The sequence below is a fragment of the Oryctolagus cuniculus genome, chromosome 21 (genome assembly GCF_051225735.1).
Source record: "Oryctolagus cuniculus isolate XC-2025 breed Fujian yellow rabbit chromosome 21, ASM5122573v1, whole genome shotgun sequence".
NCBI lineage: Eukaryota > Metazoa > Chordata > Mammalia > Lagomorpha > Leporidae > Oryctolagus > Oryctolagus cuniculus.
In genome coordinates, this window is record NC_142887.1 from 3,281,992 (window position 1) to 3,404,551 (window position 122,560).

Genomic DNA, 122,560 nt, shown 5'->3' on the forward strand with positions numbered 1-122,560 from the left:
AAAATGAAACAACAAAATAGAAGCATCAGATAAATGGATCAAATTTTAAACAACAAAATTTTATTTTGTTTTTAGAAAACTTTTATTTAATAAATACAAATTTTGAAAATACAACTTTTGGATTATAGCAGTTTTTCTCCCCATCACCACCCTCCCACCTGCAAAACATCTCATCTCCTACTCCTTCTCCCATCCCATTCTTCATTAAGATTCATTTTTAATTATCTTTATATACAGAAGGTCAACTTAGTATATACTAAGGAAAGATTTCAACAGATTGCACCCACACAGACACACAAAGTGTAAAGTATTGTTTGAATACTAGTTTTACCATTAATTCACCTAGCACAAAACATCAAGGACACAGATCTTACATGGGAAGTAAGTGCAGGGTGACTCCTGTTGTTGATTTAACAATTGGCACTCTTATTTATGATGTCAGTTATCACCCGAGCCTCTTGTCATGAGCTGCCAAGGCTATGGAAGTCTCTTGAGTTCACAAACTCTGACCTTATTTAGACAAGGCCATAATCAAAGTGGAAGTTTCCTCCTCCCTTCAGAGAATGGTACCTCCTTTTTTGATGGTCCCCTCTTTCCACAGGCATCTCACTCACAGAGATTGTTCATTTAGGTCATTTTTTGCCACAGTGTCTTGGCTTTCCATGCCTGAGAAACTCTCATGGGCTTTTTAGCCAGATCTGAATGCCTTAAGGGCTGATTCTGAGGCCAGAGTCCTGTTTAGGGCATTTGTGATTCTGAGTCTGCTGTGTATCCTGCTTCCCATGTTGGATCATTCTCTCCTTTTTAATTTTTTCAATTATTTTTAGCAGGCACTTATCTTATTTATGTGATCCCTTTGACAATTAATCCCATCTTTATGATCAATTATGAGCTTAAACTGATCACTTTGACTAGTAAGATGGCATTGGTACATGCCAACTTAATGGGATTTGGAGCCCCATGGCATGTTTCTAGCTCTATCATTAGGGGTAAGTCCAAGTGAGCATCTGCCAAAATGTACCTCTCTTATTCCCACTCTTATTTTTGACAAGGATCAATTTTCAGTTGAATTTAAACACCTAAGAATAATTGTATGTTAATTAAAGAGTTCAATCAATGGTATTAAGTAGAAAAAGGAAATACTAAAAAGAATAAAATAGTAAGCTACTCCTTAACAGTCAGGACAAGGGCTGATCAAGTCATTGTTTCTCATCATGTCAGTTTCACTTCTACAAGCTTCCTTTCAGGTGCTCAGTTAGTTGTCACAGATCAGGGAGAACATATGATATTTGTCGCTTTGGGACTGGCTTATTTCACTCACCATGATGTTTTCCAGATTCCTCCATTTTGTTGCAAATGACCGGATTTTTAAAAAATTGCTGTGTAGTATTCTATAGAGTGCATATCCCATAATTTATTTATCCAGTCTTCTGCTGATGGGCATTTAGGTTGATTCCATGTCTTAGCTATTGTGAATTGAGCTGCAATAAACACTGAGGTACAGATAGCTCTTTTATTTACAAATTTAATTTCCCTTGGGTAAATTCCAAGGAGTGGGATGGCTGGGTCGTGTGGTAGGGCTATATTCAGATTTCTGAGGAATCTCCAAAGTGTCTTATGTAATGGCTTTAGCAGTTCACCTTCCCACCAACCATAGATTAGTGTGTTTTTTTTTTCCCACATCCTCACCAGCATCTGTTGTTCATTGATGTCTGTATGAAAGCCCTTCTAACTGGGGCAAGGTGAAACCTCATTGTGGTTTTGATTTGCATTTCCCTGATGGCTAGTGATCCTGAACATTTTTTCATGTGTTGGCCATTTGGATTTCCTCTTTTGAAAAATGTCTGCTTAGGTCCTTGGCCCATCTCTTAACTGGGTTGTTTGTTTTGTTGTTATGGAGTTTTTTGATCTCTTCATAGATTCTGGTTATTAATCCTTTATCAGTTGCATAATTTGCAAACATTTTTTCCCATTCTGTTGGTTGCCTCTTTAATTTTCTGACTGTTTCTTTTGCAGTACAGAAACTTCTCAATTTGCTGTAATCCCAATTGTTAATTTTAGCATTGACTGCCTGTGCCTCTAGGGTTTTCCCAAGAAGTCTGCCTGTGCCTATATCTTGTAGGGTTTCTCCCATGTTCTCTAATAATTTGATGGTGTCGGGTAGTAAGCTTAGATCTTTAATCTAAGTTGAGTGGATTTTTGTGTAAGGTGTAAGGTGTGGTTTTGCTTCATACTTCTGCATGCGGAAATCCAGTTTTCCTAGCACAATTTGTTGAACAAACTGTCCTTGCTCCAGGAATTGGTTTTAGCTCCTTGATCAAATATAAGTTGGCTGTACATGTTTGGACTGATTTCTGGTGTTTCTAATCTGTTCCACTGGTCTATCCATGTGTTTGCACCAGTACCATGCTGTTTTGATTACAACTGCCCTGTAGTATGTCATGATATCTGGTATTGTGATGCCTCCAGCTCTGTTTTTGTGTACAAGATTGCTTTAGCTATTTGAGGTCTCCTGTGCCTCCATATGAATTTCAGCATCATTTTTTTCCAGATCTGAGAACAATGTCTTTGGTATTTTGATTGGCATCATATTGAATGCATAAATCGCTTTTGGGAGAATGGACATTTTGAAGATATTGATTCTTCTAATCCATGAACATGGAAGATTTTTTTCATCTTTTGGTATCCTCTTCTATTTCTTTCTATAAAGTTTTGTAATTCTCATCATAGAGATCTTTGACATCCATGGTTAAGTTTATTTCAAGGTATTTGTTTTTGTGGCTATTGTGAGTAGTATTGATCTTAGAAGTTCTTTCACAGCCATGGCATTGCCTGTGTATACAAAGGCTGTTGATTTTTGTGCACTGATTTTATATCCTGCTACTTTGCCAAACTCTTCTATGAGTTCCAAATAGTCTCTTAGTGGAGTTCTTTGGATCCCCTAAATAAAGAATCATATTGTCTGCAAAGAAGGATAGTTTGAGTTCTTCCTTCCCAATTTGTATCCCTGTAATTTCTTTTTCTTGCCAAATGGCTCTGGCAAAAACTTCCAGTACTATATTGAATAGCAGTGATGAGAGTGGGCATTGCTGTCTGGTACCAGATCTCAGTGTGTTGTGTTCCAGATTGCCCAGATAGAAAGAACCAGTGAGACTCACCGTAATGCAAAGAACTAAGGGACTTTATTTGTAGGTCCAGCATGCTGGGGCCCCAGCCTCCCATGCAATGCAGTGCTGGGAGACCAAGACCCCCTCCTCTTTGTTCTCAGGGTTTTTATAGTTCCCAGGCAAACAAGTATTACATCTGCATTCCTTCCTTCCCCTGGGCCTGCAGGAGCAAGGGCGGCCCACCTTATTGGTTGCCTCCACCTGGTCCTGAGGACAGGACCAAGGACTGCCCGGTGTCAGGTTTCATCTTCTCATACCAGGGGCATCTTGGGCCTAGTCAGTTTTTTTGTCTTGTGAGAAGCCTGTCATGGCATGGCTCTGGTCTCTCACAAGTGGAAATGCTTCCAAACTTTCCCCATTCACTATGATGCTGCCTGTGGTTTTTTCATAGATTGCCTTGATTGTATTGAAGAATGTCCCTTATACACCCAATTAAACAACAAAATTTTCAATATATGTGGTTGACTCTACAATCTACAGAGGTAATCCAAAACAAACTATAAACTGACAAGATAATTAAGTGATATTAGTGAGTATAAGATCAATATATATCAAGTGGCTTTCCATGTAGCAGCAGGAAAAAATAGAAAGCCATTTTAAAGGACAAAATACAGACTAGAAAACTTCTATAGAGTATATTTAAATATTTTTCAAATCATTAAAAAAGCAAAATGACCTAAAACAAAATTAAGTCAAAAAAGTGAAGAAAATGAAAAGCTCAGAATTCATTAAATTTTGAGTAAATTTCATCTCTTGTAAAGGAGTTTATTGGAAGCTCCAAGTCATAAGATCCCAGCAGAATCACAGACATTGGAGGGTGGGAGAGATCCCCACTCTCATGTGGTTCAGTCGTCAGGAAGGTGACAGCAGTCCCTGCTCTTAGGAGAGCAAGGCCCCAGGAGGGTGAGCACCTGCAGACATGAGCCCAAGACTCAAACCTCACTACCCCTTCCAGCCACAGCCTGGATGAATGGCACCCCTTCTCCCCAACTGTCACAGAAATCTAGTAGGTGTGACTCTGATTGGCTGCTTCTTCTCTGACATGATGCCTGCTCACTGGCACCTAAAGGTCAACCAATGAGGATCAGAGGCACCTCAACCTTTAACCCCCATGCCCTGTATCTATAAAAGGAGCCCTCCCAACCACTGTTCAATTAAACACACTGGATCAACAATGAAGAGCAACATGAGGTCTTTTTATTCATGCTGCTAAATACAGCTTCTCCAGTCTGCTGCTTATAGTGGTTCCACGAGGCTCATTCTTTCTCATCTGTGAAGTTCTCTCACTACAAGAGCCATCAGAAGGATGCCTGGAATCTGGAATCTGGTGAGTTTGTGGCATTAGTTGCCTCCTGCTTGCAGGATGGTATCTGGCATGGGACACTGGCTATCTTCTCATTCCTGAATGTGGTGACTTTGGCTCAGCCCTGGAGCTCTGTATTTTTCCAAATTGTGTGGTTAGGATGCACAGGTTCTCAGGGAGAATCCAGATTTCATGCATGAAATTTGGGGGAGAACCCATGATTTGTGGGATCCCCTGGCCCTTCTTTTTCCTCCTGGATAGGAGGAAACAGTTTCCTCAGTTAAGAAACAGGTCACTAAATCCACAACCCAGTCCTCTTGGCACTGCTCTTCCTAAGGGAGTGAGGCTCTCATATTGTGGTTGTTGGATATGAGCTGACCCTGGGGCAGAGAGCTGGATTAGAAGTGGAGCAGCCAAGTCTCAAACCGGTGCTCATATGGGATGCCGGCGCTTCAGGCCAGGGCATTAACCTGCTGTGCCACAGCACCAGCCCCTGTACTGTTTGCTTTTTAAAAATTGTAAAAGACAGGGCCGGCGCCGTGGCTCAATAGGCTAATCCTCCACCTTGCGGCGCCGGCACACCGGGTTCTAGTCCCGGTCGGGGCGCCGGATTCTGTCCCGGTTGCCCCTCTTCCAGGCCAGCTCTCTGCTATGGCCAGGGAGTGCAGTGGAGGATGGCCCAAGTGCTTGGGCCCTGCACCCCATGGGAGACCAGGAAAAGCACCTGGATCCTGGCTCCTGCCATCGGATCAGCGCGGTGCGCCGGCTGCAGCGGCGGCCATTGGAGGGTGAACCAATGGCAAAGGAAGACCTTTCTCTCTGTCTCTCTCTCTCACTGTCCACTCTGCCTGTTAAAAAAAAAAAAAAAATTGTAAAAGACAATGGACTTTTTTGTTTACATAAATCATTGATATAAGACAAACCATTTTAGACTACTTAAAAATAATTTGAAATTCTACATGTTCTTTTATTAAAATACTTTGCTCTTATTTTACAGGATTTTTAGGATTATTTCAAAATGCAAATTAAGGGACCAATAGATAGGGAAGAGAAAAATGAGGATGAGAATGTGTCTTGGCACCCAAGATGTGTTCCAAATAATAAATTGGTAGCTTTGGGATCCACAAGAGAGAAGGCCCACACTTCCAGGAACAAAAAGTCCTTGCCAAGGTCCCGCCTGCACCTAAAGGTCAACCAATGAGGATCAGAGGCACCTCAACCTTTAACCCCCATGCCCTGTATCTATAAAAGGAGCCCTCCCAACCTCTGAAGCATGACTTCCCTGGCCCCCACTCTGTGGGAACTGGTGAACCTTGCCCAGGAGGGGAATCCCAATAAATACCTGTAAACTGATTCATTTGGCTGGGAAGATTTGTTACACACTGGACACCTTGCACAAAAAATGCAAGTGATCTTTGTCCTAACATGAAATAAAACTGGTGTTTGGCAAGGAGAGAGAGGAACAAAGCAGAACAAATAACTTAAGGAATATAAGGGAATATAAGAATGTTACAGATTTATAGCAGATAACTTTGTGTGAGGTTGCTTTGGCTGAGATTAGAAGGAAATTATTTCTATGAGTTTCTCATGTTATATAAGTGCCAAGACAGAACTATGGATTTGGGCAACATGCTAAAGCAATAAAGTTATTTAGTTACAGATATATATACATATATATATGTATATATGTGTATATATATGTATATCTGTAATAAGATACATATATGTGTATATGTATGTATATATATCTGTAATAAGTCATATATATACTTTATATATACATATATTGTCGCTCCCCCTCTTCGTGGAGGAACGACACAGGACCCTGCGCTGTTCTTTCGTCTGCTCGGCCCTCCCCGGGTTTGCTGCTGGTTCTTCCCGGGTTGGCTACTGTCCCTTCCACCTCCGTGGAAGGGCGGTTCCCCCTGCCACATTCCCCACTTCCGCAGGGGAGCGGCACACCGCCGGCCGGCTCTCTCGGGGGCTGCACAGGTGTTCCCCTTAGATGTTCCTGGTGCATGCCGTCTCTCTCCTCCTTTATAGTCCTCCTCTGCCAATCCCAACTCGGCTGCCCACACGCCGAGTACGCTGCTCTCCTCCAATCAGGAGCAAGTCCTACAGTTTATTGGCTGAACTGGAGGCAGCTGTGTAGAAGCTGTTTTCTCCTCTCCCAGCGCCATATTGTGGGAGAGCAGATGCATAGAATAAGTCTTAATTCCAGTAACTTAGTCTAGTCCGAGTTGCTCCCCACAATATATATGTATATATATACATATAAGTCTTAATGTTTCATTTTGAAATCTATTTTTAATGCAATTTCCTTTTTAGTAATTTCTACTTAATTGATAATTTTCTTTGTCAAATTTCTAGGCATCTCCTGTAAGTTATTTCTTCCTCCTTGGTTCTGACTGTTGTGACCTGACATTAAAACTGTTTTATTTAGAAACCTAAGGTTATGCCTACTTCACTAGGATAACTTGATTCTTCTGTCTTTTTGTTAGGTAAGAAGTCAGAAATTAACCTATGTGTGTGACAAGGGCCTAAGGAAAGGGACATCTACAGCAGTCCAGCATTCACATTTCAAAGTCACCCAGTAACATTGCAGGTGCTGTCCAGTATCTGCACTGCAAAGTCCTGCCCTCAGACCCTGATAACCTTCCAGGGGGCCCTGCCCCTTCTACCTGGCCTGATAAGCATCCTTCCTCTAAGGCAGGCACCCTAGAGAGAAACCCCTTGGCTAAGCTAGCCAGGCTTCCCCTGTCTGACTTCAGTGGGAAACTCAGAAAGGAATTTTTTGTATTTACACCCAAGAAGTCCCTTGTTCTGGAGAAGAAGGAGACAGCAAAAAGGTGGAAAGGCAAGACCCAGCCCCTTAAAAGCCCCAGCCTAAATGTGAACTAGGCACTCTCTCTGGTTTGTCTGGAGAGGTGCCCATCTGTTCTTACATACGTCCCAACCCTAATAAACTTTGCTACTGTGCTTTCCACTGTTCTCTGTCTCACACCTGAGTTCTTTCTTGCATAAATACAAGGACCCTTAGCTTCTTCTCCAGTGACATTTCCTTAATGTGTTTAATTTTTCCCATGTAATCAGACAATTCCTTTAGCTTTTGATTCTAAGGGTATTCTTCTATCGAAGGCTTTCATGTTCTTCAATGATGTTTTTAGATAGGAAGATAGAGGTTAGCCTATGTGTGTGAAAGCAGCCATGGGAAACAAAACACGTGCCCCACAGAAGTTATGCAGTAGTCTTAGAAGCACGTGCAGGCCAGCAGCACCAGTCAAACAGAATCTGAAGGGGGGAGTGGGAATGAAAAGAGGGACAAGGGTCAGAGAATGGAGCCTTGACAAGACACATTTATTCCAGTGTCTCAGCGATATTTATACATAACCAACTATAGGTCAAGGCAACACAGAGGATAACACCATACACAAGCAACTTATCAGGCTTCCTGCAACACAGTCATAACAATTAATTTTAGCAGAGTGTTCTTGTTTAATCATTCCCCTTCAACATGGGAGTATGTGACTTTTTTATCTCAGGAATTCCACAAGCTGAGATGGACCTTGACTTGTCTATGACTTCTTTATGGGCTGTCTACAGCCCAGTATTTTATGCTACAAAGTCCTGCCTTATCCCAATAACTTCATAGGTGGTTCTAGTCTTCCCCTCCAATAAACACACACCCAGAAAACACTGTTTGCTTGGTGCAAAGAAGGCTACTGAGTCTGATAACATTACCTAATTTTGTACCTGGGAAATCTTTTGTCCAGGAGAGGAGTGTGTGTGTGTGTGTGTGTAGAAACAGTGAGAAGTAGACACCCAGCTCTTAGAAATCCCACTAGGCTAATCCTCTGCCTGTGGCACCAGCACCCCGGGTTCTAGTCCCAGTCAGGGCACCGGATTCTGTCCCAGTTGCTCCTCTTCCAGTCCAGCTCTCTGCTGTGGCCTGGGAAGGCAGTGGAGAATGGCCCAAGTGTTTGGGTCCTGCACCCATGGGAGACTGTTAGGTAGAAAGTCAGTTATGAGCTTATGTGTGTGTGACATAAAGGCCTAAAGAGAAAACATCTATGTCCAGCATATGCATCTGCATCTCAGTCATCCTGACAATGTTTCACTGGCAGCCTGGCCTTTGTATCCTGCCCTGCCCCCTTCTACCTGATAACCTGCCAGGTGGGGGTCCCCGCCCCTTCTGCCTGACAAATCTTCCACAATCTCCCAGATGCAGCCCAGTATCTGCATTTCAAACACCCTGCTCCCTGATCCCCATTCTATTGGGGGTCTTGCTCACCCTCCATCTAAACTCAGGTTGGGGCCAGCTAGGCTTCCTCCAGTTTGATACCTTCAGGGGAAAACTCAGATAGAAATTTTTCCATTTACATCCAAAAAGCCCTTTGTTCCAAGAGGAGTAGAGGTGGGGAAGCAAGACCCATCTCCTTAAAAGCCCCCAGCCTCAACATGACTGCGCGCTCAGCCCTCTGCCTCTGCTGAGCCACCTGCCCGGTCTGGCCAGGTGTAATCTCTCCTCTCAACACGTAACCTCACTCCCTCCCACCCAAGTCTGAGTGACTGGGCACTCTCTCAGGTCCTGTCCAGAGAGGTGCCCATCTGTCCTTAAAGATGTCCCTTCCCTAATAAACCTTGCTATTTTACCTCCCACTACTCTGTCTCACACCTGAATTCTTTTCTTGCGCAAAGACAAGAACCCTGGAATTTCTCTGGTAACATTTTTGGCAACCATGAAGGGATTTTGAGAAGATATCGAAGGTCAGTATTCCTTCCCTCAAGTGGTACCAGATCTGTGGAAGTGACCGTTGAGTGTCTGGCACCCCAAAGCTCTCTGAGAATGTGGAGTCCCCCTGGCCACAGCTTAGCTATGGCCAAAACTCCAGAGGGATTGTAAGGAATGGGAGGGAAATTAGGAAGGGCAGTTGGCTGAGAGCCTGGAGACCCCCTGAGCTCACTTTGGCTTCCCCGTGGCTGGACTGCGACTGGAGGATCAGGTCTATCTCTTGGAGGGACGCCTGGTCACACTGCCTACGTGAGCAGGGCTTAGCTTCGGTCGAGGCTAATATTGGCCCTCCAGGTAAACTCAGACAACTAGGTAGTGGGTAACCTTGAGCGATAGATTTCGAACCCCACTCAGCCCCAGACATGAGTGCCTTTCCCTATGCTCTCCTCCAGCTGAGATTCATAGGGGAAGGTGAGGGCAGTCACTCACATCTTGCCCCTGTGGCTTTCTGCCTTCCTCCTCCTCCTGGGGGTCCCTCCCCGACTCTTTTGCTCTCCTCATCTCCATTCCTATACCACTGGCCAGGAGAAAGGAAGAGGGAAATTCCACAGGCCTCTCCACCTAGGGAAAAGCTGTTACCTGTTACCTGTTAACCCTTTCCAACTTGGTAGAAAGTTTTCCGTCTTTGAGCTTATGGTAGCTCTGGTGCATCTCTTAAAGTTTTTGTGAACTGTTACTGTTGCTAAGCTTTGACTGCTTGAGGACTGAATCTGGAAAGGAGCTAAAGTTAACTATCTGTTGTAATTGACTGAGTGTTTGCATCTGGCTTTGGTTGAATTATAGGAGGTTCCCAGCACTCTTGGTGAAACGGCACACCTACCCAACCCCACAGCTAGTCCTGCCAGGCCCCGGTGTGTGTGCAGTCTTCCCTGTAAATGGGGGACCACAGAGCCTTTCTCTGCACTCTATTCCAGTCCTTGTGGCCTGCCGCACCCAGGCAGGCATAGCTAGATATCTCTAGGGAGAGCGCCCCCACCCCAGGGCTGCTTTTTTTTCCTCTCCAGGAGGAATCTCCAATTCAATACTACTGCTGGCCTTACCTAAGGGAGCCAGAACCTTAAGCCATTAACCCTTAACAACCTGATGGGTTTTTCTCTTTGCAGTTAATGGAAACCTAAGCAATGGGTTCGTATGCTGATAATCAGCTCTTTTCTGTGCTGCTGTTCCTGACTTATGTGAGAGCGTTCACCTGTCTTGAAGGTTTCACCTTTTTCTATTGCCATTAGAGTCTTGATTGGGAAAATTGCAATGTGAAGTTGTTTACGTTGTTTATCTGTTTTTAATGTTTGAGTGATTACCCAACTGATCAGAAATGTACTAATTTTGGGTAAATGGTTTGACTCTGACAGCTTAAATTCTAAACTGAGTCTTCCAACTTTGGGCTTCCAGTCAGATCCCTGGAACTCTCAAAGGATGGGACTCTAAAATTTGTTAAAGCAACAGCTGTTTGAGTCAATTCAGATTATGTGACCTATGCTGTATTCATGTTTTGCTTTCCAGCTAGAGTGGTCTTATGAAAATGAAAGTAAATTCTGTGCATACAAGCCTTTATGTTGTTAACTAAAGTAAGCCAATACAGATTGGTTCAGAGAATTGAGTTAATGCAAACGCCCTTAGGTTTGCTCAGTGGCTCACTTGCTCAGTTTTACATGTCTTTGATATGCTTTAAACTTGTTTCTCTTAACAATGGAGATCTGTTCAAAGTTGTAAACATGAACTAGTGTTTGCTGTCCAGGAGGTGCTATCCTTATGTTACTTAAAAGCATGGGAATGTAATTTTGACTTCTAATTCAGATAATGGTGTGGTATTCATTAATAACTCAGTGTCTTAAGTCATCTAGGCATCAGTGCTAAGTAAAACTTGGGGAAAATGTATTATGTGTACTTTGCACATCTTAAATTCAATAAGAGAGACTGAGTTCGTTAGCATGTATTTTCATAGGTTGTCCATACATGACAATTCAAGACTATGTAAAAGTAACAATGGGTGTAAAGTTTCAGAAGGTGTGAGCAAGTCATGAAAAGTTTTAAAAGGTTTACAATTTTAAAATTGTTTACAGAGTTTTAAGTTGAGTGCTAATGTCAAAATTACACTGACCCAAAGTTGAAGTACAACAATGGGGATCCGGGAGCAGGGTGTTTGAAATGCAGATACTGGGCTGCATCTGGGAGATTGTGGAAGATTTGTCAGGCAGAAGGGGCGGGGACCCCCACCTGGCAGGTTATCAGGTAGAAGGGGGCAGGGCAGGATACAAAGGCCAGGCTGCCAGTGAAACATTGTCAGGATGACTGAGATGCAGATGCATATGCTGGACATAGATGTTTTCTCTTTAGGCCTTTATGTCACACACACATAAGCTCATAATTGACTTTCTACCCAACAAGACCAGGAGGAAGCATCTGGCTCCTGGCTTAGGATTGGCACAGCGCACTGGCCACAACATGCTAGCCGGAGCGGCCACTTGGAGGGTGAACCAACAGAAAAGGGAAGACTTTTCCCTCAGTCTCTCTCTCTCACTAACTCTGCCTGTCAAAAAAAAAAAATCCTATTGTTAACTTTTGCTCCTCACAACCAACTTCATAGGGGCATCTGTGGAAATTTACAGTAGGTTTTTAAGAGAGCAGGGAAGCCCCAGGTCTCTGTTCTACCATTAGGCTGAGGCAGAGCTGAAGGACTCAGGTGCTGACCACCAGGAGGAATCAGAGAACTTAAGCCTTGTCCTCGACCTAGCGACAAGCCATGACATCTGAAACCAGAGACCGTCAACTCTTTCATGACTTCACCACACCAAAGTAATGGGGGAAAGTGGTGATGAAGGAAGGTGCCTGGGGTGCATGTCTCACAAGGAATTTCCCTGTGGACACGCAGTGAGCAAAGCAAGATTTATTTACATGAGAAACCTCTTGCCACAGCAGCCACTAGGGGGTCTCCAAGAGAGGGAGACCTGAAAAATGGAGTGGAGTCTTTTAACTGCAATTTGAATGAGCAGAATAATCACAGCTAACAATTAAAGGCTGGGGACAAAACCCATCAATAATCCTGTCTAGCTTGTTCTTGATAAAACAAAAATCCAGACGAATAGTAGGATACATTGCTTCCTTGCTATTCTCATGATAAAGCTAGAAACTGGGGGAGTGGGATCACCACTTCTGTCTTGCTAATAGACAGGTTCTGGGGAGAAGCAAGCATCTTGTGCACTCTTACAAGGACTCCCCATTAGGTCATCTAGTCCTCACACCACCACCCCCTGCCTTAGAACCTCTTTATAAACCCCGATCACCCTCCTCCAACAGCATGGTAGTCCTAATGAAGGCATCCTACCTTCCCCTAATCTTGTGAGTAATATTTGCAGAAGAGTTTCGGAAGCCTACTGAAAAAAAGGAGATGATTTGGAAGGGCAGGCATAGCCCCTGCTGACAGAGAACCCTCCCCCAACTGAGGCAGAAAGCACCTCCCACCTGACACTCTGGACTCCCCTGACTGTCTGGTGGGACTTCCCTCAGAACAAAGCCTGAAAATCTGCATAATTATCAATTGAATAGACTCATTGTTTTATTTCAAGCCTGGTGCTCCAATTACTGCTGTCCCTTTAAACACACTCTGTGCTGCTCGGTTGGGTAGAAAAAGGCTTCTTTGGATTGGGAGGACTTTCTTTCCCAAGACTGCAGCTGCCTTCTGGAAATACACCCTTTCCTCTGGCCAGCACTCAGCTATGGTGAATTGAAGCAGTGAACATCAAGAGCCAGATTATGTGTCTGGAAACAACATTGGTGAGCTAGCCCAGAAGTCTGCGATGTATTTTTGTTGTTGTTTTTAAAAGATTTTATTTATTTATTGGAAAGTCAGAGTTACACAGGGAGGAGAGGCAGAGAGAGAGAGGGAGAGGCCTTCCATCCGATGATTCACTCCTCAATTGGCCATAATAGCTGGAGCTGCACCGATCTGAAGCCAGGAGCCAGGAGCTTCTTCCAGGTCTCCCACACAGGTTAGGGGCCCAAGGACTTGGGCCATCTTCTACTGCTTTCCCAGGCCATTGCACCGAGCTGGATGGGAAAAAGAGCTGCCAGGCCTAGAACCAGTCCCATATGGGATGGCAGCACTTCAGGCCAGGGCTTTAACCCACTGAGCCACAGCGCTGGCCCCTGTAATGTATTTTTCAAGTGGCTTAACCCTTTCACATTAGTAAGGATGGCAATGGTCACTTGTACCTCCACCCCAGAGCCACTTTTGAGCTAACATTTTGGCTGGGACTCTGGGGACATCCAGCAGATTCTGAGAGCACTTTCTCTCTGAGACTTTCCTTTCTCTTCCTGCTGGACATTAGCTACCTTGCGGGGAGTCAATGGCTCCCCTTTGTGTCCAGAGTCAACAGCTCTGAGACTGGGTAAGTTGAACCAGGGGCATACCTGAAATTTCTATCTCTGTTCTTTGGGCTTATGTCATTTAGACCTGGTTTAGGTCATTTTTTGTAGTACTGGTGTGTGGGAGACAGATTCTAAGATTTTTACTTCAGCCTCCCTGTGAGGAAATTTGGATATTTTTTGGAAGAGTACTCATTTGGTTGTTTGTATGAGGATTTCTTCTTCTTGGGTGAAATATGAGTGGTTCAATTTAATTTTCATCCAAAATCACCTTGAGTTGCATTGTGGCTGATTGGGCAGGATATAGTTAAGATCTTATGTCGAAGAAAAAAATGGTGTTCTATTGTAATATTGCATGGTCTGCATATGTGTTAAATTTAAGAGAAGGTGGTTGTTAAGTGGGATTTTTTAATGTTTATTTATTCGAAAAGCAGAGTTAGAGAGGCAGAGGTGGGGGGGGGTCCTGTTAGGAAAAGAGGCACAGAATAGAGAGGAGGTAGTGCATGAATTTATAGCCGGACCAAATTTATTCAGGGAAAATAAATCTGTAGAGATGGGTGACCAACAGCAACTGTCCACGTACCCATGATGGAACACCTGACTGAAGGCCCTGACCCCCAGGGAAGGCTGCGGATGGGGGTGAGGTAGGGGGCAGCAGGCAGAGGGGAATTCCTGGAACTGGTCTTTCAGGTGGCTGTAAGGGGTGGAGTATGAAGACAGCAGAGTGTGAGACCCAATTGAGGTGTTTTTTTTTTTTTTTTTAAGATTAATCAGAGAGAGAAGGAGAGGCAGAGAGGGAGAGAGAAGGCTTCCATCCTCTGGTTCACTCCCCAGAAGGCCACAATGGCCAGAGAGAGGTACATCGATCTGAAGCCCGGAGCCAGGAGCTTCTTCTGGGTCTCTCCCATGGGTGCAGGGCCCCAAGGACTTGGGCCATCTTCCACTGCTTTCCCAGGCATAGCAGAAAGCTGGATTAGAAATGGAGCAGCCAGGACTCAAACCGGCACCCATGAGAGATTCCTGCACTGCAGACAGCAGCTTTACCTGCTATGCCACAGGGCAGGCCCTCCAATTGTGTTTCTAGGGCAAAGAATACATTCCAATGTTTATCTCTTTTGTTCAATGCAGGAGAATGGCTGAGGCTTATGTCCTTGTTCCTTGTTCCATCAGGTCCTTCATCTACTGGTTTACTTCTCAGATGGCTGCAATGGCCAGAGCTGGGCTGATTCGAATCCAGGAGCCAGGAGGTTTCTCTGGGTTCCCCCCCAACACACACCCAATGCAAGGGCCCAAGGGCCTGAGCCATCCTCCACTGCTCCCCCAGGGCCACATCAGAGACCTGGATCACAATTGGAGCACCCAGGACCAGCCCCAATGGGCACCCACATGGGATGCTGGCACTCACTGCAGGTGGCTGCTTTACCCAATATGCCACAGCATCAGTGGATTTCTAACAGTAGAGGTTTTGTGAGAGTTCTGGTAAATGGGACAGAGTAAGCATTTAAATCCCTTAAACCTTCCAGCAACTGTGTCTGTGGCTGTTGATGCCCAAGGAGACAGGTTAGGAGTCCTTGTCAATTTAGAAAAAGCAGAAGCTTCAGCTCTGCCTCAGCCCAGTGGTAGAGCAGAGACCCTGGGGCTCCCTGGTCTCTTAAAAAATCTATTATAGGAGCCAGCACCATGGCTCACTTGGTTAATCCTCCACCTGCAGCACTGGCATCCCATATGGGTGTGAGTTCTAGTCCCAGTTGCTCCTCTTCCAGTCCAACTCTGCTGTGGCCCAGGAAGGCAGTGGAGGATGGCCCAAGTGCGTGGGCCCTGCACCCACATGGGAGACAAGAAGCACCTGGTTCCTGGCTTCAGATTGGCACAGTGCCGGCTGCAGTGGCCATTTGGGGGGTGAACCAATGGAAGGAAGACCTTTCTCTCTCTCTCACCGACTAGCTGTCAAATAAACGAAAAAAATTTTTTTTAAATCTATTGTAATTTTCCACAAATGCCTCTGATAAAATTGACTGAGGAACAAGAGTTAATAAAGCAATAAAACATGTTTTTCCAACAGAGTGCCTACTGAATCTGAAATGAGGATATAATTATCTTTATGTATGTTGGTGTCCAGTACCATCACTGGGACTGGAGTTGCTTTCCGAGTTAAATGCTCAAGTAAATTTTTCAGGTTTCCCCTGAGGAACAATAGGGTTAATTGAGGTTACTAACAGCAGGAAGCGATTATATTCAGTTGATTGGAGCTTTTAAAAAGGAGTTGTAGCCGTACTAAAGCCATCCTCCTTCCCTTTTCCTTTTCACATTTTATATAGCAAAAACCAATTACTGATATTGTATATTGCCTGAATTACTCTGGTGAATAGTAACATTTGTATAATGGTGGACTTTTGCCCCAGCTGACAAAGAAGCCTCCACCCAACTGATGCTGAGCCCCCTGGTTAAGAGGCCTCATCAGAAAAAAGCTTGGGCATTTACATATTGTCAATTAAGGTGACTCATTGTTTTATTTACCTCCCCCTGAAGCTACCCTTGTCCTTTTTTTTTAACAGGCAGAGTGGACAGTGACAGAGAGATAGAGAGAAAGGTCTTCCTTTTGCCATTGGTTCACCATCCAATGGCCGCCGCGGCCAGCGCACCACACTGATCTGATGGAAGGAGCCAGGTACTTATCCTGGTCTCCCATGGGGTGCAGGGCCCAAGCACTTGGGCCATCCTCCACTGCACTCCCTGGCCACAGCAAAGGGCTGGCCTGGAAGAGGGGCAACTGGGACAGAATCCGGTGCCCCGACCAGGACTAGAACCCGGTGTGCCGGTGCCGCAAGGCGGAGGATTAGCTTAGTAAGCCGTGGCTCTGGCCGCTGCCCTTGTCCTTTAAGAAACCTTTTAGCAGTTATGGTCTGTGATAGCAGTAGAAGATGGCCCAAGTCCTTGGGCTCCTGCACCCAAGTGGTAGACCCAGAATGATCTCAGACTCCTGGCCTCGGATTGACACAGTTCTGGCCGTCACAGCCAATTGGGGAGTGAACCTTTGGATGAAAGATCTCTCTCTCTCTCTACCTCTCTCTCTCTCTACCTCTCCTTCTCTCTCTGTGTAACTCTGACTTCCAAATAAATAAATAAATCTTTTAAATAATTAACCCTTTAACAGATATTACATTTTACATCAAGAGCTCTCTTTTGGGGCTGTACTGTGGCATATAGAGCTGGACCTCCACCTGTAATGCCGACATCCCATGTGGGCACTGTTTCATGTCCCTGTTGATCCTCTCCTGATCTGGCTCTCTGCTTTGTGGCCTGGGAATGCGCTGAGGGATGCCCAGGGGGTGTGGGACCCAGTACCCATGTGGGAGATATGGGGAAGGCCCTGGCTCCTGGCTTTGGATCAGCCCAGCCTCAGCCATTGTGGCCATTTTGGGGGTGGTCCAACTGGTGGAGGACCTTTCTCTCTGGCTCTCCCACTCTCTGTTGCTCTGTCTCTCAAATGAATAAATAAAATCTTAAAAAAAGAGAGAAATTTCTTTCCCCAAGATGCCAGCTTCTAGAAATAAGCTCTTTCTTCTTACCAACATTCATCCCTGTTCAATTGGCTACCCACATGGTGAGCCATAGGGCCTGATTAAAAGATTTAAAAAGAGTTGCAGAGATTTCTATATTTTTCTGTGTCATAATGTATGCTATGCATTATGTGTGTTTACTGTTGTATGTGTAAAAGTTGGTTGTGCTTATTTGTGTTATTTAAAATCACAACATAATTTTCACCTAAGCACAAACAATAGATGAAAAGATGATGCAGTGTTCATTGCTTCCTATGAAGTCCAATTTAAAGTTGTTCTGTGGCAAGATCATGACTTAAGAGAATAACCATACTTATCTAATATGTTAGTTTCTCAGGCAATGTAAGTATAATTGCTAAAAATTGAATTGGTGGTCTTTGCTGTGGCACCTTGTGCATCATCAGGTCCCTGCAACCTAAGGGATGTCTCCCTCTCCTCATCTTCCTGAGAAATGGACTCAAGTGTACACTGACTGGAGAGGGGGTAGAGAAGATAATGTAGCAGTGCTGGGTCAGAATCCATAGTGAGGTTCAAACTGATGCTGCAAGCCTTGCTGGATTCATGGATATGTGTGAGATGGAGCAAACATCAGCATCGAGCAGACAGGTGAGTATTTCTGCCTGATCTTTGACACCACAGGGCCGTCTTGCTGTTCACTACATCACAGCAGAAGCCACGTGGTGGCAGACATGAGCTGGAGGTGGTATACAAACTGAACACACACTGAAGAGAATGCCCAGTATAAGCTGTGCAAGGTGAGGAGGATGACTGTGGGTACAAAGGGAATCCCACCCCTGCTGGCTCATGATGCTTGTGCCATGCGCAACCCAGATCCTCTCCTCAAGGTGATCATGGGATGGATTACTGATTTGGGGCCCCTATGCAATGTGACATGAGGTAATAGACCTCAGGTTTTCCTGCCCAGGGATAAGAGCATCTCTGACTTACAGTGGCTGCAGAGAGATAAAGCAGTGTAGCAGCTAGAGAGACCAAGGGCTACTCTGCAGTAGGATGACTTTTTTTGAATTGCTAAATGTAAAAGATAGATTTTTCTAAATACATGTACTCTTGGCTTCTTAAAATATGTAGAAAGCATTGGGACTTTTGGTAAATGTTTTCATAACTTGTTAACATATAACCGTTCAAAATTACCTGCTAAGTTTTCACTAAACAGTAAGTTACCAAGGATAAGAAATAATTTTTTAAAGATTTATTTACTTAAATATTTGCAAAGCAGAATAACAGAGCGAGGGAGAGGAAGAAGGAGAGAGAGAGAGAGAGGTCCTCCATCCACTGGTTCACTCCCCAGAGGGCTGCAATGGCTGGATCTTGCAGATATCAAGCCAGAAGCCAGGAGCCTCCTCCCACTCTCCCACATGGGTGCAGGGGCTAAAGGACTTTGGGCCACCTTCCACTGCTTTCCTAGGTCATTGGCAGGGAGCTGGATTGGAGTGGAGCAACCAGGACTTGAACCAGTGTCCTTATGGGATGCCAGCACTCCAGCACTGTGGGTGGAGGCTTAACCTACTATGCCACAGCACCAGCCCCAATAAGAAATAATTCTAAGTCAATATCCCAAAGCCTAGAATTTTTGAAAGATTTATTTATGTATTTGAAATGCTGAGTGAGAGAGACAGAGACAGACTTCTTCCATTTACTGGTTCATCCCCACATGTCTGTAATAATCAAGCACTGGGCCAGACTGAAGGCAGGAGCCTGGAGCTCCATTCAGGTCTCCTACATCAGTAGCAGGGGCCTAAACACTTGTGCCATTTTCCTCTGCTTTTCCAGGCCATTAGCAGGGAGCTTGATCTGAGGTGGAGCAGCTGCGATATGAACCAGTGCCCATATGGGATGCCAGCATCACAGGTGGTGGCCTTACCCATACATCACAACACTGGCCCTGACATTAAAAATTTTCAGAGTGGGGGCAGCATCATAGGTTAAGTGCAGTCTATCATACCTGCATCCCATAAGAGTGCTTCTTTGAGTCCAAGCTGCTCCACTTCTAATCCAGCACCCTGCGAATGTGCCTGGGATAGCAGAAGGTGGCCCAAATGCTGTGACCCCTGCCACACATGTGGGAGAACCACATGGATTTTCCTGGCTCCCGGCTTCAATCTGTCCCAGCTCTTGCTGTTGTAGATGGATGGGGAGTGAACCAGATAGACAATCTCTTTCTCATTGGCTTTATTTTCTGTAACTCTGTCTTTCAAATAAATAAAACTAGGATTTAGTCCCCTATGTTAAATCAGTAAAATTTATTTTAGAAAATATCAATATTAATGATAAATATTTGCTAGAGGTTTTCAATATTTGATTTTAAAGTCTGCTAACTTTCTAAAAAAGATTTATTTATTTGAAAGGCAGAAATACAAAGTGAGAGGAAAAGAAAGAGATCTTCCATCCAATGACTCACAACCCAAATGGCCTCAATGGGTGGGGGTTGGGTCAGGAAGGAGCCAGTAAGCAGGAGCTAGGAGCGCCTGCTGAGTCTCCCACACAGCTGCAGGGACTCAAGTACTTAGGCCACCTTCCTCTGCTTTTCCCAGGTGCATTAGCAGAGAGCTGGATCAGAAGTAGAGCAGCTGGGACTCAACTGAGCCAGAGTCCACATGAGATGCTGGCACTGAGGAGGAGGCTTAACCTTCTATACCACAGTGCCTAAAATTTTGAGAGAGATAGAGAGAGGGAGAGGCAGAGTGAAAGGTCTTCCATCCATGGGTTCACTCCCCAAATGGCTGCAATGGCTGGAGCTGAGCCAATCCAAGAGGAGCCAGGGGCTTCTTGTAGGTCTCCCATTCTCAAGCACATCTTGCACTGCTTTCCTAGGATTAGCCTACGCTCCAGTGCCTGGCCCCTCTAATAACATTTTCAACCGTCTTCTCAACTGCAGCTTCTTACAATTTCCATTTGATTGACTCCTTTCCAACAACTAGCCATCTCTTACAAGCTATTTTCTCCTCCTTTATTGTTTAGTTATGGCCTGTCATGAGAAATGCTTGTCTTTACAGCTGATATTGTGGCACAGCAGGTTAAGATGTTAAGATGCTGCCTGTGATGGCAGCAACACATATGGGCACTGGTTTGATTCCTCATGGCCCACTTCTGATTCATTTCCTAGCTAATGCACCTGGAAAAGCAGGAAAGGATGGCCCAAGTCCTTGGGATCCTGCACCCATGTGGAGACCTGGATGAGTCTCCTGGCAGTGGCTTCTGCCTGGCTCAGTTCTGGTTGTAGTGGCCATTTGGCTAATGAACTAGCCAATGGAAGATCTCTCTCCCTGTAACTCTACCTTGGAAATAAATTAATCTTGAAAGAAATATTTATCTTAGGAGACTAGGGATAATAAGAGTACTTGATCTTTACACCTGATTTTTTAAAAAGCTTTATTTATTTATTTGAAAGTCAGAATTACACAGAGAGAGAAGAGGAAGAGAGAGAGAGAGACAGGTCTTCCATCTGCTGGTTCACTCCCCAGATGGCCACAACAGCCAGAGCTGTGCTGATGTGAAGCCAGGAGCCAGGAGCTTCTTCCAGGTCTCCCAAGTGAGTGCAGGAACCCAAGGACTTGGGCCATCTTCTGATGCTTTCCCAGGCCATAGCAGAGAGCTGGATAGGAAGTGGAGCAGCCAGGACTCAAACCAGTGCCCTTATGAGACTCTGGCACTGCAGGCAGTGGCTTGACCCACTACGCCACAGCACCAACCCCTACACCTAATATTTTTTAAGCTTTCTTTTTATTTGAAAGGCAGAGTTTACAGAGAGAGGGAGAGACAGAGATCTTTGGTCTACTGCTTCACACCCCAAATGGTCACAATGGCTGAACTTCAGCCACAACGGCCAGGAATCAGGAGCTTCTTCTGGTTCTCCCACCTCGCTGTCAGGGGCCCAAGGACTTTTTCATTTTTCATTGGTTTTCTAGGCACATTAACAGGGAACTGTATCAGAAATGGAATAGTCAGGACTAGAATCAGTGTGCATGTGGAATGCCTGTGTCACAGGTGGTGGCTTTTACACTCCACGCCACAACACTGGCCCCTACACCTGACTTTTCTAGATGTATTTAAATTGTTCTATGGTTTTTTTTCTGCTTTTATTTCTAAGGTGTATTATTTTCTTTAATTTTGATGTATTTATTTATTTGAAATGCAGAGTTACAGACAGGCAGAGAGAGAGAGAGAGAGAGAGAGGTCTTCCATGTGATAGTTCACTCCCCAGATGACGACAATGGCCAAAGCTGCACTGAGCTGCAGCCAGGAGCTTCTTTTGGGTCTCCCACAGGGATGCAGGGGCCTAAGGACTTGGGCCATCTTCTGCTGCTTTCCCAGGCCATAGCAGAGAGCTGGATCAGAAGTGGAGCAGCTAGGATGTGAACTGACACCCATATGGGATCGCAGCATTGCAGGCGGTGGCTTTACTAGCTAAGCCACAGTACTGGCAACAGGTGTAATCTTTTCTAAGTTTTTTCATTCTTTTATAATGTTGAATGTTCACAGCCTCCAGTGTCTAAGGTTGGGTACCTTTCCATTGGGTTTAACTTCTAAGTAATCTGGAGGAGCTTCCCATTAGAAGAAACACAGCACAAAAGAATTTTCTTTACCTTTTGGTTATTACAGAAGGGAAAGAAATTTTGTGTTTTGTCAAGATTATCTCATGTATTCTCTGACTTTGGGTTTAGAAAACTGAGTTTTAAGAATTGAGATTTTTAATATATTTTAAATGTCTATGTCTATTAATTAAATATTCAATATACTTAATATATTTATACATAATTTGACTTAATATTATGTAAGTGATTATTATAATGATCAGGGATCCTATGTGGTTTTCCATCCACTGGTTCACTCCCCAAATGACCGCAATGGCCAGATCTGAGCTGATCAGGAGCCAGGGGCCTCTTCTGGGTCTCCCACATGGGTTCAGGGGCCCAAAGACTTGGGCCATCTTCTACTGCTTTCCCAGGCCACAGAAGAGAGCTGGGTCAGAAAAGGAGCATCTCATATGGGATGCTGGTGCCACAGGCCGTGTCTTACCCTGCTGTGCCACAGCACCAGCCCAGAATAGCAGACTTTGACCCAGCTAACAAAGGAGCTTCAGCCCCATCAAAACATCTTCACCTGGTTGATGCCTTGGATATCCCCAGATGAGCACTTATTAGTGCAAAGCCTGAACAGCTGCCAAATTGTCAACTAGATAGAATCCCTTTGATTTCTAACCTCCATCTGAAGCTACCCATTTTTTAAAAAAAGATTTATTTATTTTATTTGAAAGGAAGAGGTACAGAGAGAGAGAGGAAGAGAAGGAGAGAGATTTTCCATCAGCTAGTTCATTCCCCACATGGCTGCAATCACCTGAGCTGGGCCAGACCAAATCCAGGAGTCAGAAGCATCTCCCAGGTCTCCCAAGGGGGTGGCAGGGGCCCAAGCACATGGGTGACCTTCCACTGATTTCCCAGCTGCATTCACAGTGAGTTGGATCAGAAGCAGAGCAGCTGGTGCCCATATGTGACAGTGGTACTGCTGGCTGTGCCTTTACCCCATATACCACAGTGTCTGCCCCTCGACCCATGTTCTTAGAAACAGCTCTTGCTGGCATGTTGGGTGGAAAGAGCATGTTTTAGATGAAGAGATCTCTTTCTCCCCAAGATGCCGGCTTCTTGAAATAAATGCTTTCCTCTCTGGTGAATCCAGTTGTCGAGAAGCAAGGGCCTGATTACTGTTCAGTAGCCTTATTTTCTGCTGACTTTACATAAAAATATAAACACCCACAGAATGCTTAACCAAGTGAATGAATGGGCATTTGTCAGTTCAGGTGTCTTCCTGATTTCTTCCCCCACTGCCCTCAGAAGTGACCAGGTCTAATTCTTTGTGGTTCTTTTTGTAGTTTACGATCTGCTTCTTCCAAAGAAGAATTTTGCTTGTGTTTGTCTCTTGGCTTTTCAACTTTTCAGAATGCTGATACTGACTATTGATATTTTACACTAAAAAGATGTTTTCCTTTTTTGCTTTGAGTGTTTTTTCCCCAGATTTTTTTTTCTTTTTTTTATTTTTGACAGGCACAGTGGATAGTGAGAGAGAGAGAGACAGAGAGAAAAGTCTTCTTTTGCCATTGGTTCACCCTCCAATGGCCGCCGCGGCTGGCGCACTGCAGCCGGCGCACTGCAGCCGGCGCACCGTGCTGATCTGAAGGCAGGAGCAGGTGCTTCTCCTGGTCTCCCATGCAGGTGCAGGGCCGAAGGACTTGGGCCATCCTCCACTGCACTCCCGGGACACAGCAGAGAGCTGGCCTGGAAGAGGGGCAACTGGAACAGAATCTGGTGCCCCGACTGGGACTAGAACCTGGTGTGCCAGCACCACAAGGTGGAGGATTAGCCTATTGAGCCACGGCACTGGCCTCCCCAGATGTTTCTATTCTAGGTTGTCAGTTCAGGCAGTTCATGTCAGTGATTCCAGGAGTTATGGAACGTTGCTTTCTTCTAGATTATTATTCGATGTCTGTGACTGTTACTTTTTTTAATTCCCCACCAGTGCTAATGCATGGCAAATATTTTAAATAACTGAGAAAAATATTGTTAGGCTGCAGGTTGTGGATAAATTCAAATTTAATATGAAGTATTCATAGAGTGGAGGGATTAACTAAATTTTCATTGATGTGTATTTTGTGATTTGTCAACACTGGGATGACCTTATTTCCTTATTCCATCTAGTAGTAACTGGCATCTCTGATTATTCATTACTAAATACCAGTTTCCAGTGACTTGGTATTTCCACTTACATTTATTTGTACTGATTACCACTGATGTATCTGTAATGCCCATTCAGTTGTATGGATTTTACTTTGCACAGATTGATGCTAAGGAAACAGTGTACTATCCTTTTGGAAAACTGCCTTCAGTTTCATTGTGTAACACTTAAAATTTTTCTGACCTAAATCCTAATCAGAACTGAAGCTATCTTTGTGTTTATCCTACTCTTAATGTACTTATACATTTTCACTTGAAAAAAAATGGAATAATTTAACACATTAGTGGTGATAAATATGTGTGTAGAAGTGAAATAAATCTCACCACCATATGCATTCTACCATGTAGTTGTTTTTGATGATGGTGGAGTCACCATGTTGTAATGCAGATCTTTCACATTTCATATGCAAGTGAAATTTATTCTTTCTTAAATATTTATTTATTTGAATGGGAGAGTGACAGAGAAAGAGATCTTCTGTCCTCTGGTTCACTCTGCAAATGGCTGCAATGGGCTGGATTGGGCTGGGCTGGGCCTAAGCCAGGATGCTAACTCTTCATCTGGAGGATACCTGAGTTCCACTTGGGTTTCCCACATGGGTGGCAGGAGCCAGGTACTAGGACAATCATCACTGCTTTCCTAGACATTAGAAGGGAGCTCAATTGAAAACAGAGCAGCTGATATTTGATACTCTGCTGGATGCCAGCATCATAAGTAGGAAGTTAATCTTGATACAGTGCTATAATGCTGGCATCCAATTTTTTCTTTGATTAACCCAGAATCAGATCATCTTTTTATGTCTTTATATATATAAACATATATATATATATATGTTTTCTTACAGATCACACATAGGTTGGTCTTGGTTTTATTTTGGCTGTTTCAATCTCTTTTAATTGGTATATTTAGATAATCCACATTGAACATGATAATTTATATAATAGAATTCATTAAAATAGGATATTTTAAGCCGGTGCCGTGGCTCACTAGGTTAATCCTCCGCCTTGCGGCACCAGGATACTGGGTTCTAGTCCTGGTTGGGGTGCCGGATTCTGTCCCGGTCGTCCCTCTTCCAGGCCAGCTCTCTGCTGTGGCCAGGGAGTGCAGTGGAGGATGGATGGCCCAAGTGCTTGGGCCCTGCATCCCATGGGAGACCAGGATAAATACATGGCTCCTGCCATCAGATCAGCACAGTGCACTGGCCACAGTGCGCTGGCCAAAGCAGCCATTGGAGGGTGAACCAACGGCAAAAGGAAGACCTTTCTCTCTGTCTCTCTCTCACTGTCCACTCTGCCTGTCAAAAAAAAAAAAAAAAGAATATTTTAATTGTTCTCTTTTGCTGTCATTTTTCTTAAATGTCTTATTTATTTTCATTTAATTGAAAGGCAGAGACAGAAAGACCTTCTCATCTTCTGGCTCACTGCCCAGGGGCCTGCAGCAGCTGTGGCTAGGACAGGCTAAATCCAGCATCCAAAAACTGCATTTGCAGCTACCATGTTTATGGGGCGGGGGGGGACTCAAGTACTTGAATCATCATCTCAGGATGAACATTAGCAGGAAGATGGATCAGGTAGGATAAGCAGGCTCCAACAAGGCACTCCAGTATGCAATGATGTTATCACAAGTGGCATTTCTTACCCTCAAACCTCCCTGCAATGTCCACAGTAAGCAAATGTATTTTAATGGAGCACATTTGCAGTTGCTTGTGTTGTAAAGTTTAGAAATAGGGAAAAGAGCAGAAGGCAGCCAATTTTTTTTTTTTACATTTTTAAGCTTTTATTTAGTGAAAGAAATGCATAGGAGAGTGAGAACCCTATCTACAGGAGAGAAGCAAATCTGAATTCATGCTGAGTACTAGGAACCAGCCACATGGAGGAACATCTAGGCCAGGAAGCATGGGGTGGGTGGCCCAAAGGCCACGAGCCCTGGAGGTGCAGCGCCGCAGCAAGCCCCATACTGGCAAAAGGCCAAGGAAAGGGGAGAGAAGGACACCATGTCCCAGACTTTTAATCCATTTCCAAAGGGGAGAGGTTAATTAACCTGAATGGCCAGTGGGTACACAGGTGTGGCCAGGTAGGGGTATGAGGTCACACAAGGGCATGGTGAAAGTGTGGTCCTTTAGCTCACACACCTAATCAATTTTATTCTATATGCCTGCCTACAACATTCTCCCCTCAGAGACCCCATTCTCTTAATCCTAAGGGACGTTGAGGGGCGTAGAGTCAACATCTCTTCTGTAGCTACATCCTGTTTATAAGGGGCATAGTATATTTCTTTAATTTATCCTTTTATTTCTTTTAGGCAGAGACACAGATACAGTGCTTTCATGTGCTGATTCCTCCAAGGCTCACAACTGAGTCTGGGCTAAATCAAACCAGGAGCTGTGGGGCAGGGATTGTGCTGCATCAGTTTAAGCTGCTGATTGGGAGGCTCACATCAAATACCAGGGTGTGTGTCTTGTCTACTATGATTTCTTTAAAAAAATTTATTGTTTTCCAATTAATGTGAAATGTAGTTCATCATATTTGATATCTAGAGCTATGGTGAAGTGCATTGACAAATATCAAATGATTTGTAGATGTCACAAACTCTGGTTTATTTATTTATGTTTGAGTAGGGTTATTTAATTTACCACATTTATTTTAAAAGTTGTATTTTGAGACCCATTTCAGAAACCACAGTTGATTTGGAACAAACACTGTTTTGGAAGACTTTTCCTTGTCCATGGTTACACTTTTTCCCTAATAATCTCTATGGATTGTGTATCCAAATGTGGGCATTATACAAGTTTTCCACACTTAGTATCAGCTACTTATATGCTACAAAATTTAGTGTGAATCTATTTTCCATTACTTAACATGTGAACAATTCATGCTTTTACTGCTTGCTGGTTTGTAAAATACAAATAAATCACAGTACAGTGCTCAAATAGATGTATAAGATTAAAACAGTTTTGCAGCCTGTGTTGAGGCATAACAGGTGAAGCCACTGCCTGTGACCCTGGCATCCTATATGGCACCAGTTAATGTCCTGGCTGCCCAAATTTTGATCCAGCCCCCTGCTAATATTCTGAGAAAAAACAGGAAGATGGTCCAAGATTCTGGGCTCTTGCGCTCAAAATGGAGAAGAATTGTGCAGGTATAAAATTCAACTATTTCATTTGTAATTGTTAGTAAGCATTTTGGGGTGGCCTCTGCTAGGCCATCCATATGCTGCTGGCACCTGGAATCACAAATCACCTGTTTTAGTTGTCTACTGCTTTAATTGAGGCTGCTGCTTCAGGATTGCTTAACTCACACCAATATATTTTTTTAAAATTTATTTATTTATTTGTTCATTTGAAAGGCAGATTCATAGAGAGACAGGGAGAGACAGATCTATCTTTCTATCTAATACCTTCTGCTGGTTCACTCTTCAAATGGCTTCAGTGGCTAGGACTGGACCAGGCCAAAGCCAGAAAACAGGAACTCGATCCAGGTTTCCCAGGTGGATAGAAATGGTCCAAGTAGTTGGACTGTCTTCAGATATTTTCCCAGGTGCATTAGTAGGGAACTGGATTGGAAGTGGAGCAACTCTGGCTTTAACCAGTGGTGGTAGAGACCCATTGTTCCATATCACATACCGATAATTTTTTACTGATTTGTTTATTTGAAAGGCAGAGAAAAAGGTCCTCCATCTGCTGGATCACTCTGCAAAAGCCCACAATAGCGAGCATTATATCTATGAAAGCCAGGAGGTAGGAACTCTATGTGGGTTTCCCATTCAGATGGCAGGAAACCAAGTTTTTGAGCCATGATCTGTTGACTCAAGAGAACACTTTTGAGCTGGTGCTGTGCTGTAATAGGAAAGTCACAACCTGCAGTGCCAGCATCCCATGGGCACTGGTTCCAGTCCTGGCTGCCCACTTCCAATCCAGCTCTCTGCTATGGCCTGAGAAAGCAGTAGAAGATAGCTCAAGTCCTTGGGCCCCTGCACCTTCATGGGAGACCTGGAAGAAGCTCCTGGCTCCTGATTTTGGATCTGTTTAGCTCTGGCCATTATGGCCATTTGGGGAGTGAACCAGCAGGTGGAAGACCTCTTGCTCTCTGCCTCTGCCTCTCTGTAGCTCTGCCTTTCAAACAAATAAATAAGTATTTTTTAAAACAAACAAACAAAAAAACCACTTGCAGGAGGTGTGGAATAATGAGGACACAAACCAGGCACTCTGTGATGTGGTATGTCCAGAGAAGTAGGTAAGCCTACTGCAACATAATGCCTACCCTTCCAATGTCTGACTTGCACAGCCTTGACCTAGGCCCCAGGTGTCCTTCAGGTAAGTCTCAGGATTCTCCACATGAATACTGTACAAGAAGGCACACCCCCAACTGTAAAATACTTTACAAACTATGTTGATATCATATTTATGGTCATCTCATGGGCTAGAACAAGTGAACAGGAAAATGTCAGGGGTCTGTGTGGTGGAGAATTACGTTAAGATTTGGATACAGGGAGGAGTGTCACATGGAAGTTACAGAAAGCTGTGCTAGTAGCTTCTGTCAATTTTTTCTATACATATAGTTGTGGCCAAAAACTAATTTTCAAGCTGGATACTTTTAAGGAATTTGAGATACATAAAAGCAAGAGATGTTTTAAGTACTGCCTGAGTAATTTTCTGTGTATATAGATTCTAGTGAAATCATCATTTTTCTGGTGTACTGCTACTTATTTGAACAATTGTGATGAACATTATAAATTATTTCTATACGATTTATTTATTTGAAAGGCTGAGTTACAGAGACAGAGGAAGAGAGAGAGAGGCCTTCCACCTGCTGGTTCACTCCCACATGTCCTCAATGGCTGGGGTGGGCTGATCTGAAGCCAGTAGCCTGGAGCTTCTTACAGGTCTGCCATGTGAGTGCACGAGGCCCAAGGACTTAGGTGTTCATCCACTGCTTTCCCAGTCCATAGCAGAGAGCTAGACCAGAAGTAGAGTAGCTGGGACTCAAATTGGTGCCCACATGGATGCCCACACTGTAGGAGATGGCTTTACCCACCACTCCATAGTGACAGGCCTGACAAGGATTTTTTTTTACAGAATTGGTAATAAATTAATATTTTGGTTATCTAACAATAGTTTATGTTTAATCAAAGTGATTGGTAGTCTTGTGTGTGCTCTTTTGGCATCTTTTCTGTTTTTCCCATGTGTAAAGATTATATTCCCCCACAGGGAGGCCACTTCATTTTTGTCACTGAGCCAATATTTCTCTTGCAGATAGATTCTAGAGACATCTACATGTGGCCAAGACCAACAAAAATAAATATATTGCTGGTAGGTTATTTATTCTTCAGCTTCTTTCACATTGTATGTTAAGAGTTTTATGAGATTTTTTATGAGATTTTTTAAATAAATTGGAAAAGCATAAAGAAATATTCAGAATCAGGATTCATATAAGATAAAGTAAGAATGGTTTCAAGATTTAAAGCCATCTGAGCTGAATTCACATTGGTCTCAATTTTTTTTTTATTGCCATAGCCACAAGACTTTTTACATGGTTTGAATTCAAACTTTGGCAAGAATTTGCTACATCAGAAAAAATTAAAAAGCTAATATTTTGAATTGTTAAAGTAGAGTGTCTAAAAGCTTTTGGAGGCTGAACTTGCTTCATGGATTAGATCAGAAAATGTGGAGCCGGCGCCGTGGCTCAATAGGCTAATCCTCCACCTTGCGGCGCCGGCACACCGGGTTCTAGTCCCGGTCGGGGCGCCGGATTCTGTCCCGGTTGCCCCTCTTCCAGGCCAGCTCTCTGCTATGGCCAGGGAGTGCAGTGGAGGATGGGCCCTGCACCCCATGGGAGACCAGGAAAAGCACCTGGATCCTGGCTCCTGCCATCGGATCAGCGCGGTGCGCCGGCTGCAGCGGCGGCCATTGGAGGGTGAACCAACGGCAAAGGAAGACCTTTCTCTCTGTCTCTCTCTCTCACTGTCCAATCTGCCTGTCAAAAAAAAAAAAAAAAAAAAAAAGAAAATGTGTAGAGGATAGAATCTATTGCAGGTCCTTAAATAACTCTCCATAGTTTTATCACAGTGAGTCTACAAATGCAGGATTACTTCAGACTCCACAAAGTTATGTTTCAGGCAAATTATTCCATTTATCAATGGCATAAACTATAGTCAGAGCCCAAGACAATTCTCTAGTTTTTGACTTGAATCTTTTGCCATCTTTTTTTTCTTCTTTGACAGGCAGAGTGGGCAGTGAGAGAGAGACAGAAAGGTCTTCCTTTACCATTGGTTCACCCTCCAATGGCTGCTGCGGCTGGTGTGCTACAGGCGGTGCACTGTGCTGATCTGAAAGCAGGAGCAGGTGCTTCTCCTGCTCTCCCATGCAGGTGCAGGGCCGAAGGACTTGGGCCATCCTCCACTGCACTCCTGGGCCACAGCAGAGAGCTGGCCTGGAAGAGGAGCAACCAGGACAGAATCTGGTGCTCTGACCAGGACTAGAACCCGGTGTGCCAGTGCCACAGGCAGAGGATTAGCCTAGTGAGCCATGGTGCTGGCCAATCTTTTGCCATCTTAAAGTATTTATATACTTGAGAGAGAATGAGAAGTAGATGGAAATATATAGAGACTTTTTTTTTAAAAAGATTTTATTTATTTATTTGGTGGGCATAGTTACAGGGAGAGGAGAGACATACAAATTTTTTATCCACTGGTTCAGTCTCCAAATGGCAAAAATAGTTGGAGATGGGCTGATCCAAAGCTAAGAGCCAGGAACTTCCTCTGGGTCTCCCAGGTGGGTTTAGGGGCCCAAGGACTTGGGCTATCTTCCACTGCTTTCCCAGGACAAAACTGGGGAGCTGGATCCAAAGAAGAGGATCTGGGGCCCTTGCTGTGGCATAGTTGGTTAAGCCTCTGCCTGTGGTGCTGGCATCCCATATAGGCACTGATTTGAGTCCCAGTTGGTCCACTTCCAATCCAGCCCTTTGCTATGGCTTGGGAAAGTAGTTGAGGATAGCCCAACTCCTTGGGCCCCTGCACCCAAGTGGGAGACCTGGAGGGTGCTCCTGACTTCTGGCTTTGTATCAGCCCAGCTCCAGCTATTGCAGCCATTTTGGGAGTGAACCAGCAGATGGAAGACCTTTCTCTCTGTCTCTGGCTCTCTCTCTGCAACTCTACTTTCAAATAAATATTTAAAAAAGAAGAAGAGCATCTGGAACACAAATTGGTGCCCATATGGGATGCTGGCACCATGGGTGGAGGCTTAGCCTACTCTGTGTTATGGAATGAGAGAGAAAGGGAGAGAGAGAGACAGAGACAGACACCAACACCTTCAATCCATTAATTAACACCCACAACAACCAGGACTGAGACAGGATCATAACAGAGAGCCAGGAATATAGTCCTAGCCTCTCACTTAAGTTGCAGAAGCTTAATTTCTTGAGTTGTCCACACTCACTTCTAGTGTCTAAATTTACAAAAATTGTGACATTGCAGTATATTGGGTTAAACAGCTGCCTGGGATTCGAGTAACCCTATGGGTTCTGGTTTGTTTCTTGGTTGCACCACTTCCAATCCAGCTCCCTGCTTAAGGCACCTGTGAAAGCAGCAGAAGATGGTCCAAGTGCTTGGGCACCTGCCACCCATGTGTGAGACCCACATGAAGCCTCTGGCTCCTGGTTTCAGTCTGGCCCAGCTCTGGCTGTTACAGCCACTTGGGGAGTAGAGCAACAGATGGAAGATCTTCCACTGCCTTCTGCTCTCTCTCCAAAACTGTCTTTTAAAACAAAAAAGTAAACAATTAAGAATAAATAAGATGAAAAATGCATCATTCATTCTTTGCTTTTAAATATTGCTACCAAGTAGCCTTGACCCAAATCATCAAAATGAAAATTTTTCTGGAATGTTCCTTTCATATCTTTTTTCCTTAGAAACCTTTTACTTAAGGAAGACAAACTTCATGCATTTCATAATTACAACTTTAAGAACATAGTGACTCTTCCCACCATAGCCACCCTCCCACCTACACTCTTCTTCCTTTCCTATTCTCATTCCTATTTTTTACTAAGATCTATTTTCAATTAACTTTATACACATATGAGTAACTCTATACTAAGTAAAGAGTTCAACAGATAATGTGAAAAAATTGTTCCTCAATAGTCAAGACAAGGGCTGTTCAAAGTCATTGCTTCTCAAAGTGTCAATTTCATTTCTATAGGTTACCTTTTGGTGCGCTATTAGTTATCACAGATCAGGGAGAATATATGGTTTTTGTCCTTTTTAGACTGGCTTATTCACTAAGTACGATGTTTTGAGGTATCTCCATACTGTCTTCCATGGTGTCTTTACCAGTTTACATTCCCACAAACAGTGGATCAGGGTTAAGTTTTCCACACATCTTTGCCAGCATTTGTTTGCCATTCTAACGGGGGTGAGGTAAAACTACCTTGTGGTTTTGATTTACATTTCTCTGTTGAATGGTGATCCTGAGCATTTTCTCATGTATCTGTTGGCTATTTGGATTTCTTTTTAAAAATATCTATTTAAGCCCTTTGCCCATTTCTGCACTGGGTTTTTCGTTTTGCTGTTGTGGAATTTCTTGAGCCTTTATGTATTCTGGTTATTAATTTTTTATCAGTTGCATAGTTTGCAAATAATTTCTCCCAGTTTGTCAGTTGGCTCTTCACTTTGTTAACTTTTTTTTTTTTTTTGCAGTACAGAAGCTTCTCAATTTGATGTGATCCCATTTGTCAATTTTGGCTTTGATTGCTTGTGCCTCTGCGGTCTTTTCCAAGTAGTCTTTTTCTATGCCAATGTCTTGCAGGGTTACCCCAACTTTCTCTAATAATTTGGTATCAGGTTGTTATTTAAATCTTTTATCCATTTTAATCCATTTTGAGTGTATTTTTGTAAGGTGTAAAGTAGGAGTATTGCTTCATACTTCTGCATGAGGAGATCCAGTTTTCCCAGCACTATGTGTTTAACAGATTATCCTTCTCCAGGATTGATTTCTGCATTTATATTCTGTTCCATTGGTGTATCCATCTGTTTTTGTACAAGTACTAGGCTATTTTGATTACTGCACTATAGTATATCTTGAAACCTGGGAGTGGTGCTGTGATACAGTGGGTGATTCTCCACCTGCAGTGCTGGAATCCCATGTGGGCACCAGTTGAAGTCCTGGCTGCTCCTCTTCTAATGCAGCTCTCTGCTATAGCCTGGGAGTGCAGTAGAGGATGGCCCAAGTGCTTGAGCTCCTTCCTGTGTTCACATAGGAGACTTAGAAGAACCTCCAGGATCCTGACTTTGGATTGGCCCAGCTCAGGCCATTGTGAACAATTGGGTAGTAAAGCTGTGGATGGAAGACCTCTCTCCCTCCCTCTCACTGTCTGCAACTCTACCTCTCAAATAAGCCTCCAGCTTTGTTTTTGTTGTATAAGATTGCTTTAGCTATTCAGGGACTCTTCTGTTTCCATATGAATTTCAGCATCCTTTTCTATATCTGAGAAGAATGTCCTTGGTATATTGAATCAGTATATTGAATCTTGGTGTATTCAATCTTTAAATTGTTTTCAGTAGTTTGGAGTTTGATATTGATTCTAACTCCATGAACATGAACAATTTTTCATTTTTTGTCTCATTTCTTTCTTTAATATTTTGTATTTCTCATCACAGAGATCTTTGACATTGCTTAAATTTACTCCAAGGTAGTTGTTCTTGTATCTATTGTGAATGGGATTAATGTTAGAAGTCCTATGTCAGCTGTGGTATTGTCTGTGTATACAGAGGCTATTGATGTCTGAGTGTTATCTTATATCCTGACCTAATCCAATCTGATATATAAAAGATTATTTATTTATTTATTTGAGAGGTAGAGTTATAGACAGTGAGAGGGAGAGACAGAGAAAGGTCTTCCTTCCATTGGTTCACTTCCCAAATGGCCACAATGGCTGAAGCTGTGCTGATCTGAAGCCAGGAACCAGGAGCTTTTTCCCAGCCTCCCATGTGGGTGCAGGAGCCCAAGCATTTTGGCCATCTTCTACTGCTTTTCCAGGCCATAGCAGAAAACTGGATTGGAAGAGGAGCACCTGGAACTGGAACCGGCATCCATATGGGATGCCAGCACCTCAGGCATGGAGGATTAACCTACTGTGCCACGGCGCTGGCCCTCCAATCTGATTTTGAAAGAGAGTCCCTAGAGATGGGAGGAGAAACAGACTAGATCCCAAAGGTTATGTTGGAAATTTGATGATCTTGAAACAAAAGAATGTCCTCAGAAGAAATCAAAACTTCAGGCAGCATAGTGTCAAACTATGAGAAACTAAATTTCTGTTATTTTATTCATCTAGTGTTTAGTACAATGTTACAGAATTTTCTCACTCAAAATTATAAATCATATACCTCATGTACTTGTCAAGTTTTGTACATTTGATGTGATCTTTGGATTCCATTTTAGCTTTTTTTTGTATTTTTTAAGATTTATTTATTTCTGTGTCTTGATCCAAAGCTTTATTTTTTTGATTTCTTTTTTTTAAAGATTTATTTTACTTATTTGAAAGACAGAATTACAGAGAGAAGAGAGGCAGAGAGAGAGGTCTTCCATCTGATGGTTCACTCCCCAGATGGCTGCAATGGCCAGAGCTGTACCATTCTGAAGCTGGGAGCCAGGAGCTTCTTCTGGGTATCCCACTTGGCTGCAGGGGCCCAAGGACTTGGGCCATCCTCTACTGCTTTCCCAGGCCATAATGGAGATCTGGATCAGAAGAGGAGAATTCAGGACTAGAAACTGCACCCATATGGGATGCAGGCACTTCAGGCCAAGACATTAACCTGCTGCGCCACACGCCGGTCCCTTTTCTCTGTATTTGTGTTAAGCACTATTTATTAAAAATTCCAGAGATATAACCCAGGGACTTGCAGTGCCATCTATTTATGAGTGCCATCTACTACAGCTAATGGTCTTTTAATGGCTTTCTCAGGTAACCAACGACCCAGTTAATTCAAGTCTTCCACATTTAAGCTGTGCATCAGCTGTCATTTTGACCTCAGGCTGATAGAATGGTGTCTACTGATGGTCATTGTGGCTGGATGATAAAGAACAGTGATTTTCTGTGATTTTCTCAAATGTGACAAAATTTTCTTCCACTGTATCTGGAAAGAGTCATGTGGCCTTGTCTGCATTTTTAAGTATGGGAATGGGGGTGTAAAATCCTCTCACAGGAAACAACACTGAAGATGAGTGGTCCCTGGTCATCACATGCTGGAATGTCTCTTCTCCCACAGGTATCTTTTTTTATAAAATTTATTTGACAGAGTTACATACAGTGAGAGGGAGAGTCACAGAGAAAGGTCTTCCTTCTGTTGGTTCATCTCCCAAAATGCTGGCATGGCTGCACTACACTGATCTGAAGCCAGGGGCCAGGTGCTTCCTCCTGGTCTCCCATGCAGGTGCAGGTGCCCAAGCACTTGCGCCATCCTCCACTGCCTTCCCAGGCCACAGCAGACAGCTGGACTGGAAGAGGAGTAACCAGGAGTAGAACCCGGTGCCCATATGGGATGCCAGCACTGCAGGCAGAGGATTAATCAAGTGAGCCGCAGTGCAGGCCATCCCACAGGTATCAACTTTTTCTCAACCAGAGACCACAATATCCCATGTTTCCATCATTTTACACTCAAATCCAGAATCTAGAATAATGCCAGGCACCCGTGTTATCTCCAGATGTAGCCTCCCTTGATACATAGACCTGTTAACAGAGGAAACAAGTTATGTGCCTTCTGTGTACCCCATGTAGAGGGTGAAAGCATGAGTAAGATAACCAGAGTAACTCTTCAGGTTTTCAGATTCCTTTATGGTCTGAAAAAAGCAGGGAGTCACGGTGGGGGGGGGGGGGTCATCATAGCAATTTATCTATCATGGAGGCAGAAATAGGGAGTGACCTAAGTGCACATGGCACACACTCTACTGAGGCCTTGATTATGCATCCTCACTGCACATGTCCCTGCCCTCTGCAGTATCCTTCCTCTGCAATCCACATTGCAGCCTTTGGCAAAGACTCTCAGGGTTAGATTGCTTAGGTGTTGTATTTCCTATCTATCACCCTTGGCCTCTATGGCTTAAACCCTCAGTACTTTTTGTCAGTTGGATTGCTTCTCACAATAAAAAGTGGTCTTAGATATGTTTTTATAGTTTTAGATGGAGTCAACCTTTTTTTTTTTTTTTTTTTTTTGACAGGCAGAGTGGACAGGGAGAGGGAGAGACAGAGAGAAAGGTCTCCCTTTTTCTGTTGGTTCACCTTCCAATAGCCACTGTGGCCAGTGTGCTGCGGCTGGTGCATCACACTGATCTGGAGCCAGGATCCAGGAGCCAGGTGCTTCTCTTGGTCTCCCATGTGGGTGAAGGGCCGAAGGACTTGGGCCATCCTCCACTGCACTCCCAGACCACAGCAGAGAGCTGGACTGGAAGAGGAGCAACTGGGACAGAATCCAGTGCTCTGACCGGGACTAGAGCCCCATGTGCCAGCGCCACAGGTGGAGGATTAGCCTACTGAGCCATGGTGCCAGCCTGGAGTCAACTTTTTGAGATGATGTTTTAATCTTTCATTTTATGAATTTTAAACATGTTTTATATATGCTTCATTCTCCTTTCCTTTGGCCAATTTTGAGCATTTGAAAGCATTTGAGGTCTATTTAACTGTTCACCTATTTAACAGTGTTGTCATGGCCATAACCTTCAGGTATCAGTTACTTTGGAGATGACAGATTGCTATCATTTCCCAAAGGATTGCTTGTACTTTTTAGAAGAACTGGAGGAGGCAACGTTAAACAATAATATATAAAATAAGAATACTCTCTGACTCCCACTATTGTCCAGCAGTGGTCATGTTTCATCTTTTTTTTTTTTTTAATGGTTTATTAATGTGAAAGGAAGAGTTACAGAAAGAGGAGAGAGGTTCTGTCTGCTGATTCGTTACACAAATGGCTGCATTGACTGCTGCTATGACAGTCTGAAGCCAGGATCCTGGAGCTTCTTCCATATCCTACATGGGTGGAAGAGACCACACCCTTGGGTTATCTTCTGCTTTCTGATACCTTAGCAGGGAGCTGGGTGGGAAGTGGTACATAGAGGTTTTGTATTGGTACCTATATGGGATTCCAGTATTACCAGCAGTGGATTAACCTGCTACACCACAATGTTGGTTCAATAAAAAAAGAATACTGGAGCCAACCAAATAGGTATTCTCAGGAGATTCTTTGAGTCTTGCAGGTATAAATTGTGTGCAAATAAAATTTTTTTCAAGACTTAAAAGTTAAGCTATAGCCTGTAGTGCCAGCATCCCATATGGGCACCAGTCTCACTTCTTTGCATCATATTCTTGTTGATTTTTTTCCCAATTTCAACTTCCTGTGCCAGTGTCCACACAGTCTTTCATGCACACATCATGGAATTGAACTCCACTTTCAACCCTCTGCGTAACCAATTAGTACCGAATTGTGTTCACGCTTCCTGTCTTTTTCTTCAGTATTCTGACTACTCTATGTCTAATGGTTGGTCATCATGCCTTCTCCAATTCTTCCTCTCTATTTCTTCATTCTCCTTCCAGACGTTGACTCTCAAATTCAAATCTTCTGGGGGCCGGTGATGTTGCACCAGCATCCAATATGGGTACCCGTTTGTGTCCCGACTGCTCATCTTCTGATCCAGCTCTCTGCTTGTGGCCTGGGAACATAGTGTAAGATGGCCCAAGTGCTTGGGCTCTGGCACCCACGTGGGAGACTTTGAAGGAGCTCCTGGCTCCTGGCTTCTGAGTGACTCAACTCTGGCCATTGAGGCCATTTGGGGAGTGAACCAGCAGATGGAAGAAATATTTTCTATCCCTCCCTCTCTGTGTCTGTAGTTGTACCTCTCAAATAAATCAATAAAATCTTGTTTAAAATCTTGTCCCTTTGATCTGTTATTTTTAAATATTTATTTTTATTTATTTGAAAGATAGAGTTACAGATAGAGGTAGAGCTAGAGAGAGAGAAGTCTTCCTTCCACTGGTTCACTCCCCAAATGTCTGCAACAGCCAGAGTTGAGCTGAACCAAAGCCAGGAGCCAAGAGTTTCTTTTGGGTCTCCTACATGGGTACAGGGGCCCGTGTACTTGGGCCATCTTCCACTGTTTTTCTAGGCCACAGCAGAAGCTGGGTTGGCAATAAAGCAGCCAGGACTCGAACTGTTGCCTGTATGGGATGATGGCACTGCAGGCTGGGGCTTTAACCCACTGTACCACAGTGCCAGCTCCAATAAAATCTTTTAAAAAAATGCAAATCTTCTAAGATAACTTTCCAAGTTTATGTGCCCTGTTTGAGGACATAGCCAATATCTTTCATGTAAACAATAGCAATTACATTGATTTTTGGAAGAGATGTGAAAAAGCTTATAAGTATGCTTTTGTTTATAAATAAATTTCAAAAACAGTGATTCATTCAGTTAACACTTCTTTGAACATGTTTACTGTTTTTTTCTCCTCACAGTCCAGGACCACTCACCTAGATATGGTGCATTTGTAGTTCCCATCACTTGGTCTAGTTTTTTCTTTGCCTTTTTGCCAGTGTGTTTTGCAATTTTATATTCTTGAGGACACATTGATGAAGAGATATGTCTTTTCTGTGAAGTGTACCTGATGATCCAAAAAAGTTTTATTTACTACTTCTTTATATATTTGAAAGAGAGTTACAGAGAGAAAGAGATAGATCTTCCATCTGCTGGTTGTCCCGAAATTGCTACAATGGCTGGGGTTGGGCCAATACCTGCCCAGAACTTCTTCCAAGTTTCCCAGGTGGATGGCAGAAGTCTTAGTACTTCAGCCATCTTCCACTGGTTTTTCACATTTATTCACAGGGAGTGGATAAGAAATGGAGTAGGTATGGCTCATATTGGTGCTCATGTGGGATGCTGTGGGTTCAGATGGTAGCTTAATCTGCTGTGGCACTATACCATCCCCTAAAATTTATTGTTTAATAGATTTATTTAGAAAGAGAGAGAGATCTTCCATCATTAGTTCACTCCCCAGATGGTGGCAACAGCTGGAACTGGAACAGATGGGAGCCAGGAACTTCTCTCAGGTCTCCCAGGTGGCTACAGGGGCCCAAGGACATGGGCCATCTTATGCTTTCCCAGGTGCATTAGCAGAGTGCTGGAAAGGAAGTTAGCAACTGGATCTTAAACAGGTTCCCTGTGGTTTTACACACTGTGCCACAAGGCCATCCTTCCAAAGTTTTTTAAAACATTGTTAGCCTGATCTACTTTGAATGGATGTCTCACTTGATCTAACACCCTTCAGTTACACATTACACTTATGTCTATAGATTACACTGTGATCTTTTACTGAATAAGGGAAACTCTATTATAGTAAATTTCATAATTGAAAGTTAATATGAAATTGATGTTTTGATTATCATTTTCCTTTCTGTTGGCCTATAGCATACAAAAATTAGCTTCATCTTATATAAGAGGCAAGATAGACATAAAGAGAAGAATGAACTCCCTGTCACCCTTCTTTTTGACCCAGAGCTGATACCTTTTGGAGAAATGCACTGTTAGAGGTGTGGACTGTGGACTTCACCCTGAAGGAGCAGCAGGACCTGGACACTTTAAAAAGTTTAATATTATCTGTACCCCTTGTGTAGCCCCTGCATTTCCAGGCAAAAAAAGGAAATCATTTTGCTGATGGAGCAACTGTGTTCAGCATTAAGTAGCACAATCCTTTGTCTCTGACCCAGGTGAAAATACAAAATACCCAGGATATTCAAACATGCCACCTTCTTACAATTGGTATGTAGTAAACCCTGCAGGGTTTTCACCCTGCCAGCCAACAGACAACAGCATGTGGGTGGTAAATCTGAACTGGCTCTTCCTGGGCTTGGCTTACATGCACAGCAGGGGTTGTATGACTGTCCCAGAGGCATCAGCAGAGTCCAAAGAGGATCCATATGTGAGTATGGTGGTTGATAGCAAGGTTCAGAGATTGTAGGGTCTTGGTGGGGAGGCATCCTTGCCACATGCTAGCATCACAGCACTGCTTTCCTACATGAAGATGGGGAGAATTACCGCTTCCTGTCTCCACCTTCTCCATTTTACTCTTTACTTCTTCTGCTTTCTTGTTTTGGCTTGAGTTTTCTCTGAAAAATTTTTTAGCTTCAAATTATAGCTATGCCACAGTGCTGGCCCCTCAAGTTTTATCCTGCTATGGAATGCATGGAACATTTCTCTTTGTATTAATACAAAAAAGTTTTTAAAAATATTTTAATCCTATACAGATTATATTGGCTCAATAGGCTAATCCTCCACCTAGTGGCGCTGGCACACCGTGTTCTAGTCCCGGTTGGGGTGCCGGATTCTGTCCCGGTTGCCCCTCTTCCAGGCCAGCTCTCTGCTGTGGCCCGGGAGTGCAGTGGAGGATGGCCCAAGTGCTTGGGCCCTGCACCCCATGGGAGACCAGGAGAAACACCTGGCTCCTGCCTTCCGATCAGTGTGGTGCGCCGGCTGCAGTGCGCTGCCTGCGGTGGCCATTGGAGGGTGAACCAATGGCAAAGGAAGACCTTTCTTTCTGTCTCTGTCTCTCACTGTCCACTCTGTCTGTCCAAAAAAAAGAAAAAAAGGAATCCTAATGGAGACTGGGAATGGGAGAGGGAGGAGGAAAAGGAGGGAGTAGGGGTGGGAGAGTGGATATGGTGGGACGAATCACTCTGTTCTTAAAGATGTACTCATGAAATTTATGTTCACTAAATAAAATGTTTCTAAAAAAAAAAAAAGATATGCTAGTGCCATTGCTCCCCAGTCTTCCCTTAAGCTAATAAAAATGACTAAATAGTGAATCCTTAAGATAAAAAAAGACACTTTGAATATAATTTGCCAGTGCCTTATGTACAAAATCACATTCTCCAGTTCTATGTATAGAACGAAGATGAATAGCCAGTGTTCATACAAATAGAACAGAGATTGGACTAGCTTCAATGAAAGTTTGGGAAACTCACAGATTTCTGTATATCTCTTCCATGTTTCTTGAACCCAAGGAAGTCCCAATGTATGTCTTTAATCTTTATCCCAATAAAAACTCAGACCATCAACATCCCTCTTTCCTAACTCAAGTCAGTGAGAGTGTTCACCCTTACCTCATCTGAGACATAAGGCCTGGGTGAGGACTTTGAGCTTAACCTTCTGTTCTAAGATACCTGGTAACAGTGCTGTTGCTTCCAAAGATTCTGGAGGAGTTACTGCTGTGTGTTCAATGGTTGGATCTCCTTGTCTTTGAAGCTGTTTCCATCCTTTATTGTTTAAGGTCTGTAGTCTTTAAAGCAAAGGGCCTTTCTTCCAAGGGACATTTTGGTGTCTATAACATCATTCACAGCACATACAAAATTATCAACTTAAGATTTATTTTGTATAGATTGAATATCAAGTCCCATTTGTAGTTGCCTTGGCAACTTAAGATTTAGTGGATATAGATTGAATATCGAATCCCATTTGTAGTTGCCTTGGCAGGGTCAGACCAAATGATTCTATGGGCTTTATGCGGCTAGGGTATGGAAGTCCTCCACCCCTGCTAAAGGGCCATTAGAATAGCCTGCTGGGACACATTTGTTCAATACTTGTAATCATTCACATTTATTGTCTAGAGGGGCCCATGGACAATGTGGCTGGATTAAAAAAAAGAATTTTTTTCTTTTAGTAATATTTCAGTTATCAAACAGTATGGCTTAGACTTCCAAATAGCCAGAAATGAGCCAGTAGCCCTCCTTTTTCCAGAAGTGCACACAGTATGCACAGTAAGCAGTATGCACAGTGGTAAAAAACTGCCCAAATGTGAACTGTTGTGTCTAATTAAGTGAACAAGTGGCTGTAATTCTTAGACATGTCAGCTAGCCTTGGGTGACCAAGTCCACATCTTACAGTATCAGCCCCTTTATGTTTTTTAGGATTTTATTTTATTTGAGAGGTAGAGTTACAGACAGTGAGAGGAAGAGACAGGGAGAAAGGTCTTCCTTCCTTTGGTTCACTCCCCAGATGGCTGCAACAGCTGGAGCTGTGCCAATCGGAAGCTTCTTCCCAGTCTCCCCATGGGTTCAGGGGCCCAAGGACTTGGGCCATCTTCTACTGCTTTCCCAGTCCATAGCAGAGAGGCAGATTGGAAGAGGAGCAGCTGGGACTAGAACTGGCACCCATATGGGATGCCAGTGCCACAGGCAGAGGATTAACCTACTGTGCCATGGGGCTGGCCCCAGTTTCTTTGTTTTTGCTGGAGCTGCAAGTTGGGGCTTTAACCCACTGTGCCATAGCACTGGCCCCTCCATTACCAGTTTATGGGGTTTTTAGTTTTTTTCCTTTCCCTCAAAGTTCTGGAAGTTCTTGTCTAAAGTAGCCAAAAATCTGTATCAGGAACATTTTCTGTGAAATTGATTACAAGTGTTTTTAGAGAAGAATGCAAAACTATGGATGACAGAAGTCTTTAAATAAACATAGTTAAAATTATGAAATTGATTAATTGACATGAGCCATTTATGTTCATTCCATACAGGATGTTACAAAGCAACTAAAGAGGGACCAGCATTGTGGCATTGCAGGTAAAGCTACTGCCTATGATGCTGGCATCAACTATGGGTTATACTTCGAGTCCTTGTTGCTCCACTCTGATCCTGCTCCCTGCTAATGCACCTGGGAAAGCAGCAGAGGATGGCGAAGTGTCTGTGCTCCTGTACCCATTTGGGAGAACTTGAATTATGACCATATTGCCTGGCTTCAGCCTGGCTTAGCTTTGGTCATTGTGGCCCTTTGGAGTGTGAACCAACAGAAGAAATCCAATCTCTCTCTCTCTCTCTCTCTCTCCTCCTTTCTGGAATTCTGCCTTCAAATAAGTAGATACATCTTTAAAAAGGAAAGAAAGAAACTGAAGGATTTTACATACCTATTGTCCCTTTTAGGACTCTGGGTCTCCTTTTTATGAAGATAACCATCATGACTAGTAACAACACAACAGAACTATCAGATTTTAAAACTTATATAACTTCTAGGACATTTATATCAATGACATATCTATATAAATATAATTTAACATTGAGCATAATTTCATGACAGTACTTTCCTAAAATGCAAGTTGCATAATAAACTATTACCTCTAAAAGATAAGACATATATCCTTTGACACATCAAGGGTTCCTGCTGAAAATCTCAAAGTGAAAAAATTTAGAGCCTTGATTCTGGGAAAGTCTCAGGATGTCAAAAGGGCTTAAAATATTTGGTCAAAATAGGCTCACATAATTTTGAAATAGCATCCATCTGCTTAGTGTGATTCAACCAGTTCTAAACCAGATTTACTCATAAATCTGATTTTATAAAACAAGTATATATACAACTTTTAACTCTTATGACTCAGCTTTTTCCAAACAATTCTAATTGTTTGCTAAGGCACAACATTTGTGATTTTTGGTCAGTCACCAAAGTGGAAGTAAAAACCTTGAATAGAAAAATAGCATATAAAATAACCCATTATTAGAAAAATTTAAAAGTCACAACCAGGAAGGAGAAGAAAGATTAAGGAAGCTGATTAGAAAATTCACAGATGATTAAAAACTAAGCAAGAATTCTTAAAAGGAGATGCTGCAGTTTTTTTTTTTTTTTTAACAAAAGATTCCATGACCAGCACTATGGCATAGCACGTGAAGCTGCCAACTGCAGTGCCAGCATCTCATTTGGTCACTAATTTGAGTCACAGCTGCTCCACTTCTGATTCAGCTCTCTGCTATGGCTGGGAAAGCAGTAGAAGATGGCCCATGTCCTTGGGCCCCTGCATTCATGTTGGAGACCTGGAGGAAGCTGCTACCTCTTGGCTCCTGGCTCAGCTCTGGCAATTGAGGACATCTGGGGAGTGAACAAGAGGATGGAAGATCTCTCTCTCTCTACTCTGCCTCTCTGGAACTCTGCCTTTCAAATAAATCAATAAATCTTTAAAAAAAAATATTCCAAAATTAAAGTCCAAGGCTATTTCCAGATATTTTCTAGCATATCAATATGCACATAAACGGCTTGTTTAAAAAAAGCATCAAATTCTAATCTTATTTCAGTGTACCTTTGAAATTCATTCCAAAATTTTAGAAAACAGTGTAAATTTTTAAAATTATAATTGGGCAGGCATTGTGGTATAGTAGATTAGGCAGCTGTCTGGGATGCCTCATCCCAGAGTGCTGGTTTGAATAATGACTGTTCCACATTTGTAAAAAAGAGTTTATTTATTTATTTGAAAGGCAGAGTTATATATAGAGAGAGATTCCAAAAGACAGACATTTTCATCTAGTAGTTCACTCCCCAAATGGCCACAGAATCTGGGGCTAGGCCAGGCCAAAGTCAGAAGCTTCTTCCAGGTCTCCTAATGTGCTTGTAGGGACTCAAGCACTTGGGTCATCTTTTGTTGCTTTTCCAGGTGCATTAGCAGGGAGCTGGATTGGAAATGGAATAGCTGGGACATGAACTGCTGCTCAAATGGCTGCCACCATCTCAGCACTCTGCCACAGTGCTAGACCCTGCTCCACTTCTGATGAAGCTCACTGTTAATGTGCCTGGGAAAGCAGTGAGGATGGCCCTAGTGCTAGGCTCCTTCACCCATGTGGGAGATTTGAATGAAGCTTTTGGTTTTCACACACACACAATTTTTCTTACAAGATTTTTCCTTTTCAAACCTTTTTTTAAAAGATTTATTTTATTTGAAAGTCAGAGTTAGAGAGAAGTAGAGACAGAGAGGTCTTCCATCTGCTTGTTCACTTCCCAGATGGCTGCATTGACCATTGCTGTGCCAATTCAGAGCCAGAAGCCTCCTCCAGGTCTCCCACACAGGTGCAGGGACCCAAGGACTTGGGCCATCTTCCATTGATATCCCAGGCCATAGCAGAGAGCTGGATCAGAAGATGAGCAGCCAGGACTAGAACTGACACCCATATGGGATGCCAGTGCTTCAGGTCAAGGCATTAACTCACTGCGCCATAGTGCTGGCCACTTCAAACCTTCTGTTATGTGCTCATGCTTTCTGCAACTTACTTAAACCTTCAGTTTTTGTCCTATTTTTTTCCTTACATTCTAGAGTATTGTAGCCTTTCTACCTTATGACAAAAATTTACATTTTGAAATAATTCATTTTTTAAAGATTTATTTATTTGTTTGAAAGTCAGAGTTACAGAGAGCGAGAGAGAGTGCATTTCCATCTGCTGGATCACTCTCCATATGCCCACAGCAGCCAGCACTGGGTCAGAGTGCTTCATCTGAGTCTTCCAAATGGGTGCAGGGACCTAAGCACCTGGGCCACCTGCTGCTTTTCACCAGCCACTAGCAGGGAGCTGGGTAAGAAGTGTGGAGCTGGGACTTGAACTGGTGTCCATATGAAATAATGGAATTACAGGAGGCTGCTTTAGCTGCTATGCCATTATTTTGGCCCCAAAATAATTTTTTTTATTTTTAAAGATTCTATTTATTTATTTGAAAGGTACAGTTACAGACAATGAAAGGGAGGGAGCAAAAGAGATAAAGGTCTTCCATCTTGCTTCAGCCCCCAAATGGCTGCAATGGCTGGAGGGGTGCCAACCCGAAGCCTGGAGCCAGGAGCTTCCTCCCAGTCTCCCACATGGGTGTAGGGGCTGAAGGACTTGGGCCATCTTCTACTGTTTTCCCAGGCCATAGCAGAAGCTCTCTGGATTGGAAGAGGAGCAGCTGGGACTAGAACTGGCACCCATGTGAGATGCTGGCACCGCAGGTGAAGGATTAAGCTACTATGCCACAGCGTCAGCCCCATCACCATCTCAAAATAATTCTTTAAAAACTTCTAAATTAACATAATTTTCAAAATGAAACAAGATAAAAATTTCATACTTACTTTTAAACCATCTTGAATTACTTTTAAAGAATGTTAAGATGTTAAGAGTACTTAACTTTGAGAGTGGAGAAGGGGTGGGGGCTATGGGTGGATGGCAGAGGGAGTAGGGGCAGGTGCAACTGTGTGACCCTCATGAATGAGAGAAACGTCTCACGTGCCCGGGGCAGGGAGCCAATGGGAACACTGGGAGGGCTCGATACCCTGCCCTGAGAGCCATGGCTGTGCGCTGGCTCGTGGAGGAGCAGTGCAGGTGTGCAGCGTGCCGGGGCTCTGCGCTGCCTGTCAGAGGCCGGACAGCACTGCCGGGAGGCTGCGTCAACAACGATGGTGGCGGTGATGGGCACTGCTCCAAGGGAGGCACCATAACCCAGTTGAACTCTGTCTGGAAAGCCCAAGATTGAAGAAGAAAGACCAGACACAGTGACTAACCTGGAAACTGGGACATCTTTGGAACTGTGCCTTCATCCCGAGTTATTTTTTAAAGTATCACGTGGTATCAATGTCTTCGTCTTATTCTGCTTATTGGGAAGAAAAGGCTTCAAGGATTTTAAGTTTTCCTTCAGTTTTGCATGAACTCTATAGGAAACGGGGCCCTTGAAGGGCTTGGGAATAGCAAGAAGAGATTGAAGACAGAGCAGCTTGCTCTCTCTCTGTTTTCTCTCTTCTTAAAGGAAAGTCTTTACAACTCAACTTGTAACAGCTGTAGTCCAGCATTAGCCACCAAGAGAGAAATAAATAATATCAGAGAGCCATTGCAGACTACAAACCCTGGTGAAGTCAAGGTGTGGGAGCGGTGGCACTGAGAAGGCTGCCTAGAACTGACAAGGGCTGCCGTGAAAACAGCTCTTCTTCCATGCTGGAAGGGGCTGCAGGTTCCTTCGTGGATAAAAATGCACAGTACACACCTCTTCTAGGTGCTGCTCACATTTTGTGGGAGTGTGGTAGTCGTGGAGGTACTAGGGTATCTCCTCAAGAATTTTCCTTGCTCAGAATTTCCTGCCCTGCCTTGAAATTTCCCCTTCTTTTTTTTGAAGACCTGCCTCTGTCCATGAGCAGTACCTTGATCTGTCTGACTGTCCATGTTCTCTACCTGCAGCTACTTGTATGTGTACAGCCTCCTGTTTGTCTCCCATTTCCAAGCTGGTAAACTTGTGTTTTTTATATATATATATATATATATTTATTTATTTGAAAGTTACACAGAGGAGAGGCAGAGAGAGAGAGAGAGAAGTCTTCCATCTGCTGGTTCACTCCCCAATTGGCTGCAATGGCTGGAGCTGCGCCAATCCGAAGCCAGGAGCCAGGAGCTTCTTCCAGGTCTCCCACATGGGTGCAGGGTCCCAAGGACTTGGGCCATCTTCTACTGCTTTCCCAGGCCATAGCAGAGAGCTGGATCAAAAGTGGAGCAGCCAGGACTTGAACTGGTGTCCATATAGGAGGCCGGCACTACAAGCAGCGGCTTTACTTGCTACACCACAGCGCCAGCCCCCAAGTTGTGTTTCTTAACCTCCTCTTCTGCTTTGTTCTGGGGAAGTGGTTATTTATCACTTGCAATCACCTTTCCCCCTCCCATATGCTTTCCTTCATTTGAGATATTTTGACCTTCAGTTTTTTTGGGGATGTGGAAGGATGATAATTCTAAATTTTTGGTTTCCCTGATTTTTTTTTCCTGTACTCTTCTCTGTTGGTTCCCTTATCCCATTGTCTTATCCGTTCTGCCTCTGTGTTGGCCTGGGCTATGCAGCAGGTTAGATGTCCCTTCAGAGCTCCAACATGCCCGCAGAGTCTGGATAGAGATTCAGACCCAGAAACACGTCCTGGCCTCAGCAGCTGCTATCTTCTTAGTGGGAGCTACAACACTCTTCTTTGCTTGTACGTGTCCAGAACTAAGCCTGAATATGTCACCTGCAGTGCCCATCTACAATGCAGTTATGTTTCTCTTTGTTCTGGCCAATTTCAGTAGGGCCACCTTCATGGACCCAGGCATTTTCCCTTGAGCTGAGGAAGATGAGGACAAGGAAGATTTTCGAGCTCCCTTGACAAAACAGTGGAGATCAAGGGCATCCAGGTGTGCATGAAAGGATGTGCCACCTGCCGCTGCTACTGTCCTCCTCAGCATTCCCACAAAGTGTCTGTGATAATTGTGTGGAGGAATTTGATCATCCCTGCCCCTGGGTGAACAACTGTATTGGCCACCAGAACTAGCATTGTTTCTTCCTCTTCCTCCTTTCCTTGACAGCCCACTCTATGGGTATATTTGGCTTTGGCCTCCTTTATGTCCTCTGCCACATAGAGGAGCTCTCAGGGGTCTGCACACTGTCACAATGGCAGTGAAGTATGTTGCTGGCTTATTCTTCATCCCTGTAGCTGACCTCACCAGGTTTCATGTGGTGCTGGTGGCCTGGGGACGCACAACCAATGAACAGGTTATGGGTAAATTCCAGGGAGGCATGAGCCCCTTCACCAATGGCTGCTGTAACAATGCACTTTGCAATTCCCCAGCACCCAGATATTTGGGAAGACCAAAGAAAGAGAAGACAATTGTAATCAGACCTCCCTTCCTTCAGTCAGAAGTGTCAGATTACTGTGAAGATCATGGATAATGGCATCCAGGGAGAGCTTAGGGGAACTAAGTCTAAGGGAAGCTTGGAAACAACAGAGAGCCAGTCCGCAAATGCCAAACCCCGGCCTCCTCCTATGCCAGACCTGAGCAGCTGCATGGGACTGCGAACACACCTTTGCCTGGCTACTAATGGAGATAGCAGCTTTTGGGGCAAGGACAGCCCCCCACACCAACCATGTACAAGTGTCGGCCGGGTTACAGTAGCAGCAGTACATCAGCTGCCCTGCCTCATTCCTCCAGCACCAAGTTAGTCATGGGGGCAGTTTGAGGAAGCCAACCTCAACTGCAGAGAGCAGCCGTCATCCCAGTTACCACTCAGAGCCCAGCTTGGAACCCGAGAGCTTCTGTTCTCCCACCTTTGGCAAAAGCTTTCACTTTGACCCACTTTCCAGTGGCTCTCATTCCTCCAGCCTCAAGTCAGCCCAGAGAACAGGTTTTGTGCTGGACGAGTTGCAGTCCATGCGTTCAGAGGGCACCACTTCCACCTCCTGTAAGAGCCTGGCCAATCAGACATGCAATGGAAGCCTGAGCCAGACCCAGCTTTCAGCTACACCTCTCCCTTCCTGTCAGCCTGCCTGACCCAGCAATGGGAAGCCGAGAGGCATCCACGTTTGGTGCCAACAGGTCCAACACGAGAGCCCTCACCAGTCTGTTATGACAATCTGTGGTGCCACATTGTGGCCTCCCTCCAGGGATGAGAGAAGCTGCTGTACCAGTCACCCAGCTCCCAGTCCATGAGGAAGAGCCAGGCTTGGGAGACTCAGGCATTCAGTCAACACCTGGCTCAGGCCATGCCCTCATAGGGCTTCCTCCTTAGCTGACCCGAAGAGATCACCACTGAGCAAGACTCCATTTGGACGCCCAGCTGTCCCACATTTTGGGAAGCCAGAAAGGCTAAGGGGCCAGGGACTAGGGTCCCCTGAACCAGGTCTAACCACCCCATATCTGGGCCATTAAACATCTTACAGCAGCCAAAAATCCCCACCTGGTGTCTCTGAGATAGAGGAAGTGGCCTTGCAGCCACTGCTGATGCCTGAAGATGAAGTACAGCTCAATACCGCCCACAGCAAATCCAACAGCAACCCAAGAGCATCAGCTCAGCCTCCCCTGGCCCCACAAGGGGAGGAGTCAAGAAACTGTCATGAGTGGGTGGTACCACCTGAGATATGGTGTGAGCCTTCAGTGCCTCCCCTTCCCTCACCACTGTGTCTACACCAAAGGGCCCCGGGTGGCCACCTTCCTTCCCCCAAGGGGCTCCCCTCCCCTGCACAGACATTTTTTAAAACCCCAATTCCCAGAGGATGAGTGTTTTATAAAATGCAACAGAGTTGGGGAGTTGGGGCCCTGAGGCTGGGGTAGTAGCTCCCCCCTTTTACCTTTTAAGACCTTCCTTCCCTAATCCCTGGACCAGACTCAGTGGACATTTCTGCAATTGCTTGCCCTGGAGGGAACCAGATCATTTTTAAACCAGAAACAATTTCTTTATTATTGTTATAGATTCCATTTTTTCCTCTTCTTCATTACCAGGTGTGTGTATAAATATCAAAGAAATTATATATCTATCTTGGGATGGGAAAATGAGGGCGGGACATGTAGAAGAAGGAGGATCTTACTGTTCCTGGTCCTCAGTGCAGCAGGAAAAGAGGGGAGACACCAGAATCTACCTTTCCCCCCATGGTCCCTCTCTTGTCTGTTACCAACTAAGGAAGTAGTAGAACCCCCTGTTGGTGCTAAGTGATCAGGAAAGAAACCTGGAGAAAGGGGAGTCTGAGCTCTTGGTTAGAAGAGGAAAGGAGTTGTGGAAAGTTAGTTTTCTAGGCTTATTGGCATTTAGTTTCCCCAGGAAAGGGGTCAGAGCTCCATGACATTGGTGGTGGTCGTAGGAGGGGGATCAGGAAAAGCATCTGGCCTAATTCAAAACACTATTAGAAAATCCCCCCTTTCTTGGGAGGGAGGGATTGGGTGGCTTTCTTAAGTGAGCCCCTCAGAGCTTCCCCTAGCCTACAGTTAAGGTGATTTTAAAGTGCAAGGACAAAAGAGAAAAATCCAAAATGCAATATTTTTCATCACATGCCAAAAATGGGGTAGAGGAAAGGAGTGGCAGGCCTAGGCCCCTCCAGATGTCCCCTGGGGGTTACCCCTCAGTCCACCTTAGTATGGTGCTGGGTAGGGGGGTATCTGGGTTCTAATATCTAAATAGGGGAGACTCCAGCCTCTTCACAGAGTCCCTTTCATTTTTTATTCTGATTAGCCATTTTAAACTGACAAATGAGAGAAATCCTGATCTATCAGCAAATAAAGATTTATTTATTTATTTGAAAGGAAGAGTTACAAAGAGGCAGAGGCAAAGAGAGAGAGAGAGGTCTTCAATTGGCTGATTCACCTTCCCCAAATTGTCACAACTGCTGGAACAGGGCCAATCCAAAGCCAGGAGACAGGAGCTTCTTCTGGGTCTCCTACATGGGTGCAGGGGCCCAAGGAATTGGGCACCCTTCTACTGCCTTTCCAGGCCATAACAGAGAGCTGTGTTAGAAGTGGAGCAGTCAAAACTCAAACCAGTGCCCATATGAGATAATGGCACTGCAGGCAGTGGTTTTACCAGCTATGACTCAGCGCCAGCTCCTTAAAGCTAGGATTTTGAAAATTTTTCCTATAAAAGAAAACTCAAAAGGCTGATTCTGATTCATTGTACTTAATACACAGAACATAATTTTAACCTTGGTTAAAATTTTCATATTTTGGCTGACACTGGCTGCTGGTGTTTTGAATGACCTATGAATAATGGTGTTTGCATGGGAGTTTCAGGAGCCCACTGAAAGGAAATGACAGAAGGCAGACCTCACTGACAGCTCATGAGGAAATATGTAACCATCGACTGTGAACAACTGAATTCTATTTCCAAGAAGCCTCCACCCAGACCATCAGTAGTTATAGAGAAAGGGAGAGACAGAGAGAAAGGTCTTCCATCTGGTTCACTCCTCAAATCACCACAATGGCCATATCTGGGCCAATCCTAAGTCAGGAACAAGAGTTCCTCCTGGGTATCCCACATGGGTGCAGAGGCCCAAGCACTTGGCAAATCTCTACTGCTTTTCCATGTCACAGCTTAGAGCTGGATGAGAAGAGGAGCAGCCAGGACTAGAAATCATGCCCACATGGGATGCAGACACCTGTGGTGGTAGCTTAGCCCATTACATCACAGCCCCAGCCCCATTCAGAGATCTTTTAAGTGGCCATTTCTTATTCAGTCTTAAGGAGGTCAAGCAGTATTATAATAAAACAGCTTTTTCTTTTGTAGTTTCCAAATACAACTTATTTATTTTAGAAAATAAGTGCTAAGGGGCAATCAGAATAGAGCTCTGATTACAATTGCTGTTTAGTCCAGACCGTAAAAGAACCAAGTTAGAAAACAATTTCTTGGGCTGGCACTGTGCCACAGTGGGTTAACACCCTCTCCTGAAGTGCCGGCATCCCATATGGGTGCTGGTTCTAGTCCTGGCTGCTCCTCTTCCAATCCAGCTCTCTGCTATGGCCTGGGATAACAATAGAAAATTGCCCAAGTCCATGGGCCCCTGAACCCATGTGGGAGACTTGGAAGAAGAAGCTCCTGATACCTGGTTTTGGACCAACCTGATCCTGGTCATTATGGCCAATTGGGGAGTGAACCATGGATGGAAATTCTTTCTGTCTCCCTCTCTCTCTGTACCTCTGTCATTCAAATCAATAAATAAATCTTTTCAAAACAAAACAAAAAAACCAATATCCACTAACAGCTGAACAAAATACTAAAAGAGATATTACCTGGTACCACCATGTACAAGTTTGATACTTACCAAATACATTTCCCTAGATTTCAGTTGGAATTTCAATCTGGTTTGTGCCAGTCTGAAACTCCTTAGGCCAATGACACCAGGTTAACAACTAGTTGCTCAGGTTATTTCTGATTCAAAGAAATATTCAGGAAGCAGCAAGACAGCTCACAGGGGTGATTTGTACCAGGGGCTGCTTTGCCTACTCTGGACTGTGCTCCCTTCATGATTGCTGTATCTGTCTTTCAAAATAAAATAAATCTTTAAGATAAAATGAAAAAGCCAGAATCATGGAGCAAATGAACCTTAAGCATCAGAACAGTGGTGCTTCTAATACAAAAGTATTAGAGGTTAAAGCATGAAATATGGATATGCAATGTAAGGTAATTATAAAAGAGATGTGTATACGTGCTGACTATTGTAATAAGAGAATAAACTCTAAAATAAAGGTACTACAGATAAATGACATTTTAGAGTAATAAAAGGGTCAATCAACCTGGATAAGATTAATTCTAGATATGCATGTATCTAACAAAGAAGCCCAACATTAAATGAAAGAAAATGACAAAAATCAGAGAAAAGACTGGTCAAGACTAGTATTAGGAAGGGGGACTGTGGCATAGAGTAAAGCCACCAATTGTGGCACTCGTTCTAGTCCTGGCAGTTCTAGTGATCCAGCTCCTGGCTAACTCACCTTTTCAAAAGATTTATTTATTTGTGTGAAAGACAGAGTTACAGAGAGTCAAACAAAGAGAGAGAGAGAGAGAGAGAGAGAGGTCATCCATCCACTGGTTCACTCCCCAGATTGCCAAAATAGCTGGAGTAGTTGCAGGGGCCCAAGGACTTGGGCCATGTTCCACTGTTTTCCTAGGCCATAGAAGAGAGCTGGATCAGAACTGAAACAGCCAGGACTCAATCCAGGATCCGTATGGGATGCTGCCACTGCAGGCAGTGGTTTTGCCTACTGCGCCACAACACTGGCCAGCTTTGTAGCAATTTTGAAAGAAAATCAGCAGAGGAAGGCCTCTCTCTCTCTCTAGTACAATATTAGATATAATAATTCTTAAAAAATTAATATTAGGAGACAGAAATGTGTCACTTTTAATAATGGACAGAACAGGTTTGCAATATATTGGAAAGGATAAAGCAACTTGACCATGTACTTGAACAAAAGAATACACATTCTGTTCAAGTACTCACAGAACATGGTCTGCAGAAGACCTTTTGCTAGATCACAAAAGAACCTAAATAAAATTAAAAGAATAAAAATAAAAAAGGACATCCTATGACCACAGTAGATTCACCTGGAATATCAGTAACAGAAGAACATTTGAGAAGTGCACAATATGTGGAAAATAGGAACACACTCCTAGGAGCTACAGAAACAAATCACAAAGGACAACAGAAAATATTGTGAAATAATTGGAAGTGAAATGCACATAAAAAAGGTAATGGGATACAGTTGAAGCTGAGATTAGAGGAAGCTCAGTCTCTCCATTCCTATAGCTTTATAAAATGGGAAGTTGTGACCACTTTAACTTTGCTATTCATCATTATGTAGGGTCTTGAAAGTTTGTAAACAATTTGTCAGTATCTGCCAAACACTTTATTAGTTCCACCAGAGGGCCAGCAGGGGGCAGCAAGCCACCGCTAAACAGTGACCTTTGCACCAAAACTCACCCTGGAGAAGTCAAGCACAGGCTTGCTACTACCAGTGATGTATGCACAGCACCTACAGGAAAACAAGAGCATTTTTCCCTCAAGATTGAGCTAAGATATGATTGCAGCTTCTGGAAGACTTGGGCAGTTTCTACATGTAGGTAAAGATGCTGAACATGACCCTGATGGCTTAGGAGAAAATATTGTCCATGATGTTTCTCATTTTTAGAAAACATTTCATGGGGCAGCACTGTGGCATAGTGTTACCGGTAAAGCCACCACTTGCAGTGCTGGCATCCAGTATAGGCATCGGTTTGTGTTCTGGCTGCTCAAGTTTCGATCCAGCTTTCTGCTATGGCCTGGGAAGGCAATAGAACATGGCCCAAGTCCTTAGGTCCCTACGACCATGTGGGAGACCTGGAATAGGTTCTGGCTTCTGGCTTCAGATTGGTGTGGCTCCAGCTGTTGCAGTCATCTGGGAAGCGAACCAGTGGATGGAAGACTTCTCTCTCAAACTCTGTCTGCCTCTTCTCTGTAACTCTCCCTTTCAAATAAGCAAATCTTTAAAAAAATTCATTTGAAAAGAGAGATACTGATTAAGAGACAGAGGGACACACACACTCACACACCCATAGAGGGAAACAGAGGCAGAGAGATTGTCTTTGCATCTGCTGGGACCGGCCAGGGCAGTCAGAAGCCAGAATCTTATTCTGAATCCACCATGCTGGTAACAGAGAGATAACTATTGAGCTTGCTGCTCACCTGCTTGTGTATGAACAGGAAGCTGGATCAGAATCAGTACTGGGACTTGAACCCAGGTACCATAACATGGAATGTGGGTCTTTTCACTACCATGCCAAATGCTTTTTCCCTGAATGTTTATCTCATTTTCTGAAATGCTTCCAGGTGAGTTATTCTGTGTTTCTTCATATAAAGTTTAAGGAAGAGTCATGTATCCATTATTGTTTTAATGGGATGGAGCTATATCATGCTGTGATATTTCTACAGATTCAAGAAGGCTTGGGGAAGAAATCCCAACATAGATTCAGAGAGTGGCAGACAAAAACAGTGTGAAAATATACATAGTGTATCCGAACATTGAAATACAGACTTGGTGGTCCTGCATTGGAGCCTGAGGTGAAAAGAAGAATCTGAACTCCTGCATTCCTGCTTTCATTAACTCTATATCATTCTCTTCTACACAACTTCAAAGTAGTTGTAAATGTCTTCTAAAGCAGAGGTGTTAAAATTCATGTTATGCTCAGTTTAGATATATTATTTGTACCCAAACCACAATCTATTATCTTCTTACTTTCCTGAATTTATAAAAAGCAAACTTTGAAATAATATATTTAAAATAATAGAGTGTATCTCATTTTCATCTGTGTGAATCTCCCTGTTTAGTTGACAATTTTTGTCAAAGAAAAATCAGTTTTCCCTCTTCTAAGTAGAGAAAGAGACTTGTGAGGGAAAATACCTCAACAAAGTTAGCTGGGCTGGAATTTGGCACAACAATTAAGCTGTCACTTGGGACACCCACATCAGCTACAAGAGTGCCTAGGACAGAGTCCTGGCTCTTCTCCTAATTTCATCATCTTGCTAATGTTCACCCTTGGAGGCTAAGCCACTCAGATCCATGCCAACCATGACGGAGACCTGGAATGAGTTCTTGGATCTTGGCTTTGGCCTCACTTAGCCCTAGCTATTCTAGGCATTTGGGGAGTGAACCATCAGATGGATCATCTCTGCTGTCTTAGTCTCTCTGGCATTCAAATAGAAAGTTAATTTAACAAACTAGGGGAATGGGATTTAGCATAGTGATTGGAGCACTGCTTGAGATGCCTACATTCTATGTCAGCATGCCTGAGTTCAAGTCCCATTGCTGCTCCTATTGCACAACAATTCCCCCAAACTCATTAACAATGTTGTTATAGAACCCCCTAACCAGGACCTGCCCCATGGCATACCAGATAAAAATCACTGCCTGCAGTGCTGGCATACTATATGGGCACCACTTTGAGTCCCAGCTGCTCCACTTTTGATCCAGCTCTCTGCTTTGGCCTGCGAAAGCAGTGGAAAATGGCCTAGGTCCTTGGGCCTCTGAACCCACATGGGAGACCCAGAAGAAGCTCCTGGTTTCAGATCAGTGCAGCTTCAGCCATTGCAGCCAATTAGAGAGTGAGCCAGCAGATGGAAGACCTCTCTCTCTTTCTCTCTCTCTCTCTCTGCCTCTCCTCTCTCTGTGTAATTCTGAGTCTCAAAGGAATAAATAAATCTTTAAAACAGAAACAAAAAATAAAACAAAAAAACCCCCTAACCTATATGTGCTTGCACAACACACAGTAAGCCAATCACTGACATTGAGTGGTGGTAGATTGAGGTATTTATGGCAAAGTCCAAAGTAAGATGAGAACTTTTGCTTAATTTCAGGGCTTCCTGAGAAGTTAGAAGTAAAGGTTTTTATAGATTAAAATGGGGGCTGACAGGTGATTGTTGAGCTTTGGCCAAGTTTCCGATTGTTCAGTGGTGCTTGTGATCTTCCTTTTATTGTTGGCAATGACATGTTCTTTAGGGAATTTTTATGATGTCCCGGTGGGCTTCAGTTGACCTGGGGTTTACATGTAAATGATAGTTATTTACTTCCCAGACTTGGATTTTTCTTACCTGATCTGAAACTCCCCTAAATAATCCTTTCCAGACAATTTTGGCTAGCAGGGTTTTATCTATTGCAGAAACAAATGACTTCTTTTGTCCAGTGATTACTAGCTTGTGAGGCCAGCTGTATCACTCCCTTTTTTTAAAAAAAGATTTATTTACTTCAGAGGCAGAGTTTACAGACAAGCAGGGAGAGAGAGAGAGGTCTTCCATCTGTTGGTTCACTCCCTAAATGGCCACAATAGACAGAGCTGAGCTGATCTGAAGCCAGGTGCCAGAAAATTCTTTCCACATGGATGTAGAGGCCTAAAGACATGGGCCATCTTCTGTTGCTTTCCAAAGCCATTAGCAGGGAGCTGGATCAAAAGTGGAGCAGCTGGGACTAGAACCATCACCCATATGAGATGCTGGCACTGCAGGTAGAGGCTTAGCCTACCGTGCCATAGCATTGGTCCCAAATTTTTTTGATATTGTATAGGCAAGGAAATTTTGGGCTAAGAGACACAGACAAGAGGCTGAGCCCTGATTTTGTATTATAGAAGTTTTGTCTCAATTGCCCCTATTTCTTATTATTCCTGAAACCTCAGGGAAAAGGAACAATGACTGTCTGACCAGCGTATTGTAAGAATGAAAGGAGACAAAGTTTTATGTATTTATTTTATTAGTTATTTATTTACTTGATTGTCAAGTTAACAGAGAAAGAAAGAGAGAGATTTTCCATTGCTCGTTCACTTCTCAGATGGTTGCATAATCCAGGGATTGATCATGACAAAGCTAGGAGCTTCTTCAGGGTGTTCCACATGAGTGGTAGTGTTAGAGTCTGAAAAAGCCCACCGCCCGAGGAATGACTCCAAGAGACTTTTCTCTCATGCAACCAGCAAAGGGTTAAATATTTATTGATTATCCAGCATGCTGGTGCTGTCTGATCATACATGAACAGAGCAGCCCCAAATAACCAAAGGTTAGGGTTTATAAAGGCAAAAACCGCAAAACCGGGAAGGGGGGAATACATAGTTGCTATGCACGGTTGCTATACACAGTTGCTAAAATCAAAAGAGAGTACATAAAATCAAAAGAGAGTATATGGTTACTGGGGTCAACATAACCTAAAACCTAAGTGAAATTAATATTTATCATAATCTTGACAATACCAGTTACAATATTACAATTAGCAATTTTGACGTGACATTAATGTAAGACACAGACAAATCACATCTTTATTATTAGCCCAGGTAACCCAGGTGCAACCTTTTTACTTTTAAGCTTGAGCAATCATGCTAGGGGGTTTTTGTGCATTGCCAAGGGTGATGTAGTGCACTGCTATTGTCCGACTATTTGAGATCATAGTTTTAGACCAGTCTCACGGTGGGGGGGGGGGTTGCTTTCCCAGAATGCAGTCTCAAGTGCTCCAAAATGGAGTCCCTACTGTCAAGGTGCTACTTAACCCTGTCTTATTTTTACAGCTGTACCAGGAAGGTTTAAACCTGTAAGCTTAAGCTTAACTTTTTATACCTGCACATATACAATTTTAACTCTTCAGTAGGGGAACAAGTACTTGAGTCACCTTCTGCTGCTTTTGCAAGGCCATTAGCAGGGAGCTGGATCAGAAGTGGAGCAGCTGTGACTCTAACCAGCATCCATATGGGATACTGAGTAGAAGTTGGCAGTTTTACCTGGTACACTACAACACCAGCCCCTGTAGGTATTGCTTCAGATAAAGTTTCTAGTCTCGGGTTTAGCTGTAGAGATCCTCTGCATTATGAGAAGGATTGCACAGCCAGTTTCTGTGCAGCTTTTTGTTTTTTAGATTTATTTATTTATTTGAAAGGCAGAGTTACAGAGAGGCAGAGGCAGAGAGAAGTCTTCCATTTGCTGGTTCTCTGCCCAGATGGCTTCAATGGCAGAAGCTGAGCCAATTCAAAGCCAGGAGCCTTGGAGCTTCTTCCAGGTCTCTCACACAGGTGTAGGAGCCCATGTACTTGGGCCATCTTCCACTCTCCTCCCAGGCAATGGCAGAGAGTGGATTAGAAGTGGAGCAGCTAGGACTTGAACCAGTGCCCATATGGGATGCTGGCACTGTGGCATAGCAGGTAAAGCCAGTGCCCACAATGCTAGCATCCCATATGGGCACTGGTTCACATTGCAGCTACTCCACTTCCAATTCAGCTCTCTACTATGGCCTGGGAAAGCAGTAGAAGATGCCCAAGTCCTGGGGCCCTGTACCTGCTCAGGATACCTGGAAGATGTTCCTGGCTCCTGATTTGGATTGGCCCAGCTCCAGCCACTGTGGCCATTTGGGGAGTGAAACAATGGATGGATGATCTCTCTCTCTCTCTGCTTCTCAAATAAATAAGTAAATAAATCTTTTTAAAAAAAGATTTAGCCTGCTATAGGTTTATTGAATTTCAAGTCCCATTTGCAGTTGCCTTAGCAAGGCCAGACCCATGGGCTTTCTAGGGCATGGAATGGGTGTTCCCCCCTCTGCTAAAGGGACATTGCTCAGATCCAGCTGTTCAATATCATAAAATTATTCACATATATGTGCCCCAGAGGGGTCTCGTGACAAGGTGACTGGATTAAACATTATAGCTTCAGGCCAGTGCCATGGCTCACTGGACTAATCTTCCTACTGCGACACCAGCACTCAGGGTTCTAGTCCTGGTTGGGGCACTGGTTCTGTCCCAGTTGCTCCTCTTCCAGTCCAGCTCTCTGAGGTGGCCCAGGAAGGCAGTAGAGGATGGCCCAGGTGCTTGTGCCCTGCACCTGCATGGGAGACCAGAAGGAAGCACCTGGCTCCTGGCTTTGGATGGGTGCAGTGTGCCTGCCATGGCACCCGTTTGGGGGATGAACCAACGGAAAGAAAACCTTTCTCTCTGTCTGTCTCTCACTAACTCTGCCTGTCAAAAAAAAATTATAGCTTCAGAGTAACATTTTGGTTATCAAATAGTATGTCTTAATATCTTCCAAATAGCCCAAAATGAGCCAGTAACCTTTGCTCCAGGAGTGGAAGCACACACAGTGAGTTGTGTGTATTGTGCTGGGTTGGCCAAAAGTGAGCTACTCTGTGTCCTGCAGTACACAAGTGACTGTTATTCTGAGACATATCAGCCAGCCTCACATGGCAATGCCCAGATCAATCTTACAGCATTAGCAATTTTATTTTTCCAAAGTTTGAATTAGTACTCTGCATCCTAATCCCAGAATTTCAGGAACAGCAATGTCAAAGAACTTCCTCAGAAGTTCACTGTGGGTGCTGTACAAAATTTCTAGCATTAGGTATGAGAACGCTAAGTATCACATCAAGGTAGCGTCTCCCCTTCAAAATGGAAGCCCTCTCCAGAGGATATAGTTCTGACAGAATGTTCTGTTATAGTTACTATCAAACAATAATTCATTAAAAAACCCTCCCTTTATAACCATCCTGCTTCATCTAATCTGATTTAGGATTGACACTAATGACTCATTGCATCTTGATTTTTGTTTCCTCTTTGTGACCAAAATCCATTTCTGAAAATGCAGCTGATCATGTTCCAATTTTTCCTGGTTTTATTTGACCTGGTTTTTGATCCAGACCCATGTCAAGAGAGAAACATTTGATGAGAAGGGTTCAGTGTGAGCACATTTTTAGCCAACTTTGAGCAACAATGAGGGTTTAGAAGGAGTGGTCTTCAGGCTAGTTTTACTTGCAGTCCATTAATAAACTTAGCTATATTTGTTCTGTAGCCAGAATTCACTATCTCAAAGTGCCAGGCCAGGAGTATTATGCTGGGAATTATACTTCTGAAAAATTCTGCCAGGCAAGAGGTATAAAGCTCAAAAGAGAAATATATAACAATGCTGGCCCTGTGGAGTAGTGGGTAAAGGTGCTGCCTGCAATGCTGGTATCTCATATAGACACTGGTTCATGTCCTGGCTGCTTCAGCTCTAATTACAGAACTCCAAATCCCCAGTGAGGGGCCACACAGTTAGCATCTTTCAAGTTCACAAGGTGTACTTATATTTTGCAAGAACTCTCAGTCAGGCTCAAGCTATGTGTATGTTTTAAGTAGATATCACTTGCTATACCTTTTACAGGAAAGACAAACAGAAAATTAGCCGCATTGGGCCCTTCACTCACAATTTCCAACATCACTACTACCATCAATTCTGATTTAAGAAGAGGTCAATTGTGCATCTTGGGGAAGGGGCAACAGGGATGTATTATTTTGCTGTCTCTCTGCTCTGTTTCTAGCCTGCAAATCTCTCCTCTTCTCTAGTTGTGCCAGGTAAGAAGTCAGATTGCTTCACTTGCTCACCTGTCTGCCTTGCAAATCCCACGCCCCACTCTCCCTCTGTCAGAGCCTCATTCACGTTGTAAGTCAGAGGAGCATAAAGGGAAAGACATGGGGTCAGGAGACCAGTTCATCTTCCCAGGGCTGTCCCTGTCACATCAACCCCTAAAAGTGTTGTTGCTATGGCAACTCTCCAACCTTGAAGCTAGTGCTTCAAACTTCCTCTGACTGCAGGTCCCCATGTATCCCCTGGCCTCAGCAGGCACTCCAGATGCAGATTTGGTCCATGCATACTGAAGTGGTGGCCAGGCAGAGGCAGGGCTAGCTCGAACGCCTGCCTATCACCCATTCTTTGTGTGTCAACAGCTGGAGCCAGCACCGTGAGACCACAAATATCTTCACGCCTTCTGTGCCCTGCCTATCCTGTTGGCAAATGTGCAGTGAGGCCAGCCTCTGAGGCTTCTGCTGTATCCTTGGATGAATGGGTTCTAGTGGGGTGGGGCTTTTTCTCCTCACATGGTTTTGAAAGTGTCAAGATAGTGCTTGCCCACCTCTAGTCTTAGGGGATTTCTCATTTTCTGGAGCATATACTTAAGAGGTTGGCAGCTGGGTACTTCTGAGTTGTGAATGGATTATTTATTTATTTTGCTTTTTTTTTTTAACTTTTATTTAGTGAATATAAATTTCCAAAGTATGGCTTATGGATTACAGTAGCTTCCCCCCCATAACGTCCCTCCCACCCGCAACTCTCCCCTTTCCCACTCCCTCTCCCCTTCCATTCACATGAGGATTCATTTTCTATTCTCTTTATATACAGAAGATCAGTTTAGCATACATTAAGTAAAGATTTCAACAGTTTGCTCCCACACAGAAACATAAAGTGAAAAATAATAGATGATTTTGTAAATGATGATGAAATCAGATCAGACCTATTGTCATGTTTAATCCCAGTGAGAGTCAAGTTGGGAATTGATAATTTCTTCTTCTTCTTCTTTTTTTTTTTCAGAAGATCAGTTTAGTATACATTAAGTAAAGATTTCAACAGTTTGCACCCCCATGGAAACACAAAGTGAAATATATTGTTTGAGTACTCGTTATAGCATTAAGTCTCAATACACAGCACATTAAGGACAGAGATCCTACATGAGGAGTAAGTGCACAGTGACTCCTGTTGTTGACTTTACAAATTGACACTCCTGTTTATGGCATCAGTAATCTCCCTATGCACCAGTCATGAGTTTCCAAGGCTATGGAAGCCCCTTGAGTTCTCTGACTCTTATCTTGTTTAGACAAGGTCATAGTCAAAGTGGAGGTTCTCTCCTCCCTTCAGAGAAAGGTACCTCCTTCTTTGAAGATCTGTTCTTTCCACTGGGATCTCACTCACAGAGATCTTTCATTTATGTTTTTTTTTTTTTTTCCAGAGTGTCTTGGGCTTTCCATGCCTGAAATACTCTCATGGGCTTTTCAGCCAGATCCAAATGCCTTTAGGGCTGATTCTGAGGCCAGAGTGCTGTTTAGGACATCTGCCATTCTATGAGTCTGCTGAGTATCTCGCTTCCCATGTTGGATCACTCTCCCCTTTATTTATTCTATCGGTTAGTATTAGCAGGTACTAGACTTGTTTGTGTGCTCCCTTTGACTCTTAGTCCTTTCATTATGATCAATTGTGAACTGAAATTGATCACTTGGACTAGTGAGATGGTATTGGTACATGCCACCTTGATGGGATTGAATTGGAGTCCCCTGGTATGTTTCTAACTCTACCATTTGGGGCAAGTCAGCTTGAGCATGTCCCAAATTGTACATCTCTTTCCTATCTTATTCCCACTCTTATGTTTAACAGGGATCACATTTCAGTTAAATTTCAACACTTAAGAATAACTGTGTATTAATTACAGAATTAAACCAGTCATATTAAGTAGAACAGACAAAAAAAACTACTAAGAGGGATAATGTATTAAGTTGTTCATTAACAGTCAGGGCTATGCTGATCAAGTCACCATTTCTCGTAGTGTCCATTTCACTTCAACAGGTTTCCTTTTTGGTGTTCAGTCAGTTGTCACCGATCAGGGAGAACATATGGTATTTGTCCCTTTGGGACTGGCTTATTTCACTCATCATGATGTATTCCAGATTCCTCCATTTTGTTGCAAATGACTGGATTTCATTGTTTCTTACTGCAGTATATTATTCTAAAGAGTACATATCCCATAATTTCTTTATCCAGTCTACCGTTGATGGGCATTTAGGTTGGTTCCAGGTCTTGCTTATTGTGGATTGTGCTGCAATCAACATTAGGGTGCAGACCGCTTTTTGTTTGCCAATTTAAATTCCTTTGGGTAAATTCCAAGGAGTGTTTAATTTATTTGAAAGACAGAATTACAGAGAGAGGTAGAAACAGAGAGAGAGGTCTTCCATCCAATGGTTCACTCCCCAGATGGCCTCAGTTGCTGGAGTTGTACCAGCTGGTGCTGCACTGATCTGAAGCCAGGAGCCAAGAGCTTCTTCCAGGTCTCCCCCATGGGTGCAGGAGCCCAAGGACTTGGGCTATCTTCTACTGCTTTTCCAGGCCATAGCAGAGAGCTGGATCAGAAAAGGAGCAGCTGGGACTCAAACCAGTGCCCATATGGGATGCCGGTGCTTCAGCCCAGAACTTTAACCCGCTGTACCACAGCACCAGCTCCTATTTATTTTGATTTTTAAGAAGGACTCTTAGGTTGAGTGTGACCAAAATCCCCTGCCTCAATTTTCTCATATTGCAGTACACCCATAAGGTGAGTATTGACTCATGAGTCTTCTATTTAGTTGACACCTCAAGATTCTGTTCATTCAATAAGTCATTATCATCTGCCCTCTGTGGGTATGTGGGAGATCTGGTGGCAGGAGAGTTTAATGCAAAAAAGAAAATATCCACCTGTGGCTCCGGTACTACAACTTCTAGCCCCAGTTGGGGCACCGGATTCTGTCTTGGTTGCTCCTCTTCCAGTCCAGCTCTCTGTTGTGGCCCAGGAGTGCAGTGGAGGATGGCCCAAGTGCTCGGGCCCTACACCCACATGGGAGACCAGGAGGAAGCACCTGGCTCCTGGCTTCGGATCGGCACAGCACACCAGCCATAGCGGCCATTTAGGGGGTGAACCAACGAAGGAAGACCTGTCTCTGTCTCTGTCTCTCTCTCACTCTCTAACTCTGCCTGTCAAATAAAAAAAGGAGAAAGAGAAGAGAAGAGAAGAGAAGAGAAGAGAAGAGAAGAGAAGAGAAGAGAAGAGAAGAGAAGAAGAGAGGAGAGGAGAGGAGAGGAGAGGAGAGGAGAGGAGAGGAGAGGAGAGGAGAGGAGAGAAAAGAAAAGAAAAGAAAAGAAAAGAAAAGAAAAGAAAAGAAAAGAAAAGAAAAGAAAAGAAAAGAAAAGAAAAGAAAAAGAGCCTTCCCATGAATGAGGAAACCTCAGGGTAAAACAATTCTGGCCTCAAATGGAGGACCTCCCACAGTCCCTCTGGTCAACCACAGCCAGAGGTGAGTTTCTCTTTCTTGTTATGCCTCTCTACAGACATGAGCACCAGGATAGAAGCTAGGACATCTCAGCCTGGTACAGGTTAATGACAGTTTGACAGCCTCCAGTCAGTCAGGATCCATGCTCTGGCCCCAGCTTCAGTTACCAAGCATCTGCCTATCACCTGCCTATTTTCTTTTCAGACAGCTGTGTCATTTCTGGGCTCTCATCCCTCTGAGATTTGACCTTAGCCCAGTTGTTCTTACCTGACATGTACATGAAATCCACAAATGATGTAGGTGATTCTGTTGTGCACCTACACCTTTTATCACACTGTTTTGTAATTGTCTATGTCCTTGTCACCTGTCCCCCAGGACTGAAGTGTCTTTAGAGTAAACACTATATTCACATCATTCATGTTGTATCAATTATACCCAGGAGGGTACTGGGCATAATGCAGACAAGTCATCCTGTCTCCCTTCCTCCTCTGATCCTATGCCCCTAGTGTTAGATGCTCTTGGTTCTCTCCTCCTCCTCCACACCTCCCTCTGCACACTGCTGCCACATTTAGACCCCCACACACCATGCTCCTCTACCCCCTCTGACCCCATGTGCTCTCCAGTTCCAGTGGCTCCAAAGATATAGCAAGGGAGTGAGGCTTAGTTGTACCCATAAAGCCAAGCTCCTGTGCTCCATTATCACTAGATGAATTGTGGATGTTGGCCTGGAATGTATTGATTCTGCTCAGTTCTGATGGCCCCATGACAACTCAGAGCATGGTAGTCTCCCAGAAATCAAAATGCCTGCCTGCATATTACATCCAGCTAGGGGCCACAGAGCTCTGCATCACTGTTCTTGGAGCCCTTTCCACTTACTCACAGTTCACACCGACTGCTTTCTTCTTCTCTTTGTGCCCACTCACGCCTGCCAGAGGAGCCAGTTTATGAACCATTTTAAGAGCCATGATGCAGAGCCAGTGGCAGGACACCTCACTTGGACTTTACAATGCATATTTTGACTATTCTGGGAATGTTTTTACTTATGTCCTGCTCATTGTACTTTGAGTACCTGAGATTGCTGGACACATGAACTGTGACTTAGTGAGGTGTTCCAAATTCAGCTATGAATTATGTAATTTTGAATTTCATTTTTATTTAGGTTGTTCGTATAGCCACTGATTATGTCTTCTAGTTTCTTTTCTTTAAAAATAGTTTCTCATCAGCATTTTTTTAGATTTTATTTATTTATTTGAAAGGCAGAACTTCAGAGAGGCAGAGGCAGAGAGAGAGAGAGAGAGAAAATCTTTGATGTGTTGGTTCACTCCCCAGATGGCTGCAATGGCTAGAGCTAAGCTGATCTGAAGCCAGGAGTCAGGAGCTTCTTCTGGATCTCCAATGTGGGTGCAGGGGCTCAAGGACTTGGGCCATCTTCTTCTGCTTTCCCAGGTTACAGCAGAGAGCTGGATCAGAAGTGGAGAAGCTGGGACTTAAACTGGTTCCCATATGGGATGCTGGCACTGCAGGCAGAAGCTTTACCCACTACAGCACAGCGCTGACCCCATGTCTTCTAATTTCTAAGTAACTGCATCATAGTGAGGACCATTGTATATGGTAGCAGTTTACATAATAGGCTTGATGATTTACATAGGGCTTATACATAACATTTACCCATGAGATTGTGTTCTAGATTTATGCAAACTTTGTAAGTTGATTGGAGGTAGCCTTTTGTTACTGATGAACATTAATGTAGTAAGAACATCTTGTCCTTTAAAAATAAAATCCAAATTAAGATTCACACATGAGTTTCATCTGCCTTCATCCACCATATTAAAGCATTGAACTCCCATTGATTCTACATGTAGATCTCAATGTAATATTTGCCTTTTCTTCATTCTCATTGCCACAGTACCTCTGCGTGGATCCTACTAAATTATCTTTAATAGACTAATTTACCCCCTGTCTTTTATTTTCCTTACCTTTGTGTGCAAAGCCTTTTGTGATTCAGCCCAGTCTCCCTGCTTCTATCTGGTTGTTCAGGGAAATCAAGTGGCTGGTAGTTCTTTCTACACACAACACAGAAGATTGCTCAATAAACACTTATTAAATAAATGAATGGAATGCCTTCCATAGCAAGGGTGAACATTTGACCTGTTGGCCTGGATGGTTCCTGTTTGTACACTTCAACCCTAATTGTGACAGTCTCCAAATAGATTTCTATTTCCTTGTCTCCTCTACTAGGCAGTTCTTGGGGGTCACAACTCTTATTTGCTTGTTTCTATATCCTCATTTATTCACTGAACTAAGAGACTTAGTCTGTCCAGATGCTGAGTTAATTTCAAGGCAAACATGTTTCTTGTCCCCATGACATTTTCAATTTGGCAAGAAAGAGCAGTCTACCCAAAGAATATTGCCTGACAATAAATAGTGTGAAACCAATGGATAAGTATTTAAGCATTCCTAATCCAGCAACAACTCTAATCCCATGAACTAGAATTGACAGAAGCAATCATAAACATAGACCTCCATGTCATCCAGTTATCCATTTGCATTTCTACTTAAACATTTTAAAAATCATATGTATACCTAAGATTGCATAATATATATGCTATCTTGATATTAAACATAAGAAAAAATGAAAATGACAATGGAATAATAGCAATTTTGAATTGTCTTCCTTTTTAGACAAGTTAGAATCCTATGTTCTCTACAGTGTAGATTATTGTTGTAGGTACTCTTGCTCTCTCTCACTTTTTTTAAAAAGATTTATTTATTTATTTGAAAGTCAGAGCTACACAGAAAGAAGGAGAGAGAGAGAGAGAGATCTTCTATCTGCTGGTTCACTCCCCAACTGGCTGTAATGACTGGAGCTGTGCCCATCTGAAGTCAGGAGCCAGGAGTTTCTTCCAGGTCTCCCACATGGGTGCAGGGAGCCAAGGACTTGGGCCATCTTCTACTGCTTTCTCAGATCATAGCAGAGAGCTGGGTCCAAAGTGGAGCAGCTGGGACTCAAACCAGCACCCACATGGGATGCCAGCACTGCAGGAGGCAGTTTTACTTGCTTCACCATGGCACCAGCCTCCCTCTCTCTCACTTTTTTTCCCCAGATGACAAATCTGGGGTTTTAGAAACTGAGCCCCAAGACAAAAGAATTTAGTTAGCCTTTAACCTAGACATTTTAATGATATTGCCATGGGCAAGTTCTAAACTCTTTGCACCTCAGTTTCCCCTTTGTGAACTCCGATTATACTGTTAATCCAAGGTATAAATGCTATGAGGTAAGGCATTTAGTCCCTTAATCTTGCTCCTAGAAGACACTTAGCAATGTTAGTTCGGTATCCAGTTCCTTTCTTTGTTTCTATGCTTGAGGAATTAAAAGATGGTGTAAAATGATTTGAGAAGAACTATAAACATCAATAAGACACAAATAAAATTGTATTATCAAATCTGCATGTTAAACTCTACCCTCTACACCTCTGCTAAAAGGTATATTGCTTTCATAATCATTTATTATGTGAGAGAAGTTTCCAGGAACAATGCAACCCATAAGATGTTTCTGGAAGAAGACAGAGGTTATGAAGGAGCCAGGATTTGGGATCAGTTACAAAAGAGAGTGCCATGCTTTAAGATTTGATTCAGGAAAGAACACCAACTCCAACTGATCCTTGAGATTTGGGGGTGGGAAGGAAAAGAAGAGGGGGTGTGAACAGAGCGGATGCCCCCTGCTGGCCAGTATTTCTCCATCCACTCCACACTGAAGCCCTTGGGGATTGCCCGCTGGTCTCTAGAAATGCGTGGCCTGGACTCCATTTCCCAGAGTCGCCAGGTGCCCTGATGTATTCTGTGTTCCGATTGCCTGTGCTTGTGGACGTGGGAGTACCTGCGCCTGCGTACGTGCATGTCGGTGCCTGCTCTCTGGCGCAGAGTTGAGAACAGAGCAAGTTCATTCATGGGGAGTCAGCCTGAGAGGCCACGCTGCTCCTTCTCCCACATTCACTGTGGCTCTTGCCCTGCACGTACAATCCCAGGAAGTCTGCAGAGACACCCTGAGCCGCCACCTGCTGCTTCTGTGCCTCTTCAGCTGCCGCCTGTGGGTCCCACATGCCAGGGACTTTTTCTGTCCCACACTCTCTGCTTTGCTCCCTGAGTGTCCTGAAGCAGGGGGATGGGCTCCTGGGACTTTCAGGCAAGTATGGAGAACAGAAGGGGTACAGATGTGTGTGGGAGAGGGATGGGTGAGAGGGCGGGTGGTGGCTCCGCCACGTGGCTCACTTGCTTCTCAGTGATTCTGGTGGCTTCCCGGGAAATGGTCAGGTCTGGGACCTTGGCTCTCCTGTCTCCCACCGCCACTGCCCAGCCTCCCAGTGCCCAGCCGGCCCCCGTGTTACCTTGCTCAAATTTTCCTCAATGTGCTTTATGTGGTGGTTATGAAACAGAGAACACCGGTCAGGACAACTGCACTAGCAGGGCAGGTGAGAGGGCGGGGAAGGAAGGCCGTGAGGCTGCCAGTTCGCTCTATTTAAATAAGCCCGGCTCCCACTTCGGGTGGGTCACAGAATGCCTTCTGGCTGCTGCTTCTGCGGGGTGGGGCTCAGTGGCCTTCAGAGGAGTGCGGGAGGCTGCAGGAGTGGGAAGGAGGGTCAGAATAGGAGCTGCTCCATGGCCCCCATTCTGCACCTCATCGGGCGTTGGATTCCCCACGGACACACCTGGCAGCGGTGGCCCTGCTGCTGAGCTTTTCACCAGAGGGACCAGCGTGAAGGGTGAGCAGTAACTTTGCGGGTTGATCCTTCTTCCGTGTTTAGTTAGCAGACTTTGCAATCTGGAGTTTGAGGCCACAGAATCTTAGCTGATGACTTAATTGCTGCTTTTCAATTTCTGTTGTCAGCCCTTCTTCCTTCTCCTCTTAGGAAGGATGTCAACTGCTATTGCCTGCCACTGACCCCTTTACAATGTGAGAGCGAACTGTGCAGTCAACAACTGGAGCTATTTTAGTCTGGATTTGCATGAAGTGGAGAACTATAAACACAAATACAGAAAAGTAGCACTTTCTCTGCCCAGTTCTTCAGTCACCCAGTGCTCCACCAGGCTGATTATGTTACAGTCCATACTTTTTTTTAAAAAGATTTATTTATTTATCTGAAAGTCAGAGATACAGAGGGGCAGAGGCAGAGAGAGAGGGAGAGGTCTTCCATCTGCTGGTTCATTCCCCAAATGCCTGCAATGGTCAGAGCTGGGCTGACCTGGAGCCAGGAGCCAGGAGCCAGGAGCTTCTTCTGGGTCTCCCACTGGGTCCAGGGCCCAAGGACCTGGGCCATCATCTACTGCTTTCCCAGGCCATAGCAGAGAGCTAGATTGAAGTGGGGTAGCTGGGACTTAGAAAAAATTCCCCCCTCCCTTTGAAAACAATCCACCTGGCATGGCCCATATGGGATGTGGGCACTGAAGGGGGCAGCTTTACTCACTCTGCCACAGCCCTGGACCCCACACTGAATTAACTAAGAAGTCCAGATACTTGTCTTATTTTGGGTTCTGTGTTTAACCCATGACATTTTTGACATAGGACGATATTAGTTCTACATTTTCATAAAGACTGTGGTCTGTGGAAGCATCTATACAAGTTGTTAATGGGAGGAGGGGTCAAAAAGAAGAGGGGAAAGAAAAAAAGTTCACCTCTCCCCCCACAGAGTGAGTGAGTTTCAGTGTAATGCAGTTTTCACATGAATAACTGAGTGATTCCAGTGTCCTGATAGAATGTCATTGTCACCAGATTACCAGTTTATGAAACTCATTTAGCATAATGAGGCCATCTAGGAAGTGAATACAGAAAGTGATTTCTGGATAGAGGGTGTTAGGGTGACAGCATTTCTCCTCTCAGCCCCAGTGTGTTGTTTTTGACCTTTTCTCCAGTGCCCTCCCTATCACAGTGCTTGTGAATGGACCAGCATTTTCGTGCTTCCGGTGGGAAGCAGCTCTTGTAACAACTGTAAGAGCACTTTCTTACGACTTGGAAAAAGCTGAGAACAGGATGCTTAGACTCATCAGGCTAACTGGCTGTCCTTGGCACATCCTTCCCCTCATGGCTATAGGTTTCTGGCAAGTTTTATAAAATGTGTAAGAGAGAAATATTTTTTTATATGTTCTTATGTTCTTTTTTTTTTTTTTTTTTTACAGGCAGAGTGGACAGTGAGAGAGAGAGACAGAAAGAAATGTCTTCCTTTGCCATTGGTTCGCCCTCCAATGGCCGCCATGGCCAGTGTGCTGCAGCCAGCACACCGCGCTGATCCGATGGCAGGAGCCAGGTACTTATCCTGGTCTCCCATGGGGTGCAGGGCCCAAGCACTTGGGCCATCCTCCACTGCACTCCCTGGCCTCAGCAGAGAGCTGGCCTGGAAGAGGGGCAACCGGGACAGAATCCGGCGCCCCGACCGGGACTAGAACCCGGTGTGCCGGCACCGCAAGGCGGAGGATTAGCCTGTTGAGCCGCGGCGCCGGCCTAAGAGAGAAATATTTTGTATGAGATACATAAGCTGGTAATGAAGTAACACCTGGACAGTAGGGACTCCATTTTGGAGCACCTGAGACTCCATCTTGAGAAAGCACCCACCCCCCAACCATGAGATTCTGGTCTGAAACTATGATCTAAAGCACCATGCATTTGTGTCCCTTCCTCCTTCTTTCCTTCAATGCTGGAGCAGCCTTAACAGTTAAGCTGGGTAGCACTGGTCATTTTGGCTTTGGGTGCTTGGAAAGCAAGAGGAATTGTTTTTTCTGCAGAAAGGGATTGAGGAGGCACTAGACAAAGTCAGCAGTAGCTTTCTTGGCTCCATCGTATGTCAAATTGAGTCAGAATATTTGTGGGCAGTTTTCTCTAAACAGAAAGGCAGAATGAGAGAGGGGCTTTTTTTATTTGTTCTCCTTAATTTTAATATTTTTTCTATTTTTTTTTAAGTTTTTTTGTTTATTTGAGAGGTAGAGTTATCAGCAGAGAGAGAGATAGAGAGAAAGGTCTTCCATCTGCTGGTTCACTCCCCAGTTGGCTGCAATGTTCGGAGCTTTGCTGATCTGAAGCCAGGGGCCAGGAGCTTCTCCTGGATCTCCCACATAGGTGCATGGGCCCAAGGACTTGGGCTATCTTCTACTACTTTCCCAGGCCACAGCTGAGAGCTGGATTGGAAGAGGAGCAACAGGGACTAGAACCGGCACCCATATGGATGCCAGCGCAGAAGGTGGAGGATTAACCTACTGTGCCACAGTGCTGACCCCTCTTTTTTTTATTCTGAGAGATCTTCATCTTCTGGTTCACTCCCCAAATAGCCACAACAGCCTCTGCTGTGCTAGACTGAGGTCAGGAGCCAGGAGTCAGATCTCCTACTTGGGTATAGGGGCCCAAGTACTTGATCCCAGACCATTGGCAGGGAGCTGGATGTGAAATGGAGCCACCAGGACTGGTACCTATATGGGATGCCAGTGTTACAAGGGATGTTTTCAACTAGCTGCACCATAGTGTGGACCCCTTTCTAAAACTTTTTAAAAGAAATTTATTTATTTGTGGCCGGCACCGTGGCTCAACAGGCTAATCCTCCACCTAGCGGAGCCAGCACACGGGGTTCTAGTCCTGGTCGGGGTGCCGGATTCTGTCCCTGTTGCCCCTCTTCCAGGCCAGCTCTCTGCTGTGGCCAGGGAGTGCAGTGGAGGATGGCCCAGGTGCTTGGGCCCTGAACCCCATGGGAGACCAGGATAAGCACCTGGCTTCTGCCTTCGGATCAGTGTGGTGCACCAACCACAGCACACTGGCCACAGCAGCCATTGGAGGGTGAACCAACGGCAAAAGGAAGACCCTTCTCTCTGTCTGTCTCTCTCACTGTCCACTCTGTTAAAAAAAAAAAGAAATTTATTTATTTGATAGGCAGAGTTAGAGGAAAAGATAAACACACACACACACACACACACAGATATCAATCTTCCATCTACTGGTTCACATCCTCAGTGGCTACAACAGCCAGCACTGGACTGGATCAAAGCAGGAGCCAGGAGATTCATCCACGTCTCCCATGAAGAAGCAGTGCCGCAAGCACTTGGGCTATCCTCTGATACTTTCTCAGGCACCTTACCAGGGAGCTGGATGAGAAGTAGGGTAGCTGCGACATGAACCACAGCCCATGTGGGATGTCAGTGTCACAGGCAGTGGCTTTACATATTATGCCTCAATACTGGCCCCATGTATGCTGGAAACATATTTAAGGGTTATTAGAAGGCCAGTTGATTGCCATCAGATGCCATTCAGGCCTGTCCTACAGAACCATTTTGTAATAAGTAACATTTCTCACATGATTGAATGTCAGTCTACAAGACTGCTTCCAAAGGGAGAGAGCTTCAGGGGCAAAGGGGGCAGTGGTGTAGAAAGGGAGTAGGAGTGAAGGAGGAGGGAGGAGGTGGAGGTCAGTAGAGAGGTTGGGAAGTACTCAAAAGCAAAAAGTAATAGGACACAGGTCATTAGTGCAGATTGCCAAAATTAACCATGTATATTATAGCTTTTTAAAATTCAGAGTTAATTTCTGACATAATTTCTGATATAGTTAACTCTCATTTCTGTTTTTTCATATGATAATGTTTATAAGCAGTAGAGAATGGGCGTAATGAAATGCAAAACCATACTCCTGTATAAGAAATTTGTATTAGATGCCAGCACCACAGGCAGTGTTATTTCCTATGAAATTATTCCCATGTTTCCTGATTAACATTTCTGTTGGTTGAAGAGGATGGCAGGTTGGGAGACCAGGGAAAGAGTGAGCACCTGCTTTCTGTTCAGTTGTGCTGAGCAGCAGGGAAACTATCAGGGAAGTTTGTGAGCAGGAAAAGTGAGGTTGGAGGGTGAGAGAAGGCAGTGTAGAAGGTAAGTAGAGAGGAAATAATTGCAGAACATATTCACAGATTAGTTTGGCAAAAGCCAAGTGTGATCAGAGACCTAAAAAGAGGGAAAGAAAAGTTGAAGACAGAGAGCAGAAGAAATGGGAAATTGGAAGCATCGGAAGGAATTTTGACTCTGATCACACACACTTTTGGAAGGTGTGGGGAAACAGGCCCTTGCACTCATATTGGCAGGAGAATAACACAGTACTCTCTTTGGAGGATAATTTAGCAGATCAAAGTTCTTTAAATGTAAATGCCCTTTGCTAGGATTCAACTGCAAATTTATCTAACATATATTTGGTCAAATACATAAAGACCAAGTCAGGTCTTTGTAGTATTGTTGAAGATGGGAATAAATCAGAAGCAACCTAAATGTATATTGACAGAGAAGTGGTAAAATGCATTATGCTATATCTGTACAGTCAAATACTAAATATGTAATAGGTCTGAAAAATGGTGTAGGGACAGAGTACTTATGTAAAACAAGGTACAGAAAAAATGCCCCTTTGTAAAAAAAAGGACACATGCATATGTATCTCTTTATAAAGTGCTATTTACTCATTATCATTTCATTCAGAAGGCAGAGAGACAGGCAAGGAGAGCTGTTCCATCTCTCCCTGTGAATCTGATGATTTGCTTCCCAAGTGGCTGCAATGGCTGGGGCTGAGCCAGGCCAAATCCAAGAGCCAGGAGCCAGGGGCCAGGGGCCAGGAGCCAAGAGCTTCCACCAGGTCATCTTTCACTGCTTTACCAGGCACATAAACAGGGATTTGGATCAGAAGTGGAGCAGCTGGGACACAAACTAGTGCCCATAAATGATGTCAGCATTAAAGGTGGTGGTTTAACCCATTTATGCCACAATGCCAGCCCTCTGCACAAATATCTTTATGAAGGCACTTCAAAAAGTTCATGAGAAATAGAATTAAAGATGACATTATTTTGGTGCAAAACTTGTAATTCATTCACCTCTTTTCATAATACACACTACACAAATGGTTTTGAAACCTTCTTGTATGCATGGACTTTGGAATTAGTTACAAGGGCCGACATTGTGGTACAGCAGGTAAAGCTGTCACCTGCTGTGCCCATTGGGCACTTGTTTAAGTCCCAGCTGCTCCACTTCTGATCCAGCTCTCTGCTATGACCCAGGAAAGCAGTGGAAGACGGCCCAAGTCCTTGGACCCCTGTGCCCATATGGGAGACTTGAAGAAGCTTCTGGCTTTGGATCTGCTCAGCTCCAGCCATTGTGGCCATCTGGGGAGTGAACCAACAGATGGAAGACCTCGCTTTCACTCTCACTCTCTCTGTCTCTGCCTCTCTGTAACTCTGCTTTTCAAATAAATAAAAATAAAAATTTAAAATGAAATTACAGAAAATTAGACTTAATCATTTGATTACATTTTCATGATACTTTAAAGTATTCTTGTATATATGCATATAGAAATCTCAGAAGATAATGTAGGAAATAGTTAAGAGTAGTTTGTTCTGGGAAATATGACTAGTATAGAATGAAGGGAGTCATGCTTTCATTTTATACTCTTCTGCAGTCTTTAATAGCTAATATGTGTGTTGTTATGAAGATGTACTTTTAAAGGTAGAGAGAGGGAGTGAGGGAGAGACAGAGCTTTCATCTACTGTTTTCTTCCAGAAATGGCTTCAATATCTAGGGTGGGCTAGGATAAAGCCAGAGACCAGGAATCCCATGTGGGTCTGCCACATAGGTGATAGGGATCAATATGGTGGAACGAGAAAGTGAGAAGGTCATGCCAAGATGGCCACTGGCAACAGAAACTGCCTGGCAACAGGCCATGATTGGATGGCTTCGGAAACCACATGACAACAGAGCCTGACTGACAACAGGCTGTGATTGGATGGTTTCAGAAACTGCCTGGCAACAGAGCCTGGCTGGCAACAGGCTGTGATAGGATGGCTTTGGAAACTGCCTGGCAACAGGCTGTGATTGGTTAGGGCATAGACCGCCCCTTGACTGGATTGGCTGCCTTACTATATAAGCAGCTGTAGCAACTGCTTGCCTCAGGCCTGCTTTCACCGACTCCCGAGGTCTGTGTGGTGACTCTGCACCTCTTTCCCCCACCACCCTCTTCCTCTCAGAAATGAATCCACAGCAACAACAGGGATCTAGGCACTTGGGTCACTGTCTGTCCTTCCAGGTGCATTACCAGGAAACTGGATTATCAGGGAGCTGGAACAGAAGAGCAGGCAGGACTCATATCAGGCTTTCTGTTATGGGATACTGGTATTCTTTTTTTTTTTAACTTTTATTTAATGAATATAAATTTCCAAAGTACGATTTATGGATTACAATGGCTTCCCCCACATACCGTCCCTCCCACCCGCAACCCTCCCCTCTCCCACTCCCTCTCCCCTTCCATTCACATCAAGATTCATTTTCGATTCTCTTTATCTACAGAAGATCAGCTTAGTATACATTAAGTAAGGATTTCAACAGTTTGCTCCCACACAGAAACATAAAGTGAAAAATAATAGATGATTTTTTTAAATGATGATGAAATCAGATCAGACCTATTGTCATGTTTAATCCCAGTGAGAGTCAAGTTGGGAGTTGATAATTTCTTTTTTTTTTTTTTTTTTTTTTTTTACAGAGGATCAGTTTAGTATACATTAAGTAAAGATTTCAACAGTTTGCACCCCCATGGAAACACAAAGTGAAATATATTGTTTGAGTACTCATTATAGCATTAAATCTCAATACACAGCACATTAAGGAGAGATCCTGCATGAGGAGTAAGTGCACAGTGACTCCTGTTGTTGACTTTACCAATTGACACTCCTGTCTATGGCATCAGTAGTCTCCCTAAGCTCCAGTCATGAGTTTCCAAGTCTATGGAAGCCCTCTGAGTTCTCCGATTCTTATCTTGTTTAGACAAGGTCATAGTCAAAGTGGAGGTTCTCTCCTCCCTTCAGAGAAAGGTACCTCCTTCTTTGAAGACCTGTTCTTTCAAATAGCATATGTTCTCCCTGATCAGTGAAAACTGACTGAACACCAAAAAGGAAACCTCCTGAAGTGAAATGGACACTATGGGAAACAGTGACTTGATCAGCATAGCCCTGACTGTTAATGAACAACTTAATACATTATCCCTCTTAGTAGTTTTTTTTGTCTGTTCTACTTAATATGACTGGTTTAATTCTGTAATTAATACACAGTTATTCTTAAGTGTTAAAAATTAACTGAAATGTGATCCCTGTTAAACATAAGAGTGGGAATAAGATACAGAAGAGATGTATAATTTGGGACATGCTCAAGCTGACTTGCCCCAAATGGTAGAGTTAAAAACATAACAGGGGATTCCAATTCAATCCCATCAAGGTGGCATGTACCAATGCCATCTCACTATTCCAAGTGATCAATTTCAGTTCACAATTGATCATAATGAAAGGACTAAGAGTCAAAGGGAGCACATAAACAAGTCTAGTACCTGCTAACACTAACTGATGGAATAAATAAAGGGGAGAGTGATCCAACATGGGAAGTGAGATACTCAGCAGACTCATAGAATGGCAGATGTCCTAAATAGCACTCTGGCCTCAGAATCAGCCCTAAAGGCATTTGGATCTGGCTGAAAAGCCCATGAGAGTATTTCAGGCATGGAAAGCCAAGACTCTCTGGCAAAAGGTCTCTGCGAGTGAGATCCCAGTGGGATACTGGTATTCTAAGCAACAGCTCAACCTACAGAATCACAATGCCACCCCATGTATTATTTTTATAATTAAAATGTCTAGATTTTGATTTTAAAATGATAATTTGTGGCTACTAAGACAGAAAAAGTATATTATGCAATAACTGAGGAATTGAAAATGAAAAAGACTTTAGTTAATGATATGTCCATATCAGGGCCAGTGTTGTGGCACTATGGGTTAAGCCACCTCTACATGCAAGCAATCCCACCTGCATGTTGGTTGCAGTCTCAGCTGCTCCACTTCCAATCCAGCTCCCTGCTCATGATGTGGAAAAACTAAGGTAGATAGATAGTTCATGAGCTGAAAGCCATACCTCCTCCACCCCCAGGTAATCCTATCACCCACATGTCAAGCAGACTATGTAACCACTGCCCTTTTGGAAGCTCATAAGAAGCTTGGTGAAGGGGAATGCATGCTTGCTCTCTCTCCCCTCGTGCATACAGAAGAGCCTGGTATGGAAGTCTGTCTTTCCCCTTCCTGCCACACTCTGCTTTAATAAAGACTATTTATTCCTATGTATTCTCACTATCAATAAGCCTCATCATGCTGCATGTTGTATTTGTGCCTGAACTTAGAATTCTTCTTTAAGTAAAAGGCAAGAGCATGAAATTGAAGTTTGAGCCTAAGCTAACCCACAACACTAATGCACCTGGGAAAGCAGCCCAAGTGCTTGTGTCTCTGCCATCCGTGTGGGAACTCAGATGGAGTTCCAGGCTCTTGGCTTTGGCTTATGATGGGACAAGAACATAAGCGTCAGTCATTTTAGGTTCTTGTTACTCCTGCCTTCTTTCAAGAGACCAGTTCAGTCTCACATCCTATATTGTTTCCACCTCACCCCATACATTCTTCTGCAGGTTTGGAAGCCCTTGAAAAACTTGGAAAACCTATATGGAGAAGCTCATCTCCACCTACTATTTCCCACCTCTACCCTAACCCACCTAAGATATAATAAGGCCCAGGTTGCTGGTGTCTGGGACTTCAGCCACATGTTTGGTCTTTGTGCACACTGGCAGCTGGTCAACTTCTGCAAGTTCGTTTTCTTTGAATAAATTCAGTCTGGCTGTGAGTTCGTATCATCTCCTTATGTGTGGTGTGCCATGTGAGGGGGAGGGAGGGAATGGCAACTGGCCTCAATCAGCCACTCCCATATCTTTTGGTAAGAGCTGTGCATGTTAACTTTTCTCCAGACTTTCTTCTCCTTTCTGAACTCTTTTCCCTTTTTACTGTCTCTGCCCCCCCACCTTCTCTTTCCCACCATGTCCTTTTCCCTTCTGACTCAGATGGCCCTGAGAGATGCTCTCCAGATCACTTTCTCATCTGCTTGCACTTTCTCATTTCTCAATGCATTCACAGAGCTTTTGCCAGATCTCATCACTGCAGGCCACAGCGAACCTAATTCTCAACCCACTGGCTTGGTAAGAAAGGTCTCTGCCACCTCAAGCATATTGGGACGATGCTCATGAGGCTTCTTCCTCCCTTTAGGGCCTGGGTATTTGGTTGGGCCAGTTCATGCCCCTCTTAGGGCCTGGCATGTTTAGTCAGTTTCCTGCTCTTGGGGGAAATGCTTATCTGTAACAGCTTAAAACAGACACCGGTCCGAGCTTGGAGATTCTCGTGGTCTCCTCTTAGAGAACTCAGAACTCAGGTTCTCATTTGGGGTGACTCTTTCTTGTGAAAGGACCTTCTTCCCTCAGGCCATATTTTGCTTAATTCATGGGTTCTAAATCTCAATTCCCCTCTAGCCTGCCTCTTTTTTTTTTTTCCAAGATTTTATTTATTGGCCAGTGCCATGGCTCACTTGGCTAATCCTCTGCCTACAGTGCTGGCACCCCGGGTTTCTAGTCCCTGATGGGGCATCCATTCGGTCCCAGTTGCTCCTCTTCCAGTCCAGCTCTCTGCTGTGGCCCGGGAAGGCAGTGGAGGATGGCCCAAGAGCTTGGGCCCTGCAACTGCATAGGAGTCCAGGAGGAAGCACCTGGCTCCTGGCTTCAGATCAGCACAGTGCACCAGCTGTAGTGGCCATTTAGGGGGGTGAACCAACGGAAGGAAGACCTTTCTCTGTGTCTCTCTCTCTCACTGTCTAACTCTGCCTCTCAAAAAAGAAAAAAAAGGTTTTACTTATTTTATTTGAGAGTATTGGGCATTGCCTAAAATCTCCATCCCAATATGGTGCCTAGTGGATGTTTGAGGGGTGTGTCTGTGGCTGCTGCCATTAAGCTACATATGATCATCAGACCACTGGCAGGGATAGGTCTGCTTTAGTTCCAGACACATGGACAGTGCATGATCTCTATACTTTGCTTAAGGTGCCCCTGTGTGTGGTCCACCCATGCCTGCATGACCTTTTCACTGATTGGCTCCCCTACTGTGCATGTCTTTTGTAAGCTTTATAAGCCTGCACACTTCCTCAATAAAGTGGTTCCTGCTTCGACAGAACTCATGGGTGCTTGTGGTGTGTTCACCTGTTGACTTTACCCTTCCCGTTCGCCTTTTTGGGGAGGGCTTGTGCTGCCCCTGCTGGTCAGGGGCTAGCATCGGGCTTGAGACCCCAACATGAGAGTTATAATTACAGACAGAGAGAGGGAGAGACAGAGAAAGGTCTTCCTTCCATTGGTTCACTCCCCAAATGGCCGCAATGGCCGGAGCTCTGCTGATCAGAAGCCAGAAGCCAGGAACCTCTTCCTGGTCTCCCACATGGATTCAGGGACCCAAGGACTTGGGCCATCTTCTGCTCCTTTCCCAGGCCATAGCAGACAGCTGGATTGGAAGTGGAGCAGCCAGGACACGAACCAGTACCCACATGGGATGCTGGCACTGCAGGTGGAGGCTTTATTCCCTATGCCACAGCAGTGGCCCATAAAGACTTCTTTAGCTACTTCCTATCCTTCTATGAGTCCTAAAATCCTAAAACCTAACATAATGCAGCCACATCTCGCACTGCTACTCTATATCACATCTAGATTCTCTCTCACATGAAGACAAACATCTCTGTTCCAGCCATCTCCAGTAGTATATTTGGCAGTGCTGGCAAAGAAATCTCAAGAACTGTGGCAAGTCCTGAGCAACTTCACTTGAAAGAATGCCCCATGCCTAGCCTTCTTCTATCTTTTCCCCTGCCTTGTCTAGCGGCAGCCAAAATCTCTTCGCTAATATTTCATGGAGACAAAGTCTTGCCTGTTATTTTAACCTGGCCACCTTGGAATTTCTCATGACCTCCACCAAGTGGGCCACCAAGTCCTTTGTAAAGTCCTGGTAGGATTTCAGGAATTCCACACCCATGAAGCCCTCTATCCAGCAATGTTCCACACAAGGGGTGGAAAGGAAATAAAGGGCCCCTCCCATGGAAACATTACCCTGGGAGATAGCTCTCCTAACCTATGTGGAATAATGCTCGAACCAACTGGCTCACTGGGTTCATTACTATTTCCAGGCATAACTCTCTCTCCACAGTAGCACTTCATTCTGTCACCTATTACATTGTCCTCATTGGGAATCTCTTCAACAAGAAGGTGCCCATCTGCTCTGATGAATGTCCTCCTTCATGAAATTGAATGTGATGTTGAACAATCACTAGTGAGTAACTCGTCTGTGGCACCCTGGCCACTGGGCACAGTCAACCTTGGGGTCGTGGAGCTGCCTGAAGATGTAGTTGTTTCAGACAGTTCCAAGTAGCTGATGGTTGACCAGACATTATTAGCCCAAGGTGTTTTCTGGATGAAAAACTAGGCTCAAATTCAGTTTAAAATCCAAAAAGATGTCTTTGTTAAATAATGATCTCATGCATGAAATTTTGGTTCAGTTGTAAAATTCAACTGGATATTGGGTTTGAAGGAATTTCTGTCTTGAATCTAGGAAGAATATTTAAAGAATTATTTATTTGAAAGAGTTACAGAGGTACAGCCAGAGAGAGAGATTGCCCATTCCACTGGTTTACTCCCCAAATGACCGCAATGGCCAGAGCTGATCTGATCTGATCCCAAGCCAGGAACCAGGAGCTTTTTACAGATCTCCATGGGTGCAGAGGCCCAAGGACATGGGCCATCTTCCACTGCTTTCCCAGGCCATAACAGAGAGCTAGATCAGAAGTGGAGCAGCCGGGACTTGAACCATCACCCATATGGGATGCTGGTGCCACAGTCTGGGACTTTAACCCACTGCACCACAGTGCTGGCCCCTATTTTGTAATCTCTGATTTACAGTCTATAAAATAATTTAAATTTGTTAACAAATATATTTTTACAAATGTTCATATATGAAAAATTATTCAAGACCGCTTGAGATGAAGGTTGAAATTTACTATATTCTTTTATTTAGAAAATCTCTTAATTTGGAGATTTTTTTAAAGGATCAATTCAAAATGTAACTCAAGGAAATCAGCAGAACTATTTGGTGATAGTCTTAATTGCTAATTCTGAAATAGATTAAAAGCATCTCCTTTTAATAGTTTTTTGTTTAATTGGTGACTCTGTCAGTTTTCTACCAACTCCAGTAAGCTCTCTTTTCTTCTCTATTTCTCTGTTAAAATTGCTTCAAATTATGAGATGATTCTGTGTGCTAACTCATTTAAGGTTTTACTTATCCATTTTAGAGAAAGACCAAAGAGATCAATTGTTTAAAAACACCTGAGTCTTTATTAATAAGAGTTGTGGTTTGATTATATGCTCATTTTAAAGCATTTGAGGGATCACTTTTGAACAATGATCAAGTCTGGCCTATATTACATTAAGATGTTAAGGGATCCCCGCCCCCTCGAGCCGCCGTCGCAATGACGCTCCCTACGGCCTGCAGTCGGCGAGCCGCCGCGGGTTGAAGACAGGGCGCTGGACCGCACCGGAGGAGCTCTAGACCAAATGGGTGGCCCGCCAGGATGCCAGTATCCTTAAGTGCTCAAGACCGGAGAGAGGAAACAAAACAGTCGGGAACCGGTGGGGGAGGGAGGGAATTAGCGGAAGGTGTCATGGCGGCCGCGCTCTGTGGTCACGTGTCCCGAAAGCCCGCCTTCGAACTTCTGGTCACGTGCCCTCAGAACCCTCGCAGCCAGCGAAGGAGGCGAGACCCCCCAGTAACAGAGGCGGTGGCGTCGGCTGCGGCCACTGGGTTTCCGCCTCTTCCCAGCAGCAGCTCTAAGAAGCGCAGTGGAACTCGACCTGACCCAACACAGCTACTTACTCCCTGCTCAGGGTTGTGGCTTCCACCTGCACCGTCTAACCATCATGGCAACTTCCTCTGAAGAAGTATTGCTGATTGTAAAGAAGGTGCGACAGAAGAAACAGGATGGAGCTCTGTACCTCATGGCAGAAAGAATTGCTTGGGCACCTGAAGGCAAAGATAGGTTTACAATCAGCCATATGTATGCTGACATTAAATGCCAGAAAATCAGTCCAGAAGGAAAAGCTAAAATTCAGCTTCAGCTGGTCCTGCATGCAGGGGACACAACAAACTTCCATTTTTCCAATGAAAGCACAGCAGTGAAAGCGTGATGCAGTAAAGGACCTTCTTCAGCAGCTGCTGCCCAAATTTAAGAGGAAAGCAAATAAAGAACTGGAAGAGAAAAACAGAATGCTGCAAGAAGATCCTGTTTTGTTTCAGCTCTATAAAGACCTGGTTGTGAGTCAAGTGATCAGTGCTGAGGAATTCTGGGCCAATCGCTTAAATGTGAACACAACAGATAGTTCTTCCACATCCAACCATAAGCAGGACGTTGGCATTTCTGCAGCATTTCTGGCTGATGTCCGGCCCCAAACAGATGGCTGTAATGGTTTGAGATACAGTTTAACTTCTGATATCATTGAGTCCATTTTTAGGACTTACCCAGCAGTAAAAATGAAATATGCAGAAAATGTTCCTCACAACATGACAGAAAAGGAATTCTGGACGCGGTTTTTCCAGTCCCATTATTTTCATAGGGACAGGCTGAATACAGGGTCAAAGGATCTCTTTGCAGAATGTGCCAAAATAGATGAAAAAGGATTAAAAACAATGGTTTCATTAGGAGTAAAGAACCCACTACTGGATTTGACAGCTTTAGAGGATAAGCCATTAGATGAGGGCTATGGCATTTCCTCTGTGCCGTCTACTTCCAATTCTAAGTCCATAAAGGAGAATAGTAATGCTGCCATCATCAAGAGGTTCAACCATCACAGTGCCATGGTTCTGGCAGCAGGTCTCAGGAAACAAGAAGCAGAAAATGGTGAGCCCAGCAGCATTGATGGAAATTCCGGAGATGCCGACTGCTTTCAGCTAGCAGTCAAAAGGGCAAAGTTACAAGAATCCATTGAATATGAAGAATTGGGAAAAAATAATTCTGTAAAAACAATTGCACTAAACCTTAAGAAGTCCGATAGGTATTATCATGGTCCGACTCCAATCACTCCAGTCACTACAGTATGCAACAAGTCAGGACATTATTAATTCTTTTCAAAGTATTAGGCAAGAAATGGAAGCTTATACACCTAGGTTAACTCAGGTTCTCTCAAGTGCTGCTGCCAGTTGTACCATTACAGCATTGTCACCCGGAGGAGCACTTATGCAAGGAGGGACACAGCAAGCCATAAACCAGATGGTGCCAAATGATATTCAGTCTGAATTGAAACACTTGTATGTGGCTGTTGGAGAACTTCTGTGGCATTTCTGGTCCTGTTTTCCTGTTAATACACCATTCCTAGAAGAAAAGGTAATAAAAATGAAAAGTAATTTGGAACGATTCCAGGTTACAAAGCTCTGCCCATTCCAAGAAAAAATTCGGAGACAGTATTTAAGCACAAATTTGGTGAGCCACATAGAAGAGATGCTGCAGACAGCCTACAACAAGCTCCACATGTGGCAGTCTCGGCGTCTAATGAAGAAAACGTGAGGAGTCCATGGCTGTCACATGTGATGTGAGATCGAAGAGAAATGTGACCTGCAGTGACTCTGGAAACCTGGCCTAGTAGACATGCAGATGACCACACAGAGTGACAAGAAACATCTGCACTCTGCCGACTCCCAGAGCTGATGCTATTGTACTTGCACATGGGGAGCTGACAAGAAGAAAGGGACTGATTCAACTAAATGCTGGGGAGGTAAATTAAGGCAGAACCAAAATGAGCTAGGTTGCTAATATATATATATGTATGTATGTATGTGTACATATATATGTGTACATATATATATTTTAAAAGACTGTTTACTGCAGTTACTCAGGAACTTCTTTTGATTCACATTAAACTACTTTCAGAAATTTAAAAATACTTTTTTAAAGGGTGCATTGATAAAATCTGAGGTTTTTTTTGAAAAAAAAAGATGTTAAGGGGATCCTATTTCTACCAGACATTTTAAGCCTTCTTGGCATCTTTGCAGGCATTCAAAAATAAAGTTCCAAATTCTTTGGACTTTGATATTTCCAGTTGGGCCCTGGAAATGTCAAAGGATATTTCTTTCATCTTGTAGAGACATCAACTAATTAGGCTAATTGGGTTATATTAAAGGTAGTGTCAAGATGTGAAATGGTACTAAATGTTATGATGATGTAAAATGCTATCAATACAAATGTCCAAATGCTACAAAAGTCCTATCATCTTGTTGTGTTGCTATCAGTCATGATGGTTATCTTCATGAAAAGGTCCTAGAGGCCTAAAAGAGATAAATGTTTTATAAAATCTTGCAGATGCTTTCGAAAATACTGTCTGGAGTAGGCAATCACCTCTTCTTTTTATTTAATGAGTTTATAAATTTAACCATTTACAATTTTACCTATTTAAAGTCTTTCATCATTCACATTTTGTACTAAAAATCAGATTTACTGCTCATGGAAATTGAAACATTGTGGGCTCTATGTTTAAAATGTGTCCTCTTCAAGGTTCTGAAAGACTTTTTGTACAGCAAACATTTGAAACCTTCCTTTTCAAACCAAACTAAGGGAGAGAGGGTCTTAATAATTACTTCAAAATGCATGACAATTTAGATAAGATGGTCTTAATGTTTGATCTTACCTAGAGGGACATACCTTTCCTTATGGGCATAATCTTATCTTTCTTTTTTTATTTTTATTTATTCTAAAGGTTTATTTTTATTTTATTTATCTGAAAGAATTACAAAGAGAGAGAGAAGTCTCCCATCTTCTGGTTCACTCTGCAAACGGCCACATGAGCAGAACTATTCCAAAGTCAGGAGCCAGGAGCTTCTTCCTAGTTCTCCCGCATGGATCCAGGGGCCCAAGGAATTGTGCCATCCTCTGCTGCTTTCCCAGGTGCATTAGTAGGGAGCTGGATCAAAAGTGAAGCATCTGGGACTTGAACTGGCATCCGTATGGTGAGCCAGCACTGCATGCTGGGGCTTTAACCTGCTGTGCCACAGTACCAGCCCTGAAAAACACTGTGATAACATGCCTGTGACTATAGATTTGTAGCTCTGGCCACCAAGGATTAGGGATGGGATTGAGCACCCCCTTGGCTGACCTTCCCAAAGGCTGCCTCTGTAGTCCACTTTAACAGAGACTAGGAGGAAGAGGAGTTATTTAGGCAGCCAATGTACAGGAGCAATGTAAGGATAGATGGCAGGCCAATTAATGGCTGCCTTACATAGGAGTCTTCCACCAAGGAGACCCAACAAAGCCGGTCTACCTCAAATGGCACCGATTGGCAATATGAGCAATCTGGGCATTGGGCAAGCAGCAGTCATGCTAGAAGATGGCTCCTGAAGGGGCCTGACAACTCTACCAAGAGCGACACTACTGGAAATGGAACTGCCCTGGAGGTTGAAGGACTCCTGGGTCAGAGCTGCAGACCCTGTTGGCCCTCCCTAAACTGAAAAAGCCCTTCACTCTTCCCAACTTCCAAAGTAACCAGCATGGTTGAAGGGATGACCTAGGGTCAGTAACATTGCAGGCAGAGTTCTAAATTTCTTTTAGAGATGTCACCTATTAAAACTAATCTATTCAGGCCAGCTCTCCTCCCAGGCCAGCTAGGAAATGAGGGGCCCCAGGCCCAGAAGCAGGCCAGACTAACTACCCCACAGCTCCTTGACTGCACATACACACTAAACAAAACAGGAGCACTCAGGCGTACATCTGTCTTCACATTAACTGGCAGGACTCTTTTGCTCTCCTATATCCCTCTTTGTTCTCCTCATTTTGGCCATCTTTCCCACCATGGGCAATGTTTCTAATTTCTCCTTTTATCCTCATAGTCATAATGCTTCCATTATTACCATGTACAATTAACATGTTTCAAAAGTCTTTACAGGAGCATATGACTACTAAATCCCCAGCAATTATGCAGGAAAAACCCAAGACTGCTCTTCAATCAATCCAATCCAGAGTACAGATACTCACTCCATGTCAATGGTTCATATCAGCAAGAAGTAGCCAGAAAGAAACTGGCACCCCATGTCCTTATCTATACTCAGAGTTGGGACTGATGGAACAAGGACATAAGCCTCAGTCATTTCAGGTTCTTGTTACCCCTTCTGTTTTCTTTCTTTCCTTTTCTGTCTTCCTTCCTTCCTTCCTTCCTTCCTTCCTTCCTTCCTTCCTTCCTTCCTTCCTTGTCTCTTTCAAGATTTAATTTGAGTTACACAGAGAGAGAAAGAGAGGCAGAGAGAGAAAGAGGTCTTCCATTTGCTGCTTCACTCCTCAAATGTCTGCAATGGCCAGAGCTGAGCTGATCTGAAGCCAGGAGCCAGGATTTTCCTCTGGGTTTCCCCATGGGTACAGGGGCCCAAGGACCTGGGCCATCTTCTACTGCTTTCCCAGGCCATAGCAGAGAACTGGATCAGAAGTGGAGCAGCCAAGTCTCAAACCAGTGCCCATATGGGGTGCTGGCACTGCAGGCGGTGGCTTTACTCGCTATGCCACAGTGCCAGCCCCTATATTTTATAAGAAGGTATTTCAAAAGGTTCATGGACAATACACATCATCATTTCATTTTATAACCATGAAATTTTGAGTGCTTTTATATAAAGCATTGCTAAAGAACTAAAAATCATTAGGATGATAGAATGTATGTAAATTCCACAGAAGAGAAAAATCTACCCAACCTGGACCTCCGTATCTGTTCAAGCTGATGTACTAAGACTTTTAAATGGGTATAATGATTGAAAATGTTAGATTCCCAAAACAAATGTACCTATTTTTAGTCTTTTTGATTGTAAGTAAGATATGCAACTTATTTTTTTATTATTTTTAAAATAAAATTGAGGCCCAGCACTGTGAAAATAGTGGGTAAAGCCAGCGACTATGGTGCTGGCATCCCATATGGCCACCAATTCAAGTCTCAGATGGTCGAAGTATTTGGGGTCCTGCACCTATGTGGGCAGCCCAGAAGGAGCTCCTGGCTTCTGGATTTGGATCAGCGCAGCCCTGGCCATTGTGGCTATTTGGGATGTGAACCAACAAATGGAACCAACATCTCTCTCTTTCTCTCTCTATCTCTCTCTCCCTCTCTTTCTCTATATTTCTCTATATCTCTATCTCTATAGCTATCTCTATAATTCTTTCAAATAAATTTTAAAAATCTCTATCAAAATGGGTTTAAATATTTTCAGCTATTTCCTACAATACAGAACAATAAAGGACCTTTGAAGAAACATTAAAGAATTCATTTTAACATTGGATAAAATCACCTATTTTATAAAAGACTTATTTGTGTATTTGAAAGTCAAAGTTACGGAGAAGAGAGAAAGATCTTCCATCATCTGGTTCATTCCCCAAATGGCTACAAAGACAGGGGTTGGGTTAGGTCAAAGCCAGGAACTTCGTCCATGCCTGCCACATGGTGAAGGAGCCCAAGCACTTGGCCAATTCTCTAATGTTTCCTCAGGCCATCATCAAGGAGCTGTAGCAGAAGTGTAGCAGTCAGAACTTGAACTGGCACCCATATAGGATTTCATTCTCACAAATGGTGGCTTAAATGCTAGTCCCTCCTTATATTCTTTATAAAATTACTTTTAAAAGTCTCCTTCTAAATAAACAAAAGATATCTCTATTATTTACCAAGGTTATTGTGCCATTTATTAATTGTCTCTATTTACAAGTCAAGCTAACACCAGGATTTGTTAGAAGACCCAAATGGGGGCAGTGCTATGGTGCAGTGGGTTAAAGCCCTAGCCTGCAGCACCAGCATCCTTTATGGGCACCAGTTCAAGTCTTGCCTGCTCCTTTTCTGATCCAGCTCTCTGCTATGGCCTGGGAAAGCAGTGGAAGATGGCCCAGGTCCTTGGGCCCCTAACCTACATGGGACACCTGGAAGAAGCTCCTGGCTCCTGGCTTGGATCAGTTCAGCTCTGGCCATTGCAGTCATTGGGGAGAGAACCAGTGGAATGGAAGACATCTTCTCTCTCTCTCTCTCTCTCTCTTGCTCTCGCTCTTGCTTTCACTTTGGCTCTGGCTCTGGCTCTCTCTGTAACTCTGTCTTTCAAGTAAATAAAACATATCTTTAAAAAAAGAAACTTAAATGAGTCCTACCCCTTGGGCATAAACTCAGCTAAATCTACAGTGTCTGTCATCTGTCCATAGTAAAACTCAAGTCTGGTACATATCTCTCTTCAGCTAGACATTACTGTGTCCTTCCTTTAAGAATCAAGAGCAGGGGCCAGCATTTGGTGCAGATTAAGCAGCTGCTCACAATGCTGGCATCCCAGATGAACTCAGGTTCCAGTCCCAGTTCTGATCCAGTTCACTACTAATGTGTGTAGGAAAGCAGCAGAACATTACTGAAATACTTTGGCACTTCCCACTTTTATGGAAGAACCGTTGGAGTTCCTTGCTCCTGGTTTTTGCATGGCGCAGTCCCAGCAATGGAGTCATTTGGGAGTGAACCAGCAGGTGGAAGGTCTCTCTCTCTCTCATAAATAAATATTTTAATAGAGTCCAGAACAGACTATAAATGTGCTACTACTCTACATTTGTCACTATGATGTGCTGAATAAAAAATAATTAATGTGTATTATCATGTACTTATTTGGATGATTGATTACTGGTATTTAGTATTTAGTTTTAAAGAAAAAATTTCAAGTGACAGTATTCATCAATAGGAAAAAGTTGAAACAAAGCACTCTCTATTTTTTTTTCCTACAGGCAGAGTGGATAGTGAGAGAGAGACAGAGAGAGAAAGGTCTTCCTTTTCCATTGGTTCAAACCCCAATGGCCGCTGCACCTGCAATCGGGACAGAATCTGGCACTCCACCCAGGACTACAACCTGGTGTGCCAGCGCCATAGGTGGAGGATTAGCCTATTGAGCCACAGCACCGGCCAAAGCACTTTCTTAATCTCACAAAGTCATGTGGCTAGGGGAAGGCATATCTGATTTTTTCTAATCAGCCTTCCTAAAATTTACAAATCTTTTTCTGGCAACAGTGAATTTGGCTCATCATAGAAAGTTCTTTGAAGGCTCTTATTAAACTTCTTCCTCTTTGAAAAAGTCAATTTTACTGCATGCTACTGCAAGAGGTAAATTTTTGATTTATAGGAAATTTGAAAACCAATTATGCTTAGTCTCTAATTTCTGATTTACTTATAGAACAGAAATTACACAGATAAATGTTACTTTGTCTAATTTTTAAAAATATTTATTTATTTATTTGACAAGCAGTCATAGATAGACAAGGGGAAAGACCAAGAGAGAGGTCTTCCATTTGCTAGTTCACTCCCCAAATGGACACAATGGCCAGAGCTGGACCAACTCAAAGCCAGGAACCATGAGCTTCTTCACACATGGGTACGGGGGTCCAAGCACTTGGGCCACCATCCACTGCTTTCCCAGGTCATTAGCACAAAGCTGGATTGGAAGTGGAGCAGCTGAGACATGAACCAGCACCTGTATGGGATACCAGTGCCACAGGCAGAGGCTTAATGATTATGGCACAGCACCAGCCCCCGCTTTATCTAAATTTATGGTAAACCCATGAGTTGCACCACAATGCTATTTTCTTTTCCTTCCTTCCTTCCTTCCTTCCTTCCTTCCTTCCTTCCTTCCTTCCTTCCTTCCTTTCTTTCTTTCTTCCTTCCTTTCTTTCTCCCTTCCTTCCTTTCTTTCTTTCTCTCTTCCTTCCTTTCTCCCTTCCTTCCTTCCTTTCTTTCTTCCTTCGTTCCTTATTTTTCTGTGTCATGAAGCTTGCACATTGCATCCAAGAACATGGACCAGGGATAGAGGCTTATGATTACTCTGTGCAAGAACTCTCCTCTTAGGGGTCAAAGCATCTGACAAGGAAGCTCTCCTAGATTAAGTCCTCAAGCGCCTCTCTCAATAACAAGCCAGAGAAGGTGTGCTAACTGGAGAGCATCTTTGGTTTAATTAACTCTGGGAGGCCTGAGTGTTGCTGGGGTCCTCACTGGGCTATAATAATGGGCCATGAATCATTTGAATGTGACTATTCACCACTAGAGGGCTCTGTAGGGTCAATTACATTTTCCAAATCATTGACACCTGATTCCCCACTGTTGTCTCCAGCTGCTCTGCTGGGGAAGAAAATCTGCTTCACTTGCAGGATACTTAAGTCCAGCACTGGAAGAAGGATAATTGAAAGAGCCCACAACTGAGATAAAGGCATAAAGAACTTGCTTCCATGTGAGAATGACTAAGAATACTGTCTTTGTTGGGTTGGGTAAAAGTCATCATGAAGAGGATCAGGGACCTCTGCATCTCCAAGTGTATTTCTACCTCCCAGCTGTGAACCCAGAATAGGGTATCCATTGATTAAACAATGATTCCATACTTCCATGTGGTGCTTCTCTGCTTAACATTGCCTGCTGAATTCTTGTTCCCATATATTTTTACCCAGCATGATCAATTATCTCACTTCTGCCTGACAATACTCAACAATTTACACACTGTGCTCTACATTTGCACACACTGCCAGCACTTTCACTTGATGTACATTATAAACCTGATAAATTGCTCTAATGATTTTTATTATTCCATCATTGTAAAAAATCCCAGTATCATGTTCTTTAATAAGTTTGGCATAATACTGAAAGTTGGATGTTTGCCATTGAAGACACTGTATTTTGGCTCACTGGTATTACCTAGATTAGGAGTAGTGATATCCTCTGGTTATACCTTCAATTTGAACTAAATTCTAAAACATAAATAAAATTGCTGATAATGGAGATGAAGTTAAAGAGGTAGAAGACAAAATTGGGCACTCTGATGGTGTGAGTGAGCTGTTTATGGTGATTTGTTTCTTATATAAAACCTGCTGCTGTGGGTTTGCCAAGTTATGTACCACTCAATAACCTTCTTCATGTATCTTTAAGAATTCTGTCCCAAATCTTGTCCCTTAATTTCACTTTCACAGTTACAGAAAATGAAATTTTGAACAAAGCTGCTGATTATGGATTTCAATTATTTGCAGAAAGTCTGTCTTGCTAATGCATGAGTCAGTGATGCTAAAAGATTCCTCTTATCTCTCCCAGCAAGAATCTTTCATTGCCCACACTGCTGCTTGTGCTGTAGAAACTTAGAGCACTGAAGGTGTATCCAAAATGGAGGCTGTCATGATGAAATTATTGTAATATGCATTTTAAATAATCACCATATTTTTGTGTTGCTATTGACTAACTCACAGTATCATGTTATCCTTTGTTCAGCTGAGCTATACTGCAATCTTCTTTATGGACATGATCATCACTTTTTATCCAGAGATTAGCATTCCTTACATATCTCATCTGAGTTAGGCCACTCTCAAGGAATGAGGTTGTGTTGGTAAATAATTTAGTTATACTGTGTGTCCTGTGGAATGTAAAATTTAAAAGAGATAATTTATCATAACCACCTCAAAGGTCCTTTGGTACATCTTTCTGAATCACTTAGAGATAAGAACTCCTTTGAAAGAAGAAATGAAGTAGCTGACACATGGAGCCACTGCCTGTAATGCCAGCATCTCATGTGAGCACTGGTTTGAGTCCCAGCTGCTCCATTATGAGCCATCTCCCTGTTACTGCATCTATTTGGGAAATGAACCAGCAGATGAAGATCTCTGTCTCCACTGCAACCTTCTCTCTCTGTATCTCTGCCTTTCAAACAAATACTGTAAATCTTATTTTAAAAGAGTTTAGGGTCCAGCACTGTGGTGTAGTGGGCTAAGCCTCTGCCTGTGGTGCCAGTTTGAGTTCCAGCTGTTCTTCTTCCAATCCAGCTCTCTGCTTTGGCCTGGAAAAGCAGTCAAAGATGGCCCAAATGCTTGGGCTCCTGCACCCATGTGGGAGAGAAGAGTGAAGCTCCAGGCTTCTGGCCCCTGGCTTCAGATCAACCCAACTCAGTCTGTTGTGTCTACTGAGAAGTAAACCAGTGGATAGAAGATTTTTCTTTCTGTCTCTCCCTTTGTCTGTAACTACCTCTCAAATAAAACAATAAATTTTTTTTTAATTAAAAACAGAGTTTAGCCTCACCTTTGGAACTTCTAGTAATTTTGATGGGTTGAGAGGAAATTTGTAAAGTCTATGATACAACTGAGAGCCTTCCGAGTCCTAGCATGTAAGAAGAGAATAGCGAGCAGACAGCTGGTAGACAAGACCTAACAGGGTACAACCCATACATAGCATTGTCTTTCTGAAGACCACAGTAAGTCCTATGGTCCCTGTTCAAAGGTCATGGGAAACCATCCACACAGTTGAAAGAGGAGTGTGACTTGATGAGATTTTGGTTTGTAAAATGACCTTAGTATTAAAGAACATCTCCAGAGCAAACATAGAAGAGTACTGCTGGATGGTAAATCTTCATTAATAGTAACAAGACTTGATGAAAGAAATGGCACCTTTAAGGGAAATGTAATTCAGGGAAGGAAGATAAGAATTAGTGAATCTTTTCTCCTAAGATGGTACTTACACCAACTGTAGATAGTGGGGCCCTAATTTGCTTTGTTGAAGAGGATTCCTCTAGGATCTGGAATAACTTGAGCATCAGAACACATAATTTCAGACTATAATACCTTTAACAAGGTAAGAATCTATGAACTCATAATGATATAGTACATAATGACACACTAACTAGCACAGAAGAGTGAGCCCTTAGCTTTCATGCTAGATCAAAATATAAATGGAGAAACAATATTGTGAATTAAAACACCAGCATTTCATATAGTATTGATGATTAAAAATACTATTAGGGCCGGCGCCGCGGCTCACTAGGCTAATCCTCCGCCTAGCGGCGCCGGCACACCGGGTTCTAGTCCCGGTCGGGGCGCCGGATTCTGTCCTGGCTGCCCCTCTTCCAGGCCAGCCCTCTGCTGTGGCCAGGGAGTGCAGTGGAGGATGGCCCAGGTGCTTGGGCCCTGCACCCCATGGGAGACCAGGAAAAGCACCTGGCTCCTGGCTCCTGCCATCGGATCAGCGCGGTGCGCCGGCCGCAGTGCGCCGGCCGCGGCGGCCATTGGAGGGTGAACCAACGGCAAAAGGAAGACCTTTCTCTCTGTCTCTCTCTCACTGTCCACTCCGCCTGTCAAAAAAAGAAAAAATAAAAAAAAATAAAAAAAAATAAAAATAAAAAAAATACTATTAAAGGTAGTGGATGAAAATTTGATAGGAAGTAGGATACTGGCATAATATTGGAATAATTTTTAATAAAAGTCCACACATTCCAAAAAGGAATAAAAATGTGCATATAGCACAGCATATATGAATGCTGTGGTGCAGCAAGTTTTGCCACTGCCTGCCACAGCAGCATTCCACATCAGAGTGCTGTGGTGCTGCCTCAAGTCTCAGCTTCTCTGCTTTTGATCAAGCACAATGTGAATGCACCTGGGAAGGCTTCAGAACATGGCCCAAGTCCTTGGGCCCTGCCACCCATGTGGAAGACCGGGAAATAGTCATTCATCCTAGCTTCAGCTTGACAAAGAACTTAACATTGCAACTCTTTGGAAATGAACCAGCAGAGACAGAGAGAGAGAGAGAGAGAGAGAGAGAGAGAGAGAGAGAGAGAGATCCAGCTCTCTGCTATGGCCTGGGAAAGCAGTAGAAGATGGCCCAAGTGCTTGGACCTCTGCACCTGCATGGGAGACCCAGAAGAAGCTCTTGGCTCCTGGCTGTGGATTGATGCAGCTCTGGCTGTTGCAGCCAATTGGGGAGTTAACCAGTAGATGGGAGACCTGTCTCTCTCTCACTGCCTCTCTTTCTCTCAAATAAATAAATAAATAAATCCTTTTAAAAGATATAGATGTAGACATAGATATAGGTAGCGATCACTCATTGTAATTCTGCATTCAAAATGGATAAATAAATACTTAAAAGGTTGCATGTGAATCAATCTGGCAGAAATTCACTAAGTACCAAGTTGATAGCATCCATCATAGCACAGATGGGAGACTGAGCAGAGCCCAGCATCGACCCATGGTGCTTCTGAAGAGAATACAGGGCCCACATTTTCTCAGAAAGGAACACTGGAGGGACCCAGCTTGAGTCATCTCTGCTCTTGATATCTATTAAGAGTTTTCATATTAGAATTTCATATTAGAATTCCAGAAAAATAACATTGAATCACAATGGGAGAAACGATATTTTAACATGGTTGGAAAAAGATGTGATAGTTCTGTGGATTGGGTTGTGTTGGATTAATGTTGGTTTCTTAAATTGGGGTTCATATGCTATTTATCAGGGGACCACCCTATAGTTAGCAGAAACATCTTGGGTCAGGGGCAAAAGTGCTGAAAGGATACTAACTGGGCATTCTCAATGAATGGGACTCACTCATGGTATTTCTGTAAGTTTGAAATAATTTCAAAATTAACTACTCTTAAAATGACCAAATTGTAAGATGACAATATCCACATCCTGTTAGTAAAACAGGGACATAATCAAATACTATAAAGGCTAAACCTTACCCAATTCCCATTAGGCCAACGTTATAAAACTGGACCCCCTCTAAGCATCTACATGCCTGTATGGAGACTGCAGAAATAATACAATAATATTCACAATGTGTTTCCTTTTCTGAATACATTTGTGATAGTTTTGAAACAGCTTGATCTTTTTATTTTAAAGCTTTTGAGAACTCTCTTGATCTTTAGAAATAATTATTTTATTTTTGTACTGAAAAGAAAATATGTGGATATGTCTCAAATCTGTTGGTTCACTCCCCAACTTTATGCCACAACTGGGGCAGGACCAAGCCCAAACCAGCAACCTGAAACACAATCTGGGTCTCTACAAGGGTGGCACGGACTCAACTCCTTTAACCCTCATCACTGTCTCTCAGAATGCACACCAACATGAAGCTGGAATCAGAAGCAGAGCTGGGACTTTACCCAGGCTCTCTGACATGGGATGCAGGCATCCCAAGCAGTGATCACACCATTATGTCAAATGGCCACTCCTTCATTTTTAAATTAATTTTTTTATTTGAAAGAGACTGAGAAAGACAAGCAGCAGAAATCACTCATCTGTTGGCTTACTGCACAATGCCCACCACATCAGGACTGAATTAGATGAAAGACAGGAGCCAGGAGCTTCATCCAGGTCTTCCATATGGTTGACAGAAATGGTTGGGCCATTATTCACTGCCTTCTCCACAGACTAGCAAAAATCTAGAATGGAAGAGGAGTTGCCAGGACTCAAAGCTGCACTCCAGTATGAGATGCCAATGTCAGAAGAGCAGCTTGACCTATTGAATCACATGCTAGTGCCTGCATCAATTCAAACCAGTGCACTCACCCTACCCTGTATATATTCAAAGAATGCAAAGCTGGACATCCTCTCCCTTTCCTTATTATTATATTAGTTCCTCAGCAGAACCATTGTTCAGTTTAAACTGAGAGAACAGAGCAGCTCTGATTAGTACAGTGATATGCTTTTTGGGTTTTGGACACTTTTTTAAGATTTATTTATTTATTTATTTATTTGAAAGTCAGAGTTACACAGAGAGAGGAGAGATGAGAGAAAAAGAGTTCTTCCATCCACTGGTTGACTCCTCAAATGGCTGCAATGGCCAGCGCTGTACCAATCTGAAGCCAGGATCCAGGAGCTTCTTCTGGGTCTCCCACACAGGTGCAGGGGCCCAAGGACTTGGACCATCTTCTTACTGCCATAGCAGGCCATAGTAGAGAGCTGATTTCTATGCCACAGGTCCAGACCCTGGACACTTTTTTGAAGGTTGAGTAACTGATTTTGGCAATGACAGAAAGTTTCTTTTACAATGACTTTGATGGGGCTGGTGCTGTAGCATAACAGTTAAAGCTGCTGCCTGGCGTGCCAGCATCCCATAAGGGTGCTGGTTTAAGTGTCAGCTGCCCCACTTCCAATCCAGCTCTCTGCTATGGCCTGGGGAAGCAGTAGAGGATGGCCCAAGTCCTTGGGCCCCTGCACCCACTTGGGAGACTCACAAGAAGCTCCTGGCTCCTGGATTTGGATCAGCACAGTTGCAGCCATTGTAGCCATCTAGGGAGTGAACCAGCCAATGGAAGCCCTCTCCCCCTCTCTCTCTGCCACTGCCTCTCTAACTCTGCCTTTCAAGTAAATAACTAAATCTTTTTAAAAAAGTGAAAGAAAAAGAAATAATAAAATGACCTTGCTTCCCACAGCTAAAGTATTTTATGTTATCAGGATGTTTAAGGGCAGCAGCCAGTAAATTAGTTTTGTAAGTCTCAGTCTGTACTGTTTGAAGAAATTTATTCATTTCTGCCATCGTAGTTTCAGGTTTTGGAGACAACAGCTTTTAAAACATTTTTTAATCCTGATTTGCATTTTCATAAGCCATTTGTTTTAGTAATATTTTGCCACTTCCTGATTATCTACCTGATGTCCAATAGCTTTTTCTAGCCTATCCACAAAGGACATATTGCCCTCAGTCAGCCCCTGATGGACTGTAGAAAATGAAGTGGACAGGTCTTTAACATCAAGAATCTTTTTCCATACTTTTAATGAATGTTAGAAATTTTTACATAAGCCTTCGTCCAAGGATAAGCAACTTGTCGACCAAGATCTGAATACACTCCCTCTCTCAGCAACTGCTCAAAAGTGGTAGGGACATTGCTATTTAGATAATCTATGGCTTGTACAGAAGCCCAGTCTCTATTCCTGAGCCCAAACAGTATACTGGGCTGGAGTAACCAAGATTTTAATTAAAGTTTTCCAGTTCCATGGCACCATCTCACACCCTTCTCCAATTCCCTCCAGTATGCCCACTGTACCAGAACTCTGTATCTTGTACTCCATTAAGCCCTTTTTTAGCCCTCTGTAAACATTATAAGGAAGATGTTCATGCCAGGGAGCTGCATTTTCGGGTCAAGCTACAGGACAAACAGTTAACACTGGTGATTCCCCTTGCTCCTTGGCTTGCGGAAGCATACTTAGTACCGCTGACACACCTGAAGGGGACTCAGATATCACCACCACAACAGCAGGTGCTGAGAGTGCAGAGGTCTCTGTGAGGCAGTGGGGACAAGCCCATTGACCGACCTTCCTGGCCGGGGACAGAGGCCAAGGGAATTGTAACCTTACTAATGGCATTCCAGCAGAGATATCACACGTGCAAAAACAGAATAGGAGCTCAAGGCTCCTGATGTTATTTTTGACCAACTTTCTCTCAATCAGTTACTGTTTTTTTAGATTTATTTATTTATTTCAAAGTTAGAGTAACACAGAGAGAGGAGAGGTGAGAAAGAGAAAAAGGTCTTCCATCCACTGGTTGACTCCTCAAATGGCTGCAATGGCCAGTGCTGTACCAATCTGAAGCCAGGAGCTAGGAACTTCTTCCTTGTCTCCCACATGGGTCCAGGGGCCCAAGGACTTGGGCCATCTTCTTACTGCCATAGCAGGCCATAGCAGAGAGCTGGATCAGAAGTGGAGCAACCAGGACTTCAACCAGTGCCCACCACTGCAGGTGGTGGGTTTTACCCATTAGACCACAGTGCTGACCCAACAGTTATTTTTAAAGTGCCTTCATCAGGGTTCCAAGGATAGCAACTATTAATTTTTTACAGCAAGCATCCAATTACTTTTTGGTAGAGTGTCCCTCTTCGGGCCAGCACCGTGGCTCACTTGGCTAATCCTCTGCCTGCAGCAGTGGCATCGAATATGAGCACCAGGAGCTAGTCCCGGTTGCTCCTCTTCCAGTCCAGCTTTCTGCTGTGGCCAGGGAAGGCAGTGGAGGATGGCCCAAGTGCTTGGGCCCCTGCACCCACATGGGAGACTAGGAGGAAGCACCTGGCTCTTGGCTATGGATCGGTGCAGTGCCAGCCGTAGTGGCCATCTGGGGAGTGAACCAATGGATGGAAGACATTTCTCTCTCTCTCACTGTCTATAACTCTACCTGTGAAATTAAAAAAAAAAGTGTCCCTCTTTCTAAAGGAGATAAAGCAGCCCAACTTTATGTTTCCATTACACCAGGTATGGAATTCCCCATCTTTATGACTCACCAGGATCTTGAAGAGATGAGTGTGCAAGTGAAAGGAGAGACAGGAGAGACAGGACATGGAAACAGTTCCTCTGCAAAGTGCTGCCAAACTAACCCGGGGTGTTTTCTTTATTGATAATGATTACAACAGCGTATTGTACAGCTCATGCATGTGCTCATCTAACTCCAAGGTTTCTCTGGAACATGTTTAGCAAGACATATTAGATAAACAAGTCTAGGGCAGCTGCTGCATGTCTTTGGGAAGCCAACATTCCCACAAGGCTCAGTGCTCTTCTTCTTAGTGGACCATAAACTATACTTAGTCCCTGCAGCTACACGCTGTGTACTAGGAAGAAAATGTCTTTGCTTTGGCAGAAATCTTATTCTCCATAGTCATATTTGACCATCTTTACAAACCTTCCTATGAGCAACCAGGTTGACCAGATCTGAGTCCACTCTGTGTGTGAATGACCATGACTTTGCTTTATATCTAAATACTGTTCTTCTATTTTGGATTATATATGTGTTTTTTTTTTTAACTTTTATTTAATGAATATAAATTTCCAAAGTACAGCTTATGGATTACAATGGCTTCCCCCCCATAATGTCCCTCCCACCCGCAACCCTCCCCTTTCCCACTCCCTCTCCCTTTCCATTCACATCAAGATTCATTTTTGATTCTCTTTATATACATAAGATCAGTTTAGCATACATTAAGTAAAGATTTCAACAGTTTGCTCCCACACAGAAACATAAAGTGAAAAATACTGTTTGAGTACTAGTTATAGCATTAAATCTCAATGTACAGCACACTAAGGACAAAGATCCTACATGAGGAGTAAGTGCACAGTGACTCCTGTTGTTGACTTAACAAATTGACACTCTTGTTTATGGTGTCAGTAATCACCCTAGGCTCTTGTCATGAGCTGCCAAGGCTATGGAAGCCCCCTGAGTTCACCGACTCTGATCATATTTAGACAAGGCCATGGTCAAAGTGGAAGTTCTCTCCTCCCTTCAGAGAAAGGTACCTCCTTCTTTGATGACCCATTCTTTTTTTTTTTTTTATTTTTTTTTTTTATTTTTTTTTTTTTTTATTTTTGACAGGCAGAGTGGACAGTGAGAGAGAGAGACAGAGAGAGAAAGGTCTTCCTTTGCCGTTGGTTCACCCTCCAATGGCCGCCGCTGCAGCCGGCGCACCGCACTGATCCGATGGCAGGAGCCAGGATCCAGGTGCTTTTCCTGGTCTCCCATGGGGTGCAGGGCCCAAGCACCTGGGCCATCCTCCACTGCACTCCCTGGCCATAGCAGAGAGCTGGCCTGGAAGAGGGGCAACCGGGACAGAATCCGGCGCCCCAACCGGGACTAGAACCCGGTGTGCCGGCGCCGCAAGGTGGAGGATTAGCCTATTGAGCCACGGCGCCGGCTCGATGACCCATTCTTTCCACTGGGATTTCACTCATGGAAATCTTTCATTTAAGTTTTTTTTTTTTTTTTTTTCCCAGAGTGTCTTGGCTTTCCATGCCTGAAATACTCTCATATATATGTGTTTTGTAACTGTGCTTTGATTCATAGTAACTCAACTTTTTATGGAATTGATTATCATTGAATGGAAATGAAAATATAAATAAAATATTGAAAGAGAAAAAATGAATTTATCCAAATATTACAATGTATCCCAGAAAATTTTTTAAGTATAAAATGGTGACCACAAATGAATAACTCCCTCTTGCTCTTCTATCCAACCCTCTCATTTATCTCTCACTCAATGCTGCTCAACCTCTCCCAGTACCTCTAGTACTGATTGAGCTCACTGCAGGAATGTCTGTCTCCCCACTGCACTGTGAACTTCTGCCTTCACTCAGCTCTATCTCCTGTGTTCACCACTCACGTAAATTCACTTTGATCACTCCAATGGTTAATGAGGGAATTATTTCCTTAGCAACTCCATGATATAGAAGAGAAAAATCAAGTCTTTCATGTTGCTTCTCTCTAGGAAAATCTTTCATGGAGAAAGAAATGTTAATGTAAATGTTGGAAAGACATTATTTTATTTATTTATTTTTATTTTATTATTTTTTTTGACAGAGTTAGACAGAGAGAGTTATAGACAGTGAGAGAGAGAGAGAGACAGATAGAAAGGTCTTCCTTCCATTGGTTCACCCCCCAAATGGACGCTATGGCCAGCACACTGCGGCGACCCGAAGCCAGGAGCCAGGTGCTTCCTCCTGGTCTCCCATGCAGGTTCAGAGCCCAAGCACTTGGGCCATCGTAAACTGCCTTCCTGGGCCACAACAGAGAGCTGGACTGGAAGAGGAGCAACTGAGACAGAATCCAGTGCCCCATACGGGACTAGAACCTGGAGTACCAGCACCACAGGTGGAGGATTAACCTAGTGAGCCACAGCGCCAGCAGGAAAGACATTATTGATTATTCTCTGGCCTGATATACCTGGACAAGGGTCCTACCAAAATAAAACTGGAGGGACCGGCACTGTGGCACAGGGGGTTAATGCCCTGGCCTGAAACACCGGCATCCCATATGGGTGCCAGTTCAAGACCTGGCTGCCGCACTTCTGATTCAGCTCTCTGCTATGGCCTGGGAAAGCAGCAGAAGATGGCCCAAGTCCTTGTGCCCCTGTGCCCATGTGGGAGACCCAGAGAAAGCTCCTGGCCCCTGGCTTTGGATCAGCACAATTCTGGCCATTACAGCCAATTGGGTGTGAACCATCAGATGGAAGACCTCTCTCTTTCTCTCTCTCTCTCTCTGTGCCTCTCCTTTCTCTGTGTAACTCTGACTTTCAAATAATTCATTAAATCTTAAAAAAATAAAATAAAATAAATAAAACTGGAAATAATATTGTTGGATGCATTTAGAACTCTCAGGCCAAGATGAGAGGCTGCCCATTTTCTTATAAAGAAAGATCCATTCATAGGATTCAATTGCAATTGCATTGTCATAAATTCAGCAGAGACTGGTGTATCTTCCTGCATTGTCACCCAAATACAGTGTGGTAACTAAGGAGACCAAGCTGGGGAGAGAAAAGAGATATGGCATTGCAGTCTTTCCCAACATTCCTAGATGACACCAGTCATGACTCTCTACTCACTTGGGAATAGCCTGCCACCAGCCCTACTCACAAACACCTGAAGAGTGACCAAAGACCAACAGAGGGAGCCCTTTTCTTATACAAGGTCAGATAGAAGAGGGCTTGAGTACTGTATCTCACAAGGGCAGTTGTCACTGTAAGGTAAGTGATGTATACATGTGTCTACACACACACACACCAGATTTCTAGGATTGTTTTCATCTAAAAGTTCTATTTCTACTGAATAGCATACCTTTTCTACCATCCATAACTACCCTTCTAATTTATGCTTCTCATAGTCTATTTTTTTAAAGATTTATTTATTTTATTTGAAAGTCAGAGTTACGCAGAGAAAGGAGAGGAAGAGAGAGGTCTTCCATCTAATGGTTCACCCCCTAGTTGGCTACAATGGCCAGAACTACATCAGCCCAAAGCCAAAAGCCAGGAGCTTACTCTGAGTCTCCCACATGGGTACAGGGGCACAAGGGCTTGAGCCATCTTCTACTGCTTTTCCAGGCCATAGCAGAGAGCTGTATCGAAAGGGGAGCAGCTGGGACTAGAACTGATGCCCATATGGGATGCCGACGCTTCATGCCAGGGCGTTAACCTGCTGAGCCACAGCGCTGGACCCTCGTATTCTATTTTTTAAAAAAGATTTATTTAATTGAAAGAGTTACAGAGATAGGTAGAGCCAGAGAAAGATCTTCCATCCACCGGTTCACTCCCCAAATGACCACAACGGCCAGAGCTGAGCCAATCTGAAGCCAGGAGCCACGAGCTTCTTCCAGATCTCCCACAGAGGTGCAGGAGCCTAAAGACTTGGGCCATCTTCTACTGCTTTTCCAGGACATAACAGAGAGCTGGGTCAGAAGTGGAGTAGCCAGGAATTGAAGAGGCACCCATATGGATTGCCGACACGGCAGGTGGGGCTTTAAACCACTGCACTACAGCGCTGGCCCCTCTGACTACTTTAAATACTTCATATGTTGGAATCTTACAGTATTTGTCTTTGGGGACTGATACTTGTGGTTAATTTCACTTAGGAAAATAACCTTACTGTTCATCCATGGCACAGGATTTTCTTTTCTCTGTGCCTGCATAACTTTGCACTGTGAGTGCAGGCCACACTAAAAGTCTTGGCTACAGTGAATTATGCTGTGGCAAACAGTGCCAATACTTTATTTATATTGAACTTTCAATGCTTTTAGATATTTAATAAGAACTGAGATTATCAGATAATATAAAAATTTTGTTTTCAATGTAATGAAGAACATTCATACTGTTTTCTGTGGTGGTTGCATCATTTTACATTACCACTGACACTGTACATGTAGCTGAAAATATATATCTTCATCAAATTATGCACCTGGTTTTTTGTTTGTTTGTTTTTAAAGAACAGGAGCAGGAGGTCGCGTTGGCCATTACTGGCCATGGTTATGAAGATCCCTCTGCACAGTTATGAAGATCCCTCTGTACTTGCACTCAAGGTGAATCAGCATTGGGCTTCATTGTCAGTGTGGTGAAATTGCCCATCACCCAGGGAGAAGTGTATGACTGTTAAGTACATTTTCAACTTCCTGCAGTGGTTCTAAAGCCAGGTCTATAGGTATCATAACCCCATCTGGCTTTCAATATTGTTTCTGTTCCAGGTAACTTTCTGTTAGCAAGGTCAAGCACAGATTTCCATCTGAACATTTCTCTAGCTTGGGATTCACATAAAAGATGAGTGCCAGCACAACATTCCTCTACCCATTCTGTCTGCCATGACCTAGAGTGTAGACCTAACAGGCTAACCCAGATTTTAACTCTTCCAATAAATTGTTCCTACATGGGACAGGACAGCCTACATGAAGCTCCCAAAAATACCCACAAAAGGGGAAGTAGTGTTGCAATGCCCAAGTGGGATCAGCATGGTGACCTTGCCTTGAGTTTCCTTCTTTGGGACAACCCATGTCACCATGGAGTCCTTCCTGCCCAAATGCCTGAGGTATCAATAGCAAGAGCTGAGTCAATATCTGCAAAGTTATAAAGTATTCACATCCTAGATTTCTTGAGTCTGGGCCCCTAGAAAGTCAGGACAGAACAGAACAGATGGCTTTCTCCAATGGGGCTTCAGCAAAGAAAGCTTAGACACCCTGAGTTCCAGGTTCTATTGTAGACTTTCATCAAGAAATTGATTTCATTTCTTGGGATTCTCTTTCATGGGATTCCTCAGCAGAAAAGACCTCTCCAAAGACTCATCCTCCATCTGCCTCATGCCATGTCAATAATCACACACATTTATGACACATAGCTCAATCCGAAAACCCCAGGGAGTGCCTGGGTACAATCAGGACCCAGCTTTGCAGACAAACTGAGTTCCAAGAGGGTTCCCTCTACCCTTTCAGTTATGTGACCCTGAAATATCACTGTATCTCCTAAAGACTCCATAGTCTGGGCAATGGCAAGTAGAATGGCAGTTACTGGGAGTTGGTGGTGGTGGAATTGTAAAAACTTTCCTTCAATGGGTAGAGAGTTTCAGTCTCATAAGAAAAAACAGTTCCTAATATTCATCCCACAACAATGTGCATATCCTCAACACTACTCAACTATACACTTCAAAATGCTTAAGATGATAAAATTCATCAGCTGTATTTTGTTTTGTCAGGACCACAATAATAGTACATTTTAAAAGTGGTCAAATAGGAGCTAGACCTGTGGCACAGCAGGTTAAAACCTTGGCCTGTAATGTCAGCATCCAACAAGGGTGCCGGTTCAAGTCCTGGGTGCTCCACTTCCCATCCAACCTTCTGCAAATGTGCCTGGAAAAGCAGTAGATGATGGCCCAAATACTTGGATCCCTGCACCCATATTGGGGACCTGGAAGAAACTCCTGGCTCCTGAATTCAGATTGGCCCAGCTTGGCCCATTGTGGACATTTGGGGAGTGAACCAACCAATGAAAATTTCTCTCTGTCTCTACCTGTCTTTCTCTAACTCTGCCTTTCAAATAAATAACACAGATCTTTAAAAAAAAAAAAAGTTGATATGAAAAAAGTGGCCAAATACACATCTCATAAAAATTAACATATTCTCTCAGAAGTGCAGTTAATACTTACTAATTTTGTACAATCTCTTATATTTGCCCATTTTCACAATAACATTCCTAATTCCATTTTGTTGAGTTTTATGTCATCAATTTTTTTTTGAAATAGGAATCCGATGCCATCCTCTCTCACTAAAGACACTGATGACAGAGTGGAGAAGCCGAAGCCGTGTTCAGTGTGGGTGTGGCCTAGGTTCCCTCCCTCCTGGCTGTGTTTGAGGGAGACATAATTTGGTCACCCTTGGGCATCTTACACTTGGGTGGAAGCAGGTGTACCTTGTGCTGAACAGAGAGATGTGTCAACAGCCAGGGCAAAATCCTGGGGCCTGTGCATTCCCTCATAAGATATGCACACCTGAGCCCCAACTCCTCATGCACCAACAATACCACAGCAGGCAGAACAAGCATGACCCTTGACCCTGCAGCAGGAGCTAGTTTTATGGTCACTTAACACTTGCATTGACAGGTGGGATGGATCACTCTGAAGAAATCATTGGATGATGCTCTCAGTAGAAGACGTGGACTTATGCCAGGGAAAAGCATCAGAGTTTGAGGATCATGCAAGTCCAATACCATTTCTCCATAACAAAATGTTTTTTCTATTGTGTTTCTTTGAAGTAGAAGTTTTCTATTTATTTTTATTTCTTTTTATTCACCATTTTCTACATCTTGAAAATTGATTGATTCTTCTTCATTGTTCTATGTGTTTTTTGAATTCCTCATTTTGTTCCTATATTATTATTGATATTGTTGAGTGTTCCTCTGTGTACTTTTCTAGGTTGAACAACATGCATACCCAACCTCAGGACACCAGAATATATAAGCAAATGTTGACAGCTCTGAAGGGATAAACAGCAATGGAACAAACAAAATGTATTACTACTCCACTTTCAAGAGTGGTAGATTTGAGCAATATTATAAATCAACTTTTCCTAACAGTTATACAGAGAGCATTCTACCTGACAGCAGCAGAACATGTGTTCTTCTCAACAGCTGTCAACAATTCTCCAGGTGGGATCATCTGTTATTTCAGAAAATATGTGTCAACAATTTTTAGAAAATTGGAGTCATATCATTGCTTTCATAACTCCAATGGAATTAAAATAGAAATCAATTCCAGAAAAATGGGAAAAGTCACACGTATGTGGATGTCAATCCACACTGTGTCAAACAGCCATTGGCTTGAAGAGGAAATCAGAAAATATTTCAGTGGGTACATTTTGAGTTTTGAGCTGGGATCCATAGCCACAATCACAATCCTCAAGTCCAGGCTTGGGTACAAAGGGAAACCAGGTGGACATGGAAGGTCACCAGCAGAAAAGCTCTCTGAACACTGAGAACCATGGGGATCTTTAAACAGAGCAGACAGAAGTCTTCTTACTGCCCACAACAATTAAGGAGACAAGGATGCTGATGCTCATGACCGAGTTCAAAGGCAGACTGCAAATTGATATATATTTTATATACAATATAAACATTTCATAGTCAGCTGAGCTTTATTTTATAAATGGACTGATTGAACATAAGCTCCTTCATTAACATTTAGTAAATAGTTCAGTTTGTTCATTCAACAAATGATCTTCACGTGTCAGGCACTAGACACTATTCTAAGTATTTGGGATGGAGAAGCAAAAGACATACAATCAGGAAGGTTGCTTTGTAATAGGTCACACACTACATATGAGAAAATGAATGAAAACTCACACTGATGCTGTCATAAGTGCTATAAAAATGTAAGTGTGGACAGAGAAAGAACTGGGATACAAAAAAGCTGCTTTGAGTACTCTGAACAAATCAATCCATTTCCTCCTAAAGTGTAGTATCCCCCAGATGCTTGATCCTGAAGGGAGATTTTTTAGAGATTTATTTATTTTGCTGAAAGGCAGAGTGAAAGGGAAGGAGATACACACACATAGGGGAGGAATAAAGAGAGAGAGAGAGAGATTTCCATTCACTGGTTCCCCCCCTAAATGGCTTCAACAGTTGGGCCTGAGCCAGACTGAAGCCAGGAGTCAGGAACCTCATCTGAGTATTTCATGTGGGTGGCAAGGAGTCAAGTAATCAGGCCATTATCTGCTAATTCCTAGGCACAGGTTAGGAGATTGGATCAGAAAGAACACAGCTAGGATTCAAGTTGGCACTCTGATAGGAGATGCAGGCATCATAAGTGATAGTTTAATGTGCTGTACCACAATGCCAGTCCCAGCAAGTGAGTTTTATGTTCATGTTCTTGATGATTGTTTCCTATTCCATATTTGCACTGGAACCTGTGAACTAAACTGCAGTAGAAGGTGAAGAAAAGTCTATTTTCCTGAGAACAAATGTAGGTTTCACTCAGACTTGTTCCTGGAGGATATTTAACACATATCAGGTTGTTTCTTTGCTCTGGAACCTGTGAACTAAACTGCAGTGGAAGGTGAAGAGAAGTTGGAGAGGTACCCTGCTCAGAGGCCTGGTCTGCCTCTGTGGTCTACTCTGGCAGTAGGCTGATATGGATGCCAGGCAAGGTGGTGAGGTGGCATCTTGGCTGGAGCATCTCGTAGTCTCCTTGTGTCACTTAGCAAGGGGGCTAGGGAGCTGGTGCTTCAGCTCCACATGTGAGGAGATCCAGAGGTTCGTACACACTGGGCCCATGCACACACACACACACTCACACAGACAGTGGGGTTACAGCTCAGGGACAGCTCTGAAGGTTGGCTTGTGCCACTACCTGCTCCATGCAGAGTAGCGGGCTGCCTCTTCAGCTCCGGATGTGAGGAGATCCAGAGGTTCACACACACCAATTTGGAAGAGTATTCATTTGGTGAAATATGAGTGGTTCAATTTAATTTCCATCCAAAAGCACCTTGAGTTGCATTGTGGCTGATTGAGCAGCTTATAGTTACACTCCTATTACTAAGAAGAAAGTGGTGTTCTACTGTAATACTGCATGTCCTGTATGTGTGTTACATTTAAGAGAAGTTGGCTGTTAAGTGGATTTTTTAAAATGTTTATTTTATTTGAAAGGCAGAGTTACAGAGAAGCAGAGGCAGAGAGAGAGAGAGAGAGAGAGAGAGAGAGAGAGAGAGAGGTCCTCCATCCACTGGTTCACTTCCCAGGTAGCTGCAATGGCCAGAGCTGGGCTGATCTGAATCTAGGAGTCAGGAGATTCCTCCCAGACCCCCTCCACCCTGGATGCATGCCCAAGCACCTGAGCCATCCTCCACTGTTCTCCCAGGCCACAGCAGAGAGCTGGATCACAACTGAAGCAGCAGGGGGTGGCCCTAACTGGCACCCAAATGTGATGCTGGCACTGCGGGTGGCTGCTTTACCCAATATGCCACAGCATCAGCCCCTGTTAAGTGGATTTCCTATAGTAGACGTTTTGTGAGAGATCTGGTAAATGCAATGGAGTAAACATTTAAATCCCTTAAACTATCCAGCAACTGTGTCTGTGGCTGTTGATGCCCAAGGAGACAGTGAGGAGTCCTTGTCAATTTAGAAAATGCAGGAGCTTTAGGGATATTTGTCCCATTCTTGGCTCTTTTTTTTCCTCCCCTCCCATCCCCTCCCCTCCCCTCCCCTCTCCTCTCCTCTCCTCTCCTCTCCTCTCCTTTCCTTTCCTTTCCTTTTATAAAGCATTTACTTAATGAATACAAATTTCATGGATACAGTTTTAGGAATACAGCAGTTCTTCCTCCCATACCCACCCTCCCACCCCCACTTCTCCCTGTCCCACCTTCTACTCCCTCTCCTATCCCATTCTTCATAAAGATTCATTTTTAATTATCTTTATATACCAAAGACCAACTCTACACTAAGTAAAGATTTCAACAGTTTGCTTGTACACAGACACACAATGTATAAAGTACTTTTGAAGATGACAAGTTTTACCATTAATTCTCATAGTACAACTCATTAAGGACAGAGGTCCTACATGGGAAGCAAGTGCACAGTGACTCCTGTTGTTGATTTAACAATTGACACTCTTAGTTATGAAGTCAGTGATCACCTGAGGCTCTTCTCATGTGCTGCCAAGGCTATGGAAGCTTTTTGAGTCCACAAACTCTGTCAGTATTCAGACAGGGCCATAAGCAAAGTGGAAGTTCTCTTCTCCCTTCAGAGAAAGGTACCTCCTTTGATGGCCCCTTCTTTCCACTGAGGTCTAACTCACAGAGATTCTTCATGTAGAGTTTTGTTTTTTTTTTTTGTTTTTTTTTTTTTTTTTTTTTTTTTTTTTTTTTTTTTTTTGCCACAGCAGTGTCTTAGCTTTTCTTGCCTGAAATGATGTCATGGGCTTTTCAGCTAGATCCAAAGGTCTTACGGGGTGATTCCTATGTCAATATGCTGTTTAGGGCATTTGTCATCAGCTCCCCATCAAATTTCTCTCAACTGCAGCCCAGACAAGCTATGCAGGGTGGGTATGGATCACGGATGGGTGAGGGTGTATAGTGCAGGAAGATGAATAGGGTTAGGACTCATGGGAAGCCAGCCTTTCTCATGTTGCTGTTTTTCCTTTTAATAATTTTTGGGGAATTATTAAAATCCCTTAAATGTCTCACCACCCTGGTAGGTAGATTTGCAACCTCTACAGACTGCCACTATTTCTAAAGTATACTAACTAAATACAATGTTTGGAGTTCTCTCATCTTATACTCTCACATTATGCTAGAATCTATATACAGCACCCATACTGGGGTTTTCAGATCTGAGATAGGTTTTGGAATTCTTGGTAATCAAGAAGCAAGAAATAGGACTCAGAATACTGACTCAAATTTAAAAATTTAAATATTTAAAAATCTGGACATTGCTAGGCAAGACTGCCTAATGCATGTAAGAATAACAGCCACTGATGATGTACTATGGAGAGGCAGAGCAGTTCACTCTTGGACAGCCCATCTCACTATTGCAACCTCATAAACAACAGGGAGGTTCCCAGCTCACAGTCACACGACCTGCTCATTAATCTAAAAATGATGAGTGTCAGCCACCTTTCTTCTAAAGCCTTCCAAGGGACATGAGCATGGATGCTTGGAACACTATAGTCCAGCAAGCCTGTATGTGATTGACATCCCCTTTAGAAATTCGGATCTGGAAGTCATTTTTTTTTTAAAGATTGATTTTCTTTATTTAAACAGCAGGGTTATATAGAGAGAAAGCGGTAGGAAACTATGCTTTTTCTTATTATGCAGGTGCCTATTGGATGGTGAAGGAGAGATAACTGAGCTTAAATTTCCCTACTGAGGAAGGCAATCCCCCAAAGCCAAATGGCTTGAAACACCCTCATGGCCATCCAAAGAAGAAATTTGTGCCCCCATCAAAACAAGATATTGTGTATAAAATCCCAATAGCTCTGGGATCATTTTCCTAGCTAACATGCCCATCCAGTTTAATACTATGTCTGACCTACAAACTGAGCCCTAGTCAATGGCTTTACTTACTTGAGGTTAAAAATTCTTAGTGAAAGCTGCCAACAGTTTTATGATTTGCTGTTTAGGTAGAGTAATGTTAATATGTTGTTGCTTTTATTATTACTGTGAAATGATAAGGCACCTGCAAGGTAAAACATGCAGAAACTACCTGTGTGGCTCCCCTTTCCCAAGGAGGTAGAGACTGGCTTTCAAATTCATTTCCTGGATACCATCTGGAACCAGGTCTTTTTTAGGAGGAATTTTAAATGAGGACTAACATTCTAATAATGTTATTGGGAATTTACTTAGGGTTTAAAGTCACTATGTTACAGAAACTTTACAAATGAGCATATGAGCCAGAAGCTAAACAAATGTTCTTGCCTTTATCTCTCTTCAAAGGGAGAAAGCAAGGGTCAAAACAATGTCAATTTTCCATTCCAAAAATTCCCCTACATTACTTTCATTCAGCAGAAAGTAGCCAGAATGGAGTCAATTCCCCTATTCCATACATATGGATCAGAAAACTTGACAGTGAGGAATTATTAGCCATAATAAAGGCACCTTCCCTTCCCACATTTTACCTTCATGAAGGCATCTACTCTAACCCTAGTCTTGTGAATATTGTTTTCATAAGAATTTTAGGAGTCCACTGAAAGGGGATGATTTGGAATGGCAGACTTTTGACCCAGCTACAGAAAGTCTCCTCCCAACTGATGTTGAGCTCTCCCAACTGATGTTGAGCTCCGTATCAAGAACTGCCAGCTGAGGGATCCATGCTACACTCCTCTGCCAAGGTAGGACCCTCATCAGAACAAAGCATGAAAATCTGCATAATTGTTAATCAAATAGACTCATTGTTCTATTTCCAACCTCACTCTGCAACTGTCCTGTTGGCTTGTTGGGAAAGAGCTCACTTTGGATTGGGGGATCTCTTTCCCCCAAGAGTACTGGATTTTTTAAATTAACGCTTTCCTTTTACCAACACTCTGATGGATTGACCATCTGAGCAACAAGCAGCAAGGGCCTGATTATTTGGTAACTATCATTGAGATTTGTGTCCTCGTTTGCAAAGGATTAACTGCTCTGTTTTATTCTCCCCAAAACCATGTCCTCATTATTTTAATTGGCACTTGCTGTGGGGAGATGGGCCCTGCTCCCCACAGGGCCCTGCTCCCCACAGCTCCCCCTTCTTTTTATTCTTTGTGGTGTTCATACACGCCTGTCTTCGGTGCCCCGCGCCACATACTCTGCTCTGCTAGAGTTGCCCACAGGTGCTTATCACCCTAGGCAGTCCGAATCCAAGCCCTCTCATCACCATGTTGTGGGGAGACTTTCTTATTTTTTTTTTTTCTATTTTCCGACTCTCTTATCCCCCCGCAGCTTTTTTCCCCTCAGCTTTCTTTCTCTCCCTGCAGTTTTCTTCCTGCGGCTTTTTCTTATTTTCCTTTCTCCAGCTTTCTTATTTCTCTCTATGTTTCCCCCGCGGCTTTTTGTCTCTCACTCCCTGCGGCTTTTTGTCCCTGCCGCTTTTTATCTCTCTCCCCACGGCTTTATCCCCCCATCTGTATATGAGTCATGGAACCACTTGTCGCTCCCCAGCGGGCTCATGGGGGGGGGCGGAGCTACACCAGACTGGACGCTGTTGTTTAAGCGAATGACTCTGCGTTGTGTGCTCAAGTTTGCTCCTGTGCTAACCACATTCTAACCGCATTCCACTTGGTGTGTGTCCACATTCTGGTTATTCTTTCGGTGCATTTTGTGAGATGTCTGTGGCGCATAAGCGAATCCCTCCATGCCGCTTCTATCTTGCCTTTATAGTCCTCTTCCACCAATCCGTGCTCTGCTGCCCACGCGCTGAGCATGCTGTTCTCCTCCAATCAGAGGTTGTATCAGGAATCAGCTAATTGACGAAGCAGCTGTGTAAGATTTGTTTACTTCCTCAGAGTGCCATATGGTGGGAGATCAGGCACTTAGAGTTAGTCTCAATAGTCTCAGTAGTCTAGTCTAGTCTTGGTAGTCTCAGTACTTATTTCACCATGTTGCAGGAGATGGGCCCTGCTCCCCACAGGGACCCACTCCCCACACTTGGGACAGAGTCCAAGCCTTTGGAAACAACACTATTCTAATTTCTAATTAAATTTTAGTACTTTATCATCAGGTTTGATTTCCAAGTTATCTGGTTGAGCAGCTTGTTAAAATGAACAGACTACAAGAGAATATTTTACATTTCTGATTATTAAATGAGGAAAAGACATTTTATGTTTTGTCAAAATCTCATTCTCTACTTTTTTTGCTTTTGAAGATTTATTTATTTATTTATTTGAAAGTCAGAGTTACACAGAGAGAGAGAAGGAGAGGCAGAGAGAGAGAGATCTTCCATCCACTGGTTCACTCGCCAATTGGCTGCAATGGCCGGAGCTGTGCCAATCCAAAACCAGGAGCCAAGAGCTTCTTCCAGGTCTCCCATGTGGGGGCAGGGGCCCAAGGACTTGGGTCATTTTCTACTGATTTCCCAGGCCACAGCAGAGAGCTGGATCAAAAGTGGAGCAGCTGGCACTCAAAGTGGTGCTCATAAGGGATACTGGCACTGCAGGTGGAAGCCCTACCTGCTACACCACAGTGCTGGCCCCCAATATGTATTGTTTTTATAAGCAGATCATACAGGGGCCAGTGCTGTGGCACAGAAGTTTAATCTCCACCTGTGGCACCGGCATCCCATATGGGCATCAGTTCTAGTCCCGGCTGCTCCTCTTCCAATCCAGCTCTCTGCTGATGGCCTGGGAAAGCAGTACAAGATGGTCCAAGTCCTTGGGCCCCTGCACCCATGTGGGAGACTTGGAAGAAGCTCCTGACTCATGGCTTTGGATCAGCCCAGCTCCAGCTGTTGCGACCATTTGGGGAGTCAACCAGCAGATGGAAGATCTTTCTCTCTGTCTCTGCTTCTCACTGTCTGTAACTCTACCTGTCAAAAAAATAAAATATTAAAAAAAGAAAGCCATATAAAGACACACAGAAAGGAGATGTCATGACAACACGGGCAGAAATTAGAGAGATACAGCTTCTAGCCACTGAATGTCAATGATTGCAGGCAATCATCAAAAGCTAGGTAAAGGCAAGGAGGCATTCTTCTCTAGAGCCATTAGAAGGAACATGGCCCTGCCGACACCCTGATATCAGATTTCCGGCCTCAAGAACAGAAAAAGAATATATATTTATTCCACATTTTTATATGCCTATCCCATTTTAGTTGTTTTAAGTCACCTATTTTGTCATGATTTTATGGCAGCCTAGGAAACAATACACGTTCACAATGCTTACATCTTTTACTCTGTGACATCAGATTCCGCATTTATTCACTAGCAAGGCATTAATTTTTTTATAGGCAAAGTGGACAGTGAGAGAGAGAGACAGAGAGAAAGGTCTTCCTTTTACCATTGGTTCACCCTCCAATGGCCGCTGCAGCTGGTGCACTGTGGCCGGTGCACCGCGCTGATCCAATGGCAGGAGCCAGGTGCTTCTCCTGGTCTCCCATGGGGTGCAGGGCCCAAGCACTTGGGCCATCCTCCACTGCACTCCCAGGCCACAGCAGAGAGCTGGCCTGGAAGAGGGGCAACTGGGACAGAATCCGGTGCCCTGACTGGGACTAGAACCTGGTGTACCGGTGCCACAGGTGGAGGATTAGCCTATTGAGCTACGGCGCCGGTTGGCATTAATATTTCAGTCTGTCCTTCTCCAAGATAAATCTACATTGCTTCAAACATTTTTGATGTAGCACAATTACTACAACCTGGTTGATTCTGTATCCTGCAACTTTATGGAATGCATTTTTGGATTTAATAGTTTTTTTTTAATTTTCCTTTTTAAAGATATATCTATTTTAGTCCAGCAACCACCTGTCATTCCGCTATACCACGTGTGCACTGATTAGAGTCCTGGCTCCTCTACATCCTATCCAGCTTCTTACTAATGCACTGGAAAATCAGGGAAAGATGGTTCAAGTGCTTGGGCCTCTGCAACCTATGCTTCTGGCTCCCCAGCCATGCCACTGTAGACATGTGGGCAGTGAACCAAGATCAAAGATCTCTCTATCTCCCTGTAACTCTGCCTTTCAAATAAATGAAATAAATCTTGAAAAATATTTATTTGCTATGTTTGCTTGCTATAATATTTATTTACTTGAAAGGCAGTTACAGAGAGAGAGAGAATCAATTTTTCCATCTGCTGGTTCACTTCTGCAATAACCAGGGCTGGGACAGGCCAAAGTCAGGAGCCAGGAGCTTCTTTCCAGGTCTCCCATGTGGTTGCAGGGGCCCAGGCACTTGGACCTTGGACCCAGGTGTATTACCTGAGAACTGGAATGGAAGTTGAGCAGATGGAACCCACACTGGTATCCATATGAGATGCTGTTATTACAGGCCACTTAACCTCCTCTGCCACAGTGCTGGTCCCTATTTGTCTTAAAAGCAGGAGACTCTGAGATAGGCAGAGACAGATGGGGAGAGAGAGTAAGAATGACAGTTTATTTCTTGAATGGCTACAACAGGCAGATCTTTGGCAGGCTGAAGCCAGCAGCCATCATTGTCTCTTACATTGGGTAACAGGCACATAAGGCTTGGACCATCCTCTGCTGCTTTCCCAGGCATATTAGCAAGAAACTGGATCAGAAGCAAAGTAGCTGGGATTAGAGCTGGTGCTCTGATAGGGAATGCTGGCAACACAAACAATGGCTTGACATGCTGCACAATTCAGGACAATGAATAGCCTCTCATGGAATCATTAGGGTTTTCTAAATAGCTAAGGTCCAGTTTTATTTCTTTTTCTCACTAATTGCTCCCACTAGATGTTTCAGTCCTATACATAATTGAGGTGATGAGAGTAGACATCCTTGTATATTTTGTTGTTATAGGAAATGTTTTTCTTTTCTTTTTTTAAGATTTATTTATTTATTTCAAAGTTAGAGTTACACAGAAAGAGGAAAGGCAGAGAGAAATAGAGGGGTCTTCCATCTGCTGGTTCACTCCCCAGATGGCTGTAACAGCTAGAGCTATGCCATCAGAGGCCAGGAGCCAGGAGCTTCCTCCAGGTCTCCCACATGGGTGCAGGGGCCCAAAGACTTGGGACATCTTCTACTGCTTTCTCAGGCCACAGCAGAGAGCTGGATCAGAAGAGAAACAGCTGGACTAGAACCAGCACCAATATGGGATGCTGACACTTCAGGCCAGGGCTTAATCCACTGCACCAAGCGCTGGCCCTGGAAATGTTTATATTTTCAAGGAGTCAGGAGAGACAGAGAGAAATCTTCCATGCTCTGGTTCATTCCTGATGGCTGCAATGGCCAGCCTTGGGCCAGCTGAAAGACAGGGGCTTCTTTTGGGGCTCACATGGGTTACAAGGGCCCAAGCATTTGGAGAATCTTCTTTTGACATTTCCTGGTCATTAAAAGGGAGCTTCATCAGAAGTGGAGCATCTGGGACACAAACCAATGCCATATGAGAGGTTGGCATTAGATGGTGACTTTACCCAGTATTCCACGATGTCTGCCTAAGAGGAAAAGTTTTCAAATTTTCACTGTTGACTGTGGTGTTAGTTGTGAGCTTGTCATTTATGGCCTTTATTTTATTGAGTTGCATTTCTTTTTTTAAAAGATTTATTTAGTATTTGAAAGTCAGAGTTACAAAGAGAGAGCAGAGGCAGAGATCTTCCATTCACTAGTTCAACTCCCCAAATGAATGCCCAACTGATGGCAGGGCTGGGCCAGGTCAAAGCCAGGAGCCAGGAGCTTCATCCAAATCTCCAACATAGGTGCAAGCAGTTGGGCCATCCACTGCTGCTTTCCCTGGCACAGTAGCAGAGATCTGGATCAGAAGTGAAGCAGCTGGGACTTGAATCAGTGACCATGTGGGATGCTGGTGCTGTAGACAGTGGCCTAACCATCTGTACTGCAACACTGGCCTTGTCTCTCTCTCTCTCTTTTTTAAAGATTTATTTATTTAATAGAGTTACACAGAGAGAAGAGAGGCAGAGAGAGAGAGAGAGAAAGAGGGAGAGAGAAAGAGAGAAAGAGGTCTTCCATGCAGTGGTTCACTCCCCAGATGGTGAGAGAGAGAGAGAGAGAGAGAGAGAGAGGTCTTCCATCCAATGGTTCACTTCCCAGATGGCCGCAACAGTTGGAGCTTCACTGATCCAAAGCCAGGAGCCAGGAGCTTCTTCCAGGTCCTCACTTGGGTGCAGGGGCCCAAGGACTTGGGCCATCTTCTACTGCTTTCCCAGGCCATCAACAGAGAGCTGGATTGGAAGAGGAGCAGCTGGTTCTAGAACTGGCACCCATATGGGATGCTGGCGCTTTAGGCCAGGGCATTAGTCTGCTGCACCACAGCATCAGCCCCTGGCCCTCTCTCTTGAAATTTTTAAATAATGAATCTGGGTTTGGTTTGCCAGATGCTTTTTTCTTTGCAGCTGTTATAGAGTACAAAATTAAGAGAATTTATATAACCTAAGAACCAATTTTTTGAAAAACAAATTCTAGCAGAAAAATAAATATATAGGAGTGAATTTAATCTAGGAAGATAATTACCTGAATGCTGAATATTTTATAATGTTGGTGAAGAAATTGAATACAACAGAAATAATTGAAACATTACTCAAGTTCATAAGTTAGAATAGTATTAGGATATTCTTACTATCCAAAGCAATATACAGACTCAGTGCAATTGCAAAGTTTCAATGCTATTCTTTAACAAAACTTTTTACAAGATTTATTTATTTGAAAGAATTGCAGAGAGACAGAGACAGAGAATCAAGTGTTCCATCCACTGGTTCACTCCACAGATGGCCACAAAGGCTGTGGCAGGGTGCTGATCCAAAGCCAAGAAACAGGATTTCTTCCAGGTCTCCAAGGACTTGGGCCATCTTCCATTGCTATCCTAGACCATAGCAGAGAGCTGAATCATAAGTGGAGTAGTCGGTACTTGAACTGGCATGCTTATGGGATGCTGGTACTGCAGGTGGTGGTTTTACCCACTAAACCACAGTGCCAACCAGCCCCTCTTTAACAAAATATTTTAAAGTCCCCAGAATTGTACAGAACTGTGAAGGATAATGAATAGTCAAGTCAATATTGAAGTAAAAGAAGAAAGCTGGAATGGTCACACTACTTAATATATTTTACAAAGCTATAGTAATCAAAATAGCATATCACTGGCATTAAAGCACATACATCAAACAATGGGGCAGAATAGAGAACAGGTCATTAACCTATAGTCAATTGACTTTTTTTTTTTTTTTTGGACAGGCAGAGTGGACAGAGAGAAAGGTCTTCCTTCTATTGGTTCACACTTGAATGGCCGCTGCGGCCAGCACACCGCGTTGATCTGAAGCCAGGTGCTTCTCCTGGTCTCCCATGTGGATGCAGGGCCCAAGCACTTGGGCCATTCTCCACTGCCTTCCCGGGACACAGCAGAGAGCTGGCCTGGAAGAGGGGCAACCAGGACAGAATCCAGCGCCCCGACTGGGACTAGAACCCAGTGTGCTGTTGCCACAGGCATAGCATTAGTCTATTGAGCTGCAGAGCTGGCCAGTTAATTGGCTTTTAAGGTGTCTAGAACAGATGAAGAAAAATAAGTAGTCTCTTCAATACAAAGTGTTTGGAAAAGTCAACCAATTCTTTTTGCATTTGAAGAGAAAGTATCCAGATAACATTGAGAGCCTGGAGTGCTTCATGAAATTTATGGGGTCATGTGAGGGTATTTTAAGGATGAAAAGAGAGGAGGTTGTAGGCATTTCTTTAATTTCTTTATTTGCTTACTTATTAATTAACAGGGAGAGAGAGAGGGAGAGATCTTCCACCTGCTGTTTCACTTCCCCAGATGGTGGCATCAGCCAGGGCTTAATCATGCCAAATCTAGGAGTCAGGAGCTTCTTCATGGTCTCCTGCCTGGGCAGCCGGGGCACAAGTACTTGGGTCATCTTCCACTGGTTTTGAAAGGCAATTAGCAAAGTGTTGGATTGGAAGTGCAGCAGCCAAGACTAAAATCAGTACTCATATAGGATGCTAGAGTCATAGTTGGCATTTTACCTGTTACACCACAACAGCAGCTGCTGTAGGTGTTTCTTTAAGAAAAAACTCCCTAGTGCTGGGTTTAGCTGTAGTGATCTTCTGCATAAATAGAAGGTTTACACAGCCAGTTTCTGCATAGCTTTATCTTGCAGGTGCATCACCATTCTACAGCAGTAATAAAAGCAACATGCTAGTATTTCTGTACCTCAAATGAAACCAGAGAAATTAGTGATTTTTCTGCCTGAAAACTTTCAGTTTAAAGCCAGGAAGAGTCACTGATTAAGACTTTGTGTGCATGGGGCTTCCACTTTAGTGTAGAGGATAAAGCCACCGCCTGCCTTGGCAGCATCGTATGGACATGGGTTTGAGTCCCAGATGCTCCACTTCTGATCCATCTTTGATAATGCACCTGGGAAATGAGCAGAGGATGGCCCAAGTCCTGGGCTCCTGCAACCACTTGGGAGACCTGGAAGAAGCTCTTGGCTCTTGACTTGGGTGGGCCTGTCTCTGGCTGTTGCAGCAATTTGGGGAGTGAACCAGCAGATGGAAGATCTCTCTGTCTCTCCCTCTCTCTCTTTGTAAGGCTATTTTTCAAATAAATTAATAAATATTTAGCAAAAATAAAAAAGACTTAGAATGAGGCCAGACATTGCATTTTAAGACATGTTGAGTTCAGAAGCAGTCCACACAGCAGACTCATAGAATGACAATCATTTTAAATAGCATATAGATGTAGCATTAGGTGTGAGAATATTAAGTATCATATCTAGTTCTCATCTCTTTTTCAAAATGGGAGGGCACTCTAGAAATTGTAGTTCTAGCAGAGTCTTTTTGTGCCAGTTACTATCCATCATTCATTAAAAATCTTTATAACTTCTTTGCTTTATCTAATTTGCTTTAGAGTTCACACCAGTGACTCACTACATCTTGACTTTTATTTCTTCCATGTGATCAAGATCTAGTTCTGAAATCACAGCTGATCAATCATGTTCCATCTGTCTCTTGTTGCAAAGTTGTATTTGACCTGGTTTTTCATGCAGACCCATGTCAAGATAGAAACATTTGATGAGAAGAAGTCAGTGTAAATATGTTTTTAGTCACATTTGATTAACAAGGAAGATTTAGGAGTGGTCATCAGGCTAACTTTATCTGTAGTCCATTGCTAAACTTAGATATATCTGTTCTGTATACAGAAGTCGTTGCCCTGAAGTACCTAGCCAGGATTATTTTGCTGGGAATTGTACTTCTGCAGAAGTATGCCATTCAATAGGCCCAAAGTTCAAAATAAAAGTGTTTAACAAAACCAACAAGATGATAACAAATTGAGTTACATCTATGCCTATAAGCTATACAGAAGTTATATGTTAAAACAATGAACAAGGTTACAAGCGAATAGCAGAATACCATAATTAACATCATATAAGTACACAGGAAATGCTTATTAACCTCAGTGAAAGTTTTCAGGCCCATGAACATGGGCTGGTATTGTGGCCCAGTGGTTCAGCTGCCATCTTTGATGCCTACATCCCATATGAGTGCCAATTTGAGTCACTTCTTATTTGGCTCCATGCTAATGGACCTGGGAAAGCAGTAGAAGATGACATAAGTGCTTGGACCCTTGTCACCCATGGGGAAGACTCAGATGAAGTTCCTGATTCCTGGCTTCAGCCTTGCCCCATTCCATATATTGCAGCCATTTGTGGAGTATACCATGGATGGAAGACCTCTCTTTCTCTGTCTCTCCCTCTTTACCTGTAATTCTGCCTGTCAAATAAATGAAAAACTAAATCTTTGAAATAAAACATCTGAAAGAAGGAGTATTACAGTGTGCTAACTACTTACATTAAATATGTATAATGTCTGATCCAAAAATTCTGAAAGTTAAAAATTGAATCCAAGACAGGCTTATATTTTCTTTTTTACCAGCAATATCTGGTATTTTCAAGTTTTGGGGTTCACTAAGAAGTGAAAACTCTATTCACTAATTGCAAGGGTAGGAGTTCATGATGCCAGATATTCTGTGCATAATTTTTGTATATGCTAATGTTTTCAAGGATATTGTGGTATGATGATAATAGATTCTTCTTTTTTAAAATTTATTCATTTTTACTTGAAAGCCAGAATTACAAAGAGGCAGAGGCAAGAGGGAGAGAAAGATGTCTTCCATCTGCTTGTTCACTCTTCCAAATGGCCACAATGGCCAGAGCTGGGCTGATCTGAAGCCAGGAGCTTCTTCTGGTTCTCCCACACTGGTGCAGGGGCCCAAGGGCTTGAGCCATCTTCCATTGCTTTCCCAGGCCATAGCAGAGAGCCAGATCAGAAGTGGAGCAGTCGGGACCTGAATCATTGCCCATATGGGATGCCAGCACTGCAGGTAGCGACTTTGCTTGCTATGCCACAGTGCCGGCCCTGGTAATGGATTCTTACTGGGCTCATACAATAACGTTGCCACAAGAAATCAAAAAAGTTTTGCATTTTAGAGGAAGTAAGTAGGTAGAAAGGTAAACATTTCCACCTATTTGTAAAACTACACTAAAGTATAGTAACCAATAGAAATTGTAGAAATCTTCCTGAATCTAGATGAAACACTGAAATGCAGAACCAAAAACATTTAAATAAAAGCATAGAAATCCATAAATATGATTAATTCAATCTCATGTAACTAATTCTATGTATTTGAAAGACAGTTACAGAGAGAGACAGAGACACAGAGAGAGAGAGAGCACTTGCATTTGCTGGTTCACTCCCCAAGTGGCTGAAACAGTTGGAGCTGAGCTGATCTGAAGCTAGGATCCAGGAACTTCTTCTGGGTTTCCCATGTGGATGTAGAGGCCCGAGGACCTGAGCCATCCTCTGTTGCTTTCTCAGGAACATGAATAGGGAGCTGGATCAACAGTGGAGCTCCCAGGACTCAAACTGGTGCCCATATGGAATGCTGGAGTGTCAAGCCAGGGCTTTAACCCACTGTGCCACAGCACTGGCCCCTCTACTAGCAGTTTAATGGGATATTTAGTTTTTTTCTTTCCCGCAGCATTCTGGAAATTAGTGTCTAAAGTAGCCTGAGATCTGTATTTAAGAATATTTTCTGCTAAACTGATTTCAAGTGTTTTTAGAAAATACAAAATTATCCTTTGACATATCCAAGGGTCCAGCTAGAAATCTCAAGGTCAAAATGCTTAGAACCTTGATCCTGAGAAATCCTATCAAGAATGCAAAAAGGGCTTCACATGTTTGGTCAAAACTTCTCTTGTCATGAGCTGTACCAAATCCTCTCTGGATTTGGGGGACCAAAAATTGGGAATTTCTTACACCCAGGGGGCTGAAGCTCATGGCTCTAAGGCAATCACCATGCTGAAAAATGACTATTTGACTCCTCAGGTACCCTAGTCTCTACTGTGGACCACATATTGATTGTCAGAGTGCTTTGCTTACACACTAGAGTTTCTCACCTGATTTCACTCAGATTTAAAAGCTGTAGGAAATCATGGGAGTAGCCATTAGGAGCTTAGGTCTCCAGACATCACCAGTCACTGGCTTCCACATTCCCCTTGCTTCCCACAACTAAGTTCAGCTAAGTCAAAGGAAAAGGGTAGCTCTTTGTATTTCCTTTCTGAAAACATCAATGCTGAAAACATTTAAGTGAAGTCTTCTCTAGAAATTTCACTTGGTTAATGCTCTGTCTGCGGTGCTGGCATCCCCTATGGGCACCAGGTTCTAGTCCCAGCTGCTCCCCTCCCAGTCCAGCTCTGCTGTGGCCCAGGAGGGCAGTGGAGGATGACCCAAGTGGTTGGGCCCCTGAACCTGCATGGGAGACCAGGAAGAAGCACCTGGCTCCTGGCTGCAGATTGGTGCAGCTCCAGCCATTGTGGCCATTTGGGGAGTGAACCAACAGAAGGAACACCTTTCTCTCTGTCTCTCTGTCTGTCTCTCTCTCTCTCTCTCTCTCACTGTCTGTAACTCTACCTGTCAAATTAAAAAGAAAAGAAAAGAAATTTCAAGTTGGAGAGAACATTTATCCAAGGTCTATGATCTAGATAGCTGATTATTTTTAGCATCTTTGAGCAAGAATTGTTAATGAGCTTTTCATCTTAGATCACCAAAGTGTTCCAAGTTTCAGTGAAGCACCACAGAATTCAAAGGAAATCTCATCAATCTCTTCCTAGCAGTTTATTTCCTGACAGTCACCTCCCAATAAAAGCAGCCAAAAGAACTTCGAAGATCACAGACACACATTAATGGAGCCACATGCCAAGTCCATGTTTATAAATTAGCTTTTAAATGGTCAGGGATTGGGGTAGTAATCTTAAATCTCCATGCACAAGTCCACAAAACAAGACAAGCTGTATGCCAAGAAAGAGGAGACAGAGCATGGAGCCACAGGCAGACCAGGTTTATTCAGAATGTTGATTCACTCCAAGGTGAATGCATGGCAGAGAGTTCCCAGCAAACACAGCAAAGAGAGAACCCCCTGTCTTACAGACTGGTGCTTTATATAGCACAAAGTGGTGGGAAGGAGCTTGGAGGTCTGAGCTAAAGCAGGGCTGCTGAGATAGAGAAGAGCTTGGGCTAGATTTAAAGGTCCTTTGAGGTCACAGTGTGAGCTGGGAGGGGTTTGGGCTGAGGCTGGGCTCTGAGGCTGAGCACTGAGATAGAGGGAGACAGCTTGGGAGGAGTGGGGGAGATCTCAGGCTGATAGCAGAGTTTTCACAT

General features: G+C 43.6%; 1 long non-coding RNA gene and 2 pseudogenes across 3 annotated transcripts; all 3 read left to right on the forward strand.

Moving 5' to 3' along the window:
* Positions 1-12,808: 12,808 nt before the first annotated feature.
* LOC149119792 (uncharacterized) lies at positions 12,809-110,728 on the forward strand. Of its 2 annotated transcripts, none has more exons than XR_016227442.1 (3): positions 12,809-13,033; positions 105,183-105,415; positions 110,429-110,728. It is a non-coding gene; the product is annotated as an uncharacterized LOC149119792 (long non-coding RNA). The 2 variants fall into 2 exon arrangements; XR_016227443.1 differs by lacking the exons at positions 105,183-105,415; positions 110,429-110,728 and adding exons at positions 17,824-17,939; positions 92,048-92,249 and having other exon boundaries at positions 12,810-13,033.
* On the forward strand, positions 47,085-49,597 carry LOC100345311 (palmitoyltransferase ZDHHC5 pseudogene; annotated as a pseudogene).
* LOC127489667 (general transcription factor IIH subunit 1 pseudogene) lies at positions 81,968-84,136 on the forward strand (annotated as a pseudogene). The gene has a single exon (XR_016227004.1). The product of XR_016227004.1 is annotated as a general transcription factor IIH subunit 1 pseudogene (transcript).
* Positions 110,729-122,560: the final 11,832 nt, after the last annotated feature.